General features: G+C 34.0%; 8 protein-coding genes and 1 long non-coding RNA gene across 12 annotated transcripts; 5 read left to right on the top strand and 4 right to left on the bottom strand.

Annotated features, from left to right (window-relative positions):
- Positions 1 to 5,574: 5,574 nt before the first annotated feature.
- Positions 5,575 to 10,083, bottom strand: LOC123656585 (ADP-ribosylation factor 1). The gene is made up of 5 exons (XM_045592255.1): positions 9,950 to 10,083; positions 9,425 to 9,591; positions 8,754 to 8,863; positions 6,413 to 6,538; positions 5,575 to 6,337 (listed from the first exon to the last, which is right to left on the bottom strand). Exons 2-5 carry the CDS (start codon positions 9,570 to 9,572, stop codon positions 6,173 to 6,175), a joined length of 549 nt encoding a protein of 182 aa, XP_045448211.1. The 5' UTR covers positions 9,573 to 9,591; positions 9,950 to 10,083; the 3' UTR covers positions 5,575 to 6,172.
- A 2,588-nt stretch (positions 10,084 to 12,671) lies between these two features.
- Positions 12,672 to 20,993, top strand: LOC123656460 (tRNA (cytosine(72)-C(5))-methyltransferase NSUN6). Its single transcript, XM_045592139.1, has 7 exons — positions 12,672 to 13,075; positions 13,765 to 13,960; positions 14,116 to 14,272; positions 14,383 to 14,590; positions 15,171 to 15,470; positions 17,103 to 17,284; positions 20,835 to 20,993. Exons 1-7 carry the CDS (start codon positions 12,956 to 12,958, stop codon positions 20,953 to 20,955), a joined length of 1,284 nt encoding a protein of 427 aa, XP_045448095.1. The 5' UTR covers positions 12,672 to 12,955; the 3' UTR covers positions 20,956 to 20,993.
- On the bottom strand, positions 15,880 to 16,537 carry LOC123656461. The gene is made up of 2 exons (XR_006743548.1): positions 16,493 to 16,537; positions 15,880 to 16,130 (listed from the first exon to the last, which is right to left on the bottom strand). It is a non-coding gene; the product is annotated as an uncharacterized LOC123656461 (long non-coding RNA).
- Positions 20,994 to 25,484: 4,491 nt separating the features above from the next.
- Positions 25,485 to 36,741, bottom strand: LOC123656215 (cytochrome P450 9e2-like). The gene is made up of 10 exons (XM_045591919.1): positions 36,294 to 36,741; positions 36,071 to 36,222; positions 35,849 to 35,972; positions 34,860 to 34,978; positions 34,571 to 34,749; positions 34,400 to 34,485; positions 33,220 to 33,435; positions 30,769 to 31,020; positions 26,468 to 26,681; positions 25,485 to 25,698 (listed from the first exon to the last, which is right to left on the bottom strand). The coding sequence occupies exons 1-9, from the start codon at positions 36,547 to 36,549 to the stop codon at positions 26,518 to 26,520; spliced, it is 1,548 nt and encodes a 515-aa protein (XP_045447875.1). The 5' UTR covers positions 36,550 to 36,741; the 3' UTR covers positions 25,485 to 25,698; positions 26,468 to 26,517.
- A 7,227-nt stretch (positions 36,742 to 43,968) lies between these two features.
- On the top strand, positions 43,969 to 45,032 carry LOC123656214 (putative tRNA (cytidine(32)/guanosine(34)-2'-O)-methyltransferase). The gene has a single exon (XM_045591918.1). The coding sequence runs from the start codon at positions 44,148 to 44,150 to the stop codon at positions 45,024 to 45,026; it is 879 nt and encodes a 292-aa protein (XP_045447874.1). The 5' UTR covers positions 43,969 to 44,147; the 3' UTR covers positions 45,027 to 45,032.
- A 228-nt stretch (positions 45,033 to 45,260) lies between these two features.
- LOC123656213 lies at positions 45,261 to 54,228 on the top strand. Its single transcript, XM_045591917.1, has 15 exons — positions 45,261 to 45,436; positions 45,566 to 45,707; positions 47,898 to 48,188; positions 48,840 to 48,962; positions 49,038 to 49,186; positions 49,515 to 49,547; positions 49,630 to 49,717; positions 49,849 to 50,001; positions 50,443 to 50,593; positions 51,566 to 51,782; positions 52,242 to 52,301; positions 52,379 to 52,505; positions 53,122 to 53,261; positions 53,540 to 53,652; positions 54,001 to 54,228. Exons 1-15 carry the CDS (start codon positions 45,389 to 45,391, stop codon positions 54,107 to 54,109), a joined length of 1,944 nt encoding a protein of 647 aa, XP_045447873.1. The 5' UTR covers positions 45,261 to 45,388; the 3' UTR covers positions 54,110 to 54,228.
- A 1,809-nt stretch (positions 54,229 to 56,037) lies between these two features.
- On the top strand, positions 56,038 to 57,089 carry LOC123656739 (NADH dehydrogenase [ubiquinone] 1 alpha subcomplex subunit 6-like). Its single transcript, XM_045592400.1, has 3 exons — positions 56,038 to 56,265; positions 56,527 to 56,642; positions 56,887 to 57,089. Exons 1-3 carry the CDS (start codon positions 56,136 to 56,138, stop codon positions 57,013 to 57,015), a joined length of 375 nt encoding a protein of 124 aa, XP_045448356.1. The 5' UTR covers positions 56,038 to 56,135; the 3' UTR covers positions 57,016 to 57,089.
- A 2,514-nt stretch (positions 57,090 to 59,603) lies between these two features.
- Positions 59,604 to 62,433, top strand: LOC123656692 (NADH dehydrogenase [ubiquinone] 1 alpha subcomplex subunit 6-like). The gene is made up of 3 exons (XM_045592352.1): positions 59,604 to 59,912; positions 61,231 to 61,346; positions 62,067 to 62,433. Exons 1-3 carry the CDS (start codon positions 59,783 to 59,785, stop codon positions 62,193 to 62,195), a joined length of 375 nt encoding a protein of 124 aa, XP_045448308.1. The 5' UTR covers positions 59,604 to 59,782; the 3' UTR covers positions 62,196 to 62,433.
- Positions 62,434 to 64,624: 2,191 nt separating this feature from the next.
- Positions 64,625 to 100,920, bottom strand: LOC123656691 (calcium-binding protein E63-1). Of its 4 annotated transcripts, none has more exons than XM_045592350.1 (8): positions 100,596 to 100,650; positions 88,168 to 88,200; positions 80,133 to 80,220; positions 79,106 to 79,220; positions 74,286 to 74,429; positions 67,119 to 67,251; positions 65,968 to 66,116; positions 64,625 to 64,954 (listed from the first exon to the last, which is right to left on the bottom strand). In XM_045592350.1, exons 3-8 carry the CDS (start codon positions 80,211 to 80,213, stop codon positions 64,932 to 64,934), a joined length of 645 nt encoding a protein of 214 aa, XP_045448306.1. In that variant the 5' UTR covers positions 80,214 to 80,220; positions 88,168 to 88,200; positions 100,596 to 100,650; the 3' UTR covers positions 64,625 to 64,931. The 4 variants fall into 4 exon arrangements, with proteins under 4 accessions (XP_045448306.1, XP_045448305.1, XP_045448304.1 ...); XM_045592349.1 differs by lacking the exon at positions 100,596 to 100,650 and adding an exon at positions 100,033 to 100,441; XM_045592348.1 differs by lacking the exon at positions 79,106 to 79,220 and having other exon boundaries at positions 100,596 to 100,920.
- Positions 100,921 to 107,652: the final 6,732 nt, after the last annotated feature.

The following is a 107,652-nucleotide window of genomic DNA, read 5'->3' as shown; positions in this document are numbered from 1 at the left end:
GTCTCACTGGAAGATTCCGGTAAAGTCTGGAATTTTCTTAGATCACTTGGAGTTGGTAAATCCCGTCAAATCAGTTCTCAACATTTAGATCTCAATTCTTTGAACCTCCACTTTTCTTCTTCTGTTGTCATAGATAACACAACTAAGTTACGTACAAAAAATCAGCTTTCTACGACGATAACTCCTGATGTTCCTACTTTCTTGTTTAGCCAGTTTTCCGAATGTGATGTTAAGAGTAGCATTCTCGCAATTAAATCTAACTCGGTTGGATCGGACAGCATTAGTCGTAACATGATTATCCCTCTAATTGATATTCTATGTCCAGTTATCACATTTATTTTTAATTTCTCCATCTCCACTAACTCTTTTCCGTCAGTGTGGAAAGATGCTGACATTATTCCTCTACCTAAAAAAAGTAATCCGTTTTCTTTATCTGAATATCGTCCCATTTCCATCCTTCCATTTCTTTCCATAGCTCTTGAGCGTCTTGTACATCAGCAGATTAGCCGTTTCCTTCTAAATCATAATCTCCTTAATCCCTTCCAATCCGGCTTTCGTCCTGGACATAGCACGACTACTGCGTTAATTAAAATCACCGATGATATCAGGTCGAATATGGACAACCAAAGAGTCACGGTCTTGACGCTGTTAGATTTTACTAATGCATTTAATACCGTGGACTTTGACTTACTGTCCGATACTTTGTATACTCTTAACATATCTCCTGAGGTAACTGAGTGGTTTCAAAATTACTTGCGAGGTCGCCGGCAACGAGTCAGGGTTAACGACTCCTTTTCTAATTGGAGTGCGGTCAGAGCTGGCGTACCGCAAGGTGGCGTGCTTTCCCCTCTCTTATTTTCTATCTTCATCAATTCCATCAGCAAAGTTATATCTTCTCTCTACCATCTTTATGCTGACGATCTCCAAATCTACACACACTGTACTATTGAAGAATTACCACAAACTGTCTCTATTATCAATGATGATGTATTACGAGTTGCTAATTGGAGTAAATCCTTTGGTTTAACAGTCAATCCAAGGAAAACGCAAGCAATTATAATAGGAAGCTCTAAATTTATTTCTCGTATTAATAAATCACAACTGCCTCCTATAATTTTTGATAGCGTTGAAATCCCATACAGCGATAAAGTGACTAACTTGGGTATTATATTGGATCAAAATCTCTCTTGGTGTCCACAGATGTGTGAATTAAGTCGAAAAGTTTTTTCAGCTGTAGGATCACTCCGCAGGCTGCAGAATTTTCTTCCCACTTCCACCAAAATTACGCTTGCACATAGCATTCTCTTACCTTTGCTGGATTATGCTGATACTGCTTATCTTGACATTACTGAGGAGCAACTTAATAAGCTTGAGCGCATTCAAAATTTATGTATCCGTTTCATATTTGGCCTACGCAAATATGATCACATCTCTGATTTTCGCAAAAAACTCAAGTGGCTCCCAATTCGCCTTCGCAGGAATACTCACATACTTACTTTGCTATATTGCATACTATTTAATCCTGCTACTCCTTCTTACCTACGTGAACGTTTTGAGTATCTCAGCGAGTCTCATGAGCGAAGCCTTCGCTCCGATGATAGTTTACTTCTTAAAATTCCTCCCCACTCCACTAATTTCTATACTAAATCATTTACTGTCCAAGCTGCTCGGCTTTGGAACTCCCTTCCTGTGCCCATCAGACGCGTTGAATCCCTTCCAATTTTCAAGAAGTCGGTGAAACACTATTTCTCTCAATTTTAATCCTTCTATCTAGCCACATATTATCTCCTGTCCTCACTTTGAATTTTATCATAATAATTCATTAACTTTATATACGTCTATGTATGTCTATTACAACTTTCCATTTATATATGCCATGTACATACATATACTTTATTTTAATTTTTTTTTTTTTTTACATTATTTATTTGTCTAAATATATTGTATATGTTTAGGTAAAACTGTACACCTAAACTGTCTACATATATACCATTTCCTTTTCCCAAAGGTTGCCTGGAAGAGATCGCTCATTAGCGATAAGGCCGCCTTTTGTACTTAACTCCTGTTTTTATTTTTGTATTCTTGCTCACTTTTGGTGTACAATAAAGAGTTTTTATTATTATTATTATTATTATTATTATTATTATTATTATTATTATTATAAATAATAAAATTAAAATAAAATAAAATAAATATATCCAAAAAACGCAATTTTTTGTCTATTTTTGCTCGATATCAATAAATGATAAAATGCCTACCGCATTTGAAATATTCACGAAACAATTGATTTTATTATATACTTTAGTAATAAATAATAAAATTATAATAAAATTATAATAAAAAATATTTAGGAGGGCTCTCATACAACAAGTGATTTTTATGCCGCTTTTTGCCCGATATTAAAATCAGCACCAGGTAAACGCTTGAAATATTTACAAAATATTTAGTTTTATTTAACAATTAAATATTTTACAGAAAATTTAGTTATTTTTAGTTTATAAATTGTAGTGGAAGCGACAGTTGCTATGCAACGATCGCTCTGGTAGCGATAACGTCACGAAGCAAGGCGAGCTAGTTACAATATAAAATTTGTGTAGCTGTTGTTTAGCTAGTCAATGGTACAGAACACTCGTGAACGAGTCCGACTCGCACTTGGCAGATTTTTTATTTCTAGATATGCAATTCAATATAAAATAGCGCGTAATTTCGTCACTACATTTTTTTCACATATTAATTGTTATTTGAACAATAAAAAAATTGTTATTGTCAAATATCATTAGTATATATATGGCGTCTTTTAATTCATACCTGGAGTGGCGCTACCATCACACAACTAGCGAATAAGGGCTTTTTTGTCTCCTGCTGATAAATTCTATCAGTAACAAAGATATTAACTTATGTGAGAGATAAATTTTAACCGGTAACTAGTGAAACATGTTCTGAAAACTATTCACCAGTCGTTTCATCGAGTGGATCTATCTATAAACTTTTAAGAAAATAAAACTAAAATAATTGTGTTTGCTCGCAAACGAAAAAAATCGACTTCAATTACATCGACAAGTAATACAACGTAAGTAGAGGTTAAAAATTAACAAACACACTAGTCGTCACTACGATTTTCGAGGGTTTCCCTCGATTTCTCTGGGATTCCATCATTAGATCCTGGTTTCTTTATCACGGTACGACACTTGGGATATCTCCTTTCCAACAAAAAAATAATTAATATATAATAATTATATAAATATATATATATATATAACTATTATATATTTTGCTCCACCTTCGACCACATCGTCACTTAACATCAGGTGAGATTGTGGTCAAATGCCTGCCTATCAGTCATAAAAAAAAAAATATATATATATATATGTATATATATATATATATATATATATATATATATATATATATATATATATATATATATATATATAATATCGAATTGAGTAACGGTTAATTATTATTTATTAAACGATCTTCTAAGAATCTAAAGAAGATCTAAGATCTTCGAAGTCTAAAAAATTTGAACGGAAGGCCATACAATGCATGTTCCACTTGTAGAAATATAAAGTAAGTAGGTAAGCAACGGGAAGCATAAATGATTTTCAAGCAAAATTGATATTTGTATTTTAATTAATTTGGTTTTCGAAGAAACGAACGTCGACCTGAAAATGTTTTTATTTACGTGGCTTAGACAAACGCAAAACAACCAATTTTCGCAAGCACCTACTTTAAAAAAATGGACAATTATAACGACAACATGACGTATTCTCACTAAAATAACTCATTTCAATGCTGGTCGCATGTTCTCACAAAAAAAAAGTGCATTGCAAAATACTTTGATTTGTTAGTCAAAATAATGAATTATTTATATTTTTATAATCATTTTAATTACTAAATAATTAAATATTTAATCTAATAATAGTTGTTTAAATTAGGATATTCTTAATTGCACATTAAAAAACTTATCACCCAGCAAAATATATCCATTTATAATCAAATATATTATTTCACAGCAAGTAAACCAATTGATTATTATCAAAAAAAATATCAGATATTTAGTTCGTTGGGTTAGGTTACTTTTTTTTATCTATTTACTGGAGGCGGATTTATTTTAAAACTGCGCTTTTTGAAAAAAAAAAATTTCGATTTGGTCAACATTGGTACACTCGACTATTTTATAATTAATTGTTGATTTAAAAGAGTAATATTTAATTTATATTTAGATTCCATTTTTAAATAACATGCTGTTCCACTTATTATCAAATAGACGACGCGTTGGCACAATGGTCCCCACCACTGGTTTGTGGCTGTTGTGCTGGCAGTTGCGGGATCGATTCCCGCACATGGCAAACATTTGTGTTGGCCATACAGATATTTGCTGTTGTTTGAACGTGCTTGTGTATTGTGTTTCAGACACAGGAGTAAATCCTACTAGGGGATCGTTTAGTACGAGCTATTTATTATTATAAATTTCAGTATGTGATAAAAATATAGATCCCTTGTTTTATAAAAAATTATGATGCAATAAGTTTACTGTGCGCTAGTCATTATTAGATTTGCGTTCATTAAAAAGCTGTACACTAACATAAATAGTTGCTAAAATTATAATATTTTGATGTAACTATTTTGCCATCAGTATTTTTGATTATAATTAGAATTCATTCCTAGTACAAACTGAACATTGTTGTACAAAATGAACGTTGCTCAAATTCACAAACACATAATCAATCATTAATCAGGTAAAAATATGATAGGATTAATTAAAAACTGAAGTTGGTGAGGATATTTTATTCCATAATACAGCATTAAGACAAACCGGAATGTCACATTTCGCTTTTCATTAAATCTTTTTGATTTTCATAAAAATTAAAAAAAAAATCTCCACAACACGCCACGTAATCATATCCTTAAATTGTGTTTTAATAATTTCTTCTAAATTATTATAAAAATGCTAAGTTATAATTATTGTGTAAGAGCAAAGTACCACTGAAGTGTCCCTGAGCACTGCTTGTTGCACGCAAAAACACTTCTCAAAATGACACAACGCCTATCTAATACATATTACGCCTAAATTAAATCTCGGTTCGTCATGAGAAGTCAACTATAAATGCAGACGGTCACAACAGGCCATTAGATAAATGAGAGCCGTCGGTTTTATTTCTTTCGAATGCACTTGAAATGTTAGATACTTAACAGCTTACTCTACCTAGTTAACTTCCATAAAAATAAACTATCATCATACAATAAGTCGTTCAAATAATAAGTGGAATATGCACAAAATTGGCGGTAAGTATCACCATACAATTGAAATCGGAGGTGTAGTTAGTCCCTAAAAAGTCACAAAGCGATGTGAATAGGTTGTGACATGTAATACACCCAAAAACATAATTATTAAATTTCCCTGGCATGATGTATATACTTAAACTTATTCCCACTTTGAAAATTTCATAAGTTATAATGACTGTTATTGGTTCAAGTGTTACAGCTCCTAATGAACAGCAACCCTCATCCCATGTGCAGCCTTCTACAGGCGATAGCTACTACTAATCTAATGAATTAAAGTCATAAAAGTGAATTAACTTTAAATACTTTATTACGACATCTTATACCACATTATAGTATACATATAAAACATGTTATGCTGTGATTCACTGTATCACGAGTCAGCTACACATATGTACCTATCCACATCACAATGCGCAATTAATCAAATATACAGTTTTTTTTTTTTGTTTACAAATACATATATAAACAAAAATTGTAATTTTGCTTTAACTTTACACACTATATTTGTTCAAAGTCATCAGAGATCGAACAAACAACGCAGTCCCAATGACTAATACCTCATTGCACTAAGTACAGTATGACCCCTTTTTTGTACAAATTAATATTGAAATAACATTTGACATTGACATTTGAAGAATGCACCGCTTTGCTTATTTAGTTAGTAATACGTTGGTTCATTGGAAACGACGTACTTGGAATTCGGTGTAAGCAAGTGGTTCGGCGAGAATGCGATGCGAGCTCGGTCACCGGGTGACACAGTAATACATTTATGATACCGCACATAATACATTGTATTCATTTATAGCAAATAAAGTTAACATATCTTAAACCATAGTCTCTTTCAGTAATCAGATTAGTCTGCGAGTTGATAGCGCACAGGTGATTAGCGGTTGGCATTCTTGAGCTGATTGGAGAGCCAGTCGAGCCCTTCATATAGCCCGTCTCCAGATGTAGCGCACGTTGCCTGGATGTACCAGTTACGATTACGCAGTGAATGCAGACCCAATTTGTCTGTTATCTCAGCTGCATTCATAGCGTTTGGCAGATCCTAAACAAAAAATATATGACAGTAAATATGTTTTAAAAATTATATTAGCATAATGACAAGTGACAATAAACTTACCTGTTTGTTTGCAAAGATCAAAAGTACTGCATCTCGTAATTCATCTTCACTTAACATTCTCATCAGTTCCTCGCGCGCTTCGCCGATACGCTCTCGATCATTACTGTCTACTACAAAGATAAGACCCTGAAAACACAAATATTAAACAAATTACTTATACAGAAATACCTGCATGGGAATCTTAAACAATAGTCAATTAATAGATTAAGGTAGTCCTAAAAATTAAATTTATATTTTATTATTGCTCTTTCTTAACTTATAATATTTTTGTAACTAAAAAAATTTACAATAAAATTAAAAAAAGAATATTAAGAGTTAATATTCCTTTTATAAATACAAAGTGCCAACAACTTCCACTGCTACAAATACCTGCAATATCCTAACAAATATTGTCATAAGAGCTTCACCCCTCCACCCCATAAATGATTTTGTGATTAATAATAGCATAGTGATTAATAATTTAAAATATTTTTAATTTCTAAGATTTAGTCTTTTAAATAAGTATATAAGAATAACATTCTATAATTACGAGAAAATTTTAACAAAACAAAACTAAAAACAATTAAATGGTAATGTCACATATCATGAGACGCCTCTCCTCCCAATAAATCCACCAAATCTCTTTAAAACCGAGGAGATAATCGAAAATCTCACCTCAACATCAAAAATATAAAATACTAGCTGTGCCCGCAACTTCGTTCCCCGTGGAATTTAACAAAAATGTTATTGTTCAGTTCAGTGTTATAAAATAAATAAATTTGTAAATTAAAAGTAGCCTAAGCCTACATATTAAAAACAACTATTAACCCCGCCAACATGATCAAATTTAATTAACTATAATATACCTGAATGGTTTATTTTTTGGGATAATAATAATTGTGTTTGCTCGCAAACGAAAAAAAAAAACCGACTTCAATTACATCGACGAGTAATATAACGTAGATTGACGAAAAAATAGTCAAGTAACTACGCGTTATCAAAGATTACTCAAAAAGTAGTTATCAGATCTCAATAAAATTTATATGTGACCGCATGATAACATCAGCTTTCGATTAAATTAAAAATTATTAAAATCGGTACACCCAGTAAAAATTTATTGCGGATTTTCGAGAGTTTCCCTCGATTTCTCTGGGATCTCATCATCAGATCCTGGTTTCCTTATCATAGTACTAAACTAGGGATATCTTCTTTCCAACAAAAAAAGAATTATCAAAATCGGTACACCCAGTAAATAGTTATTGCGGATTTTCAAGAGTTTCCGTCGATTTCTCTGGGATCCCATCATCAGATCCTGGTTTCCTTATCATGGTACCAAACTAGGAATATCTCCTTTTCAACAAAAAAAGAATTATCAAAATCGGTACATCCAGTAGAAAGTTATGCGGTATAATACAACGTAGGTCGACGAAAAAAGCGTCAAGTAAAAACGCATTATTAGATATAGCTCGAAAAGTAGTTGTTAGATCTCAAATAAATTTAAATGGGACCAATTGACACACACCACCTTTCGATTAAAAAAACATTTGTCGAAATCGGTCCACACGGTCAAAAGTTCTGATGTAACATACATTAAAAAAAAAATACAGTCGAATTGAGAACCTCCTCATTTTTTGGAAGTCGGTTAAAAATAAATTTAGTATAAATAGTTTCAGCGTCAATCTCACATAAGGGGAACAGGGGTCCAGGCATATTTCACTAAATCTCGGGGGGAGTCTAAGCTGATCGAAAAATAGCTCACGTAATTAATGGATGCCCCCTAAGAACTAATCTTCAGAAATCCCTCGAGAATTCAGTAGCTTTATTAATGTTTGTTTCAAATAAATGTTGGCAATTTATAGAATAAATTTTATAACTTTAACTGAAGCCTTAACATCCACATAAATAAATAAAATATGTGTATCTGTTTGTAATATTAAAATAACCGATTTTTACTACCATTTTTACTGCATAAGGATGTATACGCAATACATATACCAAATTAACATTTTTACAATTTTTGTCAGTCTGTCGTTCTGTCTATTCTGGCTAATCTCTGAAAATACTGGACCGATCTTGATGGGACTTTTACTTTAGCAGATGTAATAAGGAGTAACTTAGGCTACTTTTATATTAGACATTTATTTATTTTTTAAGTTTACGAACTAAACAATAACTTTTTGTTAAATTCTTTTATTATAAAAAGTTTTAACCATATTAATATTTATAGAATTCAAGCAGTTGTATTGCAGCAGCAGCTTGCAATAGCAGCTGTCTTATTTTATATAATCCAATAAATAAAATAAAATAAAAAATAAAAAAGTACCCACAACCCACACACAAAATTATAATAAAATCAAATAACCTGTGTGTTCTGGAAGTAATGCCTCCATAGTGGTCTGATTTTGTCCTGACCACCAACGTCCCACACAGTGAAACTTATATTTTTGTATTCTACAGTTTCCACATTAAATCCTGCAATTTTTTCAGAATATTAGAGTTGTCTAATCTATGTCTAAAATTTTTAATAGATAAGGGAAAGGTTATCTTAAAATTAAATGCATTAAATTTTATAAGAGTATTATAATATACCAAAATTTTTTAACCAAATGAATAATCTTAGATACAAATTATCACCAATGAGGAGATAGAAAGAAAAAAATATATGACCAATATAAATTTATTAGATATTAGAATTAGAATTTTTGATATTTAAAATGAGCATGTTGTATTTATAGTATCCAGTCATCAAACATGAATCCAACCACACTATCTATTTATTATATTATTCATATTTATTATAATAATTTTCAACATGATTAAAAAGCCTTGCTGAATTAAACTTTATCACTAAATCCATAGAGCTGTCTCCTTCCTTTTTAACTTATTTATACACTCTAATTTTAAAACAATATTAATAACAATTTGTAACAATAAATTGAAAATTATTAAATATAATTTAAGATATAATTTATTTCAATTTATAAATAAAGAATAATAGTAACAACAAATTGAAACAAAAAAGTTCTAACTCACCAATAGTGGGAATTGTTGTAACAATTTCTCCTAATTTAAGTTTGTATAAGATTGTGGTTTTACCAGCTGCATCAAGACCAACCATCAATATTCTCATTTCTTTTTTGCCAAATAGGCCTTTAAACAAATTTGCAAACATATTCCCCATTTTGATGCCTTAAGAATTTCTGAAATAGAAATATATTAATCATAAAATTAGAAAATACATTCACTCTGACTCATCCGTCACGACGTTACTATAATCAATGATAATGACATGGCAAGTCCTGGGTAGAATTAAACGTACATTGTTCAAACTGAACCGAAACAAACAATAAGACTCACATAGTATAACAACTAATATACACGAAACAATATTAGACTAACATTGTACAAATCAAATTAGAACATTTCACGATTTCTGAACACCGCTGTTGGTAATTTTGTTAGGGTCACCACCCAAGGTTTGTAAAGTAGACAAATAATAGCTAAATCACTTATTTATTAGTACATATAGTAAAAATAAAATCACAAGAGTAGACTTACAATTTTTTTTCGAGGAAATGAGTGTTAAATGAAGTAAAAACGATTCAATCCACTAAAGTCTCTACTATTCACTGTATGTCAAAATGGCGGCGAACGTGGAAGTTGTTCGTGCCTATGCCACGTATCGGAAAAAAGTGGCCAGCTATAAATATGATTTTAAAATAATAATTAATAACTGAATAATTTTATAATTACCGTTAAAAAAATTAACAAACATATGTAATCAATTTCAATGCCCTTGTCTTGTCTTGCCATGTAAGTACATCTATTAATTACATCTAACATATAATTACATCTAACATTCATTATAAAGAAGTTAATTTACAAAACTATTTTCTTTCCTTTCCATTCCGTTCGAATGTAAAAATTGTTTGTTCGTCTTTTATTTATTTACAATTAATTAAACTAATGTACCCCCTTAAGTTGCCCCCCTTACTAGATATCTTGATTTTTGTCGCTCAGATTAATTAATTTTGATTAATAATCGTTTGTTCGACCACCATAGCTTTCTAATTTCCACAAGATCAAACGAATAGGAAATACGAAATAGCCTCGTTAAAAGTGATCGTTACTCTATATCCGCCAACCCGTATTGAAGCAGCGTGGTGGATTAAGCTCTGATCCTTCTCCTACATGGGGAAAGAGGTCTATGCCCAGAAGTGGGATATTACAGGCTGAAGCATTATACACAGGTGAGGTAAATTTGATAATCTGTCAACAATCATAGTTTTGACATCAGTCAAATATTGTTATGGTTATAGTTATTGTCAGTGTTGCCAACTTAGTGGATTTTCCACTAGATCTGGTGGTTTAGACACCCCTTTTGGCGGGAAAAAATTGCTTTTAGTGGCTAGTGGATTTTTTAGTGGTTTAGGTTTGTTCCAGTTAGTGGTAAGCTGCATAGCTTACCACTAAAGAATGATCTAGTATTTTTCTAGGATTTTTTTTACAGGCACACACTACAGGCAAAAATGGTATATTTTGTTGTGTAGGCAACACCGAACGAATTCAAGCCTGTCGGCTGTTGGGAATTCCCCAACAATTGTTTATGAATTTCTTGAATGAACATAAACTTTATATGTTCAACTATTGGTTAAGTTTGATTTGATTCGAAAGACCAAGTTGTTATTTATTTACTCAGTCGTCAGTCAGTTCAGTGAACAGTAAAGTTGTCTATTGGTTCGCTATCGTTCTCTAATCTGTAAATAATACTTACTTCTCAATCTTGCTTTAATTTGTTTTTAAACTGTTTAGCGCTGTAAAATTATTTTTGAAATAGTTTTAAATAGTATTTGATAATGCTCAAGCCACAGTACACCCAAAAGTTTCGAGATTGTTGGTTACGTGACGTTGTTACAGAGATATCGTGGTTAAAGTTTTGAGGTTCAATTTTTCAAATTTCAAATTCAGTTCAAAAAATTAACCTACCTCCTTTGAGGTTAGAATAGCGCTTGGCTCCGGCGCTGCGGGAAGTGCAGCCCTTCCGAGGGCTGCCCTCTCTCCGCGCCACCGGCTTAAAAAAAATACTCTAGAGGTAAGGCAGACCAAGACCACGTGGACAGTGGGTTGCTCCGATTCGGTTTTGGGTATTTTTCAAATTTCTATACCTATATTCTAGCACACAATGTTACTAGTTTTATTAGAATATTATGTCTGACGCTTTATTTTGTTTAAAAGTGTATATTTGTCAGTTGTTAAAGGTCAGTTCGTATCGTATTTTGATCTTGCAGTAAAGATCGTTTTTACGTAAATTTGTCCGAAAATAACGCGTAAAAGTTGGAGAACGGATCATGAGTATACTTCCCGCAGCACTAGAATTATGGTAGAGTCAGAAGTAACAAAAATTTAACCTCCCATAAATTAGAACCTGTGTGTCAGAGGCAAGACCTGTGCGAGTGGATATTAATTATCGAACGAAAATTTTGTTTTCGAATGTTTAATACTAACTAGCTTTCGGGCGCGGTTTGGGTGGCGTTAAATTTGGTGATGAAAAATAAATTAAAGAAAAAACTAAAATATAAAAAATATATATATAAAAATATAAATATATATATTTTTAAAAAATTCTTTATACAATAATTAATGTTACTTTTAATAGAGATTTTAAAAAATTTCATTGTGTATACTTGTTTTTTAATTGTTAATTTCGCGCTCTCTCTCTCATTCGCTGCACCAGCCTCTCTGTGTCCTGAATCATTATTTATCATTTATCTTAAAAACTATTAACTTTATCAAGTTTGTTAAAGAGAGCAATGCTATTAATAATTAAATTCTCTATAATTTGTTTCTTACATTTTTTTTTTCTGGAATCAATTTAATAAAATTTATTTAAGCATGAGTCGGAGCATGTAATTAAAATTACTTTTTTATCTGTTTATATTACTTTTTTGTTACTAAAGCAGAAAGTAATTCTATTGCAAATTGCAGATGAAGCTGATTCATCAAAAGACGATCTCCTTTAGTAGTTATGTACTACTTACCTAATTGTTTCCTTTTTTTCTGTAGTTACATTAATTATTGTTTCCTGTAACTCAAATAATTATTATTTTATTTCATGATAATAATTACGTTGTTGTTGTTGTATTTTCAAATTATATTTAGGTAGGTAGCCGTTGTCTTTGATTTTTTTAGTGGAATTCTGGTGGTTTGAGACGCCAATAAGTTTTAGTGGTTTCTGGTGGTTTACACGGCTTCATTTGGTGGGTTGGTAAAAATAAAGTTGGCAACACTGGTTATTGTCATTAATTTTTATTTTAAATTACAAATGTAGATGTAGTACTATTAGTATTAAGGTTAAAAATTACAAATTTGTTACTTTTATATGTATTACTAAATAAAATAGTTTATTTGGACATACAAAATATAAAGTAAGACGAAGTGATACTAAAATATTCTACTATAGTTCTTATGCCTAACGAAACACTAATTTTATTATAACTGAAAGTGAACAAAAAATAATAATTTACAAAATAAATGTTTAATTTTGTTAAACATATTTAGAAAAATATGACACAAAACAACTACTATCTACAGAAATGGCTTCTAGAAACACCGAAATATACAGTATTCAGAGTAAATAAATTAATGGACTTTGACATAGAGAAACTTAAAAATCATTTGGAGGAAGTATGTTCCTTTATTAAAATATAAAGGGACTATTCCACTGGTTACTGATAAAGCCATTAGCTATCTGACGTATAATAGTATACAACAAATAATAAGTTTTTATAAATTTTTCTTATACTTAAACTATTATACTTAATTTTAATAATTATTTCTACTAATACCTGTGTTTCTTAAAGTTGTTCTTTATTAGTTTCGGTGAAACAAACCCTTAGGGCTCGTCTTATGCTCTACTGGTACAATCTATCAGTAAGCAATGTGCAAAATAAACTTTATCAGTGAACGGTGTAACTGTCCAGGCTTTAAAACATATCTTATTTCATCATTCCAGCCTATTGCAGTCCACTGCTGGACATAGGCCTCCACAAGTTCGCGCCAAAAATGCGTGAACTCATGTATGTTGCCCATAGTCACTACACTGGGCAGGCGGCTTGGTGACCGCAGGACTGACTTTGTCGCGCCGAAGACGCTGCTGCCTTTCTTCGGCCTGTGTGTTTCAAAGCCAGCGGTTAGATGGTTATCCTGCCATCGGTCGGCTTCTTAAGTTCCAAGGTGGTAGTGGAACCTTATTATCCCTTAGTCGCCTCTTACGACACCCATGGGAAGAAACGGGGTGGCTATATTCTTTGGTGCCGTAGCCACACAGCACAGTATATTATTTTGTACTTTATAATATTCTGAACTTGTTTTAGCAAAGAATTGAATTAAAGGCTTCCAAAATTCCAAAATATTACTTCTTAAAACCAGATTGTCTCATAGTTGAACAATGGCCTTTTATAATAAATATTGAAAAAACTAGAAATGAAGTTTTAGTTGATCCATTATGTGCATCTGCTGTGTTACGTGGTGCCCATGTATATGCACCTGGTGTTTTAGGTCTTCCTTCAAGTAAGTTTTTATAATTAAAAGTAGACAATATTCTGTTATAATTATTAATTATGTCATAAATAGTAATAATTAAAGACATATTCAATATAACATAAAAAGATTAAAGTTATTATGCTTTGATTTCTATAAAAAGTAATCATTTTCTTAATTTCTAGATTGTGTTTTAAATGAAAGAATTGATATTTACGGTGCTATGGATGGTAAATGTAGAAGAGGTCTTAAAGTAAAATATGATGGAGACAAAAAGTATGTTGGTACAGGCTATTTAAAAATGTTACGCTACAATATTTTTGATAAAGGAATTCAACCAAGGTATAAAAAAATTACTGCTTAATATAAAATTTCAATCTTCTATTTTGATTTAAAAAAGTGTAATTGGTTTTCTAATTTATTTATTTTTATAAATATATTTGCTTTCACAGTGGAATAGCAGTTCAGACTTTACTACCTGCTTCAATGTTACCCGTTATAAATGAAACTATTTTCCCTAGAGGACATGTTTTATTACAAAATCTACCATCTATTATTGCTGGATGGGTTGTAAATGCCCAGCCCTATGAGTATATTTTAGATATGTGTGCTGCACCTGGCAATAAAACAACACACTTAGCTGAAATGTCGTGTAATAAGGTCAGTTCATGTATACCTGTGTTAAATTTTTCTTTTTTTTTAATACACTATTTGGCAACACTAATAGCTAATAATACATAATTGTATTTGCAGGCAAACGAAGAAAAACCGACTTCAATTATATCGACAAGTAATACAACGTAGGTAGATGAAAAAAAAAGTCAAGTAAATACGTATTATCAAAGATTACTCCAAAAGTTGTAATCAGATCTTGATGAAATTTATATGTGACCACAGGATAAACATCGGCTTTCGATTAAATTAAAAATCATTAAAATCGGTATACCCAGTAAAAAGTTATGTGGATTTTCGAGAGTTTCCCTCGATTTCTCTGGGATCCCATCATCAGATCCTGTTTATTTATCATGGTACCAAACTAGGGATATCTCCTTTCCAACAAAAAAAGAATTATCAAAATCGGTTCATAAACGACGGAGTAATCCCCGAACATACATTAAAAAAAATATACAGTTCAATTGAGTAACCTCCTCCTTTTTTTGAAGTTGGTTAAAAATAAAAAATATAATTTTTTTATATGTTACGATGTTTTTTGTATATAAAATGAATTTACAAATTTTAGGCTGTTATCATAGCGATTGATAAAACTGTTCAAAAAACTAACAAAATACAACAATCTTGTAATACACAAGGTGTTACGTGTGTGAAAGCATACACATTTGATTCAACAAAATGCTATTCTAATGAAGACAATATTAAGAAGGAAAATATGATGGATCCACCGTACAGTTCCAACATGTTTAATAAAATCCTTCTAGACGCACCTTGCAGTGGACTCGGTCAGAGACCTCAAACAAATAATAAAATTACACCAAAAATGCTACAATCATACAAATTCGTGCAGAGAAAATTATTTGATGCGGTAAGTACTTTTTTTATCTATTGTTTGTGTGTCATAGTTTGATATTATTCTGCGAACGATTCACACAGCAGAAGTGAAACTTTTGAAAAGTAGCCTATGAGAGATTTTTTTACTGAGAAAATGTGTAATGTATTCTCATTCTCCCCTATACATTTATGTGTTTCACAACACATTAGCTTACGGACCTTTGTAAAACTCCATTTACTATTTATTTCTCTAAAAAAAATATCAAATTATCATTTAAACACATATTAATTTAATAGTTTTTATGTATTAAAATACGAATATCGAGAGTACAGATAAATAATATTTTTTATTTAATATGTCATTTCAATATCTTTTTTTATAAGGCAAAAGGGATGTGTTCATTTTTTTTTAGAAGTGAATGAGTATAAGTAAATGAACAAAATGAAGATAAAATAGGCCGTGTTCTTTACCTTTATATAAAATTTTCACGAACTACAATTTGTTAACCTCTGGTAGACCGGACTCCCCCGAGCGCGAGCTCCCGTAGTCTCCCGCGGGGTTGAATTCAACCTCCGCACTCGGTCTACCGCACCGTCCGCACGGCGCTGCCCTCGCATCTCCCGCGTAACATGATTCGATAAGCGCGCACTACTTGAGACGTAATTTTTTGCTCATACCTCAGAAGTTTCTCCACTTATAACAAAAAATCTTATATTATTTTGAGGAGTATGAACTAAGCTTTAATTTACTGTATAAAAAGTGTTGTACATGTGCGTATATCAATTATAAAATCGCATCGCAAAATGGTGCAAAAACATGTCCATAAAATATAGTATTATGCATTTGTCTTTAAAGCTACTTATTCTGTTTGCCAATAGTATCTCTGTCTAGCTCTAATAACAAAAGAAATATATTCTAATACAGCAAAGTTTTTATGCTTGAAAATAGGTGGTCTAGATTGCGAGCGCTCGAATCACGACATTTCAATTACACCGTGTAAAGCAATTACCGTAGGTACTGGTTTTGTACTTCATAGTTTATTTAGAAAAACTTACAAAATTAGTATTGAAGATGAACAACGCAGCGATAAAACTAAAAACAATATTTTTTTGGCAATAATATCCAAAGAGGGCGAGGAAGTACACAAAATACACTTTGCATCGGTGTATGATATGTATACAATTTTCTTATAAAGAAAATAAGAAAACTCGATCCAAACATAGAACATAACGGTGCAGAAATTGGCGGGTACGGCGAGACTTTGACCGGTTGAATGTTACTACTATAAAGAGCGAATGAATGTTTGTTCCAATTGGTGTCTAATTTCGTACTAAATGTAATAAAATACGGCTGTAAACTATTTTAAGCTCTATTTTTCTCATATATGGTTTCAAAACGAGTTAGTCATCTAGGGTTGAATTCAAACCCGCAGTAAACTGCGGAGACAAAATTTGTGGTGTGAGTTCAACTCCGCGGTAGACAAGTCATTATTTGTTTTCATCACTAATAAACTCATTTTCATATTGCTTTTTTATTTCGTAAATTCATAAATATATTTAGTTAAATACATTTCTTAGATGCAAATAACCACGACCTTTAACCTTTGTAGTTAATCGTACAATTTGATTACTATGATGATCTGAAAATTATACTTTATTTTTACAGGCAGTTAAGATCTTAAAAGTTAATGGTAAATTAGTATACAGCACTTGTACAGTGACTGTGGATGAAAATGAAGGCATGGTAGCTTGGGCGTTAGAAAAATATCCTTGTCTAAAACTTATACCTGCAGAACCACTGTATGGAGGACCTGGGTTACCAGATGTTGGTTTGTCAGTTACAGAAAGGTAAATTGAAATAACGTGTGAAAAGTCTATTAGGGAAAAAAATAATAAATTATAAATAAATCGGCTGTGTAACTACACTTTTTTTTTTAATAGATGGTTACAAAAAATATAACTTATATGTAAAGTCAAGATATATTTATGCTGTTTGGCACTACGAGCAGTGCAGTGCAGTGCACTCGTGGTCATAGCGTTTGGCATATAAAATATACCTTACTATATATGAATTCTTATTATATTATCTTAATCTTATATATATTATTATTCTTATTATATTACCTTATCTTTATCTTAATATATATAAATTACGCGTCACGTTGTTTTTCCACGATGGACTCCTAAACTACTTAACCGATTTTAAGGACGCTATCACATTTTTCTACAAATATCAGTGTTTTTCACGTACCATTTTAATTAATTAAGAGTCACCCTGAGAGGGTATCTTGGTTTCAAATGAAAGATAATATATTCATCTCCGAGTGAGACCATAAAAATTCTATAGCCCCATACAAACTTTTCACACAAATACAGTTTAACCATCACAGAAATCGCAAAAAATTAAAAAAAGACGGGTCTGAATTGGAACCATTATAGCCTAAATACACTGCACTAAGAAAAATAAATATACTAAGAAATTGTTGATTATTTAGTCCTCTATGCGTAGCGCTAGATATTTTATATAAAAATAAATAATATTTCCATTTATGAGAAAAATAAGAAACGCTCTCAAATTTCTTCATACATTTTTTACAAGTAAACCATCGTCGTTCGTCATTCCGCGCCGAAACGCGCTCATGGAAGCACGGCTGTATCGCTTCAGCGCAAGTAATAATTACGTAAAAAATGAGTTCCTTGTGTGTACTGTGCTTGGACGAAATTGATACTTCACAATCGATTGTCTTTGCTATGCATCTGGTTTATATATAATAATCAATAATAATGAGTAATCTTCGCAATTTGTCTTCTTTTCAACCGACTTCAAAAAAGGAGGAGGTTACTCAATTCGACCGTATATATATATATATATATATATATATATATATATATATTTTTTTTTTAATGTATGTTCGGAGATAACTTTTTCGTTTATGAACCGATTTTGATATTTTTTTTTTTTTTTGTTGAAAAGGAGATATCCCTAGTTTGGTACTATTATAAGGAAACTAGGATCTGATGATGGGATCCTAGAGAAATCGAGGGAGACTTTCAAAAATCGTACGGGTGACTAGTAAATTTAATCATGTTTTAATTAAGTGCTATAAAGCACTACTATTTAATAAAGGTCTGAAGTCGATCTGATGATGGAGAAGAAAGATAGTCGAGGGAACTCTTCAACAATTTATAGCAATTACCTGCTTTTTGATCTTAATTCGTTTCTATTGATGAGAACTTTGCACCTGTATTAGTTATAAGTGCCATTACAGTCTGATGATGGAGACAAAAGATAGTCGAGGGAACTCTTTAACGATTTATAGCAATTACCTGCTGTTTGAACTTAATTCGTTTCTATCGATGAGAACTTTGCATCTATATGAGTTACAAGTGCCATTACAGTCTGATGATGGAGACGAAAGATATTCGAGGAATTACCTGCTGTGTGGTCATCTGTGTCACAGGACCAGGTTTGATGATGGAGCCCATAAACACTCGAGGGAATTTCTCAACAATTTACAGCAGTTACCTTTTGCTGTTTGACGACCGCTTTGATATAATGGTGCATGTGCCGCGTCGGCGGCGCCTAAACACTGACGGTCGCGGGTTCAATTCCCGCTTGGAATGGATATTTATGTTTATACAAATATTTATTTTCAGTCTAGTTGTTAATCCTTGTGGTTCTCCCAACCTAGCCTCAGAGAACACACTAGGCTGTCAGTCCCGGTTGTTATTACGTACACCTGATAGCGAATTTTACTCATAGTATGTCGACGCGTTAGCGCAGCGGTCACAGCACTGGCTGTTGCGCTGGCGTTAGTGGGTTCAATCTCCGCGCAGGACAGACATTTGTATTGGCCATATAAGATATTTGTCATGGGGTGTTTGTGCTTGTGTATTGTGTATGTTTCCGGACCCCCGACACAAGAGAAAAAGCATCCTTGTTAGGTCTACCCATCACTAAAAATTGTAAAATAAAATAATTTTTAACAAAAAAAAAACTGACTTCTAACAGGAAACTAATAAAAAGTGAAAAATAAACTTACTAAGTACAAAGTAATTCGTATTTTGATTTAGTTAATCATCATTACAGCCTATACAGTCCACTGCTGGACAAAGGCCTCCACAAGTTTACGCCACAAATAACGTGAACTCATGTGTTTTGCCCATAGTCACCACGCTGGGCAGGCGGGTTGGTGACCGCAATACTGGCTTTGTCGCACCGAAGACGCTGCTGCCCGTCTTCGGCCTGTGTATTTCAAAGCCAGCAGTTGGATGGTTATCCCGCCATCGGTCGGCTTCTTAAGTTCCAAGGTTAAAGTTAATCAGAAATGATTAAATAAATATTTTATAATATTGAAGAAGTTTCCTGTTTGAAGTCGGTTTTTTTTTTTGTTAAAAATTATTTTATTTTAAATTTACATTCATCATCATCATCATTGTTCCGTTTTCGTTTTTATAAAATAAATAAATTTCTAAAATAGAAGCAGCCTATGTTACTCCTTATTGCATAAGATATATCCCAGTGAAAGTACCGTCAAAATCGGTCCACCCGTTTCAGAGATTAGCCGGAACATACCGACAGACAGACAGACAAAAATTGGGAAAATGTTATTTTGGTATATGGACCGTGTATACATCCGTATGCATTTAGTAAAAAGCAGTATTTTAATATAACTAAAGGACACTTCAATTTTATTTATTTGTATAGATTGTTTACGTAAAATATATTATGTTTATATTATTATAATGCTAAAACTATAATAATATAACTTAAAATTGTATGTGATTTTGAATTACAAAAATAAGCGTATTATTTTATCTATTATATTTTATTGTATAGTACAACGAACGAGTAGTAGATACCCTGACGCCTTAAGACATCGTCATAAACAGAGTAGGGGAGAGGTTCCGTGAATAGTAGGTACTTAGTAACAGTTACCAAGTCGACGTTCGACTTTAAACTTACAACTAAATTTACTAATCAATACCAGTAAAATTAAAAATTAATACTTTCAAGTACCAAGTTTAGTTACGTCGCTACAAAATCGAGCAGATAGCGGTATCAATGTGTGCGTACGCGTAATGTTATTGTGTTGCGATTTAAATACCTAAACTTGAGCGAGTGAAAAATGTGATAGCGTCCTTAATCAAATTTGCACACCGTGTGCAGTTTGATTTAACTTGAAAGATAGGCTATACTTTATTTTTATATAACTACGTTATTATTATATTTAGAGAAAAAGATTAGGCGATACGCCAGGTCACCTAGTAATAATATATATACATTGTATTTCACCGGTCACCTTGACTAAAAATAGAAAAAAATATACTACATTTAAATTAGCATAAGTTTTTAATACCGATAAACTGTAATTAGATAAACTCGTATTTCTTACAGAGCAATGGTACAACGATTTGGTCCAGGAGATGATCATTTAAGACCAGTTGATGATTTATACAAAAATACTATAGGCTTTTTTATAGCAGCTTTTATAAAAACAGGAGATGTGACTAGTTAGCAAATTTATTTGTAATTAAACATAGCTTTAATATGTGATTTTTGTTTTATTATTTATCTAAAACTATGGACAGCGAAAGTATTATCTACTTCACCACTTATTTTTCACCTTTGTGAACAGTACTTTTTTTCAAATGTTTTTGGCCCTAAATGGAAAGTATCATTACAAGCCAAAAAAGTAATTTTCAGACACTATCTGGAAATTATTTTTACTGTCTCTAAGACACGTGACTAAAAATAAGCTAATGCGTCCCGTCACTATTTTCGTAATGCGGATATGCTAGTTATCAAGCAAATAATTAGTTCATGACCGAAACTGAAATTTGGCTTCGATCTCAGTTTCGGCCGATACACGAAACTTATTTATAGACGGTGTACTGTATTTTTACACATTTAATTTAATTTAGTACATTAAACATAATGTAAAAATTTCTGTATAGGTATAACCAAATGCTAAGCCAAGAAATAAAACTAGAAAATGAGTCTTGACGAGACTAGGCAAGATTTCAGATTACTTTTGTAGAGCTAGGTCTCATGATAGTATTACCCGAATTGCAACATGAGGAATCATCTTGAAATTATGCCTTATTAGAGAAGGGGTAAATGAAGATTGAAATGTACTTACAATTAATTAGTAGTTTTATTAATTTACGCGTACCCCTGTTTATTTAAATCAGAATATTAAGAATTACAAATTTTATTTATTTAATTTAGGTTATACTCTATTAATTAATCACTCAGAGGTATTTTTTCATCTACTTTAAGATGATTTTTGGCCAAACTCGAATCTAAGGCCAAAACCAATTTAATTAGGTGAACCGAAACCCAAATTTCAGTCTGCAAATAATACCACCGCTATTAATAATATTTTTTATTTCTTTTCCACTTAAAACTAACCGCGTATTAGTAATACTTACTTAAATAATTTATTATTTGTTCCGTCATCGATATCCGGAATCGAAAAAGTATTTAAAGAGATTAGAAGAGTTCAAGGATTTGGATCGGAAGAATGGAGTTCAATAAGATTTTCAGAGGTTCAGAAAAAATCCCTTGCGGCAATAACTCACGCGCTTTTGCTTCAGAAAGATGAGTTGCGTAATACTTTATAAGGCTTGATTAATTGGTCTACTGAAAAGGAGACAGTATTATCGTCGAAAACCCTTTTTGAAAAAGTAGAAAATTTATTCGATAAAGATTCTAATTTTACGAAAGCATCTGACGACATATTGCAAATAGTGTGCGGTAGAAGAGCGGATTTAGTTCAGTTACGCAGGGACTTGATACTAAAACAAATTCCTGACGAATATATTAGTGCTTTTTTAGAAAAGGTAACGCCTAGTGCAGTTAACTTGTGCAACAATGATTTATTTAATAATTACATACAAAAAATAGGGGGAGCAGAAAAACTTTATCAAAATTTAGGTACAAGTTCGTTAATGCAAAATCAAAACGCTAATATGGGTCGAGCTAGTACTAGTGGATACAGAAGTAATTCCTCAAATTTCAAGCATCTTAAAAAAAGTCCCTTTCGAGCTCCCCGGGGATTTCACGGAAAAGCTAAGCCCAACCAACGAAAAGGAGGTAAGGACAAGAGATACAACGCGAGGCGTACGGGATATATCTCCTGCAAAAAACAAGATTCGTCGCACATGATTACAAAAGCTTTCAAGGCAGGTGTTTTATGCAATATCAACATGTTTGGCAAGATTTAGGAGCTCCACACCACATCTGCAAGCTTTTGGACGGTATTCACAATCCCTTTATAATAAAGCCGCCTCTGGTATATCCAAGCCAAATGGTAATTTCCAGTTTCGCAACAAAGATATTGCCACTAATGTACAACAAATCGAAAGCATGATAGACACCCAGATTCTCGAGGAAGCAGAAGTTTCTCCCAGTTACTTATCAAAGTTTTTTTTAATACCAAAACAAGATGGGTCGGTTCGTCCAATTTTCAATTTGAAAAAATTAAACAATTTCATAAAAGTCGGGACTTTTCGGCTATACAGTCATTTCCGTATACTGTCTTTCATACAGAACAAGGACTGGATGGTAAAATTAGATTTGAGCCAAGCCTATTTCTATCTGCCGATTGCGCCTCAACATCGCAGGTTCCTCAGGCTGAGCTACAAAGGAACTCTTTATCAGATGACGTGTTTATCTTTTGGCCTATCGTCGGCGCCCAAGACGTTCGCGACAGTCACAAATTGGATAGCAAAGAGCCTCCAAATACGATGTGTGGTGTACCTAGACGACTTTCTGCTGGCCTAACAATCCTACAAGCTGCTTCAACATCAAGTAACATTTACAATACGCCTGTTACAACATCTAGGATGGACAATCAACTTCGACAAATCTGTTTTGGTTCCGACTCAACATCTGGAGTTTCTAGGAGTTACTTGGGATACACGAAACAATTCAAAATCCCTGTCGGAACCAAAGTGCCGGACGCTACGCATGGCACTTCGAAAACAGTTGTAGAGAGGCAGTTGGTCCGTAAGACAGGCCGTCCCTAATGGGGAGACTCAGCCTCCTTCGTCGTACCCCGCGGGAAGCTTCATTGCCGGACCGTACAACAGTACAGTCGACGTCTGCCGAAATCTCACCCCTACTAGTAGAGGATTATTCCGGAACTGGTGCGCACAGAAATGGAGTGGTGGATAAAGATGGCATCCAGCTCGTTACCAATACACACGGATATCATCTCACATCTACTCAAGACAGATGCTTCGGATATCGGGTGGGGAGCCCAGCTAGGGCACGCGAAGTTAGCAGGTTAGTGGACATCAACACAATTATCCTGGCACGTAAACTGCAAGGAATTATTTGCGGTCCATGCTGCGACACGCCACGAGCAACGGCAGCTGAAGAATGCTCACATATTGCTTCAAGACAATCAAACTGTTGTAGCTTACATAAACAAGGAGGGAGGAACGCGATCAAAGAAGCTCCTAAATTTAACGAGGGAATTACTAATGATGTTGGATCATTTAAATATACATCTGACGGCACAATACCTCCCGGGCCGATACAATACGAAAGTAGACGCGTTGTCGCGTGGGAAAGTGGCCCCAGAATGGCACCTCTTGGAGGCGGCGACAAAGATAATATTCAAAATGTGGGGGACACCAGTAGTGGATTTGTTTGCCTCGGAGACAGCTCGTGTAGCAATAGATCCAGACGAGAAAGCTCTCACACGCAATGCTTTTCTTCATCGCTGGAACTACAGCCTAGGCTGGCTGTTTCCACCACCCAACCTCATACCCCAAGTGGAACAAACCTTTTTGGACAGCAGACCTACAACAGCGGGCTCTAATGAAGCCGTTTTTAATACCAGATATTCCCCCAAGTACTAGTAGATACGAAAACAGGCCATCATCCACCGGAGGTGCGGAACATACTCTTGGAAGCATGGTTGATTTGAGGTGGACAGATTTAATTCAGGATTGGACCGAAGAAGAAAATTCTTATTATTAACAAGCTGGAGAAAATCAACTATCTTTACTTACATGTCAGCTTGGAACAAATGGAAAAAGTGGTGTACAACCCAATCAGTTGATTTTTAAATGTCCAGATCCGTCATCAGTAGCTCGGTACCTAGCATATCTCCATAACAATGAAAAACTAGCATATAGAACCATACTGGTTCGTAAGTCGGTTATTTCGACCTTTACTAGGACTGCTGAACAGATTATATCTTCGAACTTTCTCGTGAAGCAGACGTTAAGAGCTATATCAGTAAAAAAAGGTAAGAGCAGCAAAACCTCAAATTTGGAATCCCATACTTCTTTTAGAGTTCCTAAAGAATCAGAGCCCAGATGAAGACAATTTATTTCGGGTTTCGAAACGCACTGCAATCTTAGTTCTACTTGCATCAGGTCGGAGAGTGCATGATCTTACACTATTGAGATCTGACTCTGAGCATTTAATAGATGAAGGTAATTATATAATAATGTGGCCCGCTTTTGGTTCCAAGACAGATTCTGCTGATCATAGGCAATCGGGCTGAAAAGTAGGTTGGTACATTGGTTGGTTGGTAGGTAGTAGTACATTGGTTTCGTCAATTGTTGAGAATAACGCATGAAAATCGTAAAGCAAATTCTTAGAATTATTTATTACACATCGTAGGCAATGTAACCTGGTACTTACGCATATAATGAAGAAAAGAAAAAAGGTAATTAATATGGCCGCCAAGGCACTCTGTTGACAAAGAGCATAGACAAACCCTGAGGGCGCTGGTGGCCGGAAGCAAGGGGGGCACAACTACATACGAACACTAGTACATTGGTTTCGTCAATTGTTGAGAATAACGCATGAAAATCGTAAGGCAAATTCTTAGAATTATTTATTACACATCGTAGGCAATGTAACCTGGTACTTACGCATATAATGAAGAAAAGAAAAAAGGTAATTAATATGGCCGCCAAAGCACTCTGTTGACAAAGAGCATAGACAAACCCTGAGGGCGCTGGTGGCCGGAAGCAAGGGGGGCACAACTACATACGAACACTTGAAAAACAAAGGCTAAAGTCAACATGGATTCTGGATATCTCAGGAAAAATAATAGGTAAGTTTTATTGGTTGTTAAAACTTTATTATGTAAAATTTTATTTATGGCAATAATATTTATATAGGTAATTTATAATTCTATATCACATGAAACTTTGCAAATATTTGAGGGTATTTGAGATATTTTTTTGCATTTAAAATAAATTAATTTCGTTAAGCTATATGTATAAATATTCTGTAATGATACAATAATTTATTTATTAATAATATAGGTAATAACTTATTCACTTTATAATATAAAAATGTAAATCACTTTTTTTGTATAAACTTATATTAAATAAAAAGTTGTATAATTATATAGGGCCTGGTTCATCGGAATCTGATAAAGTTTATCTCTCATGTAAGTTACAGAAATATTTATCAACAGGAAGTAAAACAGTCCTTTATATATCTTTAGGTATTCATCCATAAATTACGTCACATGAATTTTAAGATTTTTTTGACCCCTCCCCCATCGTTGTCATAGCTAGTCACATTTATCACAACCCCTCCCTAACTAAAGCTACATCACATATTGCAATTTTACATTTAGTTAATAATTATAATAGTTCAAATATCATGTTTTAATTCTAACAAAATAGTAATATATAAAATATAATTATATAGATTATGGTATATTTTAAAATGTGAGGTCACAAAATTTTAAACTCCTTCCCATCCCTTGACACACAATGTCACCCCTCGTCGCCCCCCCCCCCCCCCCTACATGTGACGTAATTTATGGATGCTCCCTTAGAAAAAAACATATAAACTTTTATCTGTTGGATTGGGCAGCGGTGAAACAGGTCCTATGTTTATAATTTTTCTGTTTTGTCAATAAGTAAAATTTATTATAGAGATTTCTTTTGAGTACAGATTCCTAAACCACAAAGCTAATAGTGCCTACCTAAATACGACAAAATTTCAAATCTTTTTTACAACTGACCAAATTATAGCTTACGTACATTATTTTGTACTATTATCGATAAAAAAGATACTGCATAGATATTTCAAATTATATCTTTTCAACGTGCACCCATATTCCTGACTCAGGTTTCAGTAAAAGAGCAGTCTTATGAAATTTAACCGGATTCTCTGTCTTTGGCCCAGCAGAGAATTTGAAATTCCTCATCAGAGTGACAATAGCCGTTTTAGCGACGATCATTGCAAAGCGACTACCTGAAAACAAAATTTAGAAATTGGTTAATTAAAAGCTTCCATACCTACTAAGTTATAGTTTTATACATTGGCCCTCACAAATACACCTCTTAATTCAGAAGTGCAGAAAACATGGGAAAACCCCAAAAACGCCCAAGTCTGCCGGCCCCAAGACACTTCTTTATGATCTATAATTCTATATTCTACAGATAACGTTACCTTTGACGTCACTAAACAAAGATGTTATGTAAGCACACCTTTATACGTGAGTCTCAATGACAAATTATATCTTAATCTTAATATATATAAATTACGCGTCACGTTGTTTTCCACGATGGACTCCTAAACTACTTAACCGATTTCAATCATATTTGCACACCGTGTGCAGTTTGATCAAACTTGAAAGATGGGCTATATTTTATTTTGATATATGCAATTATTATTACATTTAAGAAGAAAAAAATAAGGCGGTACGAAGTTCACCAGGTGAGCTTATAATTAAATAAAATATATATAATACTAGATTATATAAAAATTATATACGTATAATAAATTGTTAAATAAATAAAGAAAACGGGACATTGAAAATTAATCAATGAAAATCAAATCTTGGTGTTGGTGAAGCTCGCAAAGCTGCGGACCGAATGCTTTTTTGCAACAAGCATGATTTTCGTGGCTGGGTCTTACAATACGGCCTCCCAAACTGGTGAAGTAGTGAAGGCTACTAATAAAAATAAGCCAAGCACAATAACAACTATACCATATACCACTTAGCTAAGAATAAATACTATTTTAGAATATACTCACTAGCAAATAACGTCTGCTTGACTCTACATTATAAGCATTAGGTAGAGTGGAACGTCAACCACTTTTTCTATTGCACTATATTTTGAAACTATGATATCATCATCTTAAGGGTTCGTTTAAATGATAATAATGTATATGACAATTTAAACTATCTACGCATTTAAATTAATAAATATGTATTAATAATGTATCTATAAATAATAAATAGCTAAATAGCTTTCCAATTACCACTTTTTTTTGTGACCAATTTTTTTTTAGAAATTAGAATGAGTAACAGCATGACCTTAAAGAAGATACATAAAAAAAAATGCCATCTGGACTTTTTTGTAGACGTATTAAAGAGGTATAATTTCAACACACATTTTTGTAAACTCATAAATAAAATCCTTCGGGACCTCCTTATCGGAGAATCCTTAGGGACTGACTTTCCGAATATATCGCGAACGAACATATATATATATATATACAAACGCGCGTTTCTACACTTTTATATAATTTTTTTTGGTGGTACCAACTGAAAAACCTTTACACGCTCTTGCACAACAATTTGCTAAATATCATGACGTGATCAAATGCATAGTTTACGATTCTTTAAAGTACAGACAGAAAAACATTAATTTTTATATAGGTATTTTATAATATACATATATACCTGGTTATAGTGAAAAGTAATTTGTTTAAACATACATAAATAGTTTGTGGTTTTTGGTAACAGTAAGAATACAACCAATCCAAAAATAAGTCTTACGTGATTCAGCAATTCACATAATTACAATTTACATCTAGAAATCCAAATAAAACCAAACTAACAATACTAATACTAAAAAACTAAAATAATTACAAGTTTTCCTGTTCACAGCCATCTTTTTATGATTTGGTCTATCATTTAAAAATTAGTTCTAGAATCTAATATATACACCGTCTCCTACGTAATATCATACTTTTTTGTATATCAGCTTCCATGGTCACATGCTTGGACAAAAACAGGTTCTGGCGTTTTTTTGTTTGAAATTTACAAATCTAAAATCTTTTTGTTACATTCTCGTTTTGATTGTCTACATTATTTTAATATGAATAAGTGTTTAATATGTTGAACGATCTTTAATTCATTATTATTTAAAGAACATAATCTCATTGTTTTATTTTGTGATATAAGATAACAGTGTATTTACCTTGTTATAAAATTATATTGTTTAGGCAACCGCCTTCATTGTGTTAATATCAATTATTCTACGGTGTAAAGTATAAATCAAAAGTACTTTTAAAAGTAATTAATTAAATTGCAAATAATTAAAATGATAATTGCTTTAATGACTTTTTTTCTCATTATACATCTCCTATATAATTATCTTTTATTTTTATTTTCACAAGCATTGAAGGTAAATAAAACATTTAATACATGTACAAAAACAGTCACTTTTAACCGACTTCAAATAAGGATGGGGTTGCTAAATTCGACCGTATATATATATATATATATATATATATATATATATATCGTATGTAACGGGGATAACTTCGTCGTTTATGAACCGATTTTGATGTTTTTTTTTTTTTTTTGGAAAGGAGATATCCCAAGTGTGGTACCATGATAAGAAAACCAGGATCTGATGGTGGAATCCTAGAGAAATCGGGGGAACCCTCTAAAATCGTAGTGACGACTAATGCGTTTGTTATTTTTTAAACGGTTTTATTTAGCTCACCCCGTTTGTTTTATTTTTTATTATTCTTGGGTCAAATTTAGTAATTCAAATTTCACCCTCTTCCTGTCAACCGATTAATCTGAAATTTTGTATACACTTTGGATTTTGGTGACAATACAATTATGTTTATTCATTATCATTATAAATTCAAGATGGCCGCCGCTACAAAATGGCGGATAACGTAGGTTTTATCAATCCCATCAATATGGGTATCAAATGAAAGGGCTTAACAAGCAGAATACAATATACTATAAAAAATTGAAATACAAGATGGCGGCCGCTACAAAATGGCGGATAACGTAGGTTTTATCGATCCCATCAATATGGGTATCAAATGAAAGTGCTCAACCAGTATAATCAATGTACTATATAAAATTAAAATCCAAGATGGCGGCCTCTACAAAATGGCGGATAACTTAGGTTTTATCAATCCCATCAACATGGGTATCAAATGAAAGGTCTCAACAAGTAGAATACAATTTACTATGCAAAATTGAAATCTAAGCTGGCCGCCGCTACCAAATGTCTGATAACAATTTTTTATCAATCCCACCAATATGGGTATCAAATAAAAGGGCTTGACAAGAAGAATACAGTGCACTATACAACCTCAATATTTAAGATGGGCCTTGCAATAATGAAGCACTAAATGAATTAAACAGAATGCGAAATAAAAACTAAAAACTAGAAAATAAAAATAGGTAAAAAAACTTTTTAAGTTAAACGGTTTTATGTTAAACATACATTGCAATGTTTAAGATAAATGTACTAAAAACCAAAAAATAATAAAATAGATACAGTCGTGGGAATTATAAACATATGCATAGACTAGACTAAAATAAAACCGTGGGGCACGTCAATTGTCTACAAATTATCGACTTAATGTGCGATAGAAGAATCGTTTAATTCGTCGTTAAAATAGGCAGTTGGCCCGCAGACGGTGAGGAAATTACTTAATATTTTCTTGCTCATGGAAATTCCAATAGTTATACACTCCATGTAAATAAAAGAGATGTTTCAACTAGTTTATCGTTGGACATTCACACTGCTGGCTGGCGAGGAATCGTTTCACTGCTCGTAGTTTGTCTTTAATCGACAAAACATATGATAAAGGTACTACTCGCTCACCACTATGAAACCCTAAAACTCGCTTATAATCGAGCTTGCTAGCTTGTTTCCACATTCTAGCCCTACTTATCACACGTCCATCGTTGTCGGTTGAACAACTGCCTAATTATAGTGTAACATTACAAAACAAACATTTTAATCAACGATTGTAGACAATTGACGTGCCCCACGGTTTTATTTTAGTCTAGTCTATGCATATGTTTATAATTCCCACGACTGTATCTATTTTATTATTTTTTGGTTTTTAGTACATTTATCTTAAACATTGCAATGTATGTTTAACATAAAACCGTTTAACTTAAAAAGTTTTTTACCTATTTTTTTCGTCTACTTACGTTGTATTACTTGTCGATGTAATTGAAGTCGGTTTTTTTTTCGTTTGCGAGCAAATACAATTATTGAAGGTCTATAATAATATACAATATTATAAGGATATATTTTTACTTCAAAAGTTAAGGAGAATATATTACCAATGCAGTTTCTTGGTCCAGCTCCAAATGCCAAAAATAGATGTGAAGGTCGCTCTTTCTTCTCTTCCTTCAAAAATCTTTCAGGCTTAAATTTCTCTGGTTCGGGATAAATATCTGGGTCCATGTGAATACCATAAGCGGGTATTGCAACAACATCGCCAACTTTAAGTTGTATTGAAGTGCCAGGAATTGTATATGGCTTTGTACATGCTCTGTCAATTCTACCCAATGGTGGATACATTCTCAAAGTCTCTGAAAGAATTTGCAGTGAGATGTAATAGATTATGTTACATTTGACAAACATAGAGCAAATAAATTAAACCTGACTCACAATGACGCTGAGTTTGTAGACAGGAAATGACTTGATTCTATACAACTTATATTAAATTAAATTTATACAATAACTAGCTGTGCCCGCGGCTTCGCCCGCGTAGAAATCAGTGTGTCACAAAGTTTTCCCGGCAAACTTCCAGTGAAACTTTCATCAAAATCGGCTTAGCCGTTCCGTAAACCTTCCTCTTGGAGCCCTCTCTCCATTGGTGAAACCGCATGAAAATCCGTTCAGTAGTTTTTGAGCGAATCGATCACATACACTTTTGGGGACTTTGTTTTTTAATACACTAACCGTCGCCCGCGACTAAGTCCGCGTGGTTATGAAGATATACATTACTATAAAGATTTTTAACGCAAATTATTTTTTATTTCAGTCACTTGAAATACTTATCACACTGAGTAACTTTTTAAAAGGCACAATTTAGTATAATTTAATAGTTATTTTTATAAAACCTCTCTATACACCACATTTTTAGTTTTATTTTCAGGCTGTATATGTTTCATACAAACTATCAACCCTAATTAAACCCTCTTAGCGGTGGAATATCGCAAAATCCGTTCTTAGCGGACGTCAACTAACTATAATCTACCTCCCTGCCTCATCTTTGTCCATCCTGGATGGATGGACCATCCAGCGGTTATTAAGTTCTCGTGATGAGTGAGTCAGTGACCTTTCTCTTTTATATATATAGATTATGATACATTATTTGGACACCTTCTCGCTATCTATAGAGCATACACTTTAAATTTCTTTTACACTTAAAACATAGGACTTTCATACAAACTTCCAACCCCCCGTTTTACCCCCTTAGGGGTCGAGTTTCGTAAAATCCGTTCTTAGCGGATGTCTACGTCCTATAAGGAGCCTACCTGCCAAATTTCAAGTTTATAGGTGTTATAGTTTCGGAGATTTCGTGATCAGTGAGTCAACCTACCATCCCCCGTTTTAACCCCAAAAAGGGGTTGATTTCTAAAGATACATTATTTGGACACCTTTTCATTATCTATAGAGCATACATTTTAAATTTCAAGTATTTTACTTCTAAAATATAGGACTTTCATACAAACTTCCAACCCCCCGTTTTACCCCCTTAGGGGTCGAGTTTCGTAAAATTGGTTCTTAACAGATGTCTACGCCCTATAAGAAGCCTTTCTGCCAAATTTCAAGTTTGTAGGTGTTATAGTTTCAGAGATTTCGTGATCAGTGAGTCAACCTACCATCCCCCGTTTTAACCCCAAAAAGGGGTTGATTTCTAAAGATACATTATTTGGACACCTTTTCATCATCTATAGAGCATACATTTTAAATTTCAGGTCTCTTACTTCAAAAACATAGGACTTTCATACAAACTTCCAACCCCCGTTTTACCCCCTTAGGGGTCGATTTTCGTAAAATTCGTTCTTAGCGGATGTTTACGCCCTATAAGGAGCTTTCCTGCCAAATTTCAAGTTTGTAGGTGTTATAGTTTCGGAGATTTCGTGATCAGTGAGTCAACGTACCATCCCCCGTTTCAACCCCAAAAAGGGGTTGATTTCTAAAGATACATTATTTGGACACTTTCTCACCATCTATAGAGCATACATTTTAAATTTGAGGTCTCTTACTTCAAAAACATAGGACTTTCATACAAACTTCCAACCCCCGTTTTACCCCCTTAGGGGTCGAGTTTCGTAAAATCCGTTCTTAGCGGATGTCTACGTCTTATAAGGAGCCTACCTGCCAAATTTCAAGTTTATAGGTGTTATAGTTTCGGAGATTTCGTGATGAGTGAGTGACCTTTCGCTTTTATATATATTATAGATTATAGATTATAGATTATAGATTATATGTCATAGTAGATAAGGATAGAGTATCAAAATCTTATACAAATTTACCTGCAAGGGACTTCTCGTCGTTTCTAAAGGATTTAAACGTTAAACACATTTTGATACATTATTAATATATACCTTAATTAATTAATTTACTCTTTATTGTACACATAAAAAGAAGTTTACAATTTATAAAAACATTACAAGAGGAAATGTACGACAGGCGGTCTTATCGCTAAACAGCGATCTCTTCTTAAGTAATTAACAAAGGTTTGAAGTAAGCAAATTTAACAATAATCTTACTAGTACCTGATACTGTTGCCTCAAGAAAGTCAAGCTGTGAGAGATGATCGTAGGATAATTCTTGCCCTTTAGTAATGTCTTCAATATGAGCTCTTAATTTCTCTTGTAATTCAGGATTGACTGCCATTGTGTGGAAAAAGAATGATAGCAATGTACTCGTAGTCTCAAAGCCGGCTAAAAGAAATAGTAACGCTTGTGCATCTAATGTGTCATCATCTAAATCTAAAACAAAATAAGGGTATCAGGTTAAGTAATTAACAAATCAATTATTTACTATAAGAATATAGCACAAAATATTTGAGTGTGTATGTATTTAATACATTATGTAGGTACAGTCCGCAACAAAACTTAAGGATACCACACATTTTTCATTCACTGATTCATTCATTTCACGTAAAGATGGTTTCTGTAACATTTTCTTTCTGCTTAAATGTCTAGCATTATGTAGGAGACGCTGAACTTTTCTTACACTGCTTTTTACACCGGTTGCAAAAGCGATTTTATTCGCTGTTCGCATAAAATTTAAAAAAATATTCGAAAATTTGCCATCATTTATGACTGCGTGGTTATGGTGATAAAATAGCCAGCACGCTCCCCCGATTTGAATGCTATGGAAAATATTGTTTAGGTAAGCTAACACGTGCTGTACTTTAGGGTTAAAAAATTTAAGTGTTGAGCAAATCCAAAATTATATTCAAGATGAGTTTTAAATGTTAGACCTAGATCATGTTTAAAACCTATGAAATGCTTTCGAAGAGGCTGATTGAAATAAAGAGAAAAGAAAAATAAAGTAGGATGTACTCATTTGAGAGAAGGAACACCCTAGGGGTTTTAGGACGTACTCATTACTAAAACAAAAAACTAAAAATATCCATCAGTTTTTTAATTTTTTATACCTAGGCAAGTGTGCAATAGATTTATCGCGCAATTCAAGAGGCACGATATTACTCGGGACCTTAAGGAACAGTAAATACTAGCTGTCTCTTTCTAATTTTTGCAGGAATGTCATGACTAACAGTCTTTAATGGTAAAGTCAAAAAGTTAAAAATATTCTTACTAAGAGTTGTAATTCAAAATGTGTAGGTAGTGTGCTAAAGTTCTGTAGCAGATTCTTATTCTAAATAAACTGTTAAATAAATAAATAGAGAAATGGAAATAATATAAATTACTACTATTAATTACTTACATCTTTTAGAATTTTCGCCGGTTTTTGCAAGTTCCTCTTTCTCAGTAATTGCAACATCAACTAAAAGTTGCAAAAAGTCACTTCTCCTGTAATAAAAAAACATTTGAATCATACAAATAAAAATTTTCTTTTTAACTGTTTAATAAAACACTCATACACATCAATACTTACTTAGATTGAGCGGTCATTCTTTCAGCTTTAGTTTTTTGTAATATTTTCACCAACTTTTTAGTTGATTCATGGTTCATAAATGATATATTAATAAATCTGAACATTGAAGGCATAAACATCAAAATAAAAAAGAAAAACATCCTCTTAGGAACAGACATATAATTAAATTTCTCTGCTATCTAAAATAACAAAAACATGCTCACAAAGTAATAATAACATATTAAGTAAGGCAACAAAAAAATTGTGTTTTACTGATAGGTCCAGTTAATATATGTATACTTTAACTTACTTTATAAAATTCTGCATTCTCATCTTTGAGTGCATCAGTACTTATCCCAAATGCACATACACCTGTAACTTCTAAAGTAAAATGACCAGTCATCTCTTTCAGTTCAATTTCAGTATTATCTGAAAGGATTAAAACTATTTGCAAAACAAAGATACCAAGGTAGTTGATAAGTATCCTCAATTATTTTTTTTAATACAAATAGGTATAACACAATTAGAAAAATTTTAATATTTAAAATGTCATTTTCCATCATAAATCAATATAAACAAAGAGGATCATCGAAATGTATGTACGTGCATATCATTACAGTCTATACAGTCCACTGCTGGACATAGGCCTCCACAAGTTTACGCCAAAGATAACGTGAACTCATGTGTTTTGCCCATAGTCACCACGCTGGGCAGGCGGGTTGGTGACCGCAGTACTGGCTTTATCGTACCGAAGACGCTGCTGCCCATCTTCGGCCTGTGTATTTCAAAGCCAGCAGTTGGATGGTTATCCCGCCACCGTTCGGCTTTTTAAGTTCTAAGGTGGTAGCAGAACTGTGTTATCCCTTAGTCGCCTCTTACGACACCCACGGGCAGAGAGGGGGTGGCTATATTCTTCAGTACCGTAGCCACACAGTACGTGCATAATTTTAAAACAACTGCACCAAAACAGATATTATTATTTAATTATGTTTACTATTGTCGAGACAGGTTTTTAAAAAAATAAAACTGAAAAAGATCTAATATGTAAGAAATACACAGATTAATGAAGTATATATATATATATCTATGTATTAGCTGACCCCGCAAATGTTGTTTGAACCTACCCGATAAGCACACAAAATTTTTTAAAAATCGAATCAGTCGCTTCGGAGGAGTATTGTTACTAACATCGTGACTCGAGAATTTTATATATATTAAAATAAAATAAATATATATATATATATATATATATATATATATTATAATTGATATTAATTACAACCTAAATTACATACTAACCAAAACGCATCAAAAGTTCAACCAATTGATCAGAACAATGTCGAACTAATGGAAACATATTTTTTAGGCGAGCTGAGCTGAACGTGGGTGTTATTAAGCTTCTCACTGCCTTCCATTCTGAACTCTAGAAATAATTTTTTTCTAATTATATTAAATAGAATATGTATAATAGGCTGAAATTGTAAAGTTTTAATAAAATAAATGTTATTAAATAACATGTACTTTTAAAGCCAAAAGTGATCTGCTTAAATATCTTGGTTCTCTCGTCTTTATAGTACTTCGGTCAATAAAATGATCAGAGTCACTAATTGTGATAGATTTTATTAAATCAGGATCTAAGACGTACAAAACTGGTCTACGCCCTTCAAAAAAACCTAGAAAAAAAAATACATAAGTAATGTAAATGAGAAAAAAATATTTAGTGCAAAAATTTTTTTTTACTTACCACCATAACGGTGTCCTTTAAAATAATTGTACACATCCAATTGATAAGATATAAAGGGCTTTTTACCCATAATTCTGGTTAACGCATTTCCAAAGAAAATAACTGGTTTCATAAATTTAATATTTCGCTTTTCGAAATAATCAAACGTTTGAGTGTAATAAAAATAAAGATAGAATATTAAATTTAAAAGAAGTAATAACTTCCAATTTTCAATAATGAAATACCATAACTCTTTCGTCCCAGTATTAAATTCCATCTTGTTTTCTCAACTTTTAAAATTAAAAACGATGTTTAACTTTTAGATCAAGGACCGATACTACAATCAAAGAGTACACAACCAAAGTACACAGCTACTGTAGACCATATTATACTTATCTATGACAACTCATATGACAACTACACACTACACAGCAACTATGCAGTAGGTATGCAGCAATCAAATCTACCTTAAAATACTCTTTGATCAAATCAAGCAGCAATTGCGTTTTAAAGCTGTAGTGTAGCCAGAGTATATAATTATAGCCGCGTTTAACTTTGAATTTGAAGCGGGAAACTTAAACGCGCGCGGTTGTGTTTTTTCTTGCTACTATTAAAATTACTTTAAATATAGTTCAGATCAGGTGTAAAGTGTATATATTTAGTTATTTAGTTTTAGTTTTGTATTTAGTTTGTTTTTCTTCTATTTTCGGTAAGTGTATGTAAATATTTATTATATAGAATGAACGAACCTCCGGACCCGGGTGGCGGGAATGATTTTAATTCACAATATATTCCGCAACCTAGCAATTTTATTACAATTGATTACGATGAATCGAGTATGGAAACTGATCACTCTATGAGTAAAAAGCCACTTAAGAGATCTCGTCTTCATAAAATTTGTAAACAATGTAATAAAAAAGTTAGAAAAAACGCGGGAAACCAAAAAGTTGGTTGTCATTGTTCGGAGTCTGAGAAATCAGATGAGACAAATGAAAATAATAAAAATGTCCCCGTTTCGGTACCACAATCACAGCTCCAACCTGATAACACTGTCTCTAAAAATCCCATAGGCAGAAATATTTATAACGAAAATGATGTGTCTCCTTATTTAATTCATGTTCAAAAAATTACAAAAGGTGATAACGATGGAACGATTTTACACCCAATCACATTCGGAGATTTCCTTATGAAAAATAAAATATATAATATTATTAACGGCAGCTTGAAAAAGATAGGACGAAACCGAATTTCTGTAGCATTTAATAATTTTAAAGATGCGAATTCTTTTTTAAATAATAGCCTGCTTCTTGAAAATAGTTATCACGCTTTTATACCATCTTTTAATGTTATTAGAATCGGTATCGTTAGGGGTGTGCCAATAGAATGGTCCCCAGAAGAAATTATAAAAAATATTTCTACACCTATTGGTTGTGGTAAAGTTGTAAAGGTTAGACGTTTAAATTACAAAACTGTTGTTGAAGGCGCTACTGTGTGGAAGCCCACACAATCAGTAGTAATCTATTTTGATGGCAGGGTCCTCCCAAAAAGAATTTTTATATGTTACAATTCTCTTCCAGTCGAGCTTTACATCTTTCCCACAATCCAATACTACAAATGTTGTCGTTATGGACACACAAAATTGCAGTGCAGGTCTAAGCCAAGGTGTTTAAAGTGTGGTCAGGAGCACACATCAGAATCATGCAATGCCAATGATGATAATTATTTTTGCTGTTTATGTTCTGGCAACCATATGGCAAATAGCAAAGCGTGCCCTGAATTCAATAGGCAAAAATCTATTAAATTACATATGGCTGAAAAGTGTGTATCATATGCAGAGGCTAATAAAGAGATACCAGCATCATACAAATCTTATTCAGAAGTTAGTAAAGAAGTAAATATTAGCCAAAATCCTAATAAATCATACAAAAAAACATTTATATCTAGACCTCGGGATCCTATTAAGCCTAATATAGGTTATGATAAAATTGCTCATAAAAATATAATAAAAGAATTTTCATTCAATGAATTTGAAAAAAATTCAACTCCAGTAGATATCATTAACTCTAAAAATGATTTTGCCAAAATTTCAGATGTGCTTTCACTATTACAGAGTTACTTACAAAACAACAAAAGTTTACCGTCCATCGTTGCCCCTTTAATACAGTGTATCGTAAATATAATTCAAAATGGACAGTTCCCAGATAATAATACAGTGGAACGCCAGAAGTGTAATTAATAAAAAAAACGACATAATTTATTTATTAAATAATTATAAACCTTTTTTATTTTCTATCTCAGAAACTTGGCTTAGGCCAAGTAATAATCTTAGGTTTCGTAATTATAATACCATCACAGAAGATAGACTAGATGGTTTTGGCGGAGTAGCCTTTCTCATTGAGAAAAACGTTCCTTTTAATTTAATTAATATTCCTGTACATAGTTCTGAACTTTCTATTTTAGCTATAAGTGTACATAACATATCTTTTGTGTCTGTATATATTTCTCATATTTCTAATAATATTTTAAATGAAATAAATAATATTTTAGCATCACTTCCAAAGCCGTTAATAATAACAGGGGATTTTAACTGCCAGCATCAGTCCTGGGGTAGTTCAGTAAGTAACAGTTATGGTAAAAAGCTTTTAGATATTCTGGATGTAAATAATTTGTGTATTATTAATTCTGGAGAGCCTACAAGGCGGACTCTGCCTTTTGAAGGTAAAAGCGTGGTGGACTTAACTATTTGTTCACCACAGTTTGTGCCACAATTAACATGTTCTGTATTAAGTTCAACCTATGGAAGTGATCATTTTCCTGTAATCACTTCTTGTGCTATTAATAATGTAAATATACCAAAATAGAACATAAAACTGCTCCCTAGATATAATCTTAATAATGTTACATCAGAAACATGGGAGCAATTTAGTAATAAAGTAGATACAAAATTGCTACAATTATTGTCAAATGATGCACTTATTGATGCTCCTGTTTTCACGGATGTCTTGATTGAAAGTGCTAATGAAATCTTCCCAGTGAAAAATGAAACTTCTCATATTCCTAGTCCACCTTGGTGGGATAAAGATTGTACGGAAGCTATAAAAAAAAGAAAACAGGCTGAAAAAAAATATAATAACAATATGTGTTTGGAAAACTATCTGTCACTAAAAAATATTGTAAACAGTACTAGATTACTTTTTAAAAGAAAAAAATGTGATGGTTGGAGAAATTTCTGCTCCTCCTTATCTCCTCATACTCCTCCATCAGATGTATGGAAAAAGATAAGAAGATTCAAGTCAGCATATAATACAACCCATTCTGTATCACTCCCCAGCAGTATAGCAAATGATTTTCTAGATAAACTTGCTCCTCCAACAGTTAACATAAATATTAACCTATTAGACAAAAATAGCATAGCAGACGAACATGACGAATCTCCAGGATTAAATTCTTCCTTTAGCAAAACGGAATTAAAAAATGTATTATCTTATGTCTCAGACTCTGCCCCTGGACCTGATGGTATATATTACTCATTTATTTCCCATCTTAATGACAATAGTTTGACAATATACCTAAAAATATTAAACACTATTTTTCAGTCTGGCAATATCCCATTAGAATGGAAATGTCAACTTATTATCCCTATATTAAAAACAAACAAGGATCCTCTCCTCCCATCCTCATATCGCCCCATAGCTCTTTCATCAGTCCTTTTAAAAATAATTGAACATTTAGTTAAAAATCGCCTTGAGTGGTTCGTAGAAAGTAACTCTCTTCTTTCTTCGTCCCAGTTTGGTTTTCGGCGAAATAAAAGCACGTACGACAATATAGGTATATATACTTCGGATATAAGATTAGCTTTTTCTGTAAATAAATTTGTGCTTTCAGCCTTCCTAGATCTGTCGAATGCCTATGATAATGTCATTGTATCAATACTAAGACAAAAATTATTCAGTCTTAAAATCCCCAGCAAAATTATTTCATTTATAATAAATATGCTTACTGATAGATCAATTATTTTTTACAATAATAACCAAAAATATTTAAGAATCCTCACCAAAGGTTTACCTCAAGGGTCAGTTTTAAGCCCCTTGTTGTTCAATTTGTATACCCATGATTTAGATTTAGCAATTGACAAGAATGTTGATGTTTTGCAATATGCGGATGACTTACTTTTATACATAAAAGGAAATAATATTGATGATGCGTCTGCGAAATTAACGGAATCTCTGTGTTATCTTAAACGGTGGTTAGATAATCATGGTCTCGATTTATCACCACCAAAAAGCTCCGTCGTTCTTTTTCATCGAATGCGTAGAGCTCCATTACTTCATGTGACTTATGACAATAGTATTATACCGCAAAAAAACCATCATAAATTTTTAGGTATTATTTTAGACGAAAAGCTTTCAGGAACTCCTCACTTTAATTTTATTATAAATAGATGTGAGAGAAATCTAAATATTATGAGATGTCTTGCAGGTGTATGGTGGGGTGCCCATCCCTTTTACTTAAAATTGATATATAACGCATTAATACGTAGCATATTAGAATATGGCACCTTCTTGCTAGAACCTGGGTCAATGTCGGGATTTAAAGCATTGGATAAAATTCAAAGTAAATGTCTTAGGATCATCTGTGGGGCCATGAAAACTAGCCCTATTAATGCTTTACAGGCTGAATGCTGTGACCCTCCTTTGCATTTACGTCGTCAATATTTGGCAGACAAATACCTTTTTCGCTGCCTTCAAGTCACTGATCATCCAATTATTGCAAAGCTCCAACAACTTGCTTACTTTGTTTCTAATAGTTCGTATTGGACAAATAAACCAAACCCGTGTTTAGTTACAAGTTATTTTAAATTGAAATCTCTTTCCGCTCCAATTCAAAGCTCTTGTAATTTACCAATTTTCTCTTGTTCATACAATGCCCTTACTTCTAGTCCTAATGTTGTAAACTTTGACATAGAAAAAACAAATTCTTTTAGGGCTGATGAAAAATTTAAAAGAATAATTAAAACACGATTTAGCGATTATCATTATATTTTCACAGATGCGTCAAAACATTTTGCCAATAGTAATGTCGGAGTAGGAGTTTTTCACTTTCAATATAATATTGTTCAAAAAATCAAACTCCCTCCTGAATGTACAGTATTCTCTGGGGAATGCTTAGGAATTTTAAAAGCTTTAGAATATATAAGGTTAGCTAAACTTAAAAAATCCATAGTTTTCACAGATTCATTAAGTTCTATTCAAGCTCTTGTCAAGAATCCTTTTAAAATTAAACAACAGCATCCTTATATATTTGGCATTAGACAATTATTAATGGAGTGCACTGAGAAAGGCATTTTAATAACGCTTGCTTGGATCCCTAGCCATTGTGGAATAGAGGGAAATGTTAGAGCAGATACTCTGGCTAGAGAAGCTACAATAAGTGGTGACCTTTTTCCATATAAAATTTCCTACCCAGATTTATTAACTTTGCCCAAACTTTGTATGGATAAGTCGTGGCAAGAGTCCTATGATCATAGTAGTAGGCAAAAAGGAACGTATTATTATAGTTTACAATCTGAAATTTTGGTAAAACCATGGTTTTATAATATGGATTTTAATAGAAAAGGCTGTAGCATAATATCGAGACTAAGGCTTGGTCACACTTGTTCTCCACACCATCTGGCTAGATTTAAAATTATTTCCAGTCCGTCCTGTTTTTGTGGTTATGAAACGGGGGATATTAACCATCTTTTATTCTCTTGTCCACTTTTCAACCGCTCCCGTTTCCTAGAGTCACTGATTAAATATAAAATTCCTTTTCCTACATCTATAAATTGTTTATTGTCTTCTAGAAAGTATGATATATATAAAATTCTATTGGATTATATATTTCTTAATAATATAGACATTTAATATACTGTATATGTTTTTTTATTTATTTTTATTTTTTCCTTTTCATCATAAAATATATTATTTTGTTTCTTCCTATCCTGTTCTGAATCCTCTCATAAATTCCTCTTGTCCGTTATCCACAATTTTTGAACATTTTTCTTAATTCCTGCTCGTCATTGGCAATGCACTAACGTGCAGTCCATAAAAAAAAAAAAAAAAAACTTTGAATTTAATGACATAAGGCCTGTTTCACCAATTCACTTTATAGATACCATGTCATAAAATCCAAAAAAAAAAAAAAAAAATAATTCACTGTTTGACGGATGACAGTATCCGTCAGTAAAATGACAAAGATTTCCAATTCATCATTCTTAATTTTACCACCGAATCTATATTTAATCCATATTTATGAGACATTTCTATTCGCATATTAATATATGTAATAATAATCTTAAAGTTGCAGTTCATTAATTGAGGAGAAACCATCAAACCACGGTCTTATACACGGGTCGGGCAACTACAGTGGTGGGGGTACGTCGGCTTAATGGCGTACAGCCGCCAGAGGCATGACTATCGCTTGGTGTGCTGTGCAATGAACACAATAAAATTTTGTCTCTTTTTCTATTACACGTCACGCATTTATGTTTTAAAATATAACCAATTACAATAAAACGTCACTCAATATAACCAATTATAATGAAGGGTCAGCCAACTGGCGTGAACAGTACGCACCGCACCACGTGACCGCATACAGCAATAGCAGTGAAGTACACAGAGTACTATGGTATAAACGTACAACGGTCTAAAGTTATGACATTATCGTACCTACTAATCTCTCACCATTGAAATTGGGCTTAGTTGCCTGACCTGTGAATAAGAGCGTGGGAGAAACAGATCCTTTTGGCATATTCTAACTCCCGCTGTAAAGGTCTATTTATAACGCCGTTCGTCAAATAATGTTATCCACAACTGGTGAAGACGTAGACAATGGCCGTGTTCCACTAAGCGTCCGCAACTATTGTAGCGCCCATTCTATTGTTCCACCTAAGGCCCGCGGTCATCGCGAGCGGATGCTCGACATCATAGATGACGTCACTGTTCGCGACCGCATCGCGCCCACTTCGCCCACAAAATATAGGTGGGCAAAAGTTGGCTTTCAACAAAACATGGCAGGAATTTTAAAAAACCAACTGTCAATGTTAAATTGTAAATGTTACATGGAGCATAGAGAAATATAACCCCCTCTCTTTCCGTGTGTGTCGTAAGAGGCGTGGCTTTGAAATACACATGTCGAAGACGGGCAGTGCATCGTCTTCAGTGTGACAAAACCAGCCCTGCAGTCATCAACCCGCCCGCTCAGCGTGTTGACTATGGGGAACACATATGAGTTCAAGTTATTTTTGGCGCGAGCTTGTGGCCTGAGGTTTGAGCTTGAGGCCTATTGCCAGCACTGGACTACGATAGGCTGAAGTGATGAATCCATGCGAAATATTCACTCACAACCCTCACAGCAGCATTTTTTCACCATGCCGCCATATTGCAAGCACAAAGCTGACTCCTGACAGTGCCCAATTCACCTAAATAAGCGTTCCATTTATAAAATTCGCCCACAACGCCCGCGGCGTTTTTTGTATTAGTGGAACGGCTTATGACTGCTGAAATTGCCGATCCAGTCACTGGAACGGCAATTTCAGCAGTCATAAGCGTTGGCGTTGTGGACCTTAGGTGGAACGCGCCCAATGAAGAGTTTTTGCAAGTGATGTTGCTAGTGCATAAAATCCTTAAGTGGACGTAAGGATTTCTTCTTGGATTTTTTGAACAGGATCAGTGGTCCCACCATAGACCAAGTAATGTAATATAGGGTGGGTCCCACAGAGTACATTATATAAACACTATACAGTAATCTCTGCTAACCTTTGTCTGCTAACGCTAACCTAATTTTACATAAATTAGTAAATAAATGTAAGTAAAATATTCAACAAAATAAAGTAAAATGGGAAAAACTTCGAAGGACAAAAGAGACATTTACTACAGATTGGCTAAAGAGGAAGGTTGGAGAGCCAGAAGCGCTTTTAAACTATTACAAATTAATGAGGAATATAATATTTTTGACGGTGTATTGCGAGCCGTAGATTTGTGTGCCGCACCAGGTAGTTGGAGTCAAGTGTTAACCAAAAAACTGCGTAAAAATGCTAAAAATGAAGATGATGTAAAAATAGTTGCAGTGGATTTACAAGCTATGGCATCGCTTCCTGGTGTCAAACAAATACAAGGAGATATTACAAAGTTATCAACAGCAAATGAAATTATCAAAGAATTCGAAGGCCTAAAAGCAGATTTAGTTGTCTGCGACGGAGCACCAGACGTCACAGGCTTGCATGATATAGATGAGTATGTCCAATCACAGCTTCTTCTCGCCGCATTAAATATAACAACACATGTACTGAAAGCTGGTGGTGTCTTTGTGGCAAAAATATTCAGAGGAAAAGATGTAACTTTATTGTATTCACAGTTGAAGCTTTTTTTCGAATTTGTAACAGTTTCAAAACCGAGAAGTTCAAGGAATTCAAGTATTGAAGCTTTTGTTATATGTCAGAATTATAACCCACCTCCAGATTATATACCTACCATGGTTAATCCATTGCTTGATCATAAATATTGTGACTTCAATCAATTCACAGGGCCTAATAGGTTTATAGTACCATTTAACGCATGCGGTGATCTGAGTGCCTATGATTCTGACACATCATATCCTTTGTTGTTGGAAGGACAAGATTCTTATGAATATATGGAACCTGTCCAGAAACCAATTGATCCACCTTATAAAGAAATATTAGAAAAAACTAAATCCATACAAATAAATAAAACTTAATTGAAATATTTTTTTATTTTTCCCTATAATCACAAATTTTGATCTATAATTTATTGAACTTATCTTAAAATGAGAAATTTTATTTTTTAAATGTAAAGCTTATGCACCATCCTCTTATCTAACACAAATATTAGATGTTTTTATATATTGTGAATAATTTATTTTTGAAAATGAAACAAAACTCTTTATTAAACTAAAAATATATATACCACCACCATATAGTTACCCACCTGGCGGTTTATTATTTAAAAAAAAAATTGTCAAAATTTATGTAGTCTGAAAGTAAATTTTTTTTTTCATGTAGTTAGTTATTGCACAAAATTCTAGTTTTATCCTAAATTTATAAGTGATATATATTAAATATGGCTAATTATAAAATGCCAACAGTACAAAAGTTCCTTAAAAAAAAGGTAAAGGTTATTTTATTGTCACAACTTATATTAATTAATATTTGAAATTATCCAATAAAGTAAACTACAACTTGTTTAATTTCTTCTGAATTTATTTCAAACACTAAAGCACTATCTAATTTTTTTAAGAAAATTTATGATCCTAAAGAACCAGTATGGGTTTACTTAGAAAGAGAAATGAGAAACAATATTGATAAAAAACCATATAACGAAAAAGTTGGTAAATGGTTGAAGTTTCTAAAAGATTTAAAATATTATTATTATTGTGAAGGTAACTGTTAAGAGTATTTTTTTATATATATTACGTTACTACTTAAATAAGTTTAAGGCAATAAAGACTAATCTGGTTGTACAGATTCAGTCATTTTTATTTAAAATGAAGTAGTTGATTCCATCATAATGTTTGATTTTGGTAACAACATAACGTGGTAATAGTGACATGCCAATGGCGTTCTATTAATTTATGACGACGCAAACTGATTACGCCATAATGACAGTATGTAGATCATAACCGTAATTACTCTAAAATAACGCCAGAATCGAATACTAATCTATACTAATATTTTAAAGCTGAAGAGTTTGTTTGTTTGAACGCGCTAATCTCAGAAACTACTTGGCCGATTTGAAAAATTATTTTAGTGTTAGATAGCCCATTTATCGAAGAAGGTTATAGGCTATATATCATCACGCTAAGACCAAAAGGAGCGGAGCACCATTGAAGAATGTTTCAAAATCGGGGGTTCTTTTTTTTCCTTTTGAGAGCTTCCGCTGCGTGCGCTGTGAAAACAGTTAAAGTTTCGCAAAAATCATGTATGACAGGATTGATCCTCTTTAAAAGTTCTAAAAAAATCCGAGACAGCTATCTATCTTTTAAGGTTGGCTCACTATAACTTTTCTTATGCTAACCAAGTTTGTTCTAACATAATGCATTATTTGCGAAGATATTTTTATAAACATGATATTAATCCTTATTTAAATAAATAGGTTATTCATTACAAGTATTTAATTTAAAACGAAATAGCCCTTTACATTATTCGATTTCAATGAGTATCTCAAGAGATATCGCAGTTTTAAAATAACATCGCAGCAAAATAATGATCAAGTATTGCGCGCGCCTCTGTTCCACGCGGACGAAGTCATGCGCAGAAGCTAGTCTTAATATATTATTTTAAATTACGCGTCACGTTGTTTGTCCTCGATGGACTCCTAAACTTCTAGGTACCCGATTTTAATTAAATTTGCACACCGTGTGCAGTTTGATCCAACTTGAAAGATTTTTATATCGATATATATAATTATTATATTCAAGAAGAAACGGTAAGGCGGTACGAAGTTCTTCAGGTCGGCTGGTAATATTATATAGAGGAAAAATTTTTGTGAGTTTGTTTGTTGGATGGATCTCTATGGAACTACTGAACTAATGTAAAAATTCTTTCACTACTTGAAAGCTAAGTTAATCCTGATCCTCCATCCACCCATGATGAGTGTGTGGATAGGTTATTTTATTTCTGCAACAGTAAGTTAACCCATTACTGCATGAATTATGAATGAATCGAAATAAAAAAGGTATGTTTTATGGCTTTGAAAAAAAATTCACGTCCTGAAAAAACATTGAGATCAGATATGGCTTCGTATGAATCAGTGGGTTTCTTTGACGGAACCATATGGTATAGTTTCGTATGTATTCGGACTATACGAGGTAATATGCAATACATCGTGTTTTCTGGCCTCTAAAATAGATCTAACTCGATCACTTATTATGTTGTGTTTGCTTGCAAACGAAAAAATACCAACTTCAATTGCATCGACCAGTACGTAAATACAACGTATAGGCGTAAAAATATTCAAGTAAAGACGCATAATTAGAGATAACCGAAAAAGTACCCGTTAGATCTCGATTAAATTGAAATTGGACTACATGACAAACACAATCTTTCGATTAAAAAAAGATCACCGAAATCTATCCACCCAGTACAAAACTCTGAGGTAACATACATAAACAAAGACAGTCGAATTGAGAACCTCTTTCTTTCTTTGAAGTCGGGTGACCAAACAAATTTTAATTAACTGAAACTTACCTACATTTTACATCTAACCTACTTAGGTTTTGTATTAATTTTTTTAAACGGAACTTTTAAGTAGAGATGAAGTTGACGTCTTCTGTTCGTGTAGTCTGTTATAATACAAAATGGGCCAAGATTATCTATTAATAAAAAATATATATATATATATTTTGGTACTAAGAAAAATTTAAAGATACCATATTGGTTGTTTTCGGTTATTATTTTTGCACTATTACATAAGAAAAAAAAATACAGAAGTTGAGGAAACCGCATATACGCAGTAAAAGGTTAAATCAATGCCTTAAATGTTAAACCTACTGATAATAGGGCCACTACAAAGTTTTAATTAATACAAAAATAATAATCGTTTTAATTTCCATATTTTTAATAATGTTAAGAGAAACGTAAGTTAAGGAGATTAACTCGGGAGGCTGGACCACCGTGGTACTATGAACTATCAAGCAGCCAGAGAAAAGTTTTGTATGCGCTAAAATCAAATATTCACCAAGATTTATTAGAAGATTTGCCTATAAGAACTAGAAAATCCTTATCAGATTTGGGTATCACATTGAAAATTTCAAAACCTGTTCTTATGAAAGCAATGACAAACTCCATTCAAGATCCTGGGGTATTTATATGGAATCTATATACTGCATACTACAAACGTCCTCCGAGTGAATTACGTGCGGGTTAGTTTAAACAATTTTTTTTATCAGACTAAAAGTATTCAACAAAACATCGTCTTATAAGTTAAGTGGCTCAATAGTTTTACTGAATAAGTAAAAAACTGTTATGTAAAATTAAATCCTTATAAAATTTCCTTATTCGGTAATAATTCTGTGCCTCCCGTGACAAGTGACGCAAGTCGAAAATCATAATTTTACAGGAGAGTAAAAACAAGATTTAAAAAATTCTTCTAGGTTCTACTGGAGTATCTTCTTTTGTAGTAGACATTCTCTATCAATACCTAAACCTACTTACTTTAGTTTTTCTTTCCGGTAAATACGTAATTTACGAAAAAAACTTTAAGTTATACCTTTTTTACATTTAATATTGTCTTAAATTTATGTGATAATGATATATACTGACAAAGGGGTACAAATTTACAAATATCGTCGATATTCACGAATTTTTCTACACATAAGTTATATCACTCTACGAAAAATTATGTCCGTAACTATAGCAAGTAGAAGAACGTAAGTTAAGACAAAAAAAAAACTGTGGTACATATTTTATAACCTGTCACTGCTATTGAAGTAACCGCTTTCCTCTGATAGGTATGTATAGACATCACGTTACAGTTATTTTAATTTTGTTTGTATTATTTGCTATATTTTCAGAATACGATATGAATGCCATGATTTTGATGTCCTGTTTAGTATTTATTGACTTAGGTGAATGTATAGAGAGGTTAGAAAAATTAACGTATGCTCCGAAGCCGCCATCAACAATTTCAGAGAAGAGTTAGTTTTATATTTATTTTGGAATTGAAGTTATACTTTAAACGAGTAATTCTCTTTTTCGGATTACTTTTTTAGAACCACGGAAAAATACTCAACCGAACGTTCGTTACGGAGAATATCTTCAAAAGTGTTACATACCATGTTATAGTAATCACTCTAAAAATGAACAAACAAAGAAAAAGCCTCTGCCTCTTGGATACAAAGTTAGACTACGAAGTGATGAGGTACTTTACAATAAAAGACGTTAAAGTAAAAATAAAAATATATACAATGTTTGACTCCTAACTGCATTCTTTCAAATAGGGAGTTCTATAGGAGTATTACAGACCATGTTTCACGCGAAGAAAAGCTTCCTCGCTGTTTTTAAATTTTACTTTGTCAGTTTATTTAGTCTGGCAAGGTATTTCTGCATAACCGTCCAATGAGAGCGTAAGTACGGCTATAAATTACAATGTAACATTCTACAAGGAATAGAATGATTTAAAAACGCACTGAGGAGTCAAACATTTTGTATACATGAATAAAAATATTAACTTTCAGTATTATTTCCAGAGTTACGAGAGACTTTGTAAGAATCTTGATTTTGTAAGTGTCTACGGCTAGTGATACTTAATATTTTTGACACTATTTAAGGTATTATTTTAATTTGATCTTGCTCTTTTTTAAGCTTGAAAAACGCAAAGAAAGAAATAAAAAGGAGAAACAAGCAGAAAGAATTTGTAAATACAAATTTTGGGAACCTCCTAGTACATTACGTTAGTAGTCATTTTTTAAGATAAAATTATTGAAAGTTTTAAGCCGAGTTGGTATCTACTATTTTAAAGATAAATAAACAAATTATAAGTTTGTATCGAAAACTTGAATAATGAATTAAATTTCTTTTCAGGCAACACCGACCCAAAAATGGTCGCCTACGTAAACAAACTTAAAATGTTAAAAAAGAAAGCGAAACCTAAATTTAAATCACCTTATAAAAATGTTCAATATAACGTTGGAGGAGTTGCGTTTGTAGGAGGAAAACCTCGGTTTTTATTAAATAGTAAGTCATGTATCTTAATATTTCTATCTGTCCTTACGTAATTGTCGAATCTTACGACACCCACGGGGAAAGAGGGGGTGGATATATTCTTTACTGCCGAAACCACACAGCAGACATCAAATCAAACATATCGCTGTAAAAATTCTATAATAAAATTGTACATACAAGTACATCTCATATATGGACAACGACCTACCTATACGTCTTATGCACGCAAACATTTGTTAATGCGGGGATAGAACTCGCAACCGCTAGTGATTGAGCCAGTTGCTGTGACCACTGTGCCAACTCATATCCGTTAAAGAAAGTAAAGGATGTTGAGACATCATTTTTCACTTAAAATTTGTATGTCTATGGCGGTATTGTCATACTACCCTAATTTAGTTTCAATATTTTATATATCATTTATTTCTATACGTCAAGTATTATATATTATCAAAGGTGTTGCCTTGCTACCGACGGGCTACATACCCATAAACGATGGAATAGCTTGTTTCAATGGTGAATATGTCACCAACATACACGGATACTGGAAATTCCCGAAGGAAGTCAAAGAAATATGTGACGCTAACTGTGAATGTCTGTCTAAATGGTAGGTTAAGTAACTTTTCAGACGTTCTGAAATATTTAGGTATATCATTAAAGTAGACAAGCTCATACAGTCCAACTTTGTTGAGTTTTCTAGGGTGACATTTACCTTTATAATTCATTTCTTGCTCGTCAACGAAGAAAATTATCTCAAGGGAACCTCAATGATTGACTCAATGATTTGACTAGCCCGTTGGCGCAGTTTGTAGTGGCCCTGCTTTCTGTTCTGCGGGTTGCCGGTTCGATTTCCGCCTGAGTCTGGGTGTAATATAATATTTGTATTTATATATGTATTATTTCTATGTATGTTTATCAAAATAAATATTTATAACAGTCGGCTGTTACCTGTAACACAAGCATTAAGTTGCTTACCATAGGAACAGACGACCATGTGTGTTATACGATATTATACGATATTTATTTATTTCTTTAATGTTACAGCGTGGCGTAATAAACGCTAGTTGTTTTTCTTTAGAAGAGGCATAGCACCTTCTGTAGTACTCTTGCTAACAACCAATTACGTACAGTTAACCCGTTAGAGTAGGCTACCTTCTTTACATCTGTGAAATCTAAAACCCGATTCCAAAATCCGAAAATCGACTCGATTTACTCGCGAACCGTTAAACTTCAAACACGGCATATTAAATGAAGATACCGATTGTTAAATCGAGTTAACTGCTGTTCATCACTTCAGCCTATCGCAGTCCACTGCTGGACATAGGCCTCCACAAGTTCGCGCCAAAAATGGCGTGAACAATGTGTGTTGCCCATAGTCACCACGCTGGACAGGCGGGTTGGTGACCGCAGGGCTGGCTTTGTCGAATGCTGCTACCCGTCGTCGGTCTGTGTATTTCAAAAACTGCTGTTAACATTGTATAACAAAATTATATTATCGGTGATTAATTATAAAAATTTATAGCTTATTATTTTTAAAATAAATGAAATTGTTTCGTAATAAATTAAGTTAAAATTACAGGGAAGATGTAGTAATGACATATTTAAATGAATCTAAATGTAAATGCGGTCACCTTTATGATTTTTATCATGAAGGAAAGGCCCGAGAAAAATACTTCTATCAAGCGACAAGACACGGCAAACATTGGTTAGATAGCGCCAAAGTGTATCAGTTAGATCCGATGGAGGATTTTATCCGGGACACAGTCAGAGAAGCATTAATGTCTGCAGAGCCCACGGTACTATTTTTAAAATGTAGAAATATGTAAATGATAATTATTCTTTGAAATATTTTATTTGTCACAGTCAGGCACCTTGTGCAATTTTCGGAAATTGTTCTTCTGTTAGTACAAGTCAAATACAGAAGTTTTAGTTTTGCCTTCGAAATGACGACATAACTGTAATACATACCTTAAAAAAGGGGAAGTAATATAGCTTTATAATAGCTTCTGCGAATACGCAGACTTTATTTATTATTGACACATCATTAAAATGATACTTATAAAAGTTTCATTACAAATAGTTTTATTACAAACGTTAAATGAAATAAGCAAATGAGATAAAGCTACTTTCCTTTTCAGAGAAATGTGGCCTAAAATCAGTACAAGCAAAATTTTATTTATTTTCATTATCAATTATTGTTCCTTTTGTTTGCTAACTAATTACTAGGAATATAAATTACTCACGTATTTTTACAGCCTGAGCCTTCGATACCAACAATATCGCCTTCCGGGCTTAAAGAGAAAGAGTTACTTGCGGTATCTCACGATTTATTTATTTATTGTAAAATATTAAGAAAAATAACAAACATCAATAAAAAAGCAAATCATTTTAGGCATTTTTAGCAGAATTATCGGATACTCCACTTTTGATACCTCACTTACCAAAAGCAAATCTTTTAAACAATCTACAAGAGTGGGTCAGGAAAAGGGTAAAAGGTGACTTAACACCCGCTCACGACAGTAAGTTAAGATAAAAATGTTAAAAAAAAGCTTTTCTTCATCAAAAAAGCTTTAGTTGTCACATTTAATTAACTCTCTTAGTTCTCTACTTTACTTCTCAACTCTTCAACCCAACCCAAATCATTACGAAGCCATAACTCAATGGGTGTAATAAGTAGGTACGCATAATATCCAATGCTTGATGTTTTTACGCGATTTCGTTAATTTTCTTTCGTATTTTAAATGCTATTAAAGTGTATTTTAGAATCTTATTCTATTTCATCTATAGCCGTACTCGTATGTTGTACCTTCTTAGAAAAATAATGTATAATATGTACGATTTTATTTTTGTGTTACCCAGACATTAGGAATTCTAAACATTTTTGAATATCATATCAAAAATTGACCGCTCCAGCGGGATTCGAACCCGCGTCTCCGTGTCGGCGCTCTAGCCAATTAAGCTATGCGTTTTTGATATGATATTCAAAAATGTTTAAAATAATGTATCATAAATTAGGTACACTTCATTCAATACTTCACATTAGAGTAATAGTTTTTCTCTGACAATTAGTCTCAAATAGATCCATTTCAAGACTCAGAAAACCGTTGAATCTATATCTGTTAAATTACTTTTCAGAAAAACTCTTGTTACAATCTCAGCGCAGATGGCTTGATCTTAAGCACATGGATTTTAGAGCTCGTGCTTATAGAATACCATTTACACTGAAGCAATTAAAACACATGAATTGGTCTCATCGACACGTCATTCAAAAATTGGTATCCTCTATCTATTATTTTTATTATTTCGATTCTTCCTACGGATAACGTTAGGACTCAGTTTTTTAGGAAAATGCTTTTATATCATTAGAACTATGTGACCCCTTACTCCATATCTTAGTAGTAGTAGTAATAGTAAATATAGACATTGATTACAAATACTAAAGTTAAGTTCCGACTTTGTGCGTAGAAGCTATCGATTTAGTAAAACAAACAATATAATTTTGTATAATAAAATAAAAAATAAATTTATAAAATATTTTTTCTCTCTCTTTTAGTTTGAAATACTTTTAAACGATTTTGTGACTAGAAATAGACTAATGCAACTCAATCAAACTAGACTATGGTGGTCGACTATGAAGTATGATGCTTATGCTAGCAAAGCCTTTTTGTAAGTAGAAGTTATTTCATCGTTAATACTAGGTAACATAACTGAAAAAAAAATAACATTTTTTACTAAAAACTTTTGACAGAACGAAGTCTCTCTGGGAAGGTAGAAATAAACGCTTCACACTCAACGGCCCCCAGTAGGATTTTCTTGTTGGGGGTCCGGGAATACACACAATACACATGCACAAACGCCCAGACCACGACAAACAATATATGGCCAATACAAATATTTGTCGTGAGCGGGGATCGAACACGCGACCGCCAGCGCAACAGTCACTACTGTGACCACTGCGCCAAAGTGTTGTCGCAACTAATGTAATAATCTTCTGTAATTTTTTTTAACTTCCAGAGACATCTATTTCACTTATATGCCTGGACGTATGAAAGATACTTTTCTTATAAATCCATACAGTTCTGAACGAACTCCGACACACGGGGCAAAAACATGTCCATTATGAGAAAATAGTGTTGATGTAGTATTTATCATTTTAATTGTTTGTGACATCAAGTAAGTGTACGTGTACCTAAATAAATAAGAAAAGAATATATGAATCGTTGAAATATACATTTTTTTAAACCAATGGTTTTTTTGCTAATATTAATAAACACAATACATAACCTTCCTATTTAGGTACAAATATTAAGGATGTAATGCAAAAATTACCATTATTTCATTTAGCCTAGGGACCAAAATTACGATTCAATTTTAGAATTTAAGCTTTCTACGAGCTGTGGCCGCAACTTCGTCTGCGTGGAATTTAACATAATAGTTATTTATTCAGTTCGCAGAGATACAAAAAAAAATCTATGTATAAATTTATTTATTTCGTAACTCTGCAATCTGAACAATATTTTTTTTTTATTTCCACGCGGACGAAGTCGCTGGTATAGCTAGTTTGCTTATAAATTATATTTGATAAAAAAATATGTCTCATCGAGTTATCAGATCAGTGAAGGTCGATCTTCCACGTCTCCTCTACTATTGGGCAGTTTCGATAAAAGAGGTCAGCTAGTTTGAAATAAATGTAAATGTAATGGTTCCAAATACACGTAACTGATGATACAAAATTATAATGTTTATAGCTGACCCCGCAAACGTTGTTTTGCCATATATGTTATTAACCGTCTTAATCCCTCGGATCCTCTCGGATATTGAATTTTGTTCCTCCCAAAAAGTTATCTAAATTCTGGTAAAAGTGGAAGTCTGTAGGGGCAAGATCTGGTGAGTACGGTGGATGACGGAGAGCTTCCAACCCCAGCTCTTGTAACTTGGAGACCGTCTGCTGTGCAGTATGAGGTCGCGTGCTGTCGTGCAGGAGCAGCGGATCCGAGCGATTGACCAAAGCTAGTTGGAGACGTGCGAGCTTTCCCATTATTGTGTTTAGTTCTTAACAGTACACATCTGCAGTAATGCTCATGCCATTTGGTAAGAAGCTGTGATGAATTACACCGCCGTTAGACCACCAAACAGTTACCATCACTTTCTTAGGGGTCATTTTTCGCTTAGGGTTTTGTTTTGGTACTGCAACGGCAATTTCATAGGTAAAGACTAATATATAGGTAACCAAAAAGCAATATCTTTTTTGTCGTGGAAGACATTTCTGTAAAAATAATGGCCGCGTTCCACTGAGCGTCCGCAACGCCTGCAACGCTCTTTCTATCGTTCCACCTAAGGCCCGTGGTCATCGCGAGCGAATAAGCGACAGGTGACGTCGCTGTTCACGACCACACGCGCCCACTTTGCCCACAAATTATAGGTGGGTCAGAGTTGGCTTTCATCAAAAGGAATTAAAAAAAGAGCAACTGTCAATGTCAAATTGTGAATGTTATCTCTCATTCGATTCGGCAAAACCGCAACGACTAATTCTCGGGAATCCAAATTGAATTAAGTTTTACTCTAATTAATTAATTAAGTGGTGTTACAGCGTGAAGTAAAAAGCTTAATTTGATTATAGTATATAAATAAGATAAATTACATTAAACTAAAAAAAAACCTTATAGGCTGCAATGATGAAAAAAAAACCTTAAGTTATATATACATAATATAATAACTAAAAAACATTATTAAAAGGAATCCTTTAGGCAAGGTTCCGAAGATACTGGGAGCGTTCCTCCTTTGAATAGCTAAACTAATTCTTTGTCCGAAGTAGCTACTACTACTCTACTATAAGACACAACCCCCACAGCTGCATGTTTTTACCATGCCACCTTATTGCGAGCACACAGCGGATACTTGACAGCGCCTAAATATGCGTTCCACTTATAAAATTCCGCAATGCTCGCGATGTTTTTACGTTAGTGGAACGGCAATTTTAGCGGTCGTGAATCGTGATCGATGGCGTTGTGGGCTTATTGGCTTAGGTGGAATGCACCCTTACTGTAAGAAAAAAAATGTCAATGTCAAATGTCAAAATTTTCAAAATAATCCTGTATGATCATAATTCTGTACCTATGTTCTGTGCCTAGTTCAGAGAATATCACACAATGGCTGCTAAACAAGCCTTACGCGTTGGTACTAAAAATGTAAGACCAGTTCTTTCTTTAAATCAAGCAGAAGCCAGATCGCGTGTGTTAAATTTGTATAAAGCTTGGTATCGTCAAATCCCGTACATAGGTTTGTAACCTGTTATGTCATCAATAAGATTTTATTTTATATTTCCGTTTAAATATAATAGGTATATTAGTAAAGCATGTAACTTCTAACAATAATAGAAAATTATAATAAAATTATTTGATCGTTATATTATGTTTCTTCTTTCTAGTTATATGTTTCCTATTTTATTACGTGACATTCCTACTCTATAACTTATTTTCCTTTATATGCACTAATAATAAGATTGAATAACTAATACAACTACTTTTTTCTATTTTCCAGTCAAAGAGTTTGATATACCAAAATCGGAGGAACAATGTCGTGCAAAGTTGAAGGAAATGTTTTTGAAAAACAAAGATGTTACTGATATAAGAGTTATTGATTTGCTTGTCATCAAGGTAATATCTTCGTTATCATCAACAGTATCAAGGTTTTTTATTCCAACCATCAAAAATATATATGCATAACATGAAGATTAAAAAAAAGTGAAATATTAAATTATAAGATACATATTCTAAACTTCAGTTGTATTTATTGTGGTATTGTGGTCGTGATTAGTGTGATTATTGCGGTCGCCTATTGATCATTTTTTGAATGAATAAATGATATGTATTAAATGAATAATGTAATTTTTTAAAACAGGGTCAAATGGAACTCAAAGAAACAGTGAACACTTGGAAGCAAAAAGGCCATGTAATGACATTTTTCAAACCAACTGAAGAACCGAAACCTAAAGATTTCTTGTCAAAATTCTTCTCCGGTCTTGAATAATCACTTATTGTTCAAACCTAATAATGTAAATTATTTGTATAGATAATATGGAATAGATAAATCAACAACTGCTATACATAGTTTTTATTGTTTTGAATTTTTATTTTGCTTTTTTAATGAGAATTTATTTAGTTTTAGAAGTAAAAATTAATGAGTGAGTTTTATATGACAATTTTTGGAATGAAAACTTTATATAGATATGTACTGTGCTTAGAAGCAGCAACCCTTTCTAAAAGAAGAAAGAGGCTTATGCCCAGCAGTGGGATGTTACAGGCTAAATCAATCAATCAGTTATGTGTTATGATGACTGGGTTATAGAATTAATTTGAAGAAAAGAGTTCTGCGCTCCACACCTGTCACCAATAATTTAACACAAGTACATTTTTGAAGAATTTAATCTTAATTACACATCTTCTAAATATCCCCAGAAAAATATAAATTTATTTTGACATTGTATACAGAGTGTATACTGGTAAGACGATACTTATATCCACCTCTATAATGTACTTATATTATATAGAAAACAACATTTCTTAAGATTTAGTATAGTATTACTTTCAACTCCTCCGAAACGGCTTGACTTCTTTTCTTTTTTCTCATGAAATTTTGTGTGCATATTAGGTAGGTCTGAGAATCGAACAACATCTATTTTTCATCCCCCTAAATGTTAAGGGTAGTCCACCCCAAAATGTTTTTTTAATTTTTAGTTAAATTTTTATTTTATATTTTATGATACAACATTAAAAAATATATTTTCAAACCCTAATTTTCAACCCTCTACGATCAACCCCTATTTTTAAATAGCGTTTAGCCGCGTACAAAATTTGATAAAAATTGGTTCAGTAGTTTCGAAGTTACGTACCAATAGCAGCGCCACCTATCGGGTCAAATTGAGATAAAAACTACCATATCTTCCGACTTAGACCTTTCTCGACATGGAGAAGGCCTTCGACCGTGTATGGCACGCCGGGCTCCTGGCCAAGTTGATCCTGGAAGGCCGGAGCTTCTTCGTCTCGGTGGACGGGGTGGATTCCCAGCCACGCCCAATCCGCTGCGTCAGCTCAAACTCCGAGGCCAGGACGAACAGTGGAAGACCTCAGTTAGGTATCTGGGGGTCCACATCGACCGGAGGCTGCGTATGGTTCCCACCGTCAATCGTGCGGTGAGCCATGCTGCGGCAGCCCGGTCGAAACTCCACTCCGTCTGGACATCGAGACTGCTCCTCAGAACCAAGCTGATGGTCTACGGTGCCTACGTCCGCTCGCGCCTGACGTATGCGGCCCCAGCCTGGTACGCTCTCTGCTCGGCGCACCAGGCCAGAAGATTGCAAGTCCAGCAGAACCGCTGCCTGCGCCTGATTGCAGGAGCTCCGTGGTACGTCAAGAATGACGTGCTCCATCGAGACACCAGGACGCCCAACGTGGAGGAGTACGTCCGCAGCATTGCACGCGCCATGTTCGCCCGCGCGGACAGGGGTGCGTGCGTACACCTCCACGGGATTGCCCCGCTACACGCGAGACCGCCGGAAAGGCGTCCTCTACCTCGCGAGCTCCTGCAACCACCACCGGGCCGACCCAGCGCGGGCAGTGGTGGCGACGATCCGGACGACGTGGGGGAGGACATCCCGACATAGCCAGAGCAAGAGAGAGACCCATTAGACCAGGACTGACCAACGGACGGAAGATGAGATGTGGAAATAATAATTAAGGCGAAGACCCCAAGGGCATTATGACCCTGGCCCAATAGGGCCGAAAGCATGTGACCCCGGAGGCGAAGCCCCGGTGAAGAAAGCCCGGGTAAAGAGGTTTACCTCGAGGCCCGTACCCGGACAGACCCTCGGGCCTGTCAGGAAGACACACACCGACTTAGACCAAATTACAGATGCTTAAAAAATGTGATAAAAATTGATTCTTTAGTTTCGGAGTTACATACATGTAAAATTTTCATTGTTAACGCCCAGCCCCAAAATCCTTATTGGGGATGAGTTATCCTGAAATCCGCTCATTGATCATTTCTATGTCACATATATAGGATATTCGTACCAAATTTGGAGTCGATAGAGCAATATATAAAGAAAATTATACATATACAAATATTTAGAGCAATAGTTTAAAAACGGGAATTTTCCATTGTTAACGCCCCCGCAAGAATATAAGTAATGTGAAATAGCTAGTTCATACCATTTTCACTGTATTATGTAAATTAAATTAAAATGCGGTCTACGATTAAGAACAATTTAATCATTAATAACTTATGTAAAATGCGCCCTGATATATTATTTAACATGAATTTTATTAAATAGCAATAAAGTTCAAATTGACTCTACATTTTAAATAGAAAACGTTTGTATGGGAAAAAGAAAAGGGCTGTTTTTAGGGTTTTCCCGGAAATTATTAGCATTTTTCTCACCTTTAAACTTTCCCTAGACCACGAACATTTCAAGACCAAGATAAGATAAATCCGTTCAGCCGTTCTCGAGTTTTAGCGAGACTAACGAACAGCAATTGATTTTTATATAAATATATATATATATATATATATATATATATATATATATATATATATATATATATATATAATGCTAAGAGCATGTATATAAAAACTCAAACTATATAAAGACTATTTTCTTTAAATCTCAATCAAAACAGTAGCCCTATGACTAATTTTATTGCTTGACAGCTTTTGACAGAATTGGTAATTTTATTGTAATTTAATGTCATTTGCACAAAATTAAAATTAGTTTTATAAAAGAGTCAATAATTTATCAATGGCAGGTAAAGAAACATTAAGAGCTGGTTGTAAACTTGCTAGACCTGTTTTATCAACTGATTATTGTGAAGCGCATAGACGTGTGATGAGCTTGTACCGAGCTTATTATCGCTTTATTCCCTACATAGGTAATAAACTGTTAATTATTAATTAAGTTAATAGTTGAACTACTTCTAGCTGATCTGCTCAAAATTGACTGGCCCCAAGAATAAAATTTTATAGAGAAATAATTGTGTTTGCTTGCAAACGAAAAAAAACTGACTTCAATCACATCGACGAGTAACTACGCGTTATCAAAGATTACTCAAAAAGTAGTTATCAGATGTCAATAAAATTTATATGTGACCACATGACAAACATCAGCTTTCGATTAAATTAAAAATTATTAAAATCGGTACACCCAGTAAAAAGTTTTTGCGGATTTTCGAGAGTTTCCCTCGATTTCTCTGGGATCCCATCATCAGATGCTGGTTTCCTTATCATGGTACTAAACTAGGGATATCTTCTTTCCAACAAAAAAAGAATTATCAAAATCGGTACACCCAGTTAATAGTTATTGCGGATTTTCAAGAGTTTCCCTCGATTTCTCTGGGATCCCATCATCAGATCCTGGTTTTCTTATCATGGTACCAAACTAAGAATATCTCCTTTTCAACGAAAAAAGAATTATCAAAATCGGTACATCCAGTAGAAAGTTATGCGGTATAATACAACGTAGGTCGACGAAAAAAGCGTCAAGTAAAAACGCATTATTAGATATAACTCGAAAAGAAGTTGTTAGATTTCAAATAAAAAATGGGACCAATTGGCACACACCACCTTTCGATTAAAAGAAAATTTGTCGAAATCGCTCCACCCAGTCAAAAGTTCTGATGTAACATACATAAAAAAAATACAGTCGAATTAAGAACCTCCTCCTTTTTTGGAAGTCGGTTAAAAAGTTAAAAACATTTTTTTGTGTATTTATGTGGAATAAGGTTCCTGAACAGATTTTATATAAATTGACTTTCGTTTGTCACAATTTCGTACTTGAGACACGTCCAAATACGTACTTTTTAATATTATTGTTCAACGCTTTATTGCACATTTGACACAAAGAAAAATAACAATATTACAACTTAAAAAAAGTGCAAAGGCAGCCCTATCACTAATAGTGATCTCATACAGGTAACCTCCAAAAATAGAGAAAATATCGATAAAATAAACTATAACGTACTATACTATAGTTTTACTTTAATTTCTCTCAACTACATAACCGATCGTTCTACATATATGGTTTTGAAAGTTATAAATTTTGTACATAATCAATCGAATTAATAGATTAACAAAGCTTTTAAATTAACCATTGTCAAGTCATTGATCTGGCTTGGTTCCGAGAATTTAACAAATAGAAACGACCCTGTGGCCACTATGTGAACAAAATATTAATATTTTTCTTTTATATAGTTAAACACTTCGACATACCAAAAAATGAAGAAAATTGCCGAGAAAAAATAAGGGAATACTTTTATAGAAATGCTTGTGTAACCGATTTGAGAGTTATCGATATATTAGTCATAAAGGTATTAATATTTATCTATATGTCTATTAGCTCCTCTTATTTAAAGTACCCAGCCACGCGTTGCTGTGGCTCAGTAATTATAATAGATTGAATTACATTATAAAGCATGAATATTATATTAGGATTTCATAGAACTAACCGATAAATACACACTAACAAAGAGTATAATAATAAAATGCACACTATAGTCGGATAATAAACGTTTAATTTGCAATAACATATGTTGAGATCAATAATTGAGATAAAATCTATCTTATAACCCAAGTTGGACCAAATTACAAATGCTTACAAAATTTGATAAAAATCGGTTCAGTAGTTTCGGAGTTTATCGTTAATATACATAGTGAACCGAAATTTATATATATATAGATTTATACGTTATTACAATTAAATCCCTCCTTTGACTAAGAAATCGTTAAGTTTTAAATATTGTTTAAAAGAAAAACAACTCTTACGTGTTTTTCCTAAAATTATTAATAACCTATCACAATTGTGACATTATCTGTTTTTAAATTTTTCATACTTAGTTCAGTTTTAGGTATTTTTTTTTTTTTGTTTATAGTATTTTTAAAAAATATCTTCTGGTATATATAATAAAAAATCAAGTATGTACTGACTTTTATCTTATTTGATTTGAAAATAATTACTTTACCGTAGAAAAATATGCCTATCTGTTATTTTTTCTAAACATACATAAATTGACTAATATTGATCTTCCTAGGGATTCATAAATTTGAAAGAGATGACGCATATGTGGCAGCAAAAAGGTCACGTTATGGCTCACTGGCACTCAACTAACGAACCAAAACCCTGCGACTTCGTTGGAAAATTTTTAGCTAATTTGGATTGAAAAATGTTTGAGAGATCTCTCTACTATATTAGTTATTAGCAAAAAAAAACTACCAATATATAATCAGAAATTTTATTTATAAATACATTACGCATAGTTTTAGTTCGGGAGTATAATTAATGTTCGGCAACGGCAAATAAGTTGATAGCTACGCTTACGCGACCCTGATTGCTTCGTACTGTGTCTGTCCTGTCATGTACTAAAATTAAAATAAATTGACATGTAGTTTTGTTTCAAATTTAGATATTATTTATATTTATATTATATTTATATTTATACTAGCTGACCCCACAAACGTTTTTTTGCCATATATGTTATTAACCCCTTTAATCCCTTCCCCTCTTATAACTTAGGGCTATGAAAAATATTTTATAATATAATTTTATAAATAAGATTTGCCACTGTAAGGCCAATTACGAACTTGAGAACTTCATACGAAAATGGCGATTAAAGCAGTATGTGAAAGAATTCGTAGAAAGTCTGTCACACACACAACTGTAATAAATGTTAGGTAGGTGCAATAGAAAAAATGTTTTTTTCTTTGTTACAATACTTATGGCAAGACTATGTAATATTAACAGTAGAATTATTACGTAGCATTTGCATGCTGTGCAAAGATGTGACTGAGATCTTTAACTGAGGCAGGATATAATCTACTCAAAAGCTGGAGTAGTCCGACAGGGGAAGTGCCTCGATCTTACAAAAGATCACATCTAAATAATACTGCTTTCAAGCAGTGTTGTGTTCCTGTAGTAAGTAAAGCGACCAGAGCTCCCGGGGGGCATTGGAGGTAGGATCGGCAACGCCCTTGCAATGATTCTAGTGTTGCAAGCGCCTATAAGCTACGGTAATCGCTTACCATCAGTTTAGCCGTACGTTTGGTGGCTACCTTTTTGTATAAAAAAAAAAAATATGATCCATCTGTGCCGCATATTATATTGTTTCTATAGGTGTATCGAATTCATTTGAAGTTTTATAATAAAATCCGTATATCAGTGTTAAAGATCTTTCAGTAAGAAATAGATCTTTTGTGATGTCTTAAAAGCGGTGGTCACACAATGTATTCACTACATCGTTCAGTTCTATAAATTTTGGTAAAAGGAAAAATAATGTAGTAGAATAAATAACAAATTTATGATTTATTTGATCACGTAAAATCCACATCACATGCCTTACAAAGGCGATTTTTTTTTTAACTGTTGCAAATGTGAACTCGATTTTGTTAAAGAAATATTTGTAACATTTACAAAAATGTAATAAAAGTGTTTATAAAAGTTCACTTTTGCAATCGTTTTTACACAGCAAGCTTTTTTATTAAAATATAAATATTATGTAAGATGTGGGCACTTGGTGTTTGCATTGAACATTTATATAAAGTTCAATTCGTATAAATAAATAAACAAACATTGAAGCGATGTAATATGTACAACTCTTCTGATAAGTACAAATTATCTTTCACAACCATAAAATTATAATATTTTATAATAACCATAATCATACATACCTAGGTAGATAGTTAGCTACAGAACTGGTTACTGTAATAATAATTGTGTTTACACGAAGAAAAACCGACTTCAATTATATCGACAAGTAATACAACGTAGGTAGACGAAAAAATAGTCAAGTAAATACACATTATCAAAGATTACTCCAAAGTTTAAAATTTAAATGTGACCACATGATAAACATCGGCTTTCGATTAAATTAAAAATCATCAAAATCGGTACACCCAGTAAAAAGTTATGCGGATTTTCGAGAGTTTTCCTCGATTTCTCTGGGATCCCATCATCAGATCCCGGTTTCCTTATCATGGTACCAAACTAGGGATATCTCCTTTCCAACAAAAAAAGAATTATCAAAATCGGTTCATAAACGACCCCAAACATACATTTAAAAAATATATATATATACGGTCGACTTGAGTAACCTATTATACCTTTTTTGAAGTCGTTTAAAAAAAATAAGTCATAAAGCTCGTAAATATTGCAAGATTTCTTTTTCCGTACATATTGAAAAAAAAATTCTATTGTCATTTCAAAGTGACCCAAAATGACATTATGGTAATATTTTTTTTTTTTTTTGTTTTTTGTTTTCTGAGTTCAGTGAGAATTAAAAACGTCCAAGAATATTTTTTACTGTTATCAGTCGTATAATTATGTCTAAAAGAAAACGCTCTATCGTAAATAGCGTTTTGCATTTTCATCTTGTATATAAAATATTCCTAATTTTACGAAAGACACATAGTTACAGATCTTTTATGCACATAAATATAGTTAATGTTGTATAAAAATAAAAATTTAAATTTATTCAATTTTTGCCTTTGAGTATTAAAAGCCAATACGTATAAAATATTTGTACTGGATTTATTATAATATTGTAATTTATACCTTGTGTTTACACGCATACTAAGTAAAAATAAAATAATAACATACAATTCTTCATATAATTTATATTCCTTTTTTTTATAAACATTAGGCATATATTTAATCCGTCTACCTATCTATGCATGATAAACGAAGCCATTTACACAACTAACGGTACACGGTTATCTCTAGGGCCTATAAAATTCTATTAATAATTAAATTTAACTAACTCGATCCTTGGACAGTATCTAGTTAGGTACAATAACTACTGAACAAACTACGACACAACGCCTATGAAACGTCGAAGTCGGTAGTCGTCGATCAGCTAACAATAGTCATATATCTAGTGAGGTCTTTCTTTTATTAAGGTACGTTACAGCAGCATCTTGACAAACTCTGCAACAAGAAAAAAAGTGATGAAACATTAATCAATCGTCAAAATTTATAATATTTAGTTTTAATAAATATATCTGCAATATAGTTGTATCTAGTTTTATTATATTTTAGTGATAAGGGAATATGATGACAATCTCTTCAGCGAACTTAATGCGCATTTAACTTTATGCGTAGGTATTATTTCGCATTGTAGGAAAACATAAAACTGTGGCACATTTTTAACGTAAAGATCTACGTAAAAGTTTTGTACACACAGATTCCCTTCAAGGAGGAAATCTGTATTTTGTAGCTTTAGATTTTACACACGCTTTTCGGTGCAGCGTCAGTAGGCGACGTTAGTACGTTTTATCTCACATAAGTAAAATCTGAATCTATCAGTTCAATGCCAGTAAATCATAGTTTTAACTATGGACGGTTTAGAAATAAAATAGTCTTCATTGGTAAGTTACTTTTTTTCTAGTGACCTGCTAGATCTGAATATTAAATCTGATTATTGTAGTGTTATGTCTAAAATGTTAGAACGTTGCTAGCATTCATTTCATAACTAATAAAATCCAAAAAAATCATATGTGGTACCTATAATATTAAATTAAAACTGATAAATTTTTGACTCTAATTTAATAAAGTACTTTTATAACATTTTAAAGCAATTATACATTTATTATTGTATGTAAAATGTATTTTTATTATTCCATGCTATATAAACTCAGTAGGCAAATAATCTTCAAAAATGAAAATATTGTGAGGAGTTCGTAATTTAAATACGTTTGAGTACTGAGATCAAGTGTATTTTTGTTTCTTTGAACGCGCCATTTCTAAACAAAAAAAAAACAACCAACAAATACCTTTAACCTCGATGCCTGTCTAAAAATTTGTATCACGATGGCTCATTTTCCAGAATTTAATCAAGTTATGTATTTAAAAACAATATTCTGAATCATCACGTGATTAATGGACGACTCATTACCATCAGACGTGAGATGACCGTACGCTTATTTAAAAGAAGTATTAACCTTCGTAATCGATCCGGCCGTCGTGGTCGATGTCGCCGAGCGCCAGCACCTGGTTGAGCTGCGCATCCGTCACCGGCTCACCGATCATCTCCAGCGCTGACCGCAGCTCGTCTCTCGTTATGTACCCGTTGTCATCGCGATCGAACACTCTGTGACATTCATAAAATCATTTTTTGAAGTAAAACTTCTTTACGCATGGTTGACTTGGGGAGTAAGCTGGTGAATTCGTGACGAGAGCGTTAAGAAAAGTGTGATCGGGCGAGGCGAACGGAAGTTGAGAGGGAGAGATATAAATAAGTAAAGATAGAAAGTGAGAAAGTTACGTTTCGTATAGTTATATTACTGTAGGAGCTAAAGAAGCTTTACTTCAGTCGTGTGTTCTAAAGCACTCTCGTGTTTTATGTTAGTTTTATGTATGCCTGCCGTTTTTGTTTATACCTAATTAAGCATACATTACATTACAATATTCCGACCTAGTTGTAACTAGGTCAGCAAACAAGCGTACGGCTTACCTGGTGGTAAGCGATTACCGTAGCCTAAAGATGCCTGCGATAGTACAATCATCACAAGCGCGTTGCCGGCCCTACCACCAAGCCCTCCCAGGAGCTCTGGTCACCTTACTCACCACAGGAACACAACACTGCTTGAGAGCAGTATTATTTATAATCTTCTGTAAGGTCGAGGTACTCCCACAGTAGGGCTGCTCCAAATTTTTAGCAGGATATAGCCTGTTATGCCTAACGTCAGTTATTACTAAGAATAAATTTATACTAAGAATGAAATTTCAGCATTTATGAATGTAAACTTGTTAGTGATCTAATATATAAAAAATAAATAATTAAAAAAGGCAATGTCAAATTTTTTCAAAATTTGTTCGTCTGTCTAAATTGAAATTTCTTAATAGTAAATGAGAAATTTAGAATTGAAAAAAAGAAGGAAAAGTTATGAAATTGACAATTTTATACACACAACTCTATATTTACACACGTTCTACATAAAATATGACGCAGTTTTTCGATGTTTGAGGTGATACGTAATTATCATAATTCTATGTATACATATAGGTGGCAAAACATTCAAAACTCTGAATCCTCGTTATTAATACCTCGTAGGTACCATAATAAATTGAGTAGCAGTAATTTTTAACTCACTTGAACGCGGCTAGCAAATCCCTCGTTACTTCTTCTTCCGAATCTCCTCCACTCGTTGTAACATCTAGTCCTTGCAGTGCTTGTATTTTTGTCACCCATTGCATGAACTCATTTTCGTCTATTAGACCATTTCCTGTAACAAAATAGTTTTTACATTAACTGAAAATTGTAAAACTCATCCTAAAAGTGATTTAATCTCTAACATAGAAGTTTAATACTTCGAATATAACGTAATATAGTCAGGTAATATAAAAACTAATTAAGCCCGTAGAACCTAGAGCAAAGGTGGCTCATTCAAAAGAGCGCGTGTGCGGTGCGCTCTCGCGAAAATTACATCATCATCATCACTTCAGCCTATCGCAGTCCACTGCTGGACATAGGCCTCCCAAATTCGCGACAAAAATGGCGCGAACTCATGTGTTTTGGACATAGTCACCACGCTGGGGAGGCACGTTGGTGACCGCAGGACTGGCTTTGTCGCACCGAAGACGCTGCAGCCCGTTTTCGACCTGTGTATTTGAAAGCCAGCAGTTGAATGGTTATCCCGCCGTCAGTTGGCTTTTTAAGTTCCAAGGTGGTCGTACAACTGTGTTATTCCTTAGTCGCCTATTACGACACCCACGGGAAGAGAGAGGGTGACTACTTCTTTACTGCCGTAACCACACAGCAACAGCTGCAACTGCACAGCTCTCACGGCTCTGTATGAGAATTTGGTCTGCATTTATCCTTTTTTTTATTAAGTTTATAACATTACTAGCTGACTCGGCAAACGTTGTTTTGCCGCTATACGCTATAGGGTTTTTTTTTTTTTTTTTTTTTGTCACTAGGTCGGCAAACAAGCGTACGGCTCACCTGATGGTAAGCGATTACCGTAGCTTATAGACGCCTGCAACACCAGAAGCATAGCAAGCGCGTTGCCGACCCAATCCCCAATCCCCCCAGGAGCTCTGGTCACCTTACTCACCAACAGGAACACAATACTGCTTGAAAACAGTATTATTTTGCTGTGATCTTCTGTAAGGTCGAGGTACTACCCCAGTCGGGCTGCTCCATATTTTGAGCAGGAAATTCCTGCTGTGCCCTACCTCACTTAAACCTACCACCGTTGGTGGTAAAAGCGTAAAAATTTAGGGTTGTATGTATTTTTCAACGCTATATCATATTAAAATAAAATATAAGTACTTTATCTAAAAATTAAAAAAAATTAAGGGTGGACTACCCTTAACATTTAGGAGGATGAAAAGTAGATGTTGTTCGATTCTCAGACTTACCCAATATGCACACAAAATTTTATGAGAATCGGTCAAGCCGTTTCGAAGGAGTTTAACTACAAACACCGCGACACGAGAATTTCATATATATTAGATTTCCATAGAAATGTAGTTAATGGTAGGTATAATCTTTTTTCAAACATCTATACATATAAAACTGTAGAACAAGAAACCAAAATCCATGTTAGGGGGGTGTAAGAAGGGATATAAATCTAATTTAAATTTTTTCTCTGTTTGTCTGTTAGTCTCTCTGTTTGTATGGGCTAATTTCTTAAACGACTTGACCGACTTAAATGAAATTTTGTATGGTAGTAGCTTATATCCCTAGTCAACATATGTGATACTTTTGATCCCGAAAAATTAAAGAATTCCCGTAAGATAGTTAAAAAAACTTTAATTACTTAAACAGCTTAAATTATACAACTTATCTTATCATCATACAATAAAACAATTTATACATTAAGAAGACGAGATTCCACGAAAAAGAAAACCTTACAAAAATAGTGTCTAGCATAGCGTATTTCATCATCATATTAAATAAACTAGATGGCGCTGATAGAAATCTACATCGCGAAGGTGAAAAAAAAAGTTTTTGTCTAAGGGTGGTCGTTTGGTTATGGTTATTCGTTCGGGACAAAAACCAAATCTTAAGGGCTGCGTGTTGCGAGCGTGGACCTCAGCGTCAGCTGTTTCTCGCACGGCCAGCTCTATGTTGCTTTCTCCCGTGTAAGTCAGCCAACTAAACTATTTGTCCATGTTCCGTATCAGTTTACGTTGAATATCGTCTATAAAGAAGCATTATAGAAATAATATAATAATTTAATAATAAATAATAATGTTTAAAAAACATATTTCCAAACTTAGCCTAACACCTAGGTGTATTTTACAATGAAATAAAAATTAATACTAAAGAAATTATATTATGGTACCGTTACAATTTGATAAGTATTTTTGCTACAAGTGTTTATTTATAATTAACCTAAAAACTCCAAGTAACAAAAAAGAAACAATTAGCTTCTAAGTGTAGTTTGAAAGTAATTTCTAAGTATGGCCTCTACTTCTAGCTAGGTAGCTGAGCTGTCTGTATTAAGGAGAAGCTATTTTCCTCCTAAGAATTCTACAGTTTTTACTTTTCATTAGTTTGCCACGAGTTGTTCAGAATTGAAAGTTACATTATAGGCTATAAAGTTACAAGATATTATAAAAGATTATATACATAATTTTTAACATTAAGTAAGTTAAGAGGGAAAAAATAAAGAAACAAACAAAATTGAGAGAAAACATGAAATAAAGATAGTAATTTTGTAATACATATGTCTGTATGATTTTAACTATGGGTTACTGATATGTATGTATGTGTCGTATATGTAAGTGTATGTGAATGTTTGTGTGTGTGTGAGTGTGCTGATATGTCTTTTATCAGAAAATTTGGTGGATGCACTACATGGTGACCGAATTAAGCAATCAGTTTTAGGAATTCTTAAGTTTTGTTATAAGTAAATTATAAGGTATTGCGATCTATAGAATTTTAATTGAAGGAATAATAAATACCACGAAGTCGCGGGTATCAGCTAGTTATTAATAGAAATTCATATATTTCATACCTTTTCCATAAATTTTCTACAATATTACATACTTTAAAGTCACCACTACATCTTGCCGAAATACCGAAATAGCTTTTTTAATTTTATATATGTCTTTGATGAGTAACTTCAGTAGTATCATTAAACTCGAACCGAATCTTGTAAAGGCAAAACAACATAGCATAAATTTTCTAGCAAAATTATTATTTACTAGCTGACCAGACAGACGTTATCCTGTCTTAACTATGAATATTGAAATTCTAATTCTTAATTCTTAGTTTTTTTATTCTTGCGCGTATAAATAGCGTTGTTGATTTCGATTCCATCGATTCCGTTCAACTTTATTCCGCACTTCGCGTTGATCGCAGCATTGCGAGTTCTGGGATTTAAGTTTGAACGTCTAATTGCTGGCAATTTCAAAAACGAAAATTCAACTGTCCTTTAAAGACAACAATTAATAATTTCATTAAATTAAATTCTTTATAACCGATTATATCACTTGTTGAAAATTTTCATAAAAACTAAAACCTTTAACTTTGAACATGACGTCATAATTGGACACGTACATTGACTTGATTTTACAAATTTGCACATTGTGTCAGATTGCGCTCTACAGGTAGGCTTTAATCACATCTGCCCGTTTTTTGTAAGTCTACCTAAATCAATAAATCTTAAGAAAATATCATTTGGCTACCTAGATAACGTTCTGCACATTGCCGCTGTCTTATTTTTATTTTTGTCAGTAGTGTATCCAGGCACAGGCTTTAACGAAGCGGTGCAGAGTGATAACAAATAAAACAGAGCCCACATTGTTCAAACTGAATCGATTCCTCACAAGTGGATTTAGTAGCGTAATAGCAAAGTTCATGGTTACCCAGAGCGCATTATTAAAGAAAAGCTTTGAATCTTGAAAATCGCCTCTAAAAAAGCTATATCATTTTGTTCCACGTCCTAGTCTGTAAGTTTTAATTTGAAAGGACACTCACTCGGAGTGGCACTCTTATTTGATACTCAGCTATAGCTACCCTTGATTGTTTTATACGACATCTAAGTCAGAAATGCCATGGCCAGATAGTACTCTACCGTGAACTGATTTTATTATTATATAGGTTTGTCACGACGTCTTGAGGTATGCATAAGGATACCGACTTGAATTCTGTCTGTGTGAAGTTTTTTTTCGCAGTAAAAGTAAACTAGTCTACTTTAAATAATATCATATTAATTTCTTTACATGCACTATATGTTACGCAGTACCAAAACAAAATGTACATGCTTTAAAGTATAGTTGGCAACAATAACTGTGGCCGTGTTGAATGTTATAAATCTGAGATCTGAACTAGATGAACGTGATCTTCATTCATCTGCTTAATGAATAAAAATTCATCAAATATCTTGGGAAGTAATTTCCATTAAGGAGATGGGTTAAGTTCGTCTCTAGTTCAGATCTGGTTCAGATGGTTTTTCTATAATAAAGAACTGCCACGTATATTTTTATAACATATTGAATTATGTTTTACTTATCACTCATGAACTCATTACGGGACATACAAATATTTGTTTTATATTTAGTGGTGACCTAGAATGAAGGTAGACTATTGTGTATAAACAAGGTATGAGCATAAGTACATCCAGCTTTTTTAGTGTGATTGTGTATATTTTTTTTTATACTTTATTGTATACCACAAATACACTACAAACGAAGCATAAAGATAGTTACAGACTATGAAGTACAATGGGCGGACTTATGGCTAATTAATAATTTACCCATTACATTTACAATGAAAGATGTCTGCAAAAATTAATAAAAACAGATTAATGACAATTTTAAGTTTCTGGACAAACACGACCTCGTCATAGTTTTAAATTGTAAATCTGTAAATATCTTATATTAAAACGTACACCTTATGGTGTACCTTTTACATAAAAATAAACTAAGATCTAATTTAAAGCTTAAGTGGTACTCCGAACAATCTGATAAGACGGGCGTATTAGCATATTGCGATGGTAGATAGAGCGCGTTGCGTGCTACGAAGCCGGATTATTTTTGTCCGTTACAGGTGCTTATAGTAACGTCACACATTTACACAAGACAATGTTACGACTCTTTCATGTTTCTTTCATAAATCATTTGTATAAATAACATAATGTTTGTAAGACTGTCTATTTCTTGCGATTCTCAGTATTACGCAGCATCTGCCTAATTTTTGTTAAAGGGCTTTTCCTTTATAGAGTTGGAGTGCTGTCAAATATAACATTTGTATAAACAAAACCTCATAAAATAATTTAGTGTGGAGAGTCGATGAATATTATAAATAGCATCTGAGTAATTCTAATCCAAATAATACTCTATTGTCTACTTTTAAATAATTATTGTAAGTGGTATCATACATTTATTATTTTTTGTTATGAGTGCTGATTACCTCTATGAACAAAATAAAACTTACTGGTTTTAAACTAATTTAAGACATGCTAGGAATTTATAATGAAAATAAGTTGTTGTAAACCAATATTTCGACTAGTCTAAACATCGTACAAAGGCAGGCAAGGCGTTCAAGGCTAAGGCATTATTACAAAAACATTAAAAATGAGACTTTGTATACGGAATTCGTCAATTTCGTCATCGTTTCACGTATCAAGGTTCTAAAATTTATATTTTGATTACGATAAGTTTAAAGGAACAGCAAAGAACAAACTTTCCTATAATTTTATTATGCTTAAAATATATTGTCTATCTTTAAGTCGTAGAACATTTCGACTTACAAAATGTTCTGTACTTAACTATAAAAAGTAAAAGATCGTTTATTAGTTACTATGGTGATAGAATCGGCCATTTTGATTGACGTAAGATGGTATGGAAATATTTTTCGATCCATAATTATTATGATTTATTATATCCAACTGAAGTAGGGCACAGCCGGAAGTTTCCTGCTCAAAATTGGGAGCAGCCCGGCCGTGGAAGTACCTCGACCTTAAAGAAGATCACAGCTAAAAATGTTTTCAAGCAGTTATTGTGTTTCTGTTCGTGAGTATGGTGACTAGAGCTGCGGAGGGGATAGGGTCATTAGCGCGCTTGCGATGCTTCTTGTTTTGCAGGCGTCTATAAGCTACGGTAATCGCTTACCATCAAGTGAGACGTACGCTTGTTTACCGACCTAGTTACGTAAAAGAAAAAAAAAGATAAAATTAACGAACAAATGTATACAAATACAACAGTAACAAATAAACAAACTTGATTCGATTGGCAATGGTTAAAATGATAGCTCCCAAATATAGATACATAAAATGCATGCAATAAACTCTCTATCTAACCTAATCTAACGATATATAAACTTCAAAGCACAGATTTGTGTGAGTATGTTCGTTTGTTATCTATATTTTAACGAAAGATCAAATATTAAAAAAAAACCAAGGTATGTGTTGTCACTACTCGTATATACTTCGTAGTATATTGGTACATTCATTTGTCCAATATTCAGCGCTAACGTTGCGCGTTGTGGAAAAGGGGTGTATTAAGGGTAGTCGTGCAAAGGAGCGAGGTCACCGGAAGCCGGCGGCCCGCACCTGCACGCCATTACTATAATACTTTGAATAAATTTATCTCCATCGATTTAATTCTACTTTGTTTACTTTTCCTTTAAACAAACCACATTCAATAAATCAGACTAATCGGAAAAAAAAATTCTGCCAAGAATAATAAGTACAGATTCCAGGAAAAATAGGAATGAGTAAAAGTAACTTTATCGTAGACAACAACAATAGTAATAAAACTAATTTCAATTACAGACGATTTAGGATGTTCAATTTAGTTATAAACTGATCCGCTAAATGACCTAATTTATCGTAACATGAATAAAAATCGGCGCGACAGTGTTCGTTTTTGGCAACAATTCAAATCAAAGTGCAAAGTGGGCGATGTTCAGCTGAAAGTACTTTAACAAGGACGTATATTTTAAAAGCTCATGACATTTTGGCTAGCGATTTAAAGGTGTTAAATTCTACATGATCTATGGTTTTGAGCTAGGTCATTGTAATCAGGTTTATTTAGGTGTCAAGATGATTAAGATTACTATAACACATTTTTGTTGAAGTCAGAAAATACTGTATGCTCAATAGATTCCTACATAAACGTACCAAAATTTCATTAAAATCTTTGTGATATAAAAAAACGACATTTTATTTTCCACCTAATTGGTAATATCAGAGGCATGGTGTTACGTGACACAGCAGTCATAAATTTTAATAATAAGGGGATCATTATATTTCACCCTCTTCTTAAAACGTTTTTTATAACTTTTACGGAATATATAACTTACCAGTTTTACTGGCATCCTTAATAAGGTCAGCTATGAGGTCGTCACTGACCTCGATGCCCAGGTTGCGCAGCATGAACTGCAGCTCTGCCGGCGTTACGTGACCATCGCTATCCCTGTCTAATAGACCGAATGCTGTTCGAAGATCTAGAATAACGAAAAAAAAATGTATGAAACAACTCTCTCTTAATGAAGAAACCTCGTTTAATAATGAAAATAAAATAGTCAAGGAATATTAGAACAGTGTATCATTGTAAAATAATGCGCAGTGACATTATGTAAATGAACATGTTTTTGTCATATATTTTACTACTATACAAAAAAATAAAATTGAAATGTCTGTTTGTAATATGTATTGTTGTGTTGTATATACAGTACATATACCAAAATTATTTTTTTATAATTTTTGTCTGTCTGTCTTTCGTCTAATCTCTGAAAGAGCTGGACCGATTTTGACGGAACTTTAACTGGCAGATAGCTGATGTAATAATAATATAAGGAGTAACTTAGACTACTTTTATTGTAGGAATTTATTAATTTTGTAACTCTGCGAACTGAACAATAATTTTTTATAAATTCCACGCGGACGAAGTCGCGGCTCAGCAGGTATTAAACATGAATGCCATGCAATTGATCAACAGAAAAAAAATTAAAACTAATGAATATATATTATTATTATTAATTTATTATAATATATATAATTATATACCTTCGTATAATTCCTTAAAAACCTAATCTTAAAAAAAAATAACAAATTCGAGCTTTCATAAAAAATTGTAATTCTAAATTTATTAGTCGATAAATTTATGTCATCCACATATTATGATGTGAATGTAATCTTTCTATGATTAATAAAATCTCCACACAGATGTGAAGTAACAAGACATAAAGTAGGACCTTACATACGAAACTGGTGTTTTGTCGTACTGGCCACTTTGATCTCAAATATTTCCTCTTTGGTTTAGAATTCGAAATTCAAATTTATACAGCTATTTACCAATGCATTTGCGTTTCGAAAACCGTAATTAATTTGTTCTTTCCTCTTTCGTTTTTCATCTTTGCGTCAATTAGTGTACAAAATGGAAAACTTGAAATATCGTGTTATTTACAAGTACGAGTCCACCGTGGCACCAATGATGATGATGTGTATGGCCGCAGTGCGCTTTTGGTACCAACGTTTTCGTTCTGGAAGTTTCGACCTGCAGAACAAGCCACATGAACGGCCGGAGACTAAAGTTGATAATGAAGAATTGAAGGCTATTGTGGAAGCGGATCCATCACAAACAAAGTCCGAGTTAGCTGCAGGCTACGGCGTTAGTGATAAAACTATTTTAATCCACTTGAATCAAATTGAGAGGGTAAAAAAGCTTGAACTTCATGAATTGAGTGAAGCAAATCGACAAACGCGCTTAAACTGCTGCGATACATTACTCAACCGGCACAGTAATTAAGGAATTTTAAATATAATCATTACATGTGATGAAAAATGGATCATGTACGATAATCGGAAGCGCTCATCGCAATGACTGAACCCTCGCGAGCCAGTTAAATTCTGCCTCAAGCGAAAATTGACTCAAAAAGTTACTTATGAGCGTTTGGTGGACTAGTGCCGGTGTCCTCTTTACAGTTTACTTAAATCTGGCCAGAAGATTACGGCAGATGTCTATTGTCAGCACTGCAAACCATGATGGAAAAGCTAGCTGCTAAACAATCGAGGTTAGTCAATCGCTCTAGCACACACTGCACAACAGACGGCTACCAAATTAGGATAGCTTCAATTGGAATGTCTAAGACATCCACCGTACTCCCCGGACCTTGTTCGAACAGATTACCAATTTTTTCGAATTCTGGATAACTTTTTTCAACTCCGATGGAGCAGTCCAAACCGCTTTCAAACACAATTTTTTCGAATTTTGGATAACTTTTTTCAACTCCGATGGAGCAGTCCAAACCGCCTTCAAATATTTTATTGATTCCCGTCCGAATGTTATTTTTTTTTTTTTTTTAGTAAAGGCATCAATGACCTATCTATAAAATGACAAAAGTACATACTGCGTAGATAGCAATAGTCCATGCTCTGATTAATTAAATATATTATATACTAGCTGTGCCCGCGACTTCGTCCGCGTGGAACTTATCAAAAAAGTTATTGTTCATTGTTCTTGCGCCGCATCTGTCTATATTCCACATACTATCACTGAGCGTAACGGGACAATGAGCGTAACACAATGAGTCATCCTTTTACGTTCATGCAGCCGGCGTTTATCGATTTATTACACGTTGTCACGTCAAAATGTTATTTTGGTATATGTACCGTATCACCGTTATGACATCAATATATGCATTTAGAAAAAGCGGTTATTTTAATATTATAAACAGACACTCCAATTTTATTTATTTGTATAAGTAGATAAAAAAAAATCGAGTTTATGTTCCGACAATACTAAACGCCAATTTCATATGTAAGGACCTAATATATAAATTGAAAGAAGTAGATATTTTACAACTTTGTGTTACCGACTGTATTCTACATTGATTATAGTTTAGTATCTCACGATCTCGTTTCTCGCTACCACTTGGCTTCGAGTACCGATGAGGTCTGTTTGATATACTTATAAATATATACATGTTTATAACATTTACAAATTGTGTTAAATGTCATTGCATCTAATAGGCGCCGACGTGAATTTACGACTTCGATAACAGAAATTTCGATCATTACTTCGATTTACATGAAGTTATATATAAGATAACCCATGTTTATCAAAACACTAAAAACCCCCAAAAATCCGCTTTATTTTGTTTACTTTCTGTCATATATAAATTATAAATCTAATACTAATAAGAACATCTGCGATCAAAAATTAAAAGGCTTTTTACTTAAATACTTAACTTAATAGAGTACTTACAGAAGTCATTATTTTTTTGAAAACTCATTGTGCACGTGCAGCAAACAACACAAAAAGTATATCAGTTATAACAAAACAAAATCGAATTTACGTTGCAATATAGTGTACCGCGAATGGCGATAATGATAATGAAAATTACTTTAGCACTAATGGCAAGATGTTTTATGAAAATGAACATCCTCTCATCAGCTTGCCTTATAACGTTCACAATATTGACAAAAGATTAGGAAAACGTTCCGTAGATATATAGCTCTTATCTTTCATCTCTCATCTTAAAGACATTTTACGAAGCGGCCATGATAATTAAATTGGCGTTGAAAATAATTATCTTAGAAAATTTATTTACATTATTTTTATTGTTGGTATATATACAAAGGCGAGTTTTTAATTGAAGTTTACTCCTAATTTTTTATAGAAAAATTTAAGTTTATCTCTTACGTCCAAGATCGCTTTGTTAAATTTATTTATTTATCGTTCTAGTCTACCAAGTAGGTATACGAGTAGACTGACAACTGTTACTGAGTCATATCGTAGCGTAACGTATAGTGAAATTCATAAAAAGCTATTCGATATTATCTGAGATTTTTGAGTATATAAAAGAAAAATCTTTGATTTGTTGTTATGGCCACCACAGAATATACATAATTGATTAAAACAACAACACTCAATAATATTACACAGGAGCTTAGTTCTCTAACAAGCTCAACAGCTCTCTAAATTTGTTTTTATGTGCATGCCACGAAACAAACTCGGTTAGGAATTGTGTTTTTCTTATGCTAAATTTACCTTTATATGTGCTTAATATATGTTCAATTTACCTTTTCTTGGCTCAACGGTATAAATAATTAACGATTTTTATACAGTATAAGTTTAAAATTTAATAACTTCCCAAAGATATCGTAAGTAGATGAGTATAATGAACACGATTAAGACCACTCAAACAAAGTGACAAGGTTAAGTTCTAAAGCATGTAAACATGTAGGTATAATGCTATCTGATAATAACAAGCTGAAGATATAAACGCCTTATCATTCGCAAAAGCCGGGAAAGAATTAGTTTCCCAATAATTACCTACATTTTAGCAAACACGAATAAAATATAATTAATTAATGCTTGCTAGCTTTGAAATACACAGGCCGAAGACGGGCAGCAGCGTCTTCGGTGCGACAAAGCCAGCCCTGCGGTCACCAACCCGCCTGCCCAGCGTGGTGACTATGGGTAAAACACATGAGTTCACGCTATTTTTGGCGTAAACTTATGGAGGCCTATGTCCAGCAGTGGACTGTGATAGGCTGTAATGATGAATTAATGCTTAACATTTTCTGTCAAAGTTATACTATCGCGATAAGAATTTGTAGCAAAAAAAAAAATCAAAAAATTATTTTTCAGGGATTCCTTTTAATATAAGTTCTTCAGTATCTTTAATTTTTGTCTAGTTTCATATTTTATAATATTTAAATATCAGGCTATAAAAATGTTACTTTTTATTTTTATTTTGCAATTTTATTAAAAATTTTAAATAAAAGACAGTACAAAATTCATTGTGATTAAAATGGTAAAATTAAAATAATTTTTAATATTTTAAATTAAATATGATTTTTCAATAAAGATCCTATGTGGATATATCGGGAAAAACTCAAAAAACTATGTAAACGTTTGGAATCAACTGATGAAAACTGATGCCATAATGGGCATCAACTAAAATTGTGTCGATGGTATTGCCTTACAAAGTAGTTTAAATATTGACGTGTACGAAAATTAAAATTCCTAAGTTGACCAAGGCACCTATACAATCTTTATAATAAAATAACAAAAGAATCGTTGTAATAGGAAAAAAACTTTCATCGACACATCAAGTCCTAGCATTCTAGGCAGTTTTTGAACTACTCATCTAAAGTGCTATATAAAACTCACGTGGTAAGCAAAATTGAGTGATGTATAAAATAGAGCTTGGGCAGCTCAGAACCCGTAGATGTTGCCTTTCAGTAGCGGCGTTAGGGTAGGGCGAGTGGGGCGACCGCCCAAGGCGCTGGATATAAAAGGGCGCCACTGTCATAAAAGATTTGTCTAAAAGATTGCAACTTACAAGTACAACCGTATTTAAATGTATGAATTGAGTTGTGAATATTATCATCTGTAACGGATGCTAGTGGGGTGAAGAGTTTTTCTAAGTCTAAGCTTTTGAAAAAACCTATTTGCAATCGACAATATCTCAATCTAGATTGACAAATTTTTCCAATCGAAAATTAAATTGCTGCAACCGACAACGACAAAAGAAAAGAGTCCGCCGATATAAAGACTGGAAAATTGAAATTTCAGCATTTTTTTATATTGAGGTTAATTATATCTTTTACTGAACAGTTATGTAATTACATCCACTGCTTTTTAGGGTGCCGTGCCTCAAAAGGAAAAACGGAATCCTTATAGGATCACTTTGTTGTCCGTCTGTCTGTCAAGGCCCTCTTTCGCAGGAACGCGTCGAGGTATCAAGTTGAAATTCATATCAAATACTCAGGCCTACTATCCCGTAGAGCTGTAAAAATATTAAATTTCTAAGCTAACGCAATCAAAAGATACAGCCGTTTATGCTGAAAATTTTCAACACTCGCAAGGGAATCAAAACCTACAGGGTAGGTATTTCTCGAGAACGCAAAATCTTGAAATTTGGTTCGAAGCAACAAAAGCATAAATTTTTAGTTACATCATATAATAAAAATATTTTTAACAATTTTTGTACGGGCGGTGCGCGAGTCCGACTCGCACTTGGTCGGTTTTTTGAATATGGGATTGAATTGCAATCAGGGAATCCTTGAAATATCTCCCAGGGCGCTGATAGTACTAAAACCGGCACTGTTGCTTTTCTTAAAGTTAATAATATAATATTGACGGCGAAGAAATGCAATAAATACTGATTGTTAATATTGTTGTGAAAAACACTTACTTTTGAGCATTGCTTCACTTGGTGCTGGCACCTGAGGCCTGTCGTCCACAGGAGACTGCTTCTTTTTATTCTTTTTTTCATCTTCTTGCTGCAAATCGATGCAATTATTTGGATTATTTAAATTAGACATAAAAAAACACTTGAATATTGCAGTATTATTACAGGCCTTATGATATACAAAACAACCATACTGTTTGTATCCATACGTCATTGAAATATCAACAGAATTTTATCAACTTTGAAACGTTATCAGTCTTTTTGTATCCTTATCTGATTAGTTGATCAATAGATGCAGTCTTTGAACATATAAACGAAATTTACTTTAATTTGACATAATTACGAGTATTATAAATAATTAATCGTAAACTTATGTTACATATTCAACAGAGCACGGATACGAGTACATTTTTGGAATTTTAAATAGGTACTTTTATTTTATTTATCGACTTTCAAATAATAATTCATCACAATTTGAACGACGTTAATCCTTATAATTTATAATAAAACTTTATTAAAAATAGTGTTTAGGGCGTGTTACTCAATTAATATCCATATATTTTTTTATTATCCGACTGTAAAAGAAGGGTTATGTTTTTCGCAGCGTATCTTGTATGTGTATATATGTATTTAATATTATATCTGTATGATTCTGGATCTCTGTATATCTGGATGATCTGTATATTTAATATTATATGAACCCCTGAACGAATTGACATAATTGAGGTATCGTTGATTTGTCTTAGCCGTCCAAGTGTTCTTAGATAGGTGACGTTAAATAAAATGAAACATGGCGGCTGTGCAAAGCCATTGTAATTAATGAAAACAAAATTATTATTTTTTGACTTATATGAGCGACTGAATATCAAATATTATGTACTATAGGCTTAAAAATATCAATACGGTAGTCCTTCGAATTTTATACAACATCGTACATAAAGCTTCAGTTACACTAGGGGGTAAATGGAGCCACATGTTGCGGAACATGTACCTCAACTACTACGTAGAAGTTGCCTAGGAAATGTTTCAGTCAGTGTTTATAGAAATGTCACCCTAGGAAGTTGTGGCTATTAGTGCTCCGTATATTATAATTATTATATCGAGTGTGTTGAAACGTAAGGGAAAGGAAAGATGGTGGATGCAGAATTTCTAACGACAATAAGAAAGAAGAGTTAATATTCGAAAGCGACATTGACGCGAGACACGTTCGCTCGCTCGCGAGGCGGGACCAAGCAACATGCCCCGCGTCATATATAATGTTGCGCTTCATGTTGCGGGACAGAATGTTCCCTAGTGTATCTAGGGCTTAATATACAGTCGGAGACATATTATATCCCACCAAAAACATTTTCATGTAAAATGTTGCCAAGACGAGATCATATGGCTCGCCCTGTCAAAAAGTTGTCAGATCTCATGTAGAGCCAAGCTTCTAACTCTACACGCCCTAACTCTACAAGCCCTAACTTCACAAACTCTACACCTTAGTCAAAATATGTGGCTTGGCCGTTTCGCTACCGTCACGTGGGCGTAAGGTGAAATTTTTTTTTACTGTTTTTTACTTTTCTGTCATACAATAGTTCTATTAAACAAAAAATAAAAAGAAGAAGAAGAATTGATATACATATAATACAAATAAAAATAAAAAGAGAAAATATATTTATATAAATGAGACAGGAAAGTCGTCATCTACAACATCAGCAGCCGGTAGTAACGAAACGGCCAAGCCACATATTTTGACTAAGGTGTAGAGTTTGTGAAGTTAGGGCTTGTAGAGTTAGGGCGTGTAGAGTTAGAAGCTTGGCTCTACATGAGATCTGACAACTTTTTGACAGGGCGAGCCATATGATCTCGTCTTGGCAACATTTTACATGAAAATGTTTTTGGTGGGATTTCACTTCTTTTTGTAAGTTGCTTATGACAATATTATAGCTGCATTTTACCTCCGACACATTTTATACCATAAATATCATCCAATCTTCACCATATTCGGTTTAACCACGCTGTTTTTGATTTTATGTTGAACTGATATGCAAACGGTGATCTCCGCCAAAACTTAAATACCAAAATTACAAAATGTAAATTTTCGACATAAACTAATAACCGATTTTTATTTTTTATGTATTTTATTATTATTATTATTAACAAGGAGTCCCTATATCAATTTTCAGACCTCTAGCATCAAAATTTGCGGAAGTCTCATACAAACTTCCAACCCCTAGTTTAAGGGGTTGGGGGGTAAAAGTTCCAAGTTTTAGAATTTTTTTGTTGTTTGTGTACTAATACTAGCTTACATACCAAATTTCAGCTTTCTGGGACTTCAGGAAGTACTCTAAGAATTTTGATGATCATCAGTGAGTGACGAAATCGGGGTTTTTTAGATATCAATAACATCTAAAGTATAAGAGCTATGCAATTGAAACTTTGTATGTTTAATAAGTTCACTATTGACATCACATCCCCAGAATTTTGTTTGTCTAGTATAATCCAAACCCAAGTTATGAGGGTTCAAAAAAACGACGAAGCACTTCGAGAAAAGATAGGTAGTGCTTTTCGTTTTTTTTTTTTTTTTTTTTTTTTTGGTTCGTCTTGGCGGGGGCACTACCGTGCCCCCAGATTATGGAAACCAGGAAACGATTTTTAAATAAACTGCTGATGTACGGCGTTTATTATCTAGTCAGAAAGATCCACAAAGCTATTAAGAATGGGAGTAATACCTAGCAAATTTATCAGTGACAATATTCCTCGTTGTTGTACCGAACAAACCTGTTTTGAGATGTTTGGGGATTTAATAGCTATAGATCTGTATGAATTAGTAATTAAAAATATAGATTTAAAATAAGTAGTCAGACAAAGGTCACATTAAAAAAGAAATACGAGCCTTAGGTGAAAAATAGAACAGAGCATAACATAAAGCTATTTTCAGACATGTCATCCATGTTATTATTTTTAAGTATAGGATTATATCTATATACTTGTGAAAGTCCTTCATTTTTATGCTACTAGCTTAAAATTTGGCAGGAACATAGTCAATAGTTAATAAACGTCTACTAAGAACGAATTTTGTGACAGGACCGGATTAATTTAGTCCAAGAGCTCGAGGACATTTATATGATAGTCCTTCATTTTTTGTGCTACAAGCCTGAAGTTTGGCAAGGAAATAGTTTATAGTTAGTAAACGTTCGCTAAGAACGGATTTTGTAACAGAACTGGATTAAGGTGGTCTAAGGATTCGAACATGTTTGTATGAAGGTCTTTTACTTTTCGTTGCGAAAAATACTACAAAATGATGTAATAGACGTAGACATGTGTACGATTTTATTTTTGTGTTACCCACACATTAGGAATTCTAAACATTTTTGAATATCATATCAAAAATTGACCGCTCCAGCGGGATTCGAACCCGCGTCTCCGACTGACCGTGTCGGCGCTCTAGCCAATTAAGCTATGGAACGATGTACCCGCTAGAGCGAAACTTTCGATATGATGATTTTTACTTTCGGTTTTAAGCGAACCGTGGCGCCGTCTATAGTGAGTTCTTTACAGAGACCCGTAACTAAAGCTATATACTACTAAAGCTATTATAAGCTCTAAAGGGCGTCAATAAGGGGTCCGTCCGTTATTCTTTTAATTAGAAGCATGTATCTTAATGTTTACACTATTGATTAAAAATGAATAAATATGCGTTTCAACATTAGTGGACTTATCTACCCTTAAAGGGGTGAAATAAGGAATGAAAGTTTAAATAAGTAATTTGTCACTATTGTAGCTGAAAACATCAAATTTTAGCTCTGGACTACTATTTAAAAATGAGTGAATATGTGTCAAAATTCATATAATGTTTTGACTAATATGTTTTTGGGATAATTATTATTTTAAGTTCTATGTAATGTTTGTCCTTTGTGTCCGTTATTTTGTTTTCGTAAATATATAAGCAATAAAATAAAATTAAAATAATTATAACATAATGTAACTGTTTTTATACACCCTATTGGTTTATTCTGTGGACATCAAAGGCTATTCGAAAAACTCGTACTGTTAGTAGGTAAATATTTATAATGACGTTTAATTACATTATTGCAAATTATTATATTAAAAATAATAATATGCTATAATAATAAATACTCAGTACATAATAAAAAGAAATAACTTATGAGGCGCAATGGCAAAATTTAGCCAATTTAATGGCGCCAACACCCCTTCATACAGTTCGGGATTTTTTAATAGGTACTATAATATAGTGCCATTAATAAAGTCAGAACAAAACCGGCCAAAGGCAACACGAAGGCCTGCGTACGAATGCAATCTATAACAACACATAATTTCAAACATTGAGTTAGAAAATCAAGTGAGGTACCTTAGTATTGTCACAAAATAAAAATTCACAATTTTTTTTTTTAATTTCCATTATATCGATTTAGAAGCCATTTTAAATAAGTATTCTGTAAAAGTAGTTCTGCTTATTACGGTTTAAAAGTAGTTTTGTGACGTAGTAAATTAGGTGGATGGAATGGATTGAATTTGGTGGATTCATTAGATGGGAGGATCGTTGGGGAACTCTTTCCTGTCGAAGCCGAGGGCTTCATGCCCCCCAGGATGTCTCGGCAGACGCCGGACGAGGAATAGGGTGTTCCGCCACCCGTCACGGAGGCTGAAATGGAGGCGGCTTTATCCCACCTTCGGAGTAAGAAGAGGGCGCCGGTCCAGACGGGGTGCACGGGAGAGTACTTGCGATTGCTCTTGGGCACCTCGGCGATAGCTTCCGGGAACTTTTTGACCGCTGCCTTCGGTCTGGCCAGTTCCCGGGGGCCTGGAAGGAGGGTCGGCTCTGCCTACTTTCTAAAGCAGGTCGGACCACGAACTCGGCTTCGTCGGTACGACCGGTGGTATTGCTGAACGAAGCTGGGAAGGCCTTGGAGAGAATAGTGGCCTCCCGGCTCATTCAGCACCTGGAGGAAGGCTCGGAACCCGGACTCTCAGAATCTCAATTCGGGTTTGGAGCACGCCGGTCGACAATCGACGCCCTTAAACGCCTGCGGACGGTGACGGTGAGGCGGAGCACGGGAGGGAGGTTGTGGTCACGGTGTCGTTAGACATCAGCCTTCAACAGCCTCCCGCACGCAGTGATTCGGCAGGCACTGAAATTCTTTGGAGTACCCCCGTATCTAGAAACGCTGTTGGAGGCGTACCTCTCCGATCGGAAAGTAGGCCACGAGAATCGTTCGGGGTTTCGTGGCTGCGAGTCGGCTATGGTGTCCCGCAGGGATCGGTGCTGGGCCCGATCCTGTGGATCCTGTCGGTTACGACTGGGTCCTGCGAGGCCGTCTCCTCCCCGCGTAGCAGATGACACCCTCGTTTACTCCCGGGGACGAGACTACAAGGAGGCGGCGCGGCTGGCCGAGGTCGGACTCGACCTCGTGATCAGCCACAAAAAGAATTGACAAGACCGAAGCCCTTCTCTTCCGCAGGACCGGACGCAAGGGCCCCCCACCGGGGGCTACCCTGCAGATCGGAGAGGGGAGGGTCAGGATGGGCCCCCAAATCAAATATCTGGGGCTCATCGTTGACGGAGAGTGGACCTTTGGCCCACACTTCGCTATGGTGTGACCGAAGGTCGTGAAGGTGGCGAGTGCACTGGGAAGACTCCTCTCGAACCTCGGAGGACCTAGTGCCGCCTGCAGGCAGCTATATTTCGGAGTCTGCCGGAGTATGACGACGTACGGTGCTCCAGTTTGGGCTGATCGCTTACTACGAGGAACAAGGCCGCACTGCGGTCTGCGCAGAGGATCATCGCGGTGAGGGTGATTCGGGGGTGCCGTACGGTAGCGTGGGCTGCAGCTACTGCTCTAGCCGGCGACCCCCTCCTTCTGTCTTCTTCTGCGAGACAGTAATGTCCCAGAAGGAAAATGACGAGCGGATGAGAAAAGAGGCCGCCGACGAGGTCTCCGTCCGCAGATGACCAACGGGGGTACTTAGGAGGCGCTATTTAATGCGCCTCCAGTAACGCCCCTGTGGCCGTGTCGGGCCGGGATGGGAACCCGGTCCTGCTAGACACGGCGTCGTCGACATTGTTCAGAGGTGAGCCGGACAGTCCCCATGGTGGAGAAGTCTGGCCTTTTCGCCGAGGCCAGCCTGTCGCTGGAGGGATCCTGTTGCCTGCAGATCTGGGACCTTCCAATTAAAGTAGCTGAAGGCTTCCGTAGGGATTTTGGTCGGCATTGCACCCCCAAGAAAAAAAAGGAGGTTTCATTTGATGGAATGAATTAGGTGAATGGATTTATTTTTAATAAATATTAAAAATTCCATTAGCACCCTCTTTTACTAGATTCTGTTTATTAATCAGAAGTGCCCTTAACAGCGCCATATATCTCGCCATCTAACCTTCGCAATCAACTAATACAAGCCTAATATAACTTCTCTATCAAGATTAATGGACATAAGCAGGTATGTGTGTAGGACGAACCTAGGTTAGTTTAAAAAATATTTTTTTTAATATCCGCTCTGAGCTGTAATCGAATACCCATGGTGATAAAGTAACATATCATCACTACAACACAACTCCTCAGTTTAATATAACAACAATGTTTAATTTTTTTAATAAATTTCATTTTCATTTTTTATCATATCTGATGAGCTATTTCTGAGTTGACTTTAAAAAAATTGGGAGGTTTTCAAATCGATTACAATTTTTGACTGGTTTGACCGAGTTCGATGATTTTTTTTAATTGAAAGGAGGAGATTTGAGAAATACTAAAAAGCCGACCTAGTTATACCGTATCACTTTTACTGAGTGTAACGATTTTGATGATTGAATAAAATTAGATAGAGATTTGACGACCATTTTTTGACTAATCTTTGATTATGCATATTTACTTGACTATTTTTTAGTCTACTTATGTTGTACTATTTGTTGATGTAAATGAAGTCGGTTTTTTTTTTTCATTTGCGAGCAAACACAATCCTTTTAAAACAAGTAGGTGCATCTATAAGTTACCATATAACTAATTATGTAGGTTTGGGTAAAGCTTTAAATTTGAAACACATAAATAATATTGTGTACTTGCCGCTTTTCATGATTTACAGTATATTTAATATAATTGGGAATATTTCTGCGCTATTTGTCATGTATGTGTGGCGGCTTGTATGCTACGTGTAAATATTTTGTTTCGACTTACTGAAATAATATAGAAGGACTTATTAAATATAGCTTTTTGATATATTTGAAATAGTTGGTTTGAGTAAATGAAGTTTGTATTGAAATAGCTAATGTCGTGGTTGGCACAACATCAACTGAAGACATAGCCAGTAAACATCTCTGCAACGTTTAGCATCTTAAGGAAATAAACAAATGTCTATCTTCTTTCCTTTCGTTTAAAAAAGCTTGAGTTATTACTCAGAACAAAGAGGAGTCCAACTGTATCACATATTCTAAATTTCAAAGACTATTAAACGAACCGTATTTCCGACACTTCTTTTATTTTTGTGACAAATTGAGTTATCACGTATGCCAAAAGACAATAGTAGAGAATGTAAAAGTATATGATAGTCAAATGAACGTTAAGTTTGTCTGTACTGGCAATGAGAAGTGTACAATTTAAATTAGTTAATTCCTAAAGAGTAGCGTGTGTATGCTCGAAATACTTCAACTCGGTAAAGTGGTCAAAGTCAAGGGGACACAATGTTTCAAATTAGGCACATAGTTGCAAACATACGTAACATAACAGAGTTGTCTTGGCAAACGAGAGCGCATGTTCTGAAAGATTCCAAACATCACTAATGTAGGTAATGTCATGATTACAGAAATTCCAATGGTGTTATTCAAGTTAACAACATAAACGCACCCATAAATAACTTAATTATACTTAAGATAGTATCAAAAGATCAACAAAACATTATTATTCATTATTATAAAATAATAAACGTCATGGAAGTGGAAGAAAAATACATACAAAATAAATGATTATTAATTATTATTTGAGTACTCTTGTATAGTTCTTGTTCTTGTCTTGTATTACCTTTACTTTATTTTTTTAGTAGTTACCTTTCTTCTGCTCCTCGAGGTAGTCGCCATACCCTGCAAAGAAAAGTAGCCATTATCTACAAGAGTGATCATACCATATGTGTACACAGGTCGAAAACATAATCTCTTTAAGGCTTGTCGATTTGGGATAGGAATATTGTGTTTGCTCGCAAACGAAAGAAACCGACCTCAATTACATCGACAAGTAATACAATGTAAGTATACAAAAAGAATTAACAAACGCACTAGTCGTCACTACGATTTTCAAGGGTTTCCCTTGATTTCTCTGAGATTCCATCATCATATCTTGGTTTCCTTATCATGGTACCATACTCGGGATATCTCCTTTCCAACAAAAAAAGAATTATCAAAATCGGTTCATAAACGACGAAGTTATCCCCGAACATACGTATATATATGTATACGGTCAAATTGAGTAACCTCCTCCTTTTTTGAAGTCGGTTAAAAATTTGTTAAATTTTAAACAATCTTACTAACTCCACAATTGGTAAAATTGTTTTTAAATATTTAGTAAATTTTTAACTGACATAGGGCACAGCAAAAAATATTCTACTTAAAATCTGGAGCAGACCAACTGGGAAAGTACCTTGTCCTTACAAAAGATAATAATAATCACTTAATAATTTACATCACAGCTTAATAATACTGCTATCAAGTAGTGTTGTGATCCTGTGGTGAGTAAGGTGACCAGAGCTCCTGGGGATTGTTAGTGGCGAGCTTGTGGTGCTGGAAGAATTGTAGGCGTCTATAGGCTACGGTAACCGCTTACCATCATGTGGACCGTGAGCTTGTTTGACAACCTAGTTGTATGAAAATAATGGATTAATTTTTAGTGTCATAATGTGCAATATTCTTAAAAAAGTTACCAATTTGATCTAATTTTGTATAAAGCTACCTAAAACCCTATCTAACGTATTGAAATTTTTCATCTGTGCCATATAAAGAAGTTATAATAATCAACGCTCTGCACATGTTAGTACGTACCGACATATGTTATTATAATATGTACATAGTATAGTGATACATGACACCTCACTGCTTATTACATGCGTTAATTGAAATAAGCTGTATTAATTCCATGTGCTGTGTAATTACGGCAGTAAAAAAAAATATAGCCACCCCCTCTCTTCCCGTAGGTGTTGTAAGAGGCGCCTAAGGAATAACACAGTTCCACTACCACCTTGGGATTTAAAAAGCCGATCGATGACGGGATAATTATTCAGCTGCTGGATTTCAAATACACACGCCAAAGACCGGCAGCAGTGTCTTCGGTAGGACAAAGTCAGCCCTGCGGTCACCAACCCGCCTGACCAGCGTGGTTAATATTTATTTATTTATTTATTTATATTTGAGTTTACTATGAGCAAAATTCATGAATTCGCGGGTTTTTGGCGTGATCTTGGGGAGGCCTATGTCCAGCAGTGGACCGTGATAGGCTTAAGGTGTATTAATTCCGAGTCATTCAGTTTTTAGACCAATTTGTAGAGTGTGAACAAAATGGCCAAATACGAATCATTATATACTAGCTGAGCCCGCGACTTCGTCCGCGTGGAAATAAAAAAAATATTGTTCAGTTCGCAGAGTTACAAAATTAATAAATTCCTAAAATAAAAGTTACTCCTTATATTACATCAGCTATCTGCCAGTGAAAGTTCCGGCAAAGTCGGTCCAGACGTTTCAGAGATTAGCCGGAACAAACAGACAGACAGACAGACAGACAAAAATTGTAAATATGTTGTTTTGGTATATGTACTGTGTATACGTTCATATATGTTTAGTAAAAGGCGGCTATTTTAATATTACAAACAGTAGTCCAATTGTATTTATTTGTATAGATAAAAAAATGTAATACGCATATTTTGAAAATTTTATGCTAAATATGATCATATTTATAACCATATGAACAAAAAGTATATGTAATGTACTTGTAACAATTATATAAGTATATTTTTCTACTGCTCTATATTCCGCTGTATACACCATTTATTATTTTTATTGAAGTGTTTGTCACGTAAGCTAGGCTAAACTAAACCAAACTCGAACAAGTCAAAAAAGTCTCTTTTTTTATTTTTCTATCTTAATACGATTTTTTTCATTATCTTATCAATACACGTAATTAGACTCGCCTAATTTTCCCCATACAGCTTTACTTGCGCGATACCGAAGGTCACTGACCGACCAAAAGATTACCTATTTTTAGTATAATGACATATGAGCAAACAAATATTTTTAAACTGATGATTGTGTTGATTAACGGTTGGTAATTAAAACTATGACTGCCCAAGCTTATCATTTGCAGCATTTGAACATTCCAACCATATATTGGGCTTGATGCCAAAATAAATGTAGGAAATGTCTAAAATTTCTTTTGAAACGTTAGGGTTAACCCGAATAAATTACCCTGAAGATACATACGTTTCTCTTATATAATACTTACAATGTATATTCGTATTTTTTTTTATTGAATTTACTTTAAAATGTATGTATATGCATGTCATATATGGTGCCTCGTGGTTATATGACGGGCTCGATGAAATAATATTAGACGTTTCTTATGCGTATTAACTAAACAAATTCAACTCATTTGGCTAAAACAATTAAAATTTAAAGTAACTATAAAAGTACTAGCTGACCCGGCGAACTTCGTTTCGCCTAACACAAACTTTATCGTATGGTATTAAAGTTCAAATTGACTTTTAAGTATTATCACAAATCTTTTGTATGGGAGTATAGAAGTGTTGTTTTTAGACTTTTTCAGTAAATTTAAAAAAAAAATTTTAATTTTTCTCTCCGTAAGAACCATCCTCGTACTTCAAGGAATATTTTAAAAAAAGAATTAGCGAAATCGGTCCAACCGTTCTCGAGTTTTGCGCTTAGCAACACATTCAGCGACTCATTTTTATATTATAGAAGATAACTCGAGTTTTGAGATTCGGCTTATTCCGCATAATGTTTCGGTATACCTAAGTATTAAAAAAATTAAGTTTTATGAAGAGACCCGAAATATGTTTTAGTAACTATGTTGAGAACACTATGAACACTACTTGAGATTCGTATCGTGTAGTTACGTTCCATGAGGCAGACGAACTTTCTCTGTTTCGGACTGCTCCAGATTTTGAACAAGAGATTTCCTGCCGGGTCCTATCTCAATTAATTCATATGAAAGTAAAAGTTCTAACTCTAGGCTATAACAACTATAAGAACACGTAGTAAATATTAAGTATAGATTTACAGAATTTAATAGATATATATTTTAAAAATTTACGTTTAAATAAAATCTCGGTAAATCGTATTATACGAGTAAATAAAATTGTGTTAGCAGCTTGGCAAACGTTCACAAGATGAAAAATGTCACGAACGACGAATACGAGAATTTTCATTTAAATTGTCTTAATTTTGCGCTCTTAATAGGTAGTTGCCATATTTCGTTTGTGAGATTAATAACCAAAACCGTGTTATCCATGCATTAAATTGCTTGTTGGGATTAAATATCTAAATTATTTATATTGGGCATTTCTTCACGCCTGTGTGGCAGTAACGACGCTCTTCAAAACCGAAGCTAGCGACCTACTTCGATGTGTTAACTTTTCCGACACGTACCATATAATTGTAAACATCCAATTTGCTAAAAAATTAAGTGATGATAATCGAACAAGAGTCATTTCCATCAGCTAGTTTTTTGATAGATTTTTTTTTAGAGAAATATACTTATTATTTTTTAAACCATCCAAGACGTAATATCATTGTGTGATACGAATGACAATGCGAATACATATTTCAAAAAAAACTTTCGTTGACCTGGTCGTGGTCTTGATTTCAGAGTACGAGATTGAATAATCAGAAATAGCAGGAGCAGTGGCCGAGTTTCCTATCTTTTATTTATAATCGCTAAACTGAACCGTCTGATGCCTGCCACTGTCCAATTGATATTTTCCGCGTTACAGTTCCGACTAAAATTACTAATCATTTTCTTTTATAATTTAGAAAACGTTGTTAATCATCAAACTCGTTTCGTCAGAGTCATTATTAATCATAATTATGATGTATTAGCAATTAGTTAAAACGACGACGACGCGTTGGCACCACGGTCACATCACTGGTTTGTGGCTGTTGCGTTGGCGGTTGCGGGTACGATCCCCGCACATAACCAACATTTATACAGATGTTTGCCGTGATCTGGGTGTTTGTGCAGTCCTTAGCAGACATAAATTAGTGAGTCAAAGGGAATATAAATTATTTCAGTACACATAAAAACTGTACTGTATACTATTCGTGACTTGGGTGTAATGATAAATATACAATTTAATAATCATATTGAAGGAATATGCAGTAAGGGTTTCAAGAATCTGGGATTTATACTACAAAAAAGTAGCGAGTTCACCAACCCCTAAACTATTATAGTTTTATATAACGCATTCGTTCGCAGTGGGCTCGAATGCTGTAACGTTGTTTTGAACCCTTTTTACAATATTTATATTTCTGTATTCGATTCAGAAACGTTTTATTTGGCAGTTTACTTTTAAATTTGGCTTTTCTAATAAAATCCCGCATTATCGCGATAGATTGAGTCACTTTAATATGAACTCTCGAAAGTCAAAATTTATTTCTGCATAAATTGATTAATAGTGTACTGGATTGTTCTGTTTTGCTTAGTTCTTTTTGCTTATCTTCTACATATCAATAAGCATATGCTATTTTATTATGCATCAGCTTGTTCTAAATTGTTATCAGGCACTTTTGAACAGCATCATGAGATCGCACAGCAGTATATCAAAAATCTGGATATAGATATTTTTAACGACACTATTTATATTTTTAAAAAATTTATTAATTTATATTCATCAGCAAAGTAAGCTTAATTGTAGCCAGTTAGTAGTTTTTGTACAATTCTTTGGACTTTTTTTGTTTTAATCTTTTATTGTAGCTTCTTGTAATCTAAAACGCTATCTTAAGTTCTAGCCATGAATATGTTATTTATGTATGTTAGTCAAGTTGAGCTAATTTACTTATCACCTATAATTGAAGTTACACTCAGACTTTACTGTTATTGTATGATGTAATTGAAATATCATATATATTCTGTTGGTTTATCACAATATCATATATTTTCATAAAACTTAAGGTCGTGCCCTAAAAAATATTACGAATAAAGAAAAGGATTTTTTAACGTTAAAACGAAATGTCTAATACAGAGGAAAGTGCATACAGTAATTTATAATTTTTAAGAAACGAGATCTTTAAAAGACACATTTGACTTATTTTAATCCCTATTGGGAACTACCGCTCTGATGTAGTGGTGATTGTAGTCTCCTAAAACACCAACGGTTGGTTGGTTCGATTATCGCTCTGAATGGATATTTGTATTTGTACAAATACTTCTTTCCAGTTTGGATGTCTGTCTGGTGGCTCTACCTACCGTACATCGAAGAACCCGTCAAGCCGCCGGTCCCGGTTATTATCATAAATACCTGATAGCGATTGTTTCACATATAGGAACATAGCCGCCAACCCGCAGCGGAGCAGCGTAGTGGAAAAAGCTCCAATCCTTCTCCTACATGGAGAAAGAGGCCTATGCCCAGTAGTGGGATGTTACAGGCTGAATCGTGGGAACAATACTATTAACTAATGTGCTAAACACACACATACAAAATGTATTTCTTTTTATTTCTTTTTTTATTACGATTGGTCAGAAAACAAGTATAGGGAGAATATGATGCTATTACCGTAGTTTATAGACGCCTGCAACACCAGAAGCATCGCAACCCCTAGCCTACCCCCGATTCTCCTTAAGAGCTCGGGGCACTTTACTCACCGCAAGAACACAACACTAGTTGAAAGTGAAGTCTTTTCCCGGGCAGTCTGCTCCAGAATTTGAGCAGGATATATCCTGCTGTGCGCTACGTCAATAAAATATTTTTAAATAGTAATAACTATTTAAATACAAAAACATACTAAGTATATTTTGATATAAGTATGATGTGTTTTGGAATAGCGTAGCGTTCCGTCACAAGTATCCATCTACCTTATTAAAGTAGTAACTTTCTAAAATTTAATAAAACCTTAAATGTATGATGACGATTTGATGAGATTTTTCATAAATATAAATGTTTATAATTGGTTTTATTTTTGCTTGCCAAACCCTAATTTAAAAAATGGTAAGTAATTATTTACCTGTGTGTTTTATTCATTTATTACCCCGCGTTTGTTGAAGTAGGAGATTTTTTTTATAACCATAATAAACGAAGCATATAAATATAAAATGTGCACAATACCTAATTGATGATATCTAGGAACAGATAACACTAATGTATTTCCTGCCGCGAGTCTCTAGAACAATTTTATAAGCTATATATAGTATGGATTATTTTCAAAAATTTATAAAATTAATTTTTAGAATTTTTATTCACAGGGAAATTTTAATCTTCGGAAAGAAATTAATAGAGGCCAACGCTAACGTCGTTTATCGATCCATGTGGTCAAAACCTTTATACGTTATAGCCAACCTTGCACTTTGTTCGTGTACCTACATAGACTAAGTTAATATGACTTGAGTAATGACCACGATGAACCCTTAGTCACACGATACACAATTATAAATCAGATTGTTTGATTTTGTTTGATTTGTTGTTTGTTTTAATAATTAATTTTACGACAAGAAAAGCTAAATTTATAAAGCTATGCAAAAATAAATATTATTTAAAACAACACTACAACACTATATTCGTGCAAATATCATCAGGAAAATATTGAAATGCGTAGCTTCTATCACTGCACTTTTATCTTAATCTCCTTTGCGATTAAATAACCATTTTTTAAACATCATATGTAGTAGTGATATTTTATCACTGCCCTACCAATTACCTACTATGAATATTATATCGCTATGAATTGTTACGTAAATATTTCAAAATGAATTTGTAATCGGGACGATAAACAAGTACATAAAGTAAGAAGTAAAAAAGGTACAAGTTCGTAATAATAAAAATTTGCGATTGCGTTAAAAATAACTATCTCTCCTACACTAAAAGGAATTTAACGATTCCTAAAAAATTAAAATTCAAGTTAAAGGCTACCCGAAAGAAACTACCCTCTTCAGTTTTAGAGTTTAAAGCTAGCGGATGCAAAGAAAACGGAACACTTTTAGAGTAAAACATACGTTGGTATTCGCATGTATAATAAAATCCCACAAACAATTTTGGAATTGTCTCAACATAAATTTAAAGTTTAATAGATAAAGCGTATTTATTATTCGGTGCAAGATTACATGATTAAACTTGATTACATTTGATTTTGTTTAGCCTCAACTTACAGCCGATTTTCTCTGAATTTACTGACCAATGTCTTTGACGTCGTTGTATTTGGTACAAATTTAGAAAATGAGCTATTTAACGAATGAAGTAATGGTAAAATCTTCAATATCCAAGCCGACTTTTTATCAAAGAATAATATTATTAAAAATAACGTCACTCACTTCACTTCAGCCTATAGCAGTCCACTGCTGGACATAGGCCTCCCCAAGTTCCCGCCAGACATCCCAGTTTTTCGCAATCCTCATTCAGCCTACACCGGCAATCTTACGTAGATCGTCGGTCCAACGGGCCGGAGGACGTCCCACACTGCGTTTGCCAAGACGCGGTCTCCACTCCAGGACCCGTCTACTCCAACGGCCATCGGTCCTGCGACACAGATGACCAGCCCACTGCGCCACGGGATCGCTTTCGCATGCTACCGCGACGCCCCGACGGTTGGCCCGCCATGTGCAGGCCGCCTTCGTCTGTAGAGTGCCCACGGGCACTGTAAGCGCTCTATCACCCCGGTGGCGAGCGGGAGGAATAGTGGTGCCCTTCTCCCACTCTATTGCGAAGGGTGAAGGAGCGCATAACGGCGTCTCTTTCCCCCTGGTCGTCTCCTGCGGAGCGGATTGGCGTCAGCCTCACGCTGTCGCTCCGCAGACTCTTTTAGCGCCATGACCTCCTCGCAGAAGGAGGTTACGGCTGACCAGCACCTCTCGCTGCCGAGCATGCTGCGGACCACGCTCGGTAGCGACAGATCTTCACCTATTACGGCCACCAGGGCGCAGCGCTGGGCTCAAGCGACACAGTCCTCGAGAGTATGACACGCCGTATCACGTGGCTCACCACACACGTGACAGGCAGGGGTGGCCTCCCTATCCGCGATCTGATGCAGGTACTTACCGAAGCATCCGTGCCCCGTAAGTCCCTGTGCCAGTCTAAAGGATAGCACTCCGTGCCGTCTTTTGATCCAGCAACGTAGGTGAGGACGTATCGCATCCACCGTCGCTAGACCCGCCGCTGGAGACCCCAGATCCTCCATCCACCAATCGATCAGGGCTCTCTGAGCCTGAGCCCTGATTCTACGTACCTGGTCCGCACTCAAAATTTGTCCTCGAGCTCGGAGGCTCGACCGGTACCGGTACACTTCCACAAGCATCTGCGCCTGGAGTTCCCAAGGCGGGTCGCTCGCAAGAAATGTCGCCGCCGTCCATGACACCGTGCGGTACCCACGTATGGCTCTCACCGCTAAGATCCTCTGCGGTCTCCTCAAGAGGATTCTGTTCTGGGCGGTGACTCGACGAAGCCTGCCAAACGCCGCCCAGCCCAACCGAATCCTCCTGTCGGCCTCCTTTTCGAAGTTGTTGCGGCCTAGTTAGATAGTATGTCCTAGGTAAATAATAGGTAATTTTGTTCAAGTTCATACAGAGACCGAAAATAACGTGCACTTAGCAAAATATATATTAGAATGAATAAACTGTAAAATAGAAATTGTAATTTTTTTTAAATATAAAACCTAGACATAATATATCAAAACATATTTTTGTAAAAAATATAAAAACATTAAATGAGGTTTGACTATTATCTATAATCTATAATATCTATAAAAGCGAAAGGTCACTCACTCATCACGAAATTTCCGAAACTATAACACCTACAAAATTGAAATTTAGCAGGTAGGCTCCTTATAAGACGTAGGCATCTGCTAAGAACGGATTTTACGAAACTCGACCCCTAAGGGGGTAAAACAGGGATTTGAAGTTTGTATGAAAGTCCTATGTTTTTGAAGTAAGAGACTTGAAATTTAAAATGTATGCTCTATAGATGGTGAGAAGGAGTGAAGATAATGTATCTTTAGAAAACAAATCCCTTTTGGGGTTAAAACGGGGGATGGTAGGTTGACTCAGTCATCACGAAATCTCCGAAACTATAACACCTACAAACTTGAAATTTGGCAGGTAGACTCCTTATAAAGCGTATACATCCGCTAAGAATGGATTTTACACAACTCGACCCCTAAGGGGGTAAAACGGGGGTTGGTAGTTTGTATGAAAGTCCTATGTTTTTGAAGTAAGAGACTTGAAATTCAAAATGTATGCTCTATAGATGGTGAGAAGGTTTTCAAATAATGTATCTTTAGAAATCAACTCCCTTTTGGGGTTAAAACGAGGGATGGCAGGTTGACTAACTCATCACGAAATCTCCGAAACTTTAACAGCTACAAACTTAAAACTTGGCAGGTAGGTTTCTTATAGGGCGTAGACATCTGCTAGGAACTAATTTTACGAAACTCGACCCCTAAGGGGGATAAAACGGGGTTCGGAAATTTGTATGAAAGTCCTATGTTTTTGAAATAAGAGACTTGAAATTTAAAATGTATGCTCTATAGATGGTGAGGAGGGGTCCAAATAATGCATCGTAATCTATATATATAAAAGAGCAAGGTCACTGACTCACTCATCACAAGAACTCAAAAACCGCTGGATGGTCCATCCATACAGGATGGACAAAGATGAAATTTGAAATTAAATTATAGTTATTAGACGTCCGCTAAGAACGGATTTTGCGATATTCCATCGCTAAGGGGCTTTAATTGGGGTTGATAGTTTGTATGAAACATATACAGCAGCTATAAGCTCGCCTGATAGGTTATTTATACTGCAGCCTGAAAATAAAACTAAAAATGTGGTGTATAGAGAGGTTTTATAAAAATAACTATTAAATCATACCAAATTGTGCCTTTTAAAAAGTTGCTCAGTGTGATATGAGCATTTCAAGTGACTGAAATAAAATAAAAAATTTGCGTAAAACATCTTAATAGTACTGCGCGGGCAACATTTAGTGTATTATAAAACAAAGTCCCCAAAAGTGTATGTGATCGATTCCCTCAAAATCTACTGAACGGATTTTCATGCGGTTTCACCAATGGAGAAAGGGCTTCAAGAGAAAGGTTTATGGAACGGCTAAGCCGATTTTGATGAGAGTTTCACTGGAAGTTTGCCGGGAAGACTTTGTGACACACTGATTTCAACGCGGACGAAGCCGCGGGCACAGCTAGTTCTGATATAAAAAGTTTGTATATGAGTGACTAGGTAGGCCACACACAAATGAATTTCTCTGAACCTAATCAAACAGTCATCAAACGTGAATAAACGAATTTTGGACGTAATTAGATATAGCTTTTGTGACACACAATATGAACATAAAATATGAATTGTAATTGTTACATAATTATGTATTTTTTTTTGCAGGTCGAACAATATGAAAACATGTTTTACACTTTAAATGTTAAGTTCAATGTTTAAATATAATGCATATTTAATATACGTAAAATATATTATTTCAAATTATATACATTTAAATCATATTAGCAGCACGAACTTTTCGTTTTTTGATCGATTACGAACTACGATTTCTTACTTGAAATCCATAAGTATAGTATAGTTTTATTAGCAATGAAAATAGTTATTTAACATTTTTCAATTGTCAGTTAAAATTAATTAATGTATAACTTTGACTACAACATCTATGACTTTGACCTTATTTATACTATTATTGTACATATAAATAAATAACTACAGTTAAATTATTATTATCCGTGTATAAGCTGATGCCATTGATAGACAATATGCAAATTTTCGAAGTTCCTTATTAACTTTTTTAATATAACTTTGTTATTATATATTTGAATTTTTGTGTTTTAAAACATCGTAGAAACTTTTCTTGCGATAAGATTAAAGTAACGCTCATTTCAATATTAGGATTTTATTTCATTTATAAAGTTATACAAAAACAATTTTTACTTTAATGTTATTAACTATGAAATTGTTAAGCGAATGAGATCATTACAAATAAATATTAGCATTTGTACCTGACTTATTTAATAATTTTTCTGCGAATGCGGAACAGAAATTGAATTTCTATTGTTAAATTATTTACTGTTATTAGAGAACACAAGTAAAACGTGCCAACAAGATTTATGTAAGTACATGGAATAGAGGTACAAATCTTGTTTGAGTTAAATGTTTCTCAAATTAACAACGTGTAACTAGCACGTATCTCCTATGATACATTCTATTGTACAATATGGGAAGTCATTACTATTTGAATATTGACGTTAATGTTTGTAGTTTGTACGTTGTGCAAACAGTGTCTAGTTAAAACTTTTGAACTCAAAGCTATCCAATGTTGTCACCTTCGATTATTGAAGTAAATAAAAAGAATAATGAAACGCATGATTAAATTAAACATTCATTTCAAAGCGTATGTTAAGAGCATCGATAGATCATAAATACATTATATAAGAATGTTTTCACTAAACGGGAACGTAGTAACGAGAGGTAGTAACCGCGGTGACATTTATACATCCATAGTATTCATCAGACAAAAACCGAATAAAAACAAACATTTTACGATTTAACTCCAATCACTCACTCAATTTATTTTTTGAACAATAACGGAACACTTTTTATCATCATAGGTTTGTTATGAGGCTTAATCCTTTAAGGTTAAGTTGGAAAATAGCTAATTTATGCAGATCCGTTTTGAGTTATTAATATTTTTATATTAGTACCTATGACAGTAGATAAGCTGGATGTCACGACGACGATGACGGCACAGCAAAGTCGCGTTGCCTAGCAGGTGTCGCGTTTGGTGCCGGCCGTGGTGAGCAGCGTGAAGAATTCGTGCGAGTGCCTAATGTTCGTGCCTTTGTACGACGTTGAATGTTCGTTTATTGCGCGGGTATTTCGGTATATCACAGCCATCGGACAAATCACGGCCGTGCGACCCGGTCCGAACGAGCGCTCTAATAATAAACTTGTTTATATTTTTTATTCCCGTGATAACTCGTCAGATTCCGCGCTACCTCCTGTCTCGTTAAACTCGGTAAAGCGGGCCACTCTCAATGACCTCGAAGAGCACGTGCGTCTTAAAATAGATTACAACGCGACACTTCAATTAAGTAAATTGGCTTTCATTATAAATTTGATAGAGCATTGTAAGCAAAAGTATTGGCACCAAAATCCGTTTTGGCGGCGTTTGTAGGTACCTATTATAAATGGGACGATACGAGCCAACGTATACATTGTGATGACGACGTCCGAACGATGTAGTTCGGTGTGGTACGGTACGTACCGAGAACGTTTCAGAAATCGCGTTGCAGAAGGCGCCAAATCCGGATGGCGCGACGGAAGGACTCTGCGGCGGAGTTCCGCTCGAGCGGTCCATGGCGCGGTGTGCCCCGGCGGTCGACGGAGCACTGCCGTCTCGCCGCACGCCCGCACTTGCTGCCGCCGCGCCGCGCCGCTCCTCGCGTTACATAAACCTCGCTGCTACAACGCTACCGCCATCCGCTCCCACCTGTCCACTGTCGCTGCATTTTGGCATAACATGCAACTGAAAATAATAACACATTATTAATAGACTCTTTTATTTTTAGAGCACTCATCACTTTTCTTAAACTAATTACTTGTGTTTAACCTTTTCTAACAAAATAATTATAACTAGCACTAAAACTTGTCTGCAATTATTGCTATTATAGCACATACGTAAAAAATAGCATATGTTTTTGTTTAAGGTCGATAACTTTTTATTGGTAAATACACAGGACCGTCACATTTCATATGATTTAGCATGATCTGTGGTTATTTACGTAAAAAATCAAAAATCAAAATCAAAAATAGCTTTATTCAAATAGGCTCCAAGAGCACCTTCGAATCGTCATTTTACAAATTAAAACTTTAAAAATAAATTATTATATTTGTAGAAGTAAAGCTAACGCCGATTCGGAGATTCTGCAGAGAAGAATCGGCAAGAAACTCCGCTACTCTCTTAAAAAATAATATATAAACTATGTTTTAGTACAAAATTAGTAACATGTTGCATAAAATACAGCGTCACTAAGTTCACACATCTTTATCAAAACTATGTAATTCTGCACCGAGTAATAAGCTTTATTTTTTTTTTAATAAAAACTTTAAATTTATGTTGAGACAATTCCAATATTGTTTGTGGGATTTTATTATACATGCGAATACCATAACCCAGAAAGGAAACGTTTACTTTGCGCAGTCGAAAACTTGGAGTTACAATTTTGTTATTCCTTCTCGTGTTTACAATGTGATTATTACTATTTATTTAAAAAAAATATATATTTTGATGAATATACATAATATTGTTATAAATATACTGCGAACAAATGATGAAAGAACAAGCAAGCGATGAAAACATCCCATAGGGAGACTCGAGTTCTAAGACCGTAAATACCGCGAATAGCCCTTTTTTGCAAGATAAATATAGTCTCAATATCTGTCAGCTGTGCAGCATTACCCCACAGTAACAGGCCGTAAGACATAACACTATGGAAAAAGCTAAAATATATTAAGCGTGCAGTTGCAACGTCGGTCAGTTGTCGTACTTTTCTAACTGCAAATGCCGCGGAGCTGAGTCTACCATTCAAGGGTGACAAATGGGAATTGCACTGAAGTTTTGAGTCCAAATGAAAAGATCCCTAAGAAAACTGTAGTATCATTGACAATAAGCCTCTCGTTATTTATTATAAAATTATAATTTGGATGCTGAGGCTTCAAGGACGTTTGCCAACTTGTCATGCGAGCTTAACAGCACCCTATATATTTAATTAAATTGGTATAGTTTGCTTATTACGTTTCCTACAGATACTATTAATTATATTCCATGTGCATTTAATTTTATTATCAGAATTAATAATTTTATTCTTTGATATATTTTGATTTAGCAGCCATACAAACAGCTTTAAAAGTTTTAGAATATTTTACGTAAACAATCTAACAAATATTTATTTAAAAATAATAGCAAAAAAAATTTATTCTTAACTAAATCAAGGTCACAAGAAATTAATTTTGTCTGTATGCAATATCATGTATATATATCTAGTCCATATACGTTTTTCGCCTATATATTACAGGCTTAATTTTTTGGCTTCAAGCAAAGCTTATTTTCTGCTTTCTTTATTACTATTGTACTAAATATTTGCTTTATATCCAGCAGCGGACTGCCGTAGGCTGAAGTAAAATATTTGCTTTAAAAATTACAAATTATAAATTCATCACACAAATGTACTCGTAATAATTGTGTTTGCTGGCAAACGAAAAAAAAAACCGACTTCAATTATATCGACAATTAATACAACGTACAGACGAAATATTAGTCAAGTAAATACGCATTATCAAAGATTACTCCAAAATTTGTAATCAGATCTCGATGAAATTTAAACGTGGACCACATGATAAACATCGGCTTTCGATTAAATTAAAAATTATCAAAATTGATACACACATTAAAAAGTTAGGCGGATTTTCGAGTTTCCCTTAATTTCTCTGGGATCCCATCATCAGATCCCGATTTCCTTGTAATGATACCACACCAGAGATATCTCCTTTTCAACAAAAAAAGAATTATCAAAATCGGTTCATACGCAACGAAGTTATCCCCGAACATACATAAAATAAATAATATATATACTGTCGAATTGAGTAACCTCCTCCTTTTTTGAAGTCGGTTAAAAAACTTAATTTCGTTTCTCGTTTCCACCATCTTTTTCAATCTCTTGTTATCTTGAAGGAAATGCTTCAGTTATCTAAATAGCTAACTCCCACGTAGTTAAAGATTCATTTCTTACTCATTGTCAGTTAATAGCCTCAGAACACTTTAAATATGCTACGCAACATGTACTGAAATAACGATGTACCTAACTATACTAATAAGTATGGAAAAAAGTAATTTTACTATTAGTATTTATTATAAACTAGCGACCCGTCCCGGCTTCGCACGGGTGCAATGCTGATACTAAATATACTACAGAATGTCTTTATTTATAGTGTGAAGCTAGCTTATAGCATGGTTATTAACATAATAACAACAACATTCAAATATTTGTCGTTAGATTACACGTTGTTACAGAATGCGTTGAAGAAATAAAGGTTCATTGCTCGTTCCTCGTAGGTGATAGCGTGATAATATGTATCCTATATGTTGATCCGACTTCTTAATAATATTTGTGCCAAATTTGAAGTAAATCCATGCAGTAAGTACTTTTTGAGTTTATCCCGGACATACGGTAAAGACAAACAGACAAACAGACAAAAATTCTAAAAACTATATTTTTGGCTTCGGTGTCGATTGCAGATTACACCCCAAGTATTCTTTTAAAAAAATATTCAATGTACTGTTTTGACTTTCCTACCATTTTATTATATGTATGTATAGATATGGGTTTATAATATGAGTTATAAATTTGGGTTGTCTGGAAGAAATGGCTAAATAGCCATAAGTCCGCCCATTGTACTTCACAGTCTGTAAATGTTTTTAAATGTGTTTATCGTTTAAAATGTAGTTGTGGTGTACAATAAAGTATAAATAAATAAATAAATAATATGATTAATAAAAAAGAGTGGAACAGACATGCACAAGAACCTTGTCCCCTAATAAATCCACATTTTACATGCAATCCATGTAAATAGAAACAAAGCTGGTCTGTCAGTACTTGAACTAAACCATATTTAAAAACGAATTACATATTGATAAAATATGAATAATATTTTCCGATTTTACCGACATAATAATAAAAAATATGAAGTGGTTATTTAAATAAAAAGTCACGAGTGCAATTCGAAAAGAAAAGGGAAAAAAGTAATTAATGGGTTTGAACCGGGGTTTACTCATTTCGGAACTGGTCGATTTCCCACCTGAGCTATTTTAACTTTCTGAACAGTGGCGAAAATTACGTTTGTATTCTAATAATATTGTGTAGCAGTTTTTCATTGTCTGAAAACACGGACAAAATGACATTTTCTAAAAATGAATCCTAGCTTGATGGATTTATGGCCTCCGAAACCCTCTGCATACTAAATTTCATGAAAATTTTGGAGCCTAGAGTGGAGTATAATAAAATCCCACAAACAATTTTGAAATTTTCTCAACATAAATTTAAAGTCTTTATTAAAAAAAATAGATAAAGCTTATTCATTGCAATTCCCATTTGTCATCCTTGAATTGTAGACCCAGCTACGCGGCATTTGCAGTTAGAAAAGTACGACAACTGACCGACATTGCAACTGCACGCTTAATATATTTTAGCTATTTCCATAGTGTTATGTCTTACGGCCTGTTACTGTGGGGTAATGCTGCAGATATTGAGACTATATTTATCTTGCAAAAAAGGGCTATTCGCGGTATTTACGATCTTGGAGCTCGAGTCTCCCTACGGGATGTTTTCCAAAAGGTAAACATATTAACAATTGCGTCGCAGTATATTTATAACAATATTATGTATATTCATCATAATATTCATTGTTTTGAAATAAATAGTAATAATCGCATTGTCAACACGAGAAGGAATAACAAAATTGTAACTCCAAGTTTCCGACTGCGCAAAGTAAACGTTTCCTTTCTGGGTTATGGTATTCGCATGTATAATAAAATCCCACAAACAATACTGGAATTGTCTCAACATAAATTTAAAGTTTTTATTTTAAAAAATAGATAAAGCTTATTACTCGGTGCAGAATTACATAGTTTTGATAAAGATGTGTGGACTTAGTGACGCTGTATTTTATGCAACATGTTACGAATTTTGTACAAAAACACAGTTTATTTCTCACTTCAATCTCACAGATTCTTCTCTACAGAATCTACATTCCTAATCGGTGGTAGCTTAACTTTTACAAAAATAATAATTTATTTTTAAAGTTTTAATTTGTAAAATGACGATTCTAAAAAGTGCTCTTGGGGCCTATTTGAATAAAGCTATTTTTGATTTTGATTTTGTTTTTGATACGAGGAGGTGTATACAAATGGTGTATACAAAATATATTTTTTTAAATATCATTTGTAATAAGTTCAAAACTGAGGATTTATACGATTCTTCCTAATATGCTGGAAATGGTTTTATTCAAAGTAATTAATAAAGTTTTAAAATAAAATCAAAACATACACTTAATCTACATATTAATTACGTGAACAAAAACTTTGTACCCCTTTTTACGAAACTTTCATACTCCTCCAGTATGAAATTTCGTACACTTATTCTTATATGTATATAAAAATGAATCGTAAAATGTGTTCGTAAGCGTATAACTCAACAACGCCTGGACCAATTTTACCAATTCTTTTTTTTAAATGTTCGTTGAAGTCCAAGGATAGTTTTTACGGCGAGAAAAATTCGAATAATTTCCGTGAAAACCCTAAAAACAAACATTTCTTTTCCCATACAAACGTTTTCTAACTAAAATGTAGAGTCAATTTGAACTTTATTGCTATTCAATAAAGTTCATGTTAAATAATATATTAGGGCGCATTTTACGTAAGTTATTAATGATTAAATTGATCTTATTCGTAGACTGCATTTTAATTTACATACAGTAAAAATGGTATTAACTAGCTATTTCACATTACCTATTATATTGTTGCGGGGGCGTTAAAAATGGAAAATTCCCGTTTTTAAACTATCGACTCCAAATTTGGTACGAATTTCCTATATGTGATGTAGAAATGATCGATGAGCAGATTTTAGGATAACTCATGCCCAATAAGGATTACGGGGGTGGGCGTTAACAATGAAAATTTTAAATGTATGTAACTTCGAAACCTTTTGGGCGTGGATTATACACGTCCATTAACCCGGCCCCTGGGAAAGTAGAGTCACCTTCTCTACTTTTCACTTGGGTAGGTCCTGTCTGGCGCGTCCACGTCGCGGGGGTGGGCATCTTACACTTCAGTAAGCCGGAGTGTGTAGATGGCGAAGTTCAGCAGGGACCCAGTACTGCGGGGTATAACGCAGAACCCCTACCCAGGGTTACGGGTGAAGACCTCAACGGTGGTAAATGCGGAGACAACAGTTGTCGGTACGGACTAACCAGCGGAGGAGGCAAGCCACAGGGGCGTAGTACCTGAATCCTGATGGAGGGCAGCGGTTACCATCAGTACCGAAGTGAAGCGAATGAACCATATGTTCTGATCCGATTCACTCTTGGATTACTATAGCCACTGAGGTTATAGTACCGCGATGTAGAAAGTAACGGGAACCTACTACATTATTTATCCCATGAGAGTTGCAATGATGAGTATGCGTAAAGACACTGTGAGACCGCCTGGCAACCCGCGTAGCGACCGGCGCCCTGAGTTTTCCGGGGCTGAGGGTGTGAAATGGGATACCGGCCATCAGGATGCGGGCAACCAGGCATCTTATGGAAAAAATGCTACTGGAAGAAGAATAAATGTCAACTTAAGAAAAAATCTTCGCATAGGTACATGGAATGTTCGGGGGCTTCTTGAAGATGGGAAGCTTCACATTCTGGAACAAGAACTTGAGCGATGCAAACTCACTATCGCAGGAATCAGCGAGACACACTGGAAAGATAGCGGCCACTTTGACTCAGAGAAACACACTATCTACTTCTCCGGCAACGACAAAAGTAGCTTTTCGGGTGTGGCTATTGCGATCCCTAAATCGTGGAAAAACTCGGTGCTTGGCTACCACCCTATTAATGATAGAATTATGTCCATTAAACTTAGCGCATCACCAACCCCACTCAACATTATTCAAGTCTATGCTCCTACAAGTTCTGCCAGAGATGAAGAAGTAAAAGACTTCTATTGTCAACTTGAGTCTTCTATAGCTAAAATTCCTAAAAGAGAGCTTTTACTCATCATTGGTGACTTTAACGCCAAGGTAGGAAACACCACAATGGATACAGGCATACGACATATTGTTGGGAACTATGGCCATGGTGTCCGTAACCCAAGGGGAGAGCGACTCATAGAGTTCGCTGCCGACAACAACATGACCATAACAAACACGATGTTCAAACACCATCCTAGACGCCTATATACCTGGACATCCCCCGACGGCAAGCACCGCAATCAGATAGATTACATATTGGTGAGAACCAGATGGAGAAGCTCAATAACCAATGCGCATACCTTGCCGAGTGCTGATTGTCATTCCGACCACCAACTGCTCATTGGAAATATACGACTGAAATTGCAGAGAGCAAGACAAATAAAAATGGCTAAAAGAATAGAGGTGAAAGATCCAAAGTTACTCGCAACCTCAATACAGAGCAGACATACCGCATGGAGAACAGGCATCGGAAATAATGACTCTAATTTCTTATGGACCTCGGCAAGGACGTATATTATGGAAGCGATTGCG

Source organism: Melitaea cinxia, chromosome 9, assembly GCF_905220565.1.
Source record: "Melitaea cinxia chromosome 9, ilMelCinx1.1, whole genome shotgun sequence".
NCBI lineage: Eukaryota > Metazoa > Arthropoda > Insecta > Lepidoptera > Nymphalidae > Melitaea > Melitaea cinxia.
Note: the sequence above shows the minus strand (reverse complement) of the source record. Positions and strands in the feature narration are given on the sequence as shown.

What these genes read in the sequence shown, in the direction of transcription:
- LOC123656585 (XM_045592255.1), bottom strand. Translation starts at nt 9,572, where the DNA reads ATGGGGAATATGTTTGCAAATTTGTTTAAAGGCCTATTTGGCAAAAAA. An exon ending in ATTACTTCCAGAACACACAG is followed by an intron (nt 6,539 to 8,753) that starts GTTATTTGATTT and finishes TTGTGTTTTCAG; the next exon opens with GGTCTTATCTTTGTAGTAGA. An exon ending in TGATCTTTGCAAACAAACAG is followed by an intron (nt 6,338 to 6,412) that starts GTAAGTTTATTG and finishes TTTTTTGTTTAG; the next exon opens with GATCTGCCAAACGCTATGAA.
- LOC123656460 (XM_045592139.1), top strand. Translation starts at nt 12,956, where the DNA reads ATGACACAAAACAACTACTATCTACAGAAATGGCTTCTAGAAACACCG. An exon ending in TTAAAAATCATTTGGAGGAA is followed by an intron (nt 13,076 to 13,764) that starts GTATGTTCCTTT and finishes AACTTGTTTTAG; the next exon opens with CAAAGAATTGAATTAAAGGC. An exon ending in AGAGAAAATTATTTGATGCG is followed by an intron (nt 15,471 to 17,102) that starts GTAAGTACTTTT and finishes TTATTTTTACAG; the next exon opens with GCAGTTAAGATCTTAAAAGT.
- LOC123656215 (XM_045591919.1), bottom strand. Translation starts at nt 36,549, where the DNA reads ATGGAATTTAATACTGGGACGAAAGAGTTATGGTATTTCATTATTGAA. An exon ending in TAAAGGACACCGTTATGGTG is followed by an intron (nt 36,223 to 36,293) that starts GTAAGTAAAAAA and finishes TTTTTTTTCTAG; the next exon opens with GTTTTTTTGAAGGGCGTAGA. An exon ending in TGGACCAAGAAACTGCATTG is followed by an intron (nt 26,682 to 30,768) that starts GTAATATATTCT and finishes TTTTGTTTTCAG; the next exon opens with GTAGTCGCTTTGCAATGATC.
- LOC123656214 (XM_045591918.1), top strand. Translation starts at nt 44,148, where the DNA reads ATGGGAAAAACTTCGAAGGACAAAAGAGACATTTACTACAGATTGGCT.
- LOC123656213 (XM_045591917.1), top strand. Translation starts at nt 45,389, where the DNA reads ATGGCTAATTATAAAATGCCAACAGTACAAAAGTTCCTTAAAAAAAAG. An exon ending in ACCTCGGTTTTTATTAAATA is followed by an intron (nt 50,002 to 50,442) that starts GTAAGTCATGTA and finishes ATATTATCAAAG; the next exon opens with GTGTTGCCTTGCTACCGACG. An exon ending in GACACGTCATTCAAAAATTG is followed by an intron (nt 53,262 to 53,539) that starts GTATCCTCTATC and finishes TCTCTCTTTTAG; the next exon opens with TTTGAAATACTTTTAAACGA.
- LOC123656739 (XM_045592400.1), top strand. Translation starts at nt 56,136, where the DNA reads ATGGCTGCTAAACAAGCCTTACGCGTTGGTACTAAAAATGTAAGACCA. An exon ending in TCGTCAAATCCCGTACATAG is followed by an intron (nt 56,266 to 56,526) that starts GTTTGTAACCTG and finishes TCTATTTTCCAG; the next exon opens with TCAAAGAGTTTGATATACCA. An exon ending in TTGATTTGCTTGTCATCAAG is followed by an intron (nt 56,643 to 56,886) that starts GTAATATCTTCG and finishes TTTTTAAAACAG; the next exon opens with GGTCAAATGGAACTCAAAGA.
- LOC123656692 (XM_045592352.1), top strand. Translation starts at nt 59,783, where the DNA reads ATGGCAGGTAAAGAAACATTAAGAGCTGGTTGTAAACTTGCTAGACCT. An exon ending in TCGCTTTATTCCCTACATAG is followed by an intron (nt 59,913 to 61,230) that starts GTAATAAACTGT and finishes TCTTTTATATAG; the next exon opens with TTAAACACTTCGACATACCA. An exon ending in TCGATATATTAGTCATAAAG is followed by an intron (nt 61,347 to 62,066) that starts GTATTAATATTT and finishes TGATCTTCCTAG; the next exon opens with GGATTCATAAATTTGAAAGA.
- LOC123656691 (XM_045592348.1), bottom strand. Translation starts at nt 100,688, where the DNA reads ATGGACCGCTCGAGCGGAACTCCGCCGCAGAGTCCTTCCGTCGCGCCA. An exon ending in CGATTTCTGAAACGTTCTCG is followed by an intron (nt 88,201 to 100,595) that starts GTACGTACCGTA and finishes TTTTCTTTGCAG; the next exon opens with GGTATGGCGACTACCTCGAG. An exon ending in GATTTGCTAGCCGCGTTCAA is followed by an intron (nt 66,117 to 67,118) that starts GTGAGTTAAAAA and finishes TGAATGTCACAG; the next exon opens with AGTGTTCGATCGCGATGACA.